The 101,891-nt window shown below is 45.2% G+C and overlaps 1 protein-coding gene and 1 long non-coding RNA gene across 4 annotated transcripts; both read left to right on the forward strand.

Annotated features, from left to right (window-relative positions):
- The first annotated feature begins 91 nt into the window (after positions 1-91).
- On the forward strand, positions 92-5,421 carry LOC120860504 (interferon regulatory factor 2-binding protein 2). 2 transcript variants are annotated; one of them, XM_040236336.1, is made up of 2 exons: positions 92-1,218; positions 1,810-5,421. In XM_040236336.1, the coding sequence occupies exons 1-2, from the start codon at positions 168-170 to the stop codon at positions 2,523-2,525; spliced, it is 1,767 nt and encodes a 588-aa protein (XP_040092270.1). In that variant the 5' UTR covers positions 92-167; the 3' UTR covers positions 2,526-5,421. The 2 variants fall into 2 exon arrangements, with proteins under 2 accessions (XP_040092270.1, XP_040092271.1); XM_040236337.1 differs by having other exon boundaries at positions 92-1,170.
- Positions 5,422-27,275: 21,854 nt separating this feature from the next.
- Positions 27,276-83,470, forward strand: LOC120860505. 2 transcript variants are annotated; one of them, XR_005720341.1, is made up of 3 exons: positions 27,276-27,785; positions 35,724-35,854; positions 82,997-83,470. It is a non-coding gene; the product is annotated as an uncharacterized LOC120860505 (long non-coding RNA). The 2 variants fall into 2 exon arrangements; XR_005720340.1 differs by lacking the exon at positions 82,997-83,470 and adding an exon at positions 42,245-42,280.
- Positions 83,471-101,891: the final 18,421 nt, after the last annotated feature.

Consider the following 101,891-nt stretch of genomic DNA (forward strand, 5'->3'; position numbering starts at 1 on the left):
CGCGGGCTTTGCCGCCGCCGCCGCCGCCTCTGCGGCCGCCGCCGCCGCTGGTGGGGGAGACGCGGGGTTGGGGGGGGAGGAGGGCGCGCGTGGTGCCGGCGGGTAGCGGCGGCGCCCCCTCCTCCTCCGCCTCCTCCTCCTCCTCCGGCGCCGCGGGCTCCTCGGACATGGCCGCGGCTGTGGCGGTGGCCGCCGCGTCTCGGCGGCAGTCGTGCTACCTGTGTGACCTGCCCCGCATGCCCTGGGCCATGATCTGGGACTTCACCGAGCCCGTGTGCCGCGGCTGCGTCAACTACGAGGGCGCCGACCGCGTCGAGTTCGTCATCGAGACGGCGCGGCAGCTCAAGCGGGCGCACGGCTGCTTCCCGGAGGGCCGCTCCCCGCCCGGCGCCGCGGCCCCGGCCGCCGCTAAGCCGCCGCCGCTCTCGGCCAAGGACCTTCTCCTGCAGCAGCAGCAGCAGCTCGGCCACGGCGGCCCTGAGGCCGCCCCGCGCGCTCCTCAGGCCTTGGAGCGCTACCCTCTGGCGGCCGCCGCAGCCGAGAGGCCCCCGCGCCTGGGCTCCGACTTCGGCGGCAGCCGCCCGGCCGCCGCCCTGGCCCAGCCGCCGACGCCGCAGCCGCCGCCTGTGAACGGCATCCTGGTGCCCAACGGTTTCTCCAAGCTGGAGGAGCCGCCGGAGCTGAACCGCCAGAGCCCGAACCCGCGGCGCGGCCACGCCGTGCCGCCCACCCTGGTGCCGCTCATGAACGGCTCGGCCACACCGCTGCCTGCCGCGCTCGGCCTGGGCGGCCGCGCCGCCGCCTCGCTGGCCGCGGTGTCCGGGGCCGCGGCCGCCGGCCTGGGCTCGGCGCAGCCCGCCGAGATGGGCGCCCACAAGCGGCCGGCCTCCGTGTCGAGCAGCGCGGCCGCGGAGCACGAGCAGCGCGAGGCGGCGGCCAAGGAGAAGCAGCCGCCGGCGGCCTCGCACCGCGGCCCGGCCGACAGCTTGTCCACCGCGGCCGGGGCGGCCGAGCTGGGCAGCGAGGGCGCAGGCAAAGGCCGCGGGCCGGGCGAGCAGGACTGGGTCAACCGGCCCAAGACCGTGCGAGACACGCTGCTGGCGCTGCACCAGCACGGCCACTCGGCGCCCTTCGAGAGCAAGTTTAAGAAGGAGCCGGCCCTGACTGCAGGCAGGTTGTTGGGTTTCGAGGCCAACGGGGCCAACGGGTCTAAAGCAGGTAGGGGCGGCTGTGGAGTGAGGGGGTCTAGGGGCGAAGCTGGGCCTGAGAGCTGAGGAGGGGGTGTTCTTCCTATTGGCCATTCTCCCCCGGCCCAGAAATAGCAAACGTCCAACTTCCTGATCTGCTTGAGGCGGAACCAGTGCTTAGTGGCAACGTGTTCCTCTGCTGAAGCAGCATAACAGAGATGAGTCAGATGGACCGATAGGCAGCGACACAGGGCTTTCCTTTCCCAGCACATTCCTGGATGCGAGCATGAGGGCACCAATCACCTTTTAACCTGAGGGGGGGGGGGCCCGGGGGGGCTTTAACTCATGTGCACCCCGCAGCCTGGGTACTTGCAGGCCTGTGGAAGAACAGGCAGTGTTCTTTCCGTGCCCTTTTTTTTTTTTAAACTGCTAGACTGCCTCAGAGCCTTCTCAGTCTAAGTGGTTTAAGTTGCACGTGCTCTTGAAACTTGGTTTTTCTGTACCAACTTTGGAGAATAGAAATTCTTCAGAGGGTTGTGTTGTGTGTTAGTGAAAGAAAGATCTTTTTTAGTGCACGTTCATTTATTCCTTTTTTTCCTCTTTTCTGTCTTTGTTCTTCCAGTTGCAAGAACAGCAAGGAAAAGGAAGCCTTCTCCTGAGCCAGAAGGTGAAGTTGGGCCCCCTAAGATCAATGGAGAGGCCCAGCCGTGGCTGTCTACGTCCACAGAAGGGCTCAAGATCCCCATTACTCCTACATCCTCTTTTGTGTCGCCACCACCACCCACTGCCTCACCTCATTCCAACCGGACCACACCGCCTGAAGCGGCCCAGAACGGCCAGTCCCCCATGGCAGCCCTGATCTTAGTAGCAGACAATGCAGGGGGCAGTCATGCCTCGAAAGATGCCAACCAGGTGCACTCCACCACCAGACGGAACAGCAGCAGTCCACCCTCTCCGTCCTCTATGAACCAAAGAAGGCTGGGCCCCCGCGAGGTGGGGGGCCAGGGGGCAGGCGGCGCCGGAGGACTGGAGCCGGTGCACCCCGCCAGCCTCCCGGACTCCTCTCTGGCCGCCAGCGCCCCACTGTGCTGCACCCTCTGCCATGAGCGGCTGGAGGACACCCACTTTGTGCAGTGCCCTTCTGTTCCTTCGCACAAGTTCTGCTTCCCCTGCTCCAGACAAAGCATCAAACAGCAGGGAGCTAGTGGAGAGGTCTATTGTCCCAGTGGGGAAAAATGCCCTCTTGTGGGCTCCAATGTCCCCTGGGCCTTCATGCAAGGGGAGATTGCAACCATCCTTGCTGGAGATGTGAAAGTGAAAAAAGAGAGAGACTCGTGACTTTCCGGTTTCAGAAAAACCCAATGATTAATCTTAACTAAAACTGCTTGAATTGTATATATATCTCCACATATATATATATATCCAAGACAAGGGAAATGTAGACTTCATAAACATGGCTGTATAATTTTGATTTTTTTGAATACATGTGTTTCTATTTTTTTTTTGACGACAAAAGGTATGTACTTATAAAAGCATTTTCTTCTTTTGTTAACGTTATTAGCATATCTTTGTGCTTTATTATCCTGGTGACAGTTACCGTTCAATGTAGGCTGTGACTTGCGCTGCTTTTATAGAGCACTTGGCAAAGCAGAAACGCTTCTAGCTGTATTTGTATGCACTTATTTTAAAAAGAAAAAAAAAAGCCAAATACATTTTCTGACATTGTAAGATTGCCTTACTGTCTGTTGTTATTTACTGCTGGCCCCTTTCTCAGGCTGGAGGCCAATTGGTGGAGAAGGAAAGGAAATGAGGAAAGGGGCAGTGTTGTGAAGTGGGCATGCCACTGAAAAATGTCACCAAGTTCCCCCCAAACATTGCCCTTTTAGAGTAGCAGGAAATCGATTGTGAATCTTTCTCGATTTTGTTCTTAAAGTTCAGTTGTTAGGTTATTGATGACTGCCTGAGAGTTGCTGCTGAGAGATTTTCAGGACTGGGGGGGGGGGTTATTTTGGGGGGGTGGGTGGGTGATTTTTTTTTTTTTTTTAAGGCAGAGTTGACCACTGTTCACTGCCCATGTGATCAGTTGTAAGATGACAATGCTGCATGCTAGTTGGTTACATAATACACAATCCAGTGACTCAAGACAAGTGATAACGGTTGTTGGTGGGGACAAGATGGCACTGCCATCTTTGCATGGAGCCTGGCTCTGCAGCGCCACTTGATCTTTTGAAACCCCCTGGAGCTCTGTCTGTCGTTGCTGTGGTCGTTTCCTTTGAAAAGAATTGAAAAGAAGTTACAGTCCAGGTGAACTGGAGATTGTGGGATTGGTTTCGTTTCCGTTTTGTGTTTTGTCGTTTTATCATTTACCTGTAGCGCTATTGCTGTCGATGTGATCACCTACACCCTGTTCCTAGTGAGTGCTAAATACAGTATGGTACAATGACAGTAACAGCGTAGGGTGCTGCCAGGACTGCCCGTGGGCATATCAGTGACAGCCCAGATGGGGGTGGAGGAAACCTGTAATTTCTTTCTCACATGTGTTTGAAATACCAAGTGAATAATACTGTTCTTCTGGACAAAAAATGATAAACTAGCGAAAATTAAAGAGTTTTACATGATAGACAGGCCCCACCTCTCAAACTATTTTTAGAAGCCTTTTGTAAACTAATTTCTTTTGATCACTATTTTGCATCAGTAAAATGATTTTTTTAAACCAATAAATCATCAGTTATTAGAAATAGTTGTCTCACAGTGATACTGGTTTTTCTTTTGTGCTGTTATGATTTAACATTGACAGGAACACTACTTTAAATCCTTTTATGTTCAGGTGTTTGTAACTTGGCCCTATAATTAGGTTGAATCATGGCTTTGAGCTCTACAACTTCTGTGTATGGTTCACAACCGAGCTTTTAATTTGAAAATACAGATTGTTACCCACTTTGGATTAACTTTTTCAGTTGTGTTTTTGTCTTTCTTTTTTAAATTGCTCAAATATTTTTTAATGGTCGAGTTATTAACACTTGAAAATCAGATACTGCACCAAATACAGTATTTTTTTCATGGTGTTTTTAATGAGTGCACCTATTATTAATGCTGTGCAAATTCATGTTACCGGTCATTGTTATATTACAAACAGACTTGCATGATTAACCAGTTTGTTGTTACACTTTTTTAAAGAAATTGGAATATCTATGACTCAGATCTGACTGGTTTCTCTTATGTAAATGCACACATGCAGAAACACAGTCGCTTTTACATGCCCATAAAGACATTTGTAAAGAATTCAATTTATTATGGTCTGTTGTATAAATGTGTATCTAGGCACTTTACTATAAACTGGAGTTTGACCTCATAGACGTTACAAGTTGATCAGTCATTTGACCCAATTTGTGGTAGCTATCTGTATGTTTTGCAATCGTTATACAGATAAGCTTTCCAAAAGATTAATAAAGAACCATCCTGCTGTTTTGAATAAGTCTCTCCAGCTGTGGAAAAGACAACCTATGGTTTCTCTGCGCTGGTGTTCAAGAGGGAGAATTTAAACAGCTTTAAAGGGCTGCATGTTGAGTTTACTCCTATTAAAAAATAAGAGTCTGACTGGCCCTTGGGTGGCCTTATAGAAGGCTTGCAGCTGGAAAAGTGTTGGTCTGGGTTATTTCTCTGGCATTCTCTGAAGTTAAAAAGTTAGCACTGGGACATGGGTTTGATTCTTTGTTGTACTGATGACAGTGCAGAGATTCTCCACAGCTGGATAAAGATGTCAGAAAGCTACTTACTGTACGTGGGCAGTATCAGATTTCAAATCCTAATATTTCAGCTGTGCTTTTAATACTCAAAATATTAGGGGATGGGGTGTTGAAGCTTTCCCCTTTTTTGCTTTAACAATTTATAGAATTTAACAGATGTACTGTCTTTCATGTGGCCTCACATTAAAAGTTATAAGAACGTACACATGGTTTACAACTTTATTACTAGATACCTTTCCTTGGCCACCAAGTATTTTAAAAGTGTGCCACCTTTTAACCTTTACTTTTTTTTTTAAGTTGAAGGTGATACTTTTTCTATATATGATGAAACTCATGTCAACTAAAGTGAGTGTAATCTCAGATATCAACATTATTTTAAAATCACGCTATGGAAATATCACCTGCATTCTGTCATTTGTCAGATTTACAGTACTTTTTTTTTTCTTTAACTTTTAGCATTAAATAAAAATAAAATTGGGAGCACTGAACATTTTCTGAGGCCTTTTTTAATTGTTTAAAGTAAGCTTAGAGTGGCTCTTGTTTTAATCACCAGTGGCAATGTGACCAGAGGATGTGTGGGTTTGGGGTTGGGGTTTGACTGAACCAGCAGGAGAAAGGGAGGAGATAAAAGACATGGAACAAAAAGGCAACTGATGGAAGGCGGAAGAAAGTGCTAGGGACTGGGGAAAGGGCAACTGGATAGGGGAAGCAGATAAAGAGAAGAGCTGAACAAAGTACAGCCAGAAAAGCACTTGTTTACTTTTCAACTTGCAGTTCAGCCAGCCATTCTGCAATAGTAGATTGGAAAGAGAAGATAGTGACGACATTGAAAAGATTGTCAAGACACAGAGTTGCTCGCTGGGAAGCAGTGGAAGAAAACAGCGATGTTGGGCCAGAGAAAATTCACTGCAGATGAAAGAAAAAAGCCTACCTTTTGGAAAGCTTTAGAATAAAGTCACGAGCCAAAGCCATGTGTGAGCTTTATTGATGCTCTGAAACCTAAATTTATAAATGGAGATAAAAGGTGGAAAGCACCGAGATAAAGATATTTTTAACAAACTCCTGTCTAATTATCACATAGTAAGAAATTTCCTAGATGTTTGCAGCTTTTACTCTTCTTATTAACGGCTTGGCAGACTTCTCTACAAAAGGAACTTGTGAAACTTACTACAGTGTTTAAGATCAGGTACACATAGACTTACTATATGTTTTAAATTAAACAGCAACAGTTAATGCATAGTTAGAGGTGGCCCAGTAACTTCGGGAGTCCAAGACTATATGCATTTTAATGAATTTTTAATTAGCCTGTTTAAGGGCATTTTTAAGAAACAGTATCCTTAATAACATTTCTAGATTATAATACACAATGTGATGTTCCATTTAATAAGCTTAAAAGAACTGCTAAACTATTAAGTCTTCTTAAAGGTGCTAAATTTTATTTTCAGTGAAACTGAAAATAGTGCAGCTTGCAGAAGTCATTTTTATAATCTGAAAAGCTCCTCCCAAAGTAAACTGATGATTGCATTGTTTCGTTTTTTTAAAAAAACACCAATCTGACCCCTTGATGTGGCAGATGTCTTTGTTTATTCCCCAAAGCTGGGAAAAAATTGAAGGGAAAACATGGAGCTCCTTTTAATTCCTAGACTTTTTAAGTCCCCCCATTACTCAAAGTTGTTTTACATATGATTTATAGATGGTTTTATTTGGTTAGTGAAGAGTAGAATGTTTCTCTTCCTGATTCCAAAGTGTATACGTGGAATCATTCAGAAAAATGTTCAGTCGTGTGTAGCCACTGGAAGTACTGAGTCACCCTTATTTGCTTGCCTTTTCTTCATAGGGAACAGTGAGAGGACACGCCTTTCCTCTGTCACAGACCAAGGGCAGAGGCACCAATGAATGGAATACAGATTCACCTACTTCATCATCTGGGGTTCTAGAAATGGGGGTGGGGGGCGGTGAGGTGGGAGTGGGGATGTTGTTTAACTCCTTCAGTGCCACTGCTTAGGCCTCTGACAGCAATAGTATTGATTACAATACAACTGGTTAGAATTCAATAAAAATTATGGGTGTAACTTCTCAGATTGTCAACTATCTAGATCTTTTGCTGCAGTTTCTGTTAATAGCCTGCATTTTCCTCAAATGTTAGGAACCCCACACAGGCATTTAAAAGGCACAAAAATACACAAAAAATCAATTGGTAAATTAAGGAGTTGGAAGATAGACAATGACTGGATTTATGGATTATCTGTGGCTTTCTCTTATAAATCCTCAGATAAGACCATAATTAGGGATAGCCACACTATCCCAGTTTACCATTAACAAAATCATTTATACTCAATTTAATGGTGAAGTTTAATTCATCAGTGTTACTTGTTCCTTCCCAATGTCAATACAACTTAAAGTGCTTGATTTAATTTGAGGTACAACTTAAAAAAAAAAAAATTATAGAATACGAAATCTACAGATGTAGATTTCACTGGTCTTTATCACAGGATGTTGTGCACTTCTCTGAGGGGCTGAGCAGCACCAATCCATGCAAGTTACAATAAAGGTACTTCAGGGCAAAAGTATACTGTAGGCAGATCATCTGGACATTGGGTCTAAAAGCTGTTCTTTTAATCTGAAAAACAATGGGAGTAAAGTCTCCTCAATAGAACAATCCTATTAGAATGGCATGAACAGTTTCTACTATAATAAAAACTTAAACACTGCTTTAAAAAGAAAATGTAGAATAGCCCTTTAAAACTCAAAACCATAGTATAGGAACTCTTCAGTGCACGTAAAATTTATCACGAAAGTCATCCCTGAAAATCCTTTTAGGAGATGATTTTTCTCCTAGATCAGACAAGGTCTGGAGACTAGACTACAGGATTTCTAGTTTCAATTGCAAGCATCAATGTACTGGCTGATCTCATCCTTTGAATAGACTTTAGAAGCTAGATCGCATAATCTAAAGTCTTCTCCAGCAATTCGACAGAAGCTCTTGATACTGAGATAATACATCCCGAATAGAGTAATATGTCACATTTCAGTGTTTCTAAATATAGTTTATATTTGCGGGAAATGAACTGTGTTATATAATCTGTAGATCTCACTACTTACCACTTTTACTTAGCAATTGCTATTTCATTCATTGTATCATTACCATCTGGTAAAGTTCAGATGCCCATGAAGTGACTGTGGCATCTTGTGCAACACAAGTCATATTTTGCTGTGTACTCAGGTAGCAACTTTAGCAGACAAATATTTGGGTCGTATATTTCTCTGCCATTTAGAAAACAGTTTTCCTGTGACAGTGCAAGCAGAATATTTTGCACTGTAAATGTGGTGATCTCGCCAAGAAAAACAAAAATCCTGAGACATTTCCCCGGAGCGAAGGCCCTAAATTTATTTTAATGTATGGAAAGTTTTTGTAACTCAAATTACTTTTATTATTTTTAACTCAAATTATTTTTAAGCTCAAAATCACTGAGCTTTATTTTCCTTTATCGTAGGATGTTAAAATATTAAACCGTACCAGTGAGAGTTGTGCAGAGAAGTGAAACGTAGGAGTAAGGATTGTCTAGGACTTGAATAAATCAGCATTTCTTTACACACAGCCTTGGCCTTGGGCCCTTCATGTTCTCTACAGCGTGAGAGAGCTGCAAAGTAGAAAGAGGCTGTGGCATGCCTTAACCCACGTTGTTACTCCAGCCTCCAAACAGCAATTTGATTAGCTTTTTTTCAGTGATAAAAGATAAAGATTTATTGTAACCCCCATACAACTGAAATCAGAATTTCACAGGAGGGTCACAGTCATTAGGGAAGTTTTGGAATACTATTGTCTTAACAAGCACCATATGGGCTGTCGCTGTTATTATTTAACACCTATTAAGGAGGCACATCATTCTAGGCTTTGAACAGCTGAGAGGCCAAAGCCCCCACCGTCCTTGGAGCTTCGAGTCGATGCCGCAGGTAGGGTGCGTGCTTTCTGGATGAAGGGCACGTACCGACAAGACTTAACGGTGAGTTGGTTTCTTTCCAGGAGTTGGAAAGTATAGTCAGAGCTAAATTCTTCTATAGAGAACCGACTCTCTTCCGGAGCTTACATCCTGAACTTTGGTGGAATTCTGATATAGGAACACAAGCCTATATTCAAGGCGCTTTAATTAGGTCCAACGGGCAGCCATCACGCACGAAAGGGGCCACGGGACACCATTTTCTTCATACAAATCAAGAGGCCGGTTGAAAATATGGGAGCTAGGTCGTAACTGTCAAACTGTAGATCTTTTTTCACTTTTTATGGTTGCTCAGAATGGCGTTTTTTAAAAGGAAGAAAACAAGCGCCGGTTCAGCCAAGCCCTGTTTACTCGAGGGGAAGGAAAGGGGCGGAGGCTCCCGGACTCTCCAGCCGCCTGCGTAAAGGCCTTCGCCCACGAGGAGACCTTGCTGTGGTTTCCAGTGCTGCACCCTGACTCACGCCGCGCCCGTATTTATTTATTCTAGAACTTTTTCCCGGGCAGCACAAGCGGGCACAGCGCCTGCTCCCCGCGCCGCTATCTGCGCACGTGGATCCGCGCGACCCCGCGGCGGGACCCGGCGGCGGGCGGGGCCGGGGGCGGGGCCAGAGGGCCGGGGCGGGGCCATGGCTGGGCGGGGCCGGGCCCGGACCCGGAAGCAGCGGCGGCGCACCCGCCCTGCAAGGCCGCCCTGGCCCATCCCGCACTGAGCGCCAGGCCCAAGGGCGAGCCAGCTGCAGCGGCTATAATTAGAGGGGAGCTGCCGCCCTGCCGAGCCTGATCCCTCGCGCCCCCCGCCGGCGTTCCTGGGAGGAATGTGCGGGCGCGAGGCCGTGCGTTGCCGCCAGCGCGCTCCCTGGACGGTCACCTCGTGGTGGACCAAATAAAGTAAAAGGTCTGGCTCCTGCTGAGCGAGGCCGAGCAAGCGACCCGGGAGCCAGCCCAGGGGTGTGGCGAACCCTCGGCTGCCCAGAAAAGATCAAACGCTCGTCGGCAACAGCCGTGCTTGCCGCCTGCGAGGGTCCTTGCGCGGGCCAACCAGTACTGGGTGGATTTGTCTTAAGTTGGAGATGGCGCATGACAAGAGCGGCCCCAAATGTCACTCCCTTTTTGGAAATCATGATGCTGCTTTTTTTTTTTTTAAAGACTGTGGCTATAATAAGGCAAATGTTCCATGCTGGTGGAGTAAGCACTCATGCTTAAGGGGCAACTGTATTAGCAAAAAACACTGATGCACGGTACACGTTAATACAAATGTATTTATTAAGTAAATCTCAGGGTGTGCTCCTGTGGGTACTACCAAGCCAGATAAAGTCTGTAACAACTGACTGCTAAAAGAGAGTCGTCTTTTTAGAGAAAAACTTATACCTTAGAAAAAAATTTTTTCTACTAGTGGGCCCTTGAGGTGCCACCAATTAATTAACTTCTAATTTTTGTTAATTATTGAATGTAATACTCTGTAGCAGTATCTTCCAAAATAATAATAAGCATGAGCCCATCCTTTTAACAGAATGTTCATTACTAGCCTTGGAGCAGGGGCCTAGGAACTTCACTGTGATCTAAGAGTTGTATAACATTTTCGGTCATTGTTTAAAAAAGAATTGCAGAAGATAGGAATCTAAAAAAAAATAAATCTTTGCTCCAGGCTTAAGAATACCTAGACACAACCCTACTAAAAGACTTCCTTCATCAACATATTTTTCTTTCTAGATAGCAGGTACAAAAACCAGTTTAGAAGCTTGAGATGGACATCATACAAAACAGTCCACTCCTTATATATTTTATCGAGGAACCTGGAAGCCTTTTCGGTGGAAATTTGATTCCTAGGAAGTTATTCTGGCTGGAGCCTGTTTTTCTTGACACAGCAGCACTGTACTGACAGCCTGCTCTGCTCCTTCACAAAGCTCTTTGAGGGGAAACTATGTTGAGAGATACAAATTCAAGTTTTTGTGAAAACACACCTCAGAATTGTCCAGTTCTATTCCAGATACACAAAAAACAGTGAATAAAGGTCAAAGAGTCTCCAGATACCTTGGGCTTCGTGTGGTCATTTCAGGTAATTCAGTTAATGTAGTGTTTCTATTTTGCAGGTTTTAAAATGACCATGTACTTACCTCAAAAGGGGTTAAGGAATTAAACTGGACAGTCCTTATGATAGCATTTTTCATGTCAGCCAGATATGAGAAAGCACTGGGCATGTGTGGTAGACATTAGGTACTTGGGGGCAGTGAGTATGTACCACTAAAAATGGAACTCCCCTGGTGTCCAGTGGTTAAGATTTCCTTTTCCAAAGCAAGGGGTGCAAGTTTGATCCCTGTTTGGGGAGCTAAGATTCCACATGCCCCGAAGCCAAAAAACCAAAACATGAAACAGAAAAAAATATCATAACGAATTCAATAAAGACTTTAAAAATGGTCCACAAAAAAAAAAAAAAAACTTTTCAAAAATGTCGACTTCTGGTTATATCATGAAAGGGGGTCACAGCAAACATTTTTGAAACACTGGAAATAGGAGGCTCCCCCTGCTGTCACATAGAAGGTACATCTCTCCTAGGCCAATATCCCAGGAGTCCTGTACTTGGGACAGCCACTGGGTGTAAAGCTTAGCATCAGGCGGTTTGTGAAGTTATCAACACCTTGGGGGATATATCATTCTATTGAAAATGAAATAAAATTATAGACCACAAATAAAGGGAATGAATATTTTCTTTAAAAGTTTCTCTGCTCAGATTTATTTACTGAAGGGTCAGCCTACCTAAAACCCACCAGAACGGTCTCCCTCCGTCTGTGTATGGCTTTGAAAGCAAAGACGGTATTTGTGTGGCTGGTGGCAGGTGGGTGAGGGGAGGCCTGAGGGAGTGAGGATGTGATGGAACCTATTGTATTCTTTTAAGATAATCAGTAAAACTGATGTATGATGAAAAATAAAAGAACACCTACATTGAACTTTGACTTCAGTAAAATAGTTGGATTTATTTTTTAAAAAATCATTTTATGTCCACGTATTATGAATTACACTTTTCTGCACATGGACCTTTAGGTCCATAAGTAAGCCTTCAGTAATCATGAACTTTTTGTAGTCCCGAAAGGAACTCATTCAGGGTCTCTGGGACCAACAGTGCCTCAGTTGAGTGTCAGCCGGTACCAGACCGCACTGATGTCTGCATGTTTGCTGAGGGTTTGAAGACTTCTGGAATTAGGTGGACAACTTGAATTGCAAGCAGTAAAGGGAAAGAGACAGTGTGTGCAAAAGTGAGAGCTTGAAGAGGAAGAATCACAGGAGAACCATCATTAGTCAGTCATTCATTCATTCACTCGGTTCACTTATTCCTTCTCTCCATAAATCTATTGCATGGTAAAGTATGCGGGCTCTGGAATCAGCCTGCTTAAGCTAAAATTCCAGCTCCAACTGTTTTTAACCTTTAGGATTTAACCCTCCAATCTCCATTTAATTATCTGTGAAATGGGTTAAGGATATTACTTCCCTTGTGGAGTTGTTGAGGGGACGAATTGACAGGAGTATATAAGGTGCATACTATGATGTCTGGCACATAATAAGTGTGTCATAATGATGAGTGGCATATTGAACTCTCAGTAAATAGTTGTTAAAGGAATCCATTTAGTCTCTAATCTTAATGAGGAAAGTGTGGTGAAAAATAAGAAAAGAACCATAAAAATGTGTTTATAAGATACAGTGAAAACACGGTTAGCCTACATGAGGAGAAATTACCCAGGAAGTTTGTACTGAGGAGGAAAACTGAGCGGCGCCATTCACAGAGCAGGGGCCCCCAGCAGGCACTGGGGCAAAGGGCAAGCACGGGGTCCTATAGACACTGTTGAGCCCAGTTAGGACTCTGCGCTTTCAATACAGAGGCCGCAGGTTCGATCCCTGGTCTGGAAACTAAGGTCCCATGTGCTGCAGGGTGAGGCCAAAAGATTGAAAAAAGGCAAAAGTGGGGGCTGGCTGCACTCACTCCGGCTTTCCACCTCCTCCTGACAGGAGAAGGGAGAGGAAGACAGCCTGACTCACCTAACAGCTCCCAGGTGATCTTAGAAGCTGGTTAGCAGCAGTTGCAACAGCAGTACTTTTGCTGAGAAGTGGTTAACGGGTCGAAGTGGTTAAAGACATAACTATCTTCATTCCAACCCTGGCTCCACCCCAGTTTGGCTATGTCCTCAGACACGTTTCCAGATGTCACTAAACCTCAGCCTCCTCATCTGTAGAATGGCAAGAAAAAGGGTACCCATTTCATAAATCTCTTGTGAGGGCTAAGTGATTTATAAAGTTTCCTTGGGATAGTCACATAATAAACAGTGTCTAATTATCCTAAAACAGGGAGGATCAGAGGGTGGGGAGAGTAATCACTTCATCCACTGATCCTTCGGCCAACACCTGAGACCTCACCACTCAGGTCTTTCCCATGGGTCCTCTAGTCTGGAATCCCTCTGGTTGTCCTTTATTTTGGCTGTGCTGGGTTTTTGTTGCTGAGCACAGGCTTTTCATTGCAGAGCGCGGGGGCTGCTCTCTAGTTGTGGTGTGCGGGCCTCTCTCGTTGTGGCGCAGGCTCCAGGTGTGCGGGTTTCAGTAGCTGCAGCTTGGAGGCTCTGTAGTTGAGGCTCAGGGGCCCTAGGGCGTGCAGGCCTTGGTAGTCATGCCACGCTGGCTTAGTTGCTTCTCGGTGTGTGGACTCTTCCCTGACCGGGGATGGAACGCAGGTTCCCTGCATTGGCAGGTGAATTTTTATCCACTGGGCCACCAGGGAAGTCCCTGATAGTCCTTCTTTAAATGGCTATTGAAACCTTCCCAAACTCCCGAGTCTTCTATCCAAGCCCCTACTCCATGGACCCCTCCCCTGTCACTCTCAATGGGAATATGGATTTCCAACTTTTTATCCATTCTTGTGCCTGCAAACTCTGCCCAGCAGGCTTTTGCTGCAAGTCTTCAGGGCCCTCCTCTGCCTGGCTTTTACTGGTCCCATCCATCTTTGGCCCGGAGGGAGAAAAGAAAGGAAGGCCACTGTAGAATATTCTAGGGGCCAGAGACAGGGTGGTGGGCGACATCTATAGATGTTTCAGTTCTGATTCTGCTTCTCCCTAGCAGCAAGGGTTCAGGCCAGTTTTATCCTAAATTAACTTATGTAGAATTATGTACACAAGCATGTGCTGTAAGCTCCAAAGTAGCGTAAAAATGCTGACTTTTACCTAACTTGGGATCCCTCTACCCATAGAAGATTTACCTGAGTCATGAATTCAGGGACTTACTTCCCCTTATGTTTAATTTATAAAAATATCAAGACTGAGACTAGTTTCTGGACAACATCACTGATTAACTTTTTTTCTGACTGTCTATGAAGTGTTTATCCAAGACTTTCCCCTAAATCTCAAGCTCATCCTTGGGATGCAGCCTTGTCTAGAAACAGGTTCTCCTGGCTTTGGTGCAGCTACAAGTCACTGGGTCACATTTCTACCCTGCCTTGAAGAACTGCCACGGTCAGGTGTGTGCCTTGGGCTCCATGATCAGGGCCAAGAAGTCAAAGGTCCCAGGAGAAATGCAGAGTCCTTCCTGCAAGGCTGATAGGAGAAGGGGGCTGTGGGTGAGCCTCCCTTCCCTCTGGTTCCCATTGGAAGGCCACAAGAGTCAGAGGAGTCAGAGTTTATATGCCTAAGGAGGCTGACTACTTTGGGCAGATCTGACAAGACTGGAAGTACCCTTGGTACTACAACATGGAAGGTGCAGTGAAGGAGGCCTGTATACTGTCTTATTTCAGTGTGGGCTAAAAATTCCACATAGGATGATTCATATGGGAGCTGCTGCCTGGCTGCTTTTTCTTGAGCTATAATAAACGTACTTATAAGTCACCATGATGGCTGAGCTCTGCAGGCTGAAACTCAGGCGGAGTATCTTTGTTGTTGTCTTAAGAATTCCTTCTTCGGGAAACCCCAGTCTTGGCTTTTAAGGCCTTCCCCTGATTGGACGAGGCCCACCCACATTATGGAGAGCAATCTGCTTTACCCATAGTCTACTGATTTCACTGCTAATCATATCCAAAAAGTACCTTCACAGCAACATCAGGACTGCCCTTCACTTGAGCAAATAACTGGGTGCCATGGTCTAGTCAAGTTGACATGTAAAGCAATCATTATGGCCACTTTCCGAGTTTTCTTCACCTCCTCTGGCTGCCCCAGGTTGCGATGCTTCTATCAGTGATGATGCTTTCAAATGCAAAGTCACAAAAACAATCTATTCAAACAGGATTCAACTCTAAGGGGAACTTATTGGCTCTTGTAACTGAAGAATCCATAGCAGACCAGCCTGAGGTCTGACTCACTTCAGGTTTGTACCTCATCTCTCCCTGGTTCTCTTGGCTCCACCTTCCCTGTGTTGATTTTATCTTCAGGCAGGCTTCCCCCAAGATTATAAGATAGTTGACATGCTTTCTTATTCACACCCAAGAGGAAAGAGAGCAGGCGCATCCCTCCCAGAACAGAGCAGAAAGAGCACCAAGCTTGTCTCTGCTTGGCTTGGTCCTGACATCATGTGGCCAAGGGAATGGCCCGCTCTGTATGGCTTAGGTCTGCCCACACCCTGACCGATCCCAGAGCAAGGGGACGAGATTTCCCTGACTGGCATCTAGTTAGGGGTCTTCCCTGGAGCCAGGCCCAGCCAAACAAGTAGCTGCTACACAGTGGCCAAGGGGTGGTCTGGATGTGGACGATAACCTTAGATCTCTGCATCAGTCTCTGAAGCTTGCAGCTGCAGTGCCCAAGCCTAGGGCACAGGTAGTGCTCCAGCCTACGGGACTTGTGCCCACTGGGGCTGAGTGGTCTCAGGCACTGAGAGGATATCTGCCCAGAAAGAGAGATGTGTTCCCTTGGATGTCAGGGCAGAGTGAGTCCAGCGTGGAGGGGTCGGTGGTGGCCAGCAGGCTGGCAGCTGTGTGCTCACTTTCAGCTTCCTTGTTTCTAAACTGCCTCCCTGCCACTAAGGGAGTGATCTCAGGACTGAACTCCTGGCAGCCAACTTTACCACTGTCAGCGTTCGAGCAGGGCTGTGACGCCGCCAAGAGGAGTGAGTCACGCCGTTCTGGTTGGGATAGTTTGGTGGGGACAAAGAATGCAGGAGGAAGGTGACTGGAAAGCTTGTGGGGGTAGTCCCTGGGGAGGGGGTTGTCTCTGAGATTCCCATCTGGAATTTATTATTATTAAAAAAAAAAAAACTGGCAAAAAGAGGAAAAATAATAAAAATTCTGCAGGAATATATATATGTGTGTGTATATATACATATATATATATAATATATGTATGCTAATTCACTTCAGTCATGTCTGACTGTTTGCAACCCCATGGACTGTAGACCACTAGGCTTCTCTGTCTATGGGATTCTCCAGGCAAGAATACTGGAGTGGGTTGCCACACCCTCCTCCAGGGGATCTTCCTGACCCGGGGGTCGAACCCATGTCTCTTATGTCTCCCTGCCCTGGCAGATGAGTTCTTTACCACTAGCGCCACCTGGAAAGCCCATATATATATATATATATATATATATATATATATCATGTGTATGTGTGCATGCTAAGTTGCTTCCGTCGTGTCCAGCTCTGTGTGACGCAGTGGACTGCAGCGGAACAGGCTCCTCTGTCCATGGGATTCTCCAGGCAAAAATACTGGAGTGGGTTGCCACGCCCTCCTCCACGGGGTCTTCCCGAGCCAAGACTCAACCATATATATATTGTATACGTATATAAAACTGATTTACTTTGCTGTATACCTGACACTTACAAAACATTGTAAATCAACTATATGCCAATAAATTTTGTTTTTAAAGATTCTACTTGGGGCAAAAATAGAAATCATAAAGAAAGATTCTGATTTTGATGAAAAAAAGAAAGACAGAAAAAGAGGGGGGAAGAAAGTAAGTGAAGTATGAGGACTTACATCTTAACAAGTGGTAAACGCCTCTTCTGCCCCTCCCTCAGTCCGTGCTGCTGCTGCAGAGACTGGCACTTGCACCACCCAGGATGTCACAGGTGGGGGATGCTTCACTTTGCTGAAAAGCTCAGGTTCTTTGCACAGAGCTGTCTCCATTCTGGGGTCGGGGAGTGCACTCAGGTCAGCTCAGCTCGACCATGGATCCTCAGCCTCCCTATCAACCACTGAACAGTGAGGATCTTCCACTGTCTGAGCCAACACGAATCAACATTGTGTTGAAGAGACCATCACGACGGACCTGGGATTACAGGACGAACATCAGCAGTTTTTCTATTGCCTGAATACAGTTAGAGAGAGAGGCATTTGGGACCAAACACCAAGGATGCTGTCATGTAAACAGGCACATCGTTCTAAACTGAGCAAGAAAAAAAAAATTATTCTGCTGAATACCAGTACAATACCTTATGACTGACAAAGGCTTTGGCTTCTCTCTTGTCACTGACTTCTCATAACAGCCCAGAAAACAAAAGCATCGGAAACCCTCAGAACAGAAAACGGAGGCAGAGAAGTCTAGAAATTGCTTCAAGTTACAGGAAGTCCCCTACACGGTGTAGTGGCTCAATATGTCCGACTCCGCAATCTCATGGGATTCTCCAGGCAAGAGTCCCAGCGTGGGCTGCCGTTTCTTTCTCCAGGGGATCTTCCTGACCCAGGGATCGAACTCAAGTCTCCTGCATTGCAGGTGGTCCTGAGCCACCAGGACCTTCAAGTTGCAAAATTCCAAAGATGCTAGTGTGAGTGCCAGCCTCTGTATGCCAGCTGCTGTACTGTACTACTATACTTTTCTAGGTACTGTACTACCAGATTAAAACTGTTTTCCTTACTTTGTGCGTTGGTTTTTTTTAATATATTATTTGTGTGAAAAGTATTATAAACCTATTACAGTACAGTACTATACTAACTGTGTTAGCTGGGTACCTAGGCTAACTTTGTTGACTGACAAACAAGTTGGATTTATGAACACACTCTCAGAATGGAATTCATTCATATGTAGGGGACTTATGTATATAGTTACTAAGAGAAGCCTCTACTTAAATTTAGATCTGCTAACTCTAAATCCCCACCACTTTTTTTCGCAATATTTAAGAGTAACACTTTGGCGGTTGAGGGGCAGCTATCAATATAGCAAATATTAAGTAAGGTGTGTGCCACAGAATGGATTATACAGGTCTCACTAGCCCCCTTTCACCCACTGGTTTCTTCTCATGCTTCATGGCTTAGCTTGCTAATGCAGGAGTCACATGTTCCTGTTGTCTTTATTCTCCTGGTTTAATCAGGAAAACGAGCCAGAAGAACTGCAATGATTAGCCTGGGATCATTAGAAGAGGAAAGAATTTATATTCACAGTGACTGTATTTCTAGTCCATTGATTAGGCAGTTTTGCTTTTATAAATCAATTGTGGTGATTGCTACGCTAAATAAAATGTAGCATTGCTATCACAAAGAAAACATAAATTATTAGCTTTAAAATACACACTGTCTATCCCTGCAGTTAGGTTTCCTATGGAATATTTCCTATTTTCTCATCCTGATTCCTGTTTTGGTTTTCTCAGGAGGTACCGTTAGAGGTTCCTTAGCTCTGCTGTGGATGTACCCCGACAACATGGGGTATCCTGATGTGCGCGTATGCCTGCGTGTGTGTTCACTCACTTCAGTCGTGTCCGACTCTTTGTGACCCTATGGACTGTAGCCCGGCAAGCTTCTCTGTCCGTGGGACTCTCCAGGCGAGAGTACTGGAGTGGATTGCCATGCCTTCCTCTAGGGGATCTTCCTTACCCAGGAATCGTACCCACGCCTCCTGCGTCTTCTGCATTGCAAGCGGATTCTTTATGGCTGAGCCACTGGGGAAGCGCTAGGTATCCCGATATGTGACATTACTGCTTAAGGTCCCTTGACAGCTCCCTGGTGGGTGCAGGGTGGGGTTCAAAGTCAACACAAGGGACTTTAAGACGATATCACTGCCACATATACCTTCACTCTGCTGCTCCAATCCAGAAGGGATGATGATTTTTTTGGAAAAAATACACAATCACCTTTGGAGGTTCTAGTAATAACTACACCAACAACCTCATCTCTTATAAATGAGTTACATTTTTTTCTTAGGGTATACAGAGGTCATTTCATAAATTGCACATTTCACACTGATTAATCTCGGTGGATCGCCTCTTGCTACAGCAAATATGATAATGTCCAACAATTGTAATGAGTAATCATGGAACTTAATGCCATAAGAGGATGCTTTAAAAGCTAAATAATCATTTTTAAGAGGACACTAGAAGATTGAAGAGGGCAGAATGGAGATGGAAGAAAGAGGAGAAAACAGAAAAATAGCAATGAAGGAAGTGCTCGGGATCAAAACGTTGAAAAGCCGGAGTTTAGGCTTTCAGAACAAAGAAGGAGGCAATTGGCTTCAATAAGATGGGATGTTATGGATTCTAGAGACCAAAAGTTTTATGAATTAATTTATTCAACACACATTCATTGTATGCATCCTATATGTTAAGACTGTGAGGCTTTCAGATTGTTATCATGTTTTTAAGATCTGGTAGCCTTGTAGCCTACAGAAAAAGGACTGAAGCACAACAGACATTTAATGAATAAAAAGAGAAAGGAGAAAGAAAAAGGAAGAAAAAGCAGAAATGGGGACTTTCCTGGTAGTCCAGTGGTTTAAGACTCTGAGCTTCCAGTGCAGGTGGTGTGGGTTGTATCCCTGGTCAGGGAACTAAGATCCCACATGCCACCTGGTATGGCCAAGTGGCCAAATGATATGGCCAAAAACTTTAAAAAAAATTTTTTAATAAATAGAAAAAAAGCAGAAATGGAAGAAAGTAGCAACAGCAATCAATGCAAACGAAACCCCCCTTGCAAGCCCTGATTTTTCCCAGAAAAAACAGGTATAACGTTTTGTAAATGCTTTCCCAGTTTTCCTCAGCAAAGTCGGGCAATCCTCAGTTCAGTTCAGTTCAGCTGCTCAGTTGTGTCCGACTCTTTGAGACCCCATGAATCGCAGCACTCCAGGCCTCCCTGTCCATCACAAACTCCCGGAGTTTACCCAAACTCATGTCTGTCGAGTCGTTGATGCCATCCAACCATCTCATCCTCTGTCGTCTCCTTCTCCTCCCACCTTCAATCTTTCCCAGCATCAGGGTCTTTTCCAATGAGTCAACTCTTCGCATGAGGTATCCAAAGTACTGGAGTTTCAGCTTCAGCATCAGTCCTCCCAATGAACACCCAGGACTGATCTCCTTCAGAATGGACTGGTTGGATCTCTTTGCAGTCCAAGGGACTCTCAAGAGTCTTCTCCAACACCACACTTCAAAAGCATCAATTCTTCAGCGCTCAGCTTTCTTCACAGGTCAACTCTCACATCCATACATGACCACTGGAAAAACCATAGCCTTGACTAGAACGACCTTTGTTGGCAAAGTAATGTCTCTGCTTTTCAATATGCTATCTAGGTTGGTCATAACTTTCCTTCTAAGCAGTAAGCGTCTTTTAATTTCATGGCTGCAGTCACCATCTGCAGTGATTTTGGAGCCCAGAAAAATAAAGTCTGACACTGTTTCCACTGTTTCCCCATCTATTTCCCATGAAGTGATGGGACCAGATGCCATGATCTTTGTTTTCTGAATGTTGAGCTTTAAGCCAACTTTTTCACTCTCCTCTTTCACTTTCATTAAGAGGCTTTTTAGTTCCTCTTCACTTTCTGCCATAAGGGTGGTGTCAGCTCCATATCTGAGGTTATTGATATTTCTCCCGGCAATCTTGATTCCAGTTTGTGCTTCTCATGATGTACTCTGCATATAAGTTAAATAAGCAGGGTGACAATATACAGCCTTGACATACTCCTTTTCCAATTTGGAACCAGTCTGTTGTTCCATGTCCAGTTCTAACTGTTGCTTCCTGACCTGCATGTAGGTTTCTCAAGAGGCAAGTCAGGTGGTCTGGTATTCCCATCTCTTTCAGAATTTTCCACAGTTTATTGTGATCCACACAGTGAAAGGCTTTGGCATAGTCAATAAAGCAGAAATAGATATTTTTCCTGGAACTCTCTTGCTTTTTCGATGATCCAGTAAATGTTGGCAATTTGATCTCTGGTTCCTCTGCCTTTTCTAAAACCTAGGCACAAGCATATGACACAGTTTTTGTAAGTCCTTCCCTCCAGCAGATACTGACTATGAGGAATAAGACTCAGATGCTATTCTCAAAGAACTTAGAATCTACTTGAAAGTTTTGAACTAACATACATTAAATTATGGATCCCACTAAAATGACGTTCAAGCAGGTCAGGGGAGGCCTGATGCATACTTTGGCTGCAAGGTTCAAAGAAGGGAGCAAGTCAAGCTGGTGACAAAAGGAAAAGTAAGATTCATGGGAAGGATGGGTTCCAGGAGGTACCCTGGAGGTGGAGGGACCACTACATCAGATGGAGCAAAAATAAGTGTCGCTTATTTGGGGACCAAGCAGGATCTGCGACTCCTAGCGGAAAGATAATTACTGGGAAGTGATAGGACATGAAGTCAGGTGGAATTTCCAAAGGCCCTGAAACTCATGTATGAGAAGACATCAGGGGTCCAAGGGTGTCTGTCCTGACAGCAGTGCCGTGGGAAGTCACCGGGCAGAGGTTTTCACGAAGGATGGAACTGCGGCTCGGGCGTGTGGAGTTAAGGCCGCTGAAAGGCCACCAGATTCTGAGGAATCAGACCAGCGCGGCAGCACGGAGCAGCTAGTAGATGAGCCATTTCAACAAAGGAGTAGATCAGACGTGGAGGCCAGTCTGATTTAGGGTATGGATGGGAAGAGGGTGTGGAAGATGGAAATGTTGTCCATTTATGTGAAGGGGAGCAAGATTCACCTTGGGAGAAATGCCCAGATAAGTGAGTAAAAATGAATTGATGTTAAGCTGGGGGCACACTTCAGAACAAAAAGAACACCCTCTCCCTCCCCAGCCCCCAGGTTTAGGCAAGGATGGTAACAGGTGATGCAAAGCACCTCCAGCAGGAAATGGACCAGGCTGCCTGGCAAGGTGCCAGGTGTGGTGGAACAGAATTGAACCAGGATGTTCTGGGCACTCAGGAGGTGTTTTCCATCCTCTACCCTGAGAATCATTGGTTGTATGTATACTGCATGAGCCTCACGTGTTCATTCCTGCCTGCACTGACTTGCTTATTCCATGTGTACTCTGTATGTATACAAGGCTCCGCACTGGGTGCCACAGCAGAAAGGGGTAAGATAGGGTTGGGCGTCTTCAGGAAGCTCTCAGTCTATGGGGAAGACACAGATAAACGTGTGTGTGTGTGTGTGTGTGTGTGTGTGTGTGTGTGTGTGCGCGCGCTAAGTTGCTTCAGTCGTGTGATGCCATGGACTGTAGCCCACAGGCTCCTCTGTTCATGGGATTCTCCAGGCAAGAATACTGGAGTGGGTTGCCATGCCCTCCTCCAGGGGATCTTCCCAACTCCGGGAACGAACCTCCATCTCCTAGGTCCCCTGCATTGGCAGGTGGGTTCTTTACCAGTATTGTCACCTGGGAAGCCCACAGATAAACACAGAATGGAGCAGTGAGCCTGAGGAAAGCATTTGAAATAGCCATTAGAGGAAACTCATGGATGCTGTGTTGAATTAGGAGTAAAGAGGGTAAAATTTCAGAGTTCCTTTGAAGATTTCAGGATTTTTTTTTTTTTTTTGCAGGAGTAGAGAGTGGCATGAGTCAGGGTTAGAAGTTTGTGTCTCAGGAATTCACTGGTAGTCCAGTGGTTAGGGCTCTGAGCTTTCACTTCCAAAGATGTGTGTATGCTGTCAGCCCCTTGGTGTGCCCAAAACTTTTTTAAAAAAGAAATAAGCAAAAAAAAAGTGTGTCTCAAAGTTCAACATGTAAGAGGCAAGGGCTGTAGTCCTTCCAGTGTCCTAGAGAAGTTAAGCAGTGTAGCTCCCAGGAGGCTAAGATACAGAGAATGTGCTTTTATACATCAGAGGACCAAACTGAGCCTAAGAACACAGGCTCTTTTTTTTTTTTTAATCTTTACCAATTAGGATATTTTTCAGTGCTATTTTCTGGGTGCATACAAAGTCGTGAAGTGCAGGTTTTCTTTTCATCAGTGTATGACATCAGTAGGAAGTAAGCTCAGATTTCCCTCCAAAGTCACAGCTATGGGCCAGGCAGCGATCTTCTGTGCCCTGTGCGTGGAGGAGAGGCAGGCTGTGGTGGACACTTGGGCTCAAATCTGCCATTCAGATGTTCCTGATTTAGGTCCAGCAGGGCTGCCAGACACTCTCAGCAGGGAGAGGAGTCGGGAGCCGGGAGCCCTGGCCTCTGGGGCCGGTTCTCAGTCTGTAACACTGCGACCTTTCATCCCTGAACATCTCAGACATTCCCACCCCCACCCCTGCCTGGCCCTGGGAGAGCCCTGATGCATTTGCACAAGGCTTAGGGTGTGTGTGTGCGTGTATGTGTGTGTGTTAGTCAGTCATGTTGGACTCTTTGCAACCCCATGGACTGTAGTCCGCCAGGCTCCTCTGGGCATGGGATTCTCCAGGCAAGAGTACTGGAGTGGGTTGCCGTTCCCTTTTCAAGGGGATCTTTCTGATCCAGGGATTGAACCTGGGTCTTCAGCTATGCAAAAAGGAAGTTTAGCTAAGTCAGTAACTGCCTAGGTTTGGACATCCAATAGTCTGGGTTCAAATTCGGCCTCGCTATGAAGTCTGGACAAGTTATTTTCTAGGGCTCTATTTTCTTATGCAGACTGGGCATAAGGAAAGCCCTGGTATCACAGGACATTTGTGGATATTGAATGAAACGATCTATTTAAAAGGCTTCCTGCTGTAGCTCTACCTAGTACGTGCTCAACGTGTGATCCTCGGTATCTGAATATGCCTGTACCCGGGTTCCAGGCCAATGCTAGGGGTAAACAAGGCTGCCTGCCCTTCTTTGCGTCTCTCTCCTAGCAACCCAACTCAAATATCAGCTGCTGAAACTCTAAACCTCATTAACAGACAGCTTCATCTCCGAGACACTTTCACCGTGTGGTATGGACCCCACTTTGACCCCCTACTGTTTTGTTTTCCTGCTAATTTTCTGGTTAGTCCAAGGACTTGATCAACAGTGTTACCCCTGCCCCCAACCCCCACCCCCCACCCCCACCAGAAGATGGACAGCAGGCAATTGGGGAACTGGGGTCATGGCAGCCCAGAGGCAAATCCTGCCCAAGAAGCCCTGTAGGAGAGCCCACAAAAGAAAGAGACTCTTTGCCAGAGGAGATTTTATTTTGCAGTTTCCAAAAGGTAAGGGAACCCTTCCAACATTTTTTTTTTTTTTTTTGCTTACAAACTCAGAATTTAAACATAGGACACTGAATGGGCAGAACCTTGGCCCACCCCTGAGTGCCCGGGGCATGTTGCCAGCACCAAGAGTTCGAGTTTCTGCCCACTAGGCTTGTAACCTGAACTTTCTATTTCTAAAATCCCAGTTCTTAGTAGCCAGCACACATTTTGAGCCACAAAATTCTGAGAATTATTGCACTTGTCAGCTGCTAAGTCACATGCGCTTCAGCCTGGTCCCTTTCATTGGTATAATCATACTTCTGTTAGAGACTATGAATTTCACTGTCACATAAAAAGTGGCATCTCTTTTAATACCGCCCAGGGCTTGCCATAATCAGCCAGAAATATACCACTGGGCTTGTCATAATTCATCAATTTTCAGGATCCCTCAGAAACTCCAAATACAATGACTGATAGCAAATTAATGGATCCTCCCATTTAACTTCATTAAAGGACTGACCCCAAGATGAAAATTTAGTTTAATTAGGATAATATCTCATATTTAAAGTGCCTCAAAGCCAGGAAGCCCACAGATCTTCTCTCTTAATTTTTAGAACAACACTTTGTGTCACCTAGAGCCAAGCTTAGTGAACAGGTATGTTTGTTCCCATTTCATGGATGAGAAGAAGTTGCCTCATGTTGACAAGTAAAATAACAATTACAGAGTTAGGAGCCAGGGATGCGAGCCCAGACTCAGGATTTGCAGTTAAGATTGACTTTATTGTCTTCATGTATGTCTGTGAACTATTCAGCAGAACAAAAATACATACAGAATCTTTTTTTTTGTTTTAATCCATGTTTAATGAATAGGGGATCCTGTGTACATGGCCAGGCTGTAAATAGATGGCAGTAGTGGAATGCAGGCATGGACAAATATAGAATGAAGCTTGTGCTCAGCAATGCTGCCCCCCTCTCTCGGCCCCAGTCCCCAGGCTGGTATGTTAACTGGTCTGTTTGGAAGCTTTTTTTTCTTCTTCTTCTTCTTTTTTTTTTTAAGGTTCAGTTGCATGATAGTACAAAGAGCCTTGTGTTACGACTCAACACTGCTATTTATACCCTGTGACCCATTAAGCGCTGATTCCTTGGTTGGGGTTCTCCCAACATCTTGAGAAGAAAAAAAAAGAGGAAAAAAATAGCTTGACTGGAAAAAAAAAAAACAGGAGTTCTCATTTAACAATTCTCGAGTCAAGAATTTGGAAACATGACCCCAGCCAAAGCTTTCAGAGGCCTGGTATCAAATGTTGTTATTTTTGGTGGCTGGAAAATCAGGCTGCTTGAGGAAAGGACAAGGTGCCCAGTGGCTGCAGCAGGAAGCAGAGCAGGGTTGGGGTGGGGGTGGCGCGGGGGGTGGGTGGGTGGCGAGGCTGACCTCACAGGAGGAATCTGCAGGCAACTTGGGCAGAAGAGAACCTCACCGTCCTTCGGTCCACCCCCGCCCCCAATCAGAGGGAGGCACAACGTGTATATTTCCCTTTCCGGGTTTCCCAACGACAGCTCGGCACTCTTCCTCCCCGATACCCTGGGAACCAAACCTCAGTGATGGCTAAACCCCACCTCAGCCCCACCAGGAGATTTATTTTTCCTTAAATGCAGTATTTCCCATGAAAGTGAAGGGCCTCCCCCTTTTGGGAAAGCTACACGCTGGAGATATTTTTACGCTCTGTCTGCAGTGGGTGAAAGGGAATCCTGGCTTAAGATAGAGCCAGTAATGCCCTCCAACCCAGCAGGGCTGGGCCAACGTCAGAGCGGAGGCACCACCCATGTTTGGGAATACAACTCACTCTGTCTGTTCCCCGGGTCTCTCTTCCAGCTCAGCCTGTCCCAGCACATGGATGCTCACAAGCATGAGAACATGTGCAAGCACACATTCGGTCATATGTGCACACACACACATGTGTGCGCATGCACACAAGCACACACATGCACACATGTCACCACACATATACACATGCCAGCATGCATGCACACATAGACAAACATGTACAACCAGCCTAGGTGCCTGCTGGTGACCGCTGTGTCATGGACATTTAGTTCAATTCAAAAATTATTTTGAGGGGGGTGGGAGGGGGGATCAGGTTTGGGAACGCATGTACACCCATGGTGGATTCATGTCAATGTATGGCAAAACCAATACAGAATTGTAAAGTAAAATAAAAAATAAATAAATTAAATAATTAAAAAAAAAAATTATTTTGAGAGTGTTAGGGAGCCATGTGTCATACTCCTCTGTGAAAACAGCTGAGAAAGACATCAGACGAACTTACACTGGAGTGAGGTAGAAAGGAGATCAAACCAGTCCATCCTAAAGGATATCAGTCCTGAATATTCATTGGAAGGATTGATGCTGAAGCTGAAACTCCAATACTTTGGCCACCTGATGCTTTTGAACTGTGGTGTTGGAGAAGACTCTTGAGAGTCCCTTGGACTGCAAGGAGATCCAACCAGTCCATTCTGAAGGAGATCAGCCCTGGGATTTCTTTGGAGGGAATGATGCTGAAGCTGAAACTCCAGTACTTTGGCCACTTCATGCGAAAAGTTGACTCATTGGAAAAGACCCTGATGCTGGGAAAGATTGAAGGTAGGAGGAGAAGGGGATGACAGAGGATGAGATGGTTGGACGGCATCACCGACTTGATGGACATGAGTTTGAGCAAGCTCCGGGAGTTGGTGATGGACAAGGATTCATGGAGTCACAGAGTCGAACGTGACCGAGCGACTGAACTGAACTGAGGTGGAAAGTCTAAACCCTATTCTTGGCATTATTCACATGCCCTCAAAGCTACCTTCCATGAAAAGGTCTTTAAAATACTTAGACTTGATTCTTCTTTATAAGAAAATGAATGTTTAACATTTAATAAATGTTTAATGTGTGTGTGCTAAGTCACTTCAGTCGTGTCCAACTCTTTGTGACCCCATGGACTGTATGCTGCGAGGCCCTTCTGTCCATGGGATTTTCCAGGCAAGAATACTGGAGTGGGTTGCCAAGCCCTCCTCCAGGGGATCTTCCCAACCCAGCGATTGAACCAGCATCTCTTATGTCTCCTGCATTGGCAGATGGGTTCTTTGCCACTAGTGCCACATGGGAAGCCCAAAGAGTGATTGATACCGTGTAAATCGTTTCTTCATATATTATAGGGGGAAAAATTACTATTTTTAACACCCATCTAGAATAAATGTACTTGAACGCTTTCTGCACATGCCAAAACAAAATATAAAGCATGTTAGATGCTCCACCCTCCGTGTCTGTGGGTTCCTCATCCGAGGATTCAACCAGAGGCGGATGGTGAGCAATAACTGGTTGAACCCTCGCCTATGGAGGACTGGCTACCGGACTGGAACATCCGCAGAAGCTGGAATCTGCCTCAGACGCTGGAACCAATCTCCCGGGGATAGCGAGGTATGGCTGTGACCTACAAAATAGGCTGTCAATACCTGTGATTTCCTCCGAAGGGAAGACGTAAATCTTCATCCAAGCCTCTCCCACCTGCTGATGTCGAATGCTAAGAGATGGTTTCCAGCCAATGCAACAGAAAGTCAGAGGGCTCAAAGGTAGGAAAGATTACAGGTACCCTCTATAACACCTGTGTGATGAGGAGAGATGCTCAGGGCTGTGCCTTGGAGATCCTAGTGACTCAAGTGAGACTATATACCTTAGTCTCTAACTCCCAGTTTAGATACTTCTGCTGCTTCTTGTTGCTGGTGGGATGTGGAGCCACACTCAAGAAGCATATAGCCTTGGTCAGAAATCCCAAATTTGAGGTGTATTGCCTCGAGTTTACTTTGGTAGAGAGAAGGCCGATCCAAGCAAAAACAAAACTTCCCTCTCAAAACACAGCAACAATGATCATAACAACCCTCCTCCCTGAAATCTCCAAAAATCCTTCCTTACAGGAAGTGGTGGAGGTCCTGGATTTCCAGTCCCTGGTGCCCCCTGGCTTATTCCTGCACCCTTGAATGCCTTCCTCTGCTGAGTGGCTGTGTGAGATACTTGCAGATTCAGGAGACAAAACACGGAAGAGATTTGGTTTTCTGAGCCTCTGTGTGTGTGTGTGTGTGTGTGTGTGTGTGTGTGTGTGCGTGCTCAGTCATGTCTCACTCTTTGTGACCCCATGGACTATAGCCCACCAGGCTCCTCTGTCCCTGGGATTCTCCAGGCAAGAATACTGGAGTGGGTTGCCACTTTCTCCTCCAGGGGATTTTCCCAACCTAGGGATCCAAACTCTAGTCTCCTGGATTGGCAGGTGGATGCTTTAACACTAAGCCACCTGGGAAGCCCCTTTTCTGAGCCTGAGTAGAGGGTATATCCCATTCAGATGCTGCCTCCAGGAAGGCAGCCCTTCCAAACTTGTTTGCTTAGTCTTGGAATGTCCACTGTTACAAGGGACATTCCCACACCCCTCATCTCCTGACTGCTCCTTGGCAGAAGCCCACATCCACTTCCTCCCTTGTCCTCTCTCCTTGCCTTTTGCCCACTCGACAAAGCCTCCCAGAGGGGACTTTCCACTCCCACGGGCAATCACTATCTTGTGACAGAGGCTCCTGCCAGTCATATATACTTCCAGTTGATACTGGTAAAATAAGATAAAATAGTCTGTGAACAACAGACTACATAACAACACTCAATCCTCAGTCCTTTTTTTAAAAAAAAAAATTGTAGTTGTTTACAGTGTCTGTTAGTTTCAGGTGTATAGCACAGTGATATATATTCGATATACATACATATATATATATATATATACATATCTTTATCAGATTCTTTTCCCTTATAGGTTATTGCAAAATACTGAGTAGAATTCTCTGTGCTATTCTCTGTGCTAGTAGGTCCTTGTTGGTTCCCTATTTTATATATAGTAATGTATATGTGTTAATCCCCAAATCATGATTTATCCCTCTCCTACCCTTTGATAACCATGAGTTTCTTTTTATAATATGTCTTGGGGTCTGTAATAAGCTCATTTTAACTGTTTTTTTTTTTAGTAGATTCCACATGTAAGTGATATCATATGATATTTGTCTTTCTCTGGCTTACTTCATTTATTATGATAATCTCTATGTACACCCATGTTGCTGCAAATGGCATTATTTCATTCCTTTTTATGACTGAGTAATATTCCATTGTTTATGTATGGACCACATGTGCTTTATCCATTCATCTGTTGGTGGACATTTAGGTTGCTTCCATGTCTTGGCTATTGTAAATAGTGCTTCTATGATCACTGGGATGCATATATCTTTTCAAATTATAGTTTTCTCTGGATATATGCCCAGAAGAAGAATTGCAGGAGCATATAGGAATTATATTCTTAGTTTTTTTCAGGAACCTCCATACTGTTCTCCATAGTGACTGTAACTCCTTAATCTTATTAAAACAACACTCCTAAGAAACTGGGCTTACCCTCCTAGAGGTTGCCTTCTCAACCTGCGGTGCCTGTGAATCACCCCAGGAACCTGCTAAAATCAACATTCTGAGTCAGTGGGTTTTCCTTGGGACCCAAAAGTCTGAATTTCAAACAAGATTCTAGGCCACCCTTTCAATGGGAAGGGGTAGACCTCAAGCTCCTTGAAGGCCCATTCCTCTCTGATGTGACTGTGTCCTCACTGTGTAGCAACGTAGCTGGCACATGGTGGGTCTTCAGTTGGAAAAGAGGAAGAGGGCTGAGAAGAGAGACAGGAGGTTAGGAGTTTTCCACTGGGTAAGTCTTTCCTGTTTTTGACAACACTGGGTAAGTTTCGTGTCCTTGATATTAAACACCAAGACAGGCTCTGGTGAGGCAGATATGAACAAAGGCTAATGAATCTTTCCATTCTTTTTTTTTTTTTAATTAATGTATTTTTAGTTGGAGGCTAATTACCTTACAATGTTGAGTTAGTTTCTGTTGCACAATGTGAATCAGCTGTATGTATACATATATCCCCTCCCTCCCCTCCCTGCCCCCCCCCCACCACCATTCTATCCCTCTAGGTCATCACAGAGCACTGAGCTGAGCTCCCTGTGCTATAAAGCAGCTTCCCACTAGCTGTCTATTTCACGCATGATCATGTGTAAGTGTCTGCTCTCCAATTAATCTCAGATCTCATCCCATCCTCTCCCGAGATTTCCTTTCTAGCTATTCACAGATGGTCTCAAGGTCCTCAAGGCTTCCCGCCAGTTTGCCACATTAGCAAGAGAATGCTGGAGTCCTCTCAAAGGCTTGGGAGCTGGGATGTTACGATGCCATGAGGCGCGGTCAGTGCAGAAAGGAAGCATTCTCATCATATGCGGCTTATATCTCGAGCTCACCGACCAAGGTGTGGGGCTCCATGACCCTGGGGAGCATTTGATGGACAGCATTTCCCTTAGAAAGTGATAGAACTTTTCCGTTTGCAGTTTGTATCAAAGCCTCAAAGTCTGTAATTTATTTCATCTCTTCTCCTCCTCATTTATAAGACAAAGCCTAAACTGCTTGATCTCTAAAATGCATCTTGCCAACAGCAAGCAGACTCATGGAGAGCCTCTGCAGCTGTGCCAGCTTTCATCTTAAAGAGGGTACAGTGCCAGAGAGACAGGCATGCCCTGCTGGTAATGAGGTGGTGGCCTCGTTCACCAATTCATTATTGTTTTTAGAAAAAACGCATTCTAAGTCAGCATTTTAAAATATGAAATTAACCTAATCCTTCAATAAGTGGGAGGTTGGAGTTAGATATAAGCATATACATAGAATGGATAAAAAACAAGGTCCTACTGTATAGTACGGGGAACTATATTCAATATCCTACAGTAAACCATAATGGAAAAGAATACTAAAGAAAGAATGTATATATACATATATATTATAATAACCATAATATTATAATTATATATATTATATATACATATAATTATATATGTATATAACTAAATCACTTTGCTGTACAACAAAAATTAACACAACATTGAAATTCAACTATACTTCAATAAAAATAAAATTAAAAATATAAAAAGCAAACAAAACATAGAAAAAAGAAAAAGAAAAAATCACTCTAATACATTAATATTATGTATTATATCAATAACCTCAGATATGCAGATGACACCACCCTTATGGCAGAAAGTGAAGACAAATTAAAAAGCCTCTTGATGAAAGTGAAAGAGGAGAGTGAAAAAGTTGGCTTAAAGCTCAACATTCAGAAAACTAAGATCATGGCATCTGGTCCCATCACTCCATGGCAAATAGATGGGGAAACAGTGGAAACAGTGGCAGACTTTATTTTGGGGAGCTCCAAAATCACTGCAGATGGTGATTGCAGCCATGAAATTAAAAGATGCTTACTCCTTGGAAGAAAAGTTATGACCAACCTAGACAGCGTATTAAAAAGCAGAGACATTACTTTGCCAACAAAGGTCCATCTAGTCAAGGCCATGGTTTTTCCAGTGGTCATGAATGGATGTGAGAGTTGGACTATAAAGAAAGCTGAGCACAGAAGAATTGATAGTTTTAAACTGTGGTGTTGGAGAAGACTCTTGAGAGTCCCTTGGACTGCAAGGAGATCCAACCAGTCCATCCTAAAGGAGATCAGTCCTGGGTGTTCATTTGGAAGGACTGATGTTGAAGCTGAAACTCCAATACTTTGGCCACCTGGTGTGAAGAGCTGACTCATTTGAGAAGACCCTGATGCTGGGAAAGATTGAAGGCGGGAGGAGAAGGGGACGGCAGATGATGAGATGGTTGGATGGAATCACCAACTCAATGGGCATGAGTTTGGGTAAATTCCAGGAGTTGGTGATGGACAGGGAGGCCTGGTGTGCTGCAGTCCATAGGGTCGCAAAGAGCCAGACACAACTGAGCAACTGAACTGAACTGAATACATTAATGTTATCTAATACTAATAATATCTAATACTCTAATAAATTAATATTCACTATGTTAAACATAACTATTATTAGCATTTAGTTGTGTTTTCTATTTGTTTCCTGTGATTGTTTCTGTTTTCATAACTATGGTAATTTTTATATTATTCTGACATATATGTAATTTTGTATGCAACTTTTAAAACGTAACATTGTATGTAAATATTTTCCATGTTATTGTAGCTTTCATCACCACCTGCATGACATTTCCTTGAATGGCTATAACTGATGATATATATAGTCTTCATATGCTTATGCACACTCGGTCGTGTCTGACTTTTTTTGACCCCATGGACTGTAGCCCACTAGGCTTCTCTGTCCATGGAATTTTCCAGGCAAGAATACTGGAGTGGGTTACGATTTCCTTCTCCAGAGGATTTTCCCAACTCAGGGATCAAATCTGTGTCTCTTTTGTCTCCTGCATTGTTAGACAGATTCTTCACCAGTCAGTCAGTCAGTTAGTGCAATTAAATGTACTAGGCATTTCAGTTGTTTTGAAGGCTTTATAAATATAATTGGACTGCAAATACATGAGTAGTTTAGCAAGTGTCCATTGGCACCTGGCATATATTGTATCTAGATTATCTAGTGAGCTTGAAATCCTTTATAGATGTATCAATCCAGGATTTTTAAAGAGGTATATAATGGGAGTGAGGGGTGTGACCACAATAAAATCATCCAACAAAGGGTCTCTAGAAGCAAACAAGGAAGAGACTTGGCCTGTCAGCCTCTACCATGGAAGAGCTTCTGGGGAAGCAACGGGGCTGGTCACAGAGGGAGCTGGAGCCCTGGAGGCCAGGATGGGAGGCCAGGATGAGAGGCCACTCCCCTGGTCGTGGTCCTTTGACCACCTGCGAGTGCCTTGCATCCCTGCCCCCTCATCTACATCTGGGAATGGTGGGCCTTCCCTGGTGGGCTAGTGGTTAAGAACCTGCCTTGTGATGCAGGGGACACAGGTCGATACCTGGTTAGGAAACTAAAATACCACATGCTGCAGAGTAACTAAGCCCACGCACCTCACCTACTGAGCCCACGCACCTCACCTACTGAGCCCACGCGCCTCACCTACTGAGCCCACGCACCTCACCTACTGAGCCCACGCGCCTCACCTACTGAGCCCACGCTCCACAACTATAGAGCCGTTGTGCCACAACTAAGACCCAACATAGCCAAATAAATATTGAAAAAAATAAATGAATCTGAAATGATACCTATCTCGGAAAACTATGGTGAGGGATGAATGAAATACACAAAAGCACTTAGTAGGGTGCTTGTCTCAGTGGGAGCATGCAGTACAACTTAGAAAGGACTGTGGCGTCAGCGATGAGAGAGGTTGGGGAGCTGCCCACCCCCACCACTGGCTAGGCCTGGGCTCACTTGCCATGTGTCTAAGCATTGGAAGCTATAAATCAAGTTAACAGATTGTCAAGGAAAACTTTTATCCTTACATCTTAATAACCTTCACGCACAAAAATAGAGAAATATATGAAAACTATGGTATTTCTATGACTAAAAGTGAGTAAAGTGTTAAAGACAGAGGAGGGACTTCCCTAGGGGTTTAGTGGTTAACAACCTGCCTTTCAGTACACAAGACAAGGGTTCCATCCCTGGTTGGGAAACTAAAATCCCACATGACTCAGAGCTACTAAGTCTGCACGCCTCAGTGAAGACCCAGTGAAGCCAAAATATTTTAAAAGTAAAATAAAAGGGAATCCGATGATGTGTAAGGCTGTCTGGCATGTTATTTGGATGAGTATTAAGAATAAAAACATATAAATTCATAAACTATGATATATTTATTTAATAGTACTCGTTTTCTTGCCTTTATTTCAGCACAATCATTAATTATACTTACATAATCAAGATTTTCCAAAGTCTGTGCTTCATTAATAGCACTAATCTAACAGATTAAAAATAAATGTAATTGTATTAAAATATACAAAATCTGAATATATTTTAATCAATGTGTAAATTAATGTTAATATAGGAGGATAACAATTTAATTATTTTAGATGTTTCCAGAAAAGTTATTTTTCTTCCAAAATATTCAAAATTACCCATTTTTACCAAAATGCAAAAATATATTTTAATTAATAAATATCAAAATTTAAAATTATTTAAATCTGGAGATGTTTACAAGTTTTAAAGATTTAATTACATTTTATGCATTTTTGTATAAAAATAAAACTACATGCAACTCTAGCAAAATCCATTTTTAGTTTTATATGTCACATATATTATATCTCAGTTCAGTTCCGTTCATTTCAGTCGTTCAGCCATGTCCGACTCTTTGCGACCCCATGAATCGCAGCACGCCAGGCCTCCCTGTCCATCACCAACTCCTGGAGTTCACTCAGACTCACGTCCATCGAGTCTGTGATGCCATCCAGCCATCTCATCCTCTGTCGTTCCCTTCTCCTCCTGCCCCCAATCCCTCCCAGCATGAGTCTTTTCAAAATGAGTCAACACTTCGCATGAGGTGGCCGAAGTACTAGAGTTTCAGCTTCAGCATCATTCCCTCCAAAGAAATCCCAGGGCTGATCTCCTTCAGAATGGACTGGTTGGATCTCCTTGCAGTCCAAGGGACTCTCAAGAGTCTTCTCCAACACCACAGTTCAAAAGCATCAATTCTTCGGCGCTCAGCCTTCTTCACAGTCCAGCTCTCACATCCATACATGACCACAGGAAAAACCATAGCCTTGACTAGGTGGGCCTTTGTTGGCAAAGTAATGTCTCTGCTTTTCAATATGCTATCTAGGTTGGTCATAACTTTTCTTCCAAGGAGTAAGCATCTTTTAATTTCATGGCTGCAGTCACCATTTGCAGTGATTTTGGAGCCCCTCAAAATAAAGTCTGCCACTGTTTCCACTGTTTCCCCATCTATTTGCCATGGAATGATGGGACCAGATGCCATGATCTTAGTTTTCTGAATGTTGAGCTTTAAGCCAACTTTTTCACTCTCCTCTTTCACTTTCATCAAGAGGCTTTTTAGTTCCTCTTCACTTTCTGCCATAAGGGTGTTGTCAGCTCCATATCTGAGGTTATTGATATTTCTCCTGGCAATCTTGATACCAGCTTGTGCTTCTTCCAGCCCAGCGTTTCTCATTATGTACTCTGCATAGAAGTTAAATAAGCAGGGTGACAATATATAGCCTTGACGTACTCCTTTTCTGATTTGGAACCAGTCTGTTGTTCCATGTCCAGTTCTAACTGTTGCTTCCTGACCTGCATATAGGTTTCTCAAGAGGCAGGTCAGGTGGTCTGGTATTCCCATCTCTTTCAGAATTTTCCACAGTTTATTGTGATCCACACAGTGAAAGGCTTTGGCATAGTCAATAAAGCAGAAATAAATGTTTTTCTGGAACTCTCTTGCTTTTTCGATGAGCCAGCAGATGAACTATGCTATTGTTGTTCAGCTTCTAGGTCATGTCCAGCTTTTTGTGACCCCATGGACTGCGGCATGCCAGGCCTCCCTGTCCCTCACTGTCTCCTGGCATTTGCCCAAGTTCTAGAACTAGAACTATATTTATATACAAACGTAAGGAAAATAGAAATTATGTAATATTGCAAAATGTTGGCCAATGCACAACTGTTGCACACATTGTATGCAGTTGTTTTAGTACCGCCCAGAACCCTGAGTTGGAATGGGAAAGGAAACAAGAAAATGGACTCCTGGCACTATTGGGAAATAATTCTTCATTATGCAAGAATTTACTACATCCTTGCTCTATGAGAGGAAGAACTTAACAAGGTAATGAATTTGTCTTTTCTCTTATCTCAGCACTTCTGCCGCTTGAATCCTGTCTACACTCCAAATAATGGTCATTTTTGCAGTCAGCAGTGGTGCATACACATCTTCTGGGGACTCAGATTCAGGGCCTTCTTTTTACCAGAGATATAAAGCTGTGGATTGAGCAGTCCTGGTCACCAGAGTGGATGTTTAGGATTACAAGTTGTTCTGCCTGCCCTGAGCACTGACTTCAAGGGATTGGTTACCATGTGTATTTCAGTGTGTGTGTGTGTGTGTGTGTATGTCTCTGTATCTGAGGAGCCCTTGAAACTGTGGGGCTGGGTCAGAGCCTCTCTTGACTATGTCTAAAGGCAAGCCAGCAATTAAAAAAAAAAAAAGAGCAATGTTACAGCCAAACATTTATTGGGATAAATTTTCTGCAGTATGCAAATCCTTCTTGCAAATACCATTATCCACATCACTTCCCATGTTGACGTTGAATCTATTCTAGAGCATCTCTCAGTGCCTTACCCACCCTGGATGGCTTGACTTTCAAAGATTGGATTGTGTCCATTGGGACATCAGCTTGTTAGAGAAAGCAGATGAGAGAAGGCCCGTTGTTTCCCACCACCAGGACCAATTCCAGAATTGGACAACCTGCCCTGAAACATAGCTGCCCCTCTGGAGAGAAGGCCCCAGGACACAAAGAGGGGCCAAAGCTGAACCAAATGCCACTCGGAGTCACTGCTGTGTTCATTAAGAATCTCTTTGAATCTTACCCCTTTTTTCATTATCTCTGAAACTCAGTGGAGCTTTACTTCCTACCAGAAGCTTCCAGCCATTTGTTGGGGGAACATGACTTTGAGGAAATAAGACACAAGTGTGTTTGAATGTGAAGCAGTTACTTTTGCAGCTCAGTTGGGATATGATAATATCACTGTTTGCAGAGCTGGGACTCTGGGCTCTCAGGCGGGCTAGTATAGAAAACTGAACTGGCCAGCAAAGGTGCGCAAAACCACAGAGCCAGGCCCTGAGCCCAACCCACCCCTAGGAGAAGGGGCCAGCTGTCCACTTGTCTAGGAAAGAGCAAAAGCTAACACACTCGGCTTTGAAATCTTTCCGTAAAATATTCACCTTTTTCTTTAGAAGTAGTTTATACAGTTACCACCTGCTTACCTTTGATTTCTAATTAGCCTACACTAGATTTTTAGAAGGCCCCTCTCTACCCTGGGTTTAGTCCATTGTTTAAATATAATATCATCATTTCAGGCACTTCCCTGGTTGTCCAGTGGTTAAGAATCTGCCTGCTAATACAGGGGACACAGGTTTGATCCCTGGGAAGATTCCACATGCTGTGGGGCAGCAAAGCCCATGTGCCATAACTACTGAGCCCATGCACTCTAGAGCCCATGCTCTGCAACAAGAGAAGCCACCATAATAAGAAGCCCTCGCACCACAGCTAGAGAGCAGCCCCTGCTTGTGCAACTAGAGAAAAGCCCATAAACCCTGTGCAGCCTCCCAAAAACATCATTTCAAAATGATAACTTTTCTTGTTAAATTAAAGCAGTGACCTTATTTTCCTTCCATTCTACCTTAGGTTTTAAATCATCCTTCTTCTGAGATGTGTTTGGGGTAGTGTTTATATTTCTATTTATTTCAGGAATATTGGGGGTGGGGTCAAGGAGAAGTGGAGGAGAATAAATCTATGGTCATGCTGGGAGACAGCAAATCACTCCCACAAATCTCTCCTGAGAGGCCATCATGTGTCTCATACTGCTCTGGTGGCCCATAGTCTCCTGAGCTGGTTGTCATCTAGGAAGAAAGAGGAACCCAGTATATGAATGACTATAAATCACAGGAGCCCCAGGTGAAGTTATAAGAGAAGAACAGGGTAAACTGTCTTCAGTTCTTTATATGGATCAGGAAGAGTTTCTTGCTGAGTGTTTTAAAACAAAAGAAAGAAAGGCTTCACCAAGCCCTGGAAAGGCTGGCTGCTTGGGACAGGATGAATGGGGCACTCTGATCTCAGCCTTGTTGGGTGGTTTGGATGAGACACATGGGCATCAGGGAACATGAGGGTTTTAAGTAGGGAGGGTCCACTGATTAAGATTCCCACTTAGTTTGATTTTGTTTTGAGTTTTGTTTTGGCCATGCTACATAGTATGTGGGACCCTAGTTCCCCGACCAGCGATCAGACCCACGCCCCCTGCTTTGGAAGTTGGAAGCACAGAGTCTTAACCACTAGACCACCAGGGAAGTCATGAGAGCTTCATTTAGGAAGTAAATCAGACAACGGAGTGTCCAGCAGACTAAAGTTGAAAAGATAGGAGATAAAGAAGCCTGCTGAATAAGATGGCATCTTGGCTTGGAAGGAGTAAGGATCTGAGCTTAGAGAAATAGTAGGACACTAGCCAAGGATTTCTGGGTCTACTTGTAGGTATCTGCACTGCCTTCAAGACCCAAGGGTCCTTCTACTCCTGCCCACATGTTTATTTTGTGTTCGATGCACATAAATTGCAAGCACGTCTGTCACCCAAAGGTGTGGACTGTGTGGACGTGATGAGCAGAACAAACTTGGGTCCCAGGTTGGGACATTCAACATCATCAAGGGTTGGAGAGGTCGCAGAAAGAGCACAGCTCTGATGTTGGCTGGAGGCATAGGTGAGACTCATAAACAAAGGAATGAACACCAGAAAATTCTAGTGGACTGAAAAATAAGAGAAGAAAAGTCAGCATGCACGTGGCCGTGCCAAAGACTGGGTGACAGGACAACAGAAACACCAGACAGGTTTGAGAGCTCAGCTTGCGTGAGACTTTGCGCTGGCACTTGGGGGCTGAGGCCCTGGGCAGAGATGTTTGGTCAGTTTGCTGCGTTTCCTGGGCATCCAAGTCTGAGGCTGCAGTGTGTGCGCATGCAGGACGATTATTGAAGAGTGCTCTTGGGGAAAAAGAAGGAAATAGCAACTCACTTCACTATTCTTGCCTGGGAAATCCCACGGACAGAGGAGCCTAGCAGGCTACAGTCCTTGCGGTTGCAAAGAGCTGGACATGACTTAGCGACTAAATACACACTGCACACAACTTGGGAACATCTTCTGTTGAGGAGTAAAGGAAGCAGAATTGGGGAAAGGAGTTGAACTGGGAAGCAGGTGCAGCAGAGGCCTCATCCAACCCCATGGGAGCTCTGGAGCTGGGATGGACCTTTGGACTTGGCCCCAGTGAGTCTAGACGCCTGGGTCTTTGTGTCCCATGTGTACAATCACTGGATGTGGGTGGGGGTGCTGGTTGTTCAATGACTCCCATAAGGCAGGGCAGTTCCTTGGGAGTCTCAGCCAACCCTTGCTGCAGCCAGGGGAATGAGAATGGGGTGCCATGGCATCTACTGCTGGGGATTAACCTTGTCTATTTGGAGACTCCTGGGGGAGACGCTGGCAGAGGGAATGCTATCACTTAGAGCTGCGAGCTCCTCAAAGCTGAGAGGTGGTGCAAAGCCAGCAGCTGAGGGGCCACCAGATGACAAGGTCAGTGAACCCGAGAGACAGTGGTCCAACCTGACTACTGCAAAGTAGTTGAGGGCAGTGGTAAGGGAGAGGGGTCTGGAGTCGGACAGCTTGGTCTTCCATCTGCCACTTACCAACAGTTTGACCTTGGATACATTACTTCATCTCTTTGCCCCTCAGTGTGTTCGTCAATTAGGGACCAAAATAGTACTTACCTCATAGAGTTGTTGGGAGGCTAAACGAGATAATGCGGGCGGAGCACTTGGTCCTGGCCCATAATAAGCAGGACTCTTTAGCGGGTGCCTGCTTGTGTCATTATTGATGTTAACAATTTCACCAAACTCAGAGAAAGGCCTTAGACAAATATTGCTTGCCAGAGTCCCGGCACAAGAGGTCGAAGAGTGAGGAAAATCAGGTCAAACATGGAAGTGAGAAGGATGCATTCGTGAAGGATGGGAAGTCTCAACAAATACCCAAGAGAGGGTATTGTCCCTTGCCTTTTTGTGAGGAGAGATTGGTGTTAGTGATTTTATTAATTAATTTTTTGGAATATAGTTACTTCACAATATTGTGTCAGTTTCTGCTGCCCAGCAAAGTGAATCAGCTCTATGTATACATATATCCCCTCTTTTCTGGACTTCCTTCCCATTTAGGTCACCACAGAGCACTGAGTAGAGTTCCCTATGCTACACAGTAGGTTCTCATTAGTCGGCTATTTTGTACATAGTATATATGTCAATCCCAATCTCCTAGTTCATACCATCCCCCCAATTCATCCCACCTCACCTTTCTCTCCTTAGCATCCATGCGTTTGCTCTCTACATCTGCATCTCTATTCCTGCCCTGCAAATAGGTTTATCTGTATCGTTTTTCTGTATTTCACATATATGCTTTAACATGTGATATTTGTTTTTCTCTTTCTGACGTGCTTCACTCTGTATGACGGCCCCTTGTCTCTATGTGTTCTCAATTATAAGATGTATGGCCAAACCAACCCTATTGAAAAGCCAAGAGTAAAATTAAACACATTTCTGGGGAGAAAGTTGATATCATCTTCATTTCACACTATTCCTTTCAGTTCAGTTCAGTTGCTCAGTCGTGTCCGACTCTTTGCGACCCCAGGCCTCCCTGTCCATCACCATCTCCCGGAGTTCACTCAGACTCACGTCCATCAAGTTGGTGATGCCATTCAGCCACCTCATCCTCTGTCGTCCCCCTCTCCTCCTGCCCCCAATCCCTCCCAGCATCAGAGTCTTTTCCAAGACTCTGTTTCAGCTTCAGCATCATTCCCTCCAAAGAAATCTCAGGGCTGATCTCCTTCAGAATGGACTGGTTGGATCTCCTTGCAGTCCAAGGGACTCTCAAGAGTCTTCTCCAGCACCGCAGTTCAAAAGCATCAGTTCTTTGGCGCTCAGCCTTCTTCACAGTCCAACTCTCACATCCACACATGACCACTGGAAACTAAGGCTTCCCACTGTTTCCTTTACCTGGAATCTGAAGTCCTGGCTTTGCCACCTCCTGCCTGTGTAGCCTTGCAAAAGTCACACAACCTCTCTAAACCTTCAGTTTCTTCACCTATGATATAAGATGAATAGTATCTGATTTTACTTGTTGTTGTGAGATTCAGGTGAGATATTATATTTGATGTCATTTGCAAACTGTAAAACACAGTATGCCTGTGTGTGTGCTAAGTCGCTTCAATCGTGTCCAACTGTTTGTGACCCTATGGACTGTAGCCCGCCAGGCTCCTCTGTCCATGGGATTCTCCGGGCAAGAATACGAGTGGGTTGCCATGCCCTCCTCCAGGGAATCTTCCCAATCCAGGGATCAAATCCACATCTCTTACATCTCTTGTCCTGGCAGGCAGATTCCACTAGTGCCACTTGGGAAGCGCAAAACACAATATTGCTGTCACTACTGGGGGAATTTATTTGTTCTGTGGACAACCTTTTTTTGTTGTTGTTTTGGGGGTTTATTTGTGTGCGGATTTTTTTGTTTGTTTGTTTGATATGATAGTTATAGGCAATAGAGGCTGGAGAGGACAGCCTCTGGTTGATGAATATGAAAGAGTGAGGAATCTCTGGTGAAAATAGTGATCTAAGTAATAGTTTTCCTATCTGAGTGAGGAGGATACTGTTTTCCACACCTCCACGTATTAAGAGCCTTCGTGTTTGTACCAGTGTCCAGGGTCTTTCGATCTAGGAAGATATAAGATCTGCTGCATTCCTTCAAGGTGTTCATGACGTCTGTTTAGACATGTGTATTACATTATTTTTCTATTGGTAACAAAGGATTTGCACACTCCTCCCACACTGCGTCCTCCAGTCCCTAAATCATCTAGATAAAGCTCTCATGGGAACATGAAGCTCCTGCCAGATGGATGTCTTCCTGAATTACTGTCGTGTTGGGTGTGGCAGCAAACTTTGGTTGAACACCTCATTTCTGGGGTGGTGATACCCAAGTGTGACACACACCAACATATGTTTAACATCTTAATTCAAACAGAGTTGAGGAATAGGGTCTTCTGATAAACGCGAATTTGAACCTTTAATGAATTAATTTATCAATCTAGTTTCTAGTATACAGCAAAATGATTCCGTTATACATATGTATTTTCTTTATCATAGTCTTTTCCATTGTGGTTTATTACAGGAGATTGAATGTAGTTCCCAGTGCTATACACTAGGACCTTGTTGTTTATCTATTTTATATATAATAGTGTGTATCTGCTAATCCCAAATTCCTAATTTAGCCCTTCCCCACCCCCTTTCCTTCTTGTTTTCTGTGTTTCTGTTTTGTAGAAAAGTGCATATTGTATTTGTATCATAATTAATATTCCACATGTAAGGGATATTGTATACTATATGTCTTTCTTTTTCTGACATGTATCAGTTAGGATGATAATTTCTAGGTCCATCCGTGTTGCTGCAAATGGCATTATTTCCTGCTTCTGCTGGCTGAGGACTATTCCATTGTATGTATGTACTACATCTTCCTTATCCATTCATCTGTCAGCGGACACTTGTATGTTCCTTCCATGTCTTGGCTGTTGTGAATAGTGCTGCTATGAAGATTGAGGTGTATGTATCTTTTCAACTTAGAGTTTTCTGGTCTAATTGTTTAAAATCTTTCCCTGCTCTATGGTGAGAAATTTTGAAAAGTTTTCTTTTGACACTAAATCTGAACTGTAACTAGAGTTAATTTCTATGCATTGTGTGGCTTAAGGATCGAATGTCTCATCTTCATATACCTACTTTTTTTTCTAAAGCAGAGGACATTTTCAAGATAATGGGAAATGTGAATGTTAAGAAAAAGGAAAAACACAAGCAAACAGGACTGGATTCCAGGAGGTTAAGAAACAACTAGTCCTCAGAGTTTATTGAGATGAAGCCCTGCAGGCCAAGTGGTAATCGTGGGCCTTTACTGTGCTCCCCTGTCCCTTTGAAATGTATCACTTTTGGTTTAATTCAGCCTCTACACTTGAGAAAGGCTTGGGACCTGGGACCCTTTGCTGTAATGCTGCAAAGCTTGCAACCAGACACACCTCTCCTGGAGCAACAAAATACAAAGAAACTATATAGGACTGAAAATAACTGCATGCTAGCTCAGTAAGGGCAAATTTTAGACCTAAAAGATACAAAGAGACTAAAAACCCATCTGCCACTTTTGAGAAGCCTGGAGCAAAAACAGGGTGTTGGGAGCAAAGCGGGGTACTGCACATGCCCCCTGCACACAGCACCGCCTGAGGCATGGTGCCTCCCCACCACCTCAGCCTCCCCTCCTGCCTGACCAACGGACATACCCCCCAGCTTCACCTCATATAAGGAACAAGCGTGTCCCTCCTCGGGGAGTGAGCAAGCATGGGCTTCTGTTGCTTGTTCTTGCTCCTCTCTGCTGCAGCAGGGACCCCAGTAAAGCCTTGCCTGAATTTCTTGTCTAGCCTGTAGTCAATTTCTATTGATTGGGGAAGGCCAAGAACCCTGGTGGGTAACATACTGACTGGGTGAGTCCCTGAGCTCAGTTGGGTCATGGTGATAAGGAAGAGCACTTACATAAAAGCTATACTATTAATTTGTTCACTTACCTTAAAAATACCTAAAAATACCTTAAAAATACCTATTGACATACAAAAATGAAGAAGTATATTTCCCATCCTCAAGGAGCTCATCTGGATGAAAACCCAGTGCGATCTTCAGTGTGGTTTCATGAATGAACGTGAATGCCTTACACTCATTAAACCTTAACAGTTAACAAAGTACAGTCGTCCTTTGGTCTCCATGAAAGAGTGGCTTCAGGACCTCTTGTGGGTACGCAAATCAAGGGGGCTCAAGTTCCATTGTGGATCCACCTGTAAGGACAGATCCCACATCTGCAGATACAGAGAATCAACTGTACTCTATACGTGCAGGTAGTAGTCCGTGAGTATTTATGACTCCCTTTTATACATGTAATTGAGATTAACAGAGGCTCAGGGACTTGGAGAGAATTACAGTCAGTTAGCCCAGGGCCTGAAGTACAATCTAAAATTTTCTGTTAATCTGGTGTATTTCATCTATCCATCTCTTAACCTCAATTTCCTAATGCCATTTATTACACATCTGCCAATCTGCTGATGATCTGGATAGGTAGAGTGGATGATGGGAAGAGTATTGGGGAAGATCTCAGGCTACCTGCCTTCAGCCAGTTCCCAAGCTCTTTTCCAGCCAATTGCCTAACATCAAGCAAGTTACTTCATCTCTTTGCAATGCAGTTTCTACATCTATAAAATGAGGGGTTTGGACTAAATGCTTTTTCAAGTGTGTCTTGATTCTAATATGATATCCTACTAACTTGATTTTCAAAGTATTGTCTCATTTAATAGTTTTATTTACTAAGAGGTAATTGACTTCACGTGTACAAGTTCTATTGGGACAAATTCCTCACTAAGCCTCAACCTTTCCTGAGACCTAAGTGGTCCAAGAAAGGGGAATAATAAAACTAATTTTGCAGGACTGTTGTGATAATTAAATGGACTACATGTGGACACCAGTGAGGAAATGTTTGAAATTTATTTTATTAAAGTATAGCTAATATAGAATGTTGTGTTAATTTCTGCTCTATAGAAAACTGGTTCAGTTTTACATATATACACACATATACATTCTTTTTCATTATGATTTATTATAAGATATTGAATAATATCGTTCCCTGTGCTGTACAGGAGGACCTTGTTGTTTATCCATCCTGTATATAATAGTTTACATCTGTTAAGCCCAAATCCCAAATCCATCCCTTCCCCCACCCCTAACCCCCATGGCAACCACAAGTCTGTTCTCTGTGTCTGTTAAGTCTCCAGACATATGCCCAGGAGTTGTTACAAAGCAAAGGTGAACATACATCTGCTGGAAAGTTTTTCATTCTCATTTTTACAATCCAGGAATTTCAAAATACTTCGGGAGTGTTAGGTCATCCACAGACCTGTTTCTCTGTTACTCACCCACAGTTTGTCTGCATTCGCTCTGAGTCTTTGCAGGGTGTCTCACCCATACCTACAGTCCAACAGTGAGTGACTCAGCCTGTTGAATAACCCCCTTTTCCCCAGTATGACATGTCAACTTTATTTCATTGCTGTGGCATGTCTCTTGCCTGGTGGCTGATAAACAAGGCAACTCAGTTAGGAAACCAAAGCAAATTCCCTCCTTCTGAGTCAAGGCAGGAGGTCTGCCAATCTAGACCTAGGAGACAAGCTTTTACACCTTGCTCATTGTCTAAAGATGTTGTTCTTCTCTTTCTCAAGCTCACTCCACTCCCCTCACCCCTAGCCATCTCCCCAAAAGAGGCCATAACCTGGGAGCTATTTTTACCTACAGAATAAATCCAGGGGCACGATCTTTCGTGTTGCATTTATCAAAAAAGAGGGGGTTTATGTTATTGACTTATTTAAAATCAAGTATTGGTTTCTGCAAGGGTTTGATGCATTTGATGTTTGTAAAACTGGGTTACACTTTAGGATTCTCAGACTGCCGCACAGCTGGATTGTCTGCAGATATGGAAGTCTCTGGTCATGAAGACACCACAATACAATGAATGGGCAAGGCAGCGGTGTGACGTTTCTGGGCCCCATTTTCTTTATCTGGAAATAAGGATTAAAAATAACTCTTTTTTTGTGAGAATTAAGTGAGAATATGCATAGAGTGTTAGTTGCTCCATTGTGTCCAACTCTTTACTGTTTTGCCCAGAGTCCGAGTCCCCAAAACTGAGAGAATAAGACATCCACAGCAATGCAAAAGCATAAAGGGGTTTATTGCTAGCTCGAGCCAGGGCTCCTGTCACATCTAACACAGTGGAGTAGAACAAGAGCCCCAAGCCCAGATTTTCAGCAGTATTTATAAGTTTAGAACAAAGACAGGGAGTTGGCAAGGGTTGATTGGCTGCAGGGGTTTCCTGGTATTTACTGATTGGCCACTTATCATCCCTCTGATTGGTCAGAGATATCATCTCTCTGAAGCCCCGGAAGCATGACTCAGGGATTATTTTTGGCCTAGTGCACCTCTCTGAGCCTGTCATGGCTCTGGTGAGGTTGTAACATTTACGACCCCATGAACTGTAGCCCACCAGGCTCCTCTGTCCATAGAATTCTCCAGGCAAGAACACTGGAGTGGGTAGCCATTCCCTTCTCCAGGGCATCTTCCCCACCCAGGGATCAAACCCAGGTCTCCTGCATTGCAGGCGGATTCTTTCATGTCTGAGCCACCAGGGAAGCCCAAGCATAAAGTGCATGCAAAAATATACCCTTGATCTACATGAAGGTGATTCTGCCCATGGACTTTCTGTGTAGCCCTCACAACAATACTGGTTTCTGCCTTAATTGTCCCAAATGACAACATAGAGATTATTATGTTTACCATAAAATCATGTTTTCAAAAGCTTGAATTAGTAAAATATGAATTAGTACCACTATTCCAGAGGCAACTTAGCATTTCTGTCAAAAATAAAAATTACAGCTTACCAGTCCCACAAAGTACATTGGGTAGGTAAATTATTATAAATCTATAAAGAGGAATACCATCTCGGCAGCCATTAAACATCACGTTGTAGAAAAACATTTATTCTTATGGGAACTATTCATTCTGTATCACTCCGTGAAATATGCGAACAGTAAAAGAGGATACACTGTTTGATATTTTTTAATAAATAAGAAAAGCACATACACACATGGAAAAAATACTGGAAGGTACCCAGCAAAACATTAATCATAGTTTTCTTTGGTTGGAATCCAAGTGATTTTTGTTGTCTTCCTTTGTGATTTTTCTCTGTTCTACAAGTTTTCTTTTCTGATGATACTTTATTTCTTTGATTAGAAAAAAATATGGCTATGAAACCAATCTGGTTTTCAAATGAGTGTTATAATTTAATCCACAATCCCCTTTAGAATTCCAAATCCCAAACCTTTAGAATGCTTTAGAATGACTTAGAAAAGAATTTATAAATGTGTGCACAGGAAGAAAGCTGAGAAGAAACACATCAAAACATGAACAATATTATCTCTGTGTAATGGTTTATGAGTGATTTTGTTTTTCATCCTGCAATTTTCTGTATTCTCAAAATATCTACAATCTGTATATATTACTTTTAGAAGTAGGAAAAATGCTATTAAAATATCTGTTGAATCATTATTATTTATTAAAAGTAATGTTTTCTTGCTGCCTCCTGTGAGAGCAGTGTGGTTGATGTAAGCTTTTTTCATAGCTGAATTTTCTTGCTGTAAATAAACCGGCTCAAAGGAAGCTCATGATTCTCAGTTTCAGGATGTCTAATTTGAACAAAATCTATTTTTTCTTTTAAAAATCTTTCATTCATAGTTCAGGGTGATTTTAATTTGTATATATCAAGTTATTCAAAGCTCAAGTTATAAGACACCAGAGGGAAGACGGCTGAATAGGAGGAAAGCCTGAAAATCTTGTGGGCAACTCTGGCCTCACAGGATTGTCAGCCTGATTCCAGATCAAAGGGGCTCAGATAAATGCATTAACTTTAGATTTCTTTTCCCCCGAGCCTCAGATCCACTGGACACTTGCCCATCTGGGCTGAGCCCCATAGGCAGCTGCTTTTGGAGCAAGGGTGTCTTGAGGTCACATCTAAGCAGCTCTCCATGTCTGGTCAAACAACCAGAGTGTGTTTAAACATGAATGATATTTTCAAGGTCAGTGCTGGGTTTCTAGCAAAAGAAAAAAAATAACTGATATTTAGGATAGAAAACAGGGGCAGAGGGCGGGGAAACAAATGAAATTCTAGGTCTCTTATTGAAGCTCTCTGTCCAGCAAATATTTTAGGGATGTCTAGAAATGGGTGAATTTGGGACCAGATTACAGTTTCTTCATCTGTGTTTTTCTCTTAAAGGATGAGTTACTTGTATGTTGGAAAACAGCTCTTATTGACAAAGGTGAACAATGTTGACTTCTTAGCATAAATACCATTGCAGAGGAGAAAACAAACGAGGAAACAAACAACAGTGCATTTCTTTCCGTTAGTGACATCCCAAGCAGGAGGAGAAGAGGGTGACAGAGGACGTAATGATTGGATGCCATCACTGACTCAATGGACATGAGTTTGAACAAACTCCGGGAGATGGTGAAGGAGGGAAGCCTGACACGCTGCAGTCCACAGGGTCACAAAGAGTCTGACATGACTGAGTGACTGAACAACACCAAGCTATGCAGTGGCTCAGCTAGAAATCCGGGAATTATCCTTGCCTTTTATCTCTTTTACCCGCTTCTTCGATTCCAAACCCCCACCTCTTGTTTCTCCCAACCACCCCTTCTCCAGCTGCCACTGGCATCCTGGCCTTATCCTGGTGGCCTTCTCGAGGCCCCTGGACCTGTGGGTAGACTCACCCAGGTCCCAAAGCGGTCATCGCAGCATGCAAACCTAACTACGTCATTCCCTTTTAAAATTTACTCCTTCTGGGTCAAAATCCGAGCTCTTTGACCTGGCATTTCGGGGCCTTCTCTCTTTAGCTACCTCTACTCCTCCCAGCTCAGACCTGGGCTTCCTGCCATTTCCCGACCCCTGCAGGGCAAGGGTCCTTCCTTCAAACCACAAACTCAAAGATGAAATTGAGGATTTTAGGACTTCCCTGGTGGTCCAGTGGTTAAGAATCTGCCTGCCAATGCAGGGGACACAGGTTCAATCCCTGGTCTGGGAAGATCCCACATGCCACAGAGCAACTAAGCCTGTGCAGCACAACTACCCATGCCTGTGTGCCCTAGAGCCCATGTGCACAAGAGAAGCCTCCACAATGAGAAAACCACACACTGCAACTAGAGGAAAGCCTGTGTGCAGCAACTAAGACCCAGCACAGCTAAAAATAAATACATAAGATTTTTTAAAATTGAGGATTTTTAAAATGCTGTCAGCAGGGCCTTAAACTCCAAGCACGGGGCCTGTGTGACTATACTAAGTCATCTACGAACCTTCAAGTTGTGAACTTTCAAAGATGCGAACAAGTGTTCACACGTCCAATCGCATACGTTAGCTCACGTGTCTGCTTTACACTGCCATGGGTGTGCATCCTTTACAAGTGGTCACGCTTAGGTGTATTTCACTGTAGCGTACTGTATAGGGTACAGTGGTACAGTGTCTTTGTGTGAAAAGTACTATAAATCTATTACAATATTGTGCTGTAGTACATATACAGTATACTACATACAGCCAATTATGTTAGTTGGGTACCTAGGCTAATGTTGTTGGACTTACGAACATATTGTACTTACAAATGCGTTCTCAGAAAAAAACTCCTTTGAATGTCGGGGACTTACTACGTTCAAGTCACCTGCCCATGAGGCCAGCCCTGCCCCATGGGGTGTTTACACCACAGTTCCCTCACTCCTGTGGCGCTTAGCCTGGAATATCCTGCTCATTCTCCACTTTCATCATCCTCTTCTCCTCCTTGTTCTTTAAGATTCACTTGGCTTGGGTACCACACCAAGAAATCCCTCCAGACTTTCTTCCTACAACCCAGGACTCCCAAGTTGTGGTGTGTCTTTGTCCTCTGAGCTCATTTTAGTCAGTGATTCCCCAAAGATGGGCCTCAACCATCTATGTATGAGCTCCTAGGGCAGTTTTGACAATGAATCTGAACCACTGAGGCGAGGCCTGGGTACCTGCAAAGCTCATAAGCAGTTCTATGTGCCCCATACTGAGGTCTGAGGATGAACGCTCCTGGTCTGGTCTCCTTTTTGGGGTCTCTGCTTCCTTAATATCTGGCACAGTGCCTGGCACCCCCATGTGTACCCTGGCCTCCAGAGGAGCTCCAGAAGTGGGGGAAGTCCTGTTTTCTCTGGTTGGGGGCCCTCCTGGGAGGCACCAGGCAGGCTGCAGGCCAAGGAGTGTGCAAGGCCCCCACCTGCCAGCATTTCCTTCCAGGTCTCCTTGTTCTTGAATCGAAAGGTGACATCCATCCAGAAAAAAGCTAAAAACCCAGGACCCTGCCACTGGCTTGCATCTGGCCCAGAGTAAAAGGCAGCAGTGAACTTGGCCATGGCTGAATTTAGCCCAGTTCTGGTACTGGCATGGGGTGTATCGATCACAGAAGTCCAGGGACCTGCACCCAAGGCCTGATAGCCCCCTTCCCACGCTCTCAGCCCTGGGCTCACAGAGCAGCACCCAGGATGCTGTAAAGATGCTCCAGCCTCAGGCCCCAAACAGGGCATTTCTTTGCAAGGAGGGGAAGATGCTACCTTGGGTGGCGGGTGTGCAGAAGAAGGGCTGTGCTGTGTTAAATCGCTTCAGTCGTGTCTGACTCTTTGCGACCATAGGGACTGCAGCCCGCCAGGCTACTCTGTCCATGGGATTCTCCAGGCAAGAGTACTAGAGTGGGTTGTCATTTCCTTCTCCAGGGGATCTTCCCAACCCAGGCATCGAACTGCATTGGCAGGTGGGTTCTTTACCACTAGGGCTACCTGGGAAGCCCCAGGGGAAGGGCAACCAGCCTGAAATCTTCTACTACTGTTCACTCCTGTCTTCTCTGCAAGATGGAAGAGCTGCAGGTACAGCCCAGGGGGCACCTATATCCTCCATGCTGGACACACCCTTGGCTCAGCTGGCCACATTCCCAAGACCAGCCCAGGGCCCACCCAGATCAACAAGCCCGCCCCCCTCAACAAGCAGGCCATCTCCACTCTCAGGGTCTCCCCATTACCCTCACTCATGGAGCCTGGGGCACCCCAAGCCCTAGGCTCCCATGGTCCTATTTCAGGCATATCTACTCCAAGCAGGAAGACTGCCTTACAAAAACTTGGCCCTTTCTCTCCTGTTTTGATTAGATACAGACTGTTTTTGCTTTGTTTAAAAAAATATTTTTGGTTTCTTTTATGGCTGTTGTTTTAAACAGTAGCTCTTTCTAATTAGGAGCATCATCAAATTTGGGTCCATTGCCAGCTAAACTAGGCAAAATTTCGAGGTCTTGAGGAGGCTGTTACAGAAAGGGGAGCCCTGCAGTGTCCACGGCAGAAAGAGGCAAGGACCCCCAACGGACCACTTAGTAACTGTCCATGATCCAGTTAGCCGGTGGCCTGCCTGTGGTTGCCTGAGTAAACAGAGGTCTCGTGAATCACAAGGTAACTAGGGCTACTTCTCTGTCAAGTTCTTCAGCCACATACAATTTCTCACTATTCCTCTGAAATTTTCCTTTATCATCAACATCATCACCCAGTATCAACAGCTTAAATTCACCAAATGATTCATATGTGTGAGGCATGGTGTGAATGTTGTCCTTAAAGAGTCTCATTATGTCCCATATTAACCCTGAATATTGCCATTATTGGCCCCATTTATGGATGGGATGATGGAGGCTCATAGGTGCAGGTCACCTGTTCAAAGTCATACAGATATTAGGATTCAAATGTACATTGCACTGTGGCCATAGTGAACCTGTGCATATATAGTTCCCCCATGGATCACTTCCTTTATATGGCCTCCCTAGTCAGCAGGAAGGGATGCTCAGGATCACCCTTCCTTAGCCCTTCAGAGCAACCACCACATGCATTCACATTTCTGTCTACCTGTTGTTCAGTTGCTCAAGTCGTGTCCAACTCTTTGCAACCCCATAGACTGCAGCACACCAGGCTTCCTTGTGCTTCACCATCTCCCAGAGTTTGCTCAAAATCATGTCCATTGAGTCGGTGATGCCATCCAACTATCTCATTCTCTGTCATCCCCTTCTCCTCCCGCCTTCAAGCTTTCCCAGCATCAGGGTCTTTGCCAATGAGTCAGTTCTTTGAATCAGGTGGCCAAAGTATTGGGGCTTCAGCTTTAGCAACAGTCCTTCCAATGAGTTTAGGGTTGATTTCTTGTCTACCTGTGATATGATTTAAAAAACACATAGATATATTTGGCCTTTGTCCTCATTTCCTGGCACAGAGTTCTTAAAACCTTTGGAATTTCCTAGTGATAGGAGTGTTATTCATAACACTTTGACCACACCTGAATTTATGCTGATGAGATGGCTCATGGGGGTTCCCAGGGAAACCAAACATATAGTGAGAGGGTTGGAAATTTCAGCCCCACCCCACCTCAGCATCACCTCCATGGAGGTGAGAGGGATTGGGGATTGAGTTCAATCTCGATGGCCAATGCTTTCATCAATCATGCCTACTTAATGAAACCTCCACAAAAATCCCTAAAATCCAGGAGCTTCTGATCTGGAAACCACATTCACATGCTGGGAGAGTGGTGCACCCCAACCCAATAGAGGCTCCTGTGCTGGGGACCCTTCCAGACCTTGTCCAATGTAAATACTTCTTCATTTGACTGTTCATTTCTCTCCTTTACAATTAACAATAATCATAAGTCTTGACTTCAGTGAGTCCTTGTAGTATATTATAGAACCTGAAGGCAGGTCATGGGAACCACTGAATTTGTAGCCAGCTGCCCAGAAGAGCAAGTGGGCTGGGGACTCCATTTGCAGCTGGTGCCTGAAGTGGGAGCAGTCTCATGGCACTGAGCCCTTGATCTGGGGTGGGTGTGTGTGTTGGGTGGGTGGGGGTGGGGGGAGGTCCTGTGCTAACTCCAGGCAGTTAGTGTCAGAACTGGATTGAACTGTAGGACACCCTATTGGTATCAGAGACTTGAAAAACTAGTTGATTGGTGTTGGGGAAACCACAGAACCACTGTGTTGACCCATGAGCTAGACCCTGGGGAGGGCCTAGACAGCACAGAGCCTGGCATGTCACAGGTACTCACCTCGTTTCACCCCTTTATCTGCAACTTCAGGCTCTCAACCTCCAGGCGTAGCTCCTGAAACCTCTCTTTATCTTCAGTTAGTTAGTGAAACTGGTGTTCATTGGGTTTGGCTCAGTGAGCTTGGCCTTCAAATGAGAGGTGTTAGTTAAGTTTGAGGACTCAATGACTAAGGTCACATTGATGCTCAGTGACAGAGCAAGGACGGGGCATATCAGCCTCTTAAGTCAGACATCAACCCTTGGCCTCACTGTCTTTCAACTTCCCGAAGTTTGCTTCCTTATTCGCTGCCACAATTCTGTAGGACCAATGATGGCACCCCACTCCAGTGCTCTTGCCTGGAAAATCCCATGGATGGAGGAGCCTGGTAGGCTGCAGTCCATGGGGTCGCTAAGTCAGACATGACTGAGCGACTTCACTTTCACTTTTCACTTTCATGCATTGGAGAAGGAAATGGCAACCCACTCCAGTGTTCTTGCCTGGAGGATCCCAGGGACGGAAGAGCCTGGTGGGCTGCCGTCTATGGGGTCACACAGATTCGGACACGACTGAAGTGACTTAGCAATGCAAAAGTCAAGTCTCCGTGAAGGTTTAGGACTCAATGAAAATGGTTTCCACTCTTTAAACTGGACTTTTCTCCATCAGGCAGGATAACTGAAGGCAGCATCTCAGCTTTTCGCCACCCACCGAATAGGCCTCTCTGTCTGGAAGCCCCGCTCCCTCTGAAGGCGAGAGAGCTGAGGGCAGTTGGGGAAGGAGATGACTCCAGAAAGGCTCCACTGCTGTCAGCAGCTTCCAATGCAGTGATTCACGGGGCCGGCCAGCTCTGCATCACGGAGGCCAACTGGGCATCTGTCATCGGCGCTCTCCTCTCTCGGAAACGGCTTCTTCAAAAGGGTCTGCAGCCGCCAGTGGCGAGGCCTGCTCGGAGCTGCTGGGGTGGTTGGAAGGTGGAGGGAGGCGGGGCGGGGGGTGGGGGGGAGGAGGCCTGGAGAGCTGCCGCCCAGAGAGGCCGGTGACAGGAAGAATCCATCAATCTTGCATGCAGCGCCAAATATGGCGCTGGGCTCGAGAGGTAATAAACAAAATGGTCACACTGCGGGCTCACAAGGAGAGACGTGACAGAGGAGAGCGAGGGGCCAGCCTGACGTCAGCGTGTGCGGTCCCGGCTGAGCTGCCCGGCTCACCCCAGGGAGCAGGAATCCCATATTTGTCCTTGCGGAGCCCCTGTGGGCTTTGTTCTTGATGGATGCGCCCGAAGCCGGAAGGGGGAAGCTAAGGCCGTGGATCATGTGGAAATGTGTTCTTGGCACTGCCCCCTGGGCCGGTAGGCTTTCCGAAGGCATGGTGTGGATTGAGCCCCTCTGTCACGGCCCCTGCTTGCTTTTGGCAGCACCATCCACTCACAGCTGGGCTGTTAGTGAGGAGGGAGCAGATGTCATTGTTGGAAATAGCCAGAACTGTTCCGCATGAATGGTGTGAGCACATATTATACAAATTTGAATTTTATTTTATTTTTTACTGTAAACACTTGTTGCTGGGGCTTCCCAGGTGGTGCTAGTGGTAAAAAACCCACCTGCCATTGTACGTAGACATAAGAGATGTGGATTCGATCCCTAGGTTGGGAAGATTCTCTGGAGTATTCTTGCCTGGAAAATCCCATGGACAGAGTCTACAGCCCATACGGTCGCAAAGAGTCGGACACAACTGAAGTGACTTAGCACCTGTTGCTTAGCTGTTTTATTTTATCTTGTTATTTTTTGCCCTTGGGGATGTGGGATCTTAGTTTTCCAACCAGGGATTGAAAGAACAGTCTGCATTGAAAGAACAGTCTGAACTACTAGGCCACCAGGGAAGTCCCAAATTTTGAGTTTTAGAGATTTTAGGACAGCTGTTTGTAGGGGGCTGGAGAACCCACAGACACCTAAGGCTGGTCCAGATGACTAATTTCCCCACATAAAAATCTGAGAGCAGAGCACGGGTGTTTCCCCTCCAGGACCGGATGGTTGGCGTGTCTCTAAGGGCCATGGGGCAGAGGCCACTTCTAGTGGTGTCTTTGAGAATACCTGGCTCCTGCATTGGCTTCGTGAAAAATGGAGCCCTCGCCCTTTGCTAAGTCTCTGTGTGTTTGGCTTTTGTTTTTAATTTTTATTTTATATTGGAGTATAGTTGATTTACAAAGTTGCGTTAGTTTGCAGCGTACTGCAAAATGAGGCAGTTATACATATATTTGGGTTTTCTTAACCATGAGATTTATCAGGGGCTTGTGTCTTATATGACTGCCTAGAGGAATAGCTGATGAGGGAGGTAAGATCACGTGATGGGAAGAAGTACCCAGGATTTTGAGCCAGAAAGACCTGGTTTTGAATCCCAGCTGTGCCCATCAGCACCCGTGAGCCCTTTGAGCATTCAGCAAACACACCAAGTTTCCACGCGTCCATAAAATGGGGTGATTGCTCCCTCTTCGCAGAGTTTTCATGAGAAATAGCCTTTCAGAAGGTAGTTCAGCTCAGTCATTCAGTCGTGTCCGACTCTTTGCGACTCTATGAACACCAGGCCTCCCTGTCCACCACCAACTCCAGGAGTTTACCCAAACTCATGTCCATTGAGTCGGTGATGCCATCCAACCATCTCATCCTCTGTCATCCCCTTCTCCTGCCCTCAATCTTTCCCAGCATCAGGGTCTTTTCAAGTTCTCAGTAAACTGTAGTTTCTATTGAAATGCATATGGGTTCTTGTAAATTACCTATAGATTGTTCATGGCTAGAAACTCTCCTTCTTCCTGTACATTTTTGTGATTCAGAGCTCTTTCCAACAAGCTGTGGCTTTAAAAATGCAGATGCCTTCTGCAGAAGAAAAAAAGCTTTCCGAGGAAAGCCAAAGGGCAAACTGTTCTGATTAGCGCAACTCTGTCTGCACTCTAATGCCTGCTCTTGCCTGTCACAGAATGCTGAGCAGGGGTCTGCATCAGAACTGCGCAGAAATGTGACTGCGATCCTGCCTGACCATGAGACTGGGGTGCACCACCGTTGTCCTCAGTCTTTCCGCCGGTCACCCTCAGTGAAAATGCACTGAAGGTTTCAGATCAGCAGCCTGAGGAGTGGGAGCCAGAGATGGGGGATGGAGAAAATGCAGCTCCTGAGCTGTCCCAGAGGTGGCAAGCTTTCCATGCTGCTGATAGCAATGTGGCCAGCATACTGGATGCACTAAGGGATGGTCACCACATGCCTTTCGTGCCCTCATGTTGATTGGACCCATTCCTGTTGATTCTCCAAGATCACTGTCTATATGGAGAAAATTAGGAGATCCGCCAGAGAAGGAAATGGCAACCCACTCCAGTGTTCTTGCCTTGAGAATCCCAGCGACGGGGGAGCCGGTGGGCTGCTGTCTATGGGGTCGTACAGGGTTGGACACGACTGAAGCGACTTAGCAGCAGCAGCAGCAGGAGATCCACAGGCATTTGCTTCATATTGTCCAGGATGGAAAATTCTTATCCCTTGTCCCAGAAGAAAAATAGCTGAGAGGCCATCAGATATTAAGTCTTAAACATCATGGAGAGATAATGTCCCAGAGCCATATGAGCTCTGACGGACCAAAACAGGGAGGTAAATGAACTAAAAATGGGAAATGAATGAGGATGTCTAAACAGACAGGCAAGCCATTATTAACACAAGAATAGGATTAAACCTAACGCACGACTTACTAGTTTTAGTTGTGTCTGCAATTCATATTTCTCCCACAGTGAAGCTACATTAAGAATAGTAGATTAAATAAATAAAGAATAATGGAAGAGGGTGACGATTGTCATTTATCACCCATAAAGATCCACATTTCCACTCTGTGGCAACAAAATCGGGGATCTAAATATTAACAAGTAGAACACATTATAAACAGTTATATATTATTATCGCTGTAAAGTCATTACAGAAGAAATAAAAACTGTTTTTTAACTATTAATATTCATCAAATGTTAATGAAAATACCTAACAAATAATTATGAAAAACACATTGCTTAAGTAATAAAGATGAAAGAGATGATCATCGTGGTGAATATATAATCTGCAAAATAAAGAACATGCCTTTAATAAGACTTAATTATGTCATTAAATATTTAATTTTACTTTCACTACTAAATTTTGTTTGCATTTCGCATATTTTAAATGTAAAAAGCTCCTTAATAAGATTTGTCATTTAGTGCACATCAAATGCCAGAGCATTGAAGTTTGACTTATTGTCTTCATCAGATTGGTCGAACATCATTTTATTTATCATGAAATGAAATGAACGACCTTCTTTGAAATTTACTACATGTTATGCTTTATCCAAACGGGGTTTAATAATTGATTCTAGGTTATATCCACAAAAATAATGTTTTCTAATGGTGACCAAAAAAAATCATTGCTTTCCTTTCAGTTTTTTTTAAATGAATATCTCACAATGCCCCCCATTTCCCACTGTTTGTATAAGATAAAGTAGGTCTGATTCCACCTCAGCTTGCTATAGGATAGGTCTGATACCATTCATAATGAGATCATTCATTTCCTGAGAGTTGATCCCTTCACTTATAATTTCCGCCTCTAGATAAATCCTGTTTCACTGGTTTAAGGTCACAGCAAGTTAGTTGGTTTCCTGGTATTGGTGAATATTGCTGAAAACTCTTGGACTCCAAATATCTTATAGTATTGTTTATACATGTAATCTAAACAAAAAGGGTACAAATGAACTTATTTACAAAATAGAAGTAGAATCACAGGTGTAGAGAACAAACTTATGCTTACCATGGGGGGAGGATGGGGGAGGGATAAATTGGGAGACTGAGATTGACATATACACACTGCTGCTGCTGCTGCTGCTAAGTTGCTTCAGTCATGTCTGACTCTGTGCAACCCCATAGACGGCAGCCCACCAGGCTCCCCCGTCCCTGGGATTCTCCAGGCAAGGACACTGGAGTGGGTTGCCATTTCCTTCTCCAATGCATGAAAGTGAAAAGTGAAAGTGAAGTCCCTCAGTCGTGTCCGACTTAGCGACCCCATGGACTGCAGCCTACCAGGCTCCTCCATCCATGGGATTTTCCAGGCAAGAGTACTGGAGTGGGGTGCCATTGCCTTCTCCGCATATACATACTACTATATATAAAATCGGTATCTTACAAGGGCCTACTGCTTAGCACAGGGAACTCTACTCAATACTCTGTAATAACCTATAGAGGAAAAGAATCTAAAGAGTGGATATAGATAAATGTAAAACTGCTATATACTTGAAACCGATGCAACACTGTAAATCAACTATATGCCAATAAAAAACTTTTTAATAAAAATAAACACATACATAAATAAAAGCATTAAAAAAAGAGAAAACAAGCAAAAAAACTCTCAGCCTCACCTTCACACACAGTGAGAACCTCCTCCGTCTCAAGCGCCCTGTGCAAGGCCTGACTAGATCACTCAGTGGACACAGCCAGAGAGGCGCACACAGCACAGAGACGCGGGGACATGGTTTCCATGGCTCAGCGGAGCCAGGGGTGTGCATCTGTCCCCATTCACATCGGCAGCTGGAAATCAGCTATGAACCAGCACACCACTGTGTATATGTTCAGGGATCAGGACACGACACCCCACTTCTCTCCCACTGCCCCTTCACTACCTGACCCATAGCCCAGCAGGAGGAGCAGAGATGCTCCGTGGTTGCCAGCAGGTCAGGGTACCAAGTGCCCGCCAGATCTTCAAACATCTCAGTAGGACAAATGTTGCTTTCTCCCCCCAGTGTCTCCATCTCCTGACCAGCTCTTACTCCCAGTCCCGCAGCTGAGGCAACAGGGTAGAGGCCCACACCCAGGTTTTCCTTTGCTGCCAGAAGATAAAGAGCTCTCCGTGGGGAGAGAGGAAGGTACTCTCCTCTCGTGCACGTCTCCTGATGGAGTCACTGCCTAGGGAATCTCTCCACCTGGACTCCAGGGCTGAGAAGGAAGCTGGATGGGGGGGCAAGTGACCAACCGTCCCACTTAGGACAGGATGAGAGTTTTCTGGGGTGGAGGGACATTCAGAGATAAAACCCAAGATGGTCCCAGGCAGCTCTGGATGGTGGGTCCCCATGGGGGCATCTTCTAGCCTTATTCTCTTACCCCATCTTCCCCGGGGGTCCAGAAAGGCAGATCCACTAGAAGACAGATATCTGTTTGGAAAGGCCTATTCCTTCTCTGACAGTGACTGGGAAGAATAGGAACAACAGAGAAGAAACCAGAAGTCCCCAGGAGGATCCACTGTTTCCGTCCTCGGACATAAATGAGGGGTCTGGAGCTCCATCTTTGATCCATTTAGGAACTCAATTACCTAACCTCTGGAGCTTTGGGGAGGCCTGAGCCCCCAGCTCCTGGGAGAGGCCTGTGGAAATATGGACACAGCCTCCTCCCTCCTGACTGCCAGGCCTGTGCAGGCTCATCATTATTCATGCCTATCAGGGCTTTCCACGTTTCCCAGTCACCAGAAACTTGCCCTTCTGGGTTTTCCATTCCTACTTGGCTGGAAGTGCCTGACTTGCATACGGTGGGCTGGGGGTAGCCGGCTGGTGTGTCAGCCTGTGGATGCCAGACGAACAGGCCCATCCTGACCCCCTCGGCCACTCTGGTCTTAACTTCCTTCCCCAGGATGTCCTGGCTTTTTTTAGATTTGCCACTTTCACAGAAGAAACAATGACCAGAATAGTAATGGGGCGAATCTCCCTGCCTCCTCTCGCTCACACTTGTCCTAGAATGGAGCCACTTCACGTGATTGCCCCTTTTCTAGCCTCTGCAGGGAAGTGGGGAGTCAGACAGCCTGGGGATTGCTGGTTTAACAGTGGTGCTGGGGTTGCTGCTCACTTCCAAGGGGTTCTGCCCATGAAGAGGGGGTCCAGAATCTGTTTTTTGTCAGATTCTTTTCCATGATAGATTATTATAAGAAATTGAGTGTCGTTCCCTGTGCTATGCAGTATCTATTATTTATTTTATACATAGACATGAGTATCTGTTCATCTCAAACTCCTAATTTATACCCCCTTGCTTTCTCCTTTGGTAATCATAAGCTTTTTCTTCTATGGACCATCGAAAAGGCAAGAGAGTTTCAGAAAAACGTCTATTTCTGCTTTATTGACTGTGCCAAAGCCTTTGACTGTGTGGATCACAAGAAACTGTGGAAAATTCTGAAAGAGATGGGAATACCAGAGCACGTGACTTGCCTCTTGAGAAACCTGTATGCAGGTCAGGAAGCAACAGTTAGAACTGGACATGGAACAACAGACTGGTTCCAAATAGGAAAAGGAGTACATCAAGGCTGTATATTGTCACCCTGCTTATTTAACTTCTATGCAGAGTACATCATGAGAAACGCTAGGCTGGAAGAAGCACAAGCTAGAATCAAGATTGCCGGGAGAAATATCAATAACCACAGATATGCAGATGACAACTCCGTTATGGCAGAAAATGAAGAAAAACTGAAGAGCCTCTTGATGAAAGTGAAAGAGGAGAGTGAAAAAGTTGGCTTAAAGCTCAATATTCAGAAAACTGAAATCATGGCATCTGGTCCCATCACTTCATGGCGGGAAAACAGTGGAAACTGGTCAGCCACTGGAAACACTGGAAACACTGGCTGACTTTATTTTGGGGGCTCCAAAATCACTGCAGTTGGTGATTGCAGCCATGAAATTAAAAGATGCTTACTCCTTGGAAGGAAAGTTATGGCCAACCTAGACAGCATATTAAAAAGCAGAGACATCACTTTGTCAACAAAGGTCCATCTAGTCAAGGCTATGGTTTTTCCAGTAGTCATGTATAGATGTGAGAGTTGGACTATAAAGAAAGCTGAGTGCAGAAGAATTGATGCTTTTGAACTGTGGTGTTGGAGAAGACTCTTGAGAGTCCCTTGGACTGCAAGGAGATCCAACCAGTCCATCCTAAAGGAGATCAGTCCTGGGTGTTCATTGGAAGGACTGATGTTGAAGCTGAAACTCCAGTACTTTGACTCATTTGAAAAGACTCATGCTGGGAAAGATTGAGGGCAGGAGGGACGACAGAGGATGAGATGGTTGGATGGCAGCCCTGACTCAATAGACACGAATTTGGGTGAACTCCAGGAGTTGGTGATGGACAGGAAGGCCTGGCGTGCTGCGGCTCATAGGGTTGCAAAGAGTCCGACACGACTGAGCGACTGAACTGCACTGAATGAGCCTGTTTCTGTCTTGTAGATGAGCTCATGTGTGTCATATTTTAGATTCCACATATAAGTGACCATATGGTATTTGTCTTTCTCTGTCTGGTTTACTTCACTTAGTATGATCATCTCTAGGTCCATCCATGTTGCTGAAAATGGCATTATTTCATTCTTTTTTGGAGCTGAATAATATTCCATTGTGTACATGTAGCACATCTTCTTTATCCATTCATCCGTCCGTGTATATTCAGGTTGCTTCCATGTCTTAGCTATTGTGACAAAGGACACATTTCAATTACCTTTTCTAAGTGCCTCACTGTGTTGTCTACGGCCATCAAACGAAGGGCTCTTCCTCATTCACTGAGTCTCAGTACTTTTCTGTGCTGGGAAAACACCCAGCTGTTAGGTTGTATTTATCAGTGAAAGAAGGCAGATCCTTGCCGTTAAAGTCCTGTTTCTACTCTGGTGTTTTCCCACCATGTGAAGAAATGCACGATTCTAATTTCTTCATTCACACGGGCCTTGAGAAGATGAGATACTCAAGGACAGACGGATAGCCCAGAGCTGGGCAAGGAACAGGAAGTGAGATACCCCCATGGATATCTGTTCTATGTTAAACCTGCTCCTGGCTTTACTTTATTTAAGCCTAAAAGCAATTGTGTGACCTAACTACAGTAAGTCCCTGACATACTAATCTTCAAGTTGCAAAATTTCAAAGATTCTAATGTGCGTTCCATTAATGTCAGATGTGTGTGAAATTGCAGCTTGCCCTCCATCTCCTGTTGCTGACAGTCCTTCACCTCTACCATCTCCCACCCCCCTCCCTCCTCCAGGCAGTTGCTCTCTTGCCTGTTTTCTCGATGCCAGTCCCTAGTCCCTGTATGCCAGGTGTTGTACTGTACTACTGTGCTTTTCAAGATACTATCCTGTAACATTTAAAATGTTTTCTATGTTTTTTTTGTTTTTTATGTATTATTTATGAAGGGTATTAGAAATCTATTACAGTACTATATAGCTGATTGTGTGCGTGCCTTGGGTATCTAGGCTAACTTCGTTGGGCTTACAAACACACCGGACTTGCAAGCTCACACTCGGAATGGAACTCATTCGTGTGTAGGGGACTGACTGTACTAGCGTTCCCATTTCACCACTGAGGCAAACTCAGAAAGGTTAAGAAACTGTCTCAGAAAGGGACACTCAGGAAGGAATAGAGAGACAGGTCTTGAACCGAGTTTGTCTAATTTCACTGGCACAGAGGCTGAGGATGTTAGATGGAAATTCTCCTTCATCTTAACACAGGAGGGCCACCATTCAACAACGGAAAGAAGTGTTTGAGATTGACTCTCCGTTCTCTCTGTGTGTGTGTAATTATTGCTCCCCCAGTAAGACAAGGCCAGTGGTGAGAATCAGTGTGAGTCAAACAGACCTATTTTACATTCTTCCTTGTGTTCTTTCTTTGTTTTCCTCCTATTTCTAATGGAAAATTCTAGAGCCTCTCTGTCTAATACAGTAGCCATCAGCCCCACGTGGCTACTGAGCCCTTGAGACACCAGATTTCCAAGACTCAATATGAAAAAAGGAATACAAAATACCCCATTAATAATTTCTAGATTGATTTTATTGAAACGATCATAGTTTGGATATACTGGGGATAAATAAATTGGATTAACATTTATGTCATCTGTTTCTTTTTGCTTTTTCATGGGGCTAGTAGAAAATGTAACGTTACGTTATATGGCTTGTGTCTTATCTCTATTGGAGAGCACTGATCTGCTGCACTGCCTTTGTTAAGTCCTGATAAAAGACGGATGGCTTGTTAAAACTCTCCTTGGCCAGAGAAAATGCTTTTACCCCATTAATACTCACACTGAAACAAAATGAGGCTGATTGGGGATGAACACAGCTTGGGCCCCTGCCTCCCTGGCCCTCTGGGATATGCTCGGGGTACTGGCTGGGGCAGCCCATGCCTTGTTCCCTGAATCCACAGCTCTCGACATTCTGGAATGTTTCTGCCTTAAGCCTTTATCCTTTCTTCCCTGAACGAAGTGCTTTGTCATTCCTCTTCGGGAGGAAGGTAGATGATGAAACCATGACCCAGAAAAATGATCTGATCTCACCAAGGTCATTACTGAAGGTCATGACCAAGCCAAGACGAGCATGCGGTCCACTTTGGAGTTTGCCTCCCTGAGCAGCCTGCAGAGGCTTTTCTGGTTGATGATCTTAGTTGCAAGAAGGCAGGTTCAAAACCCAGGCGGTGGGAACAGGGATTACAGAGTCTGTGAGCCCTGACCCCTCCCCTGCTCCTGGCATTCAGCAGCCTCCGGGCTCAATGACTTTATTTTTCTCCTCTCAGAGATGGAAAGTGCTGTAGTATTCCCCTTTGATGATTTAAAAGTGTTATGTGCCTTTTCCTCTTTCCTCTTTATATCCAGCTCTCTCCTTTCTCTGGGCTGCTTTTACACTCGTTTCCATAGTAACCACCTCTATTGTATCCCTGACTGTGAAGAGAAATCTTGCAGATGTTAGTAGGGATCCAACACCTTCCAGGAGATATTTTGATGCACTGTCTCCTTATCTTCCCGCACTAATTTTCTTGCCTTTCTTCTTCTGACAGCTGCCCCTTCCTCCAAGTACCTACAAGCCCTTGGGGATGGCTCTCCTCTTCCATATGAGCCTGGGGGTGAGCAGGGAGAAGGGTGATGCTGGAAGAGAAGGCAGAAATCTCTGGGTCTTATTACAAATCTTAATTCTTCCCATGGCTTTGACACAACATGCCAAACCTAAAAGCCCTTGGGGGTGGAATCAAAAGCGCCGAGGCCTGAGAACAGCGGGGTTAGGCGCTCCAATGGCTGTTAGACAAGCATCCTTACCTAGAGATTGGCAGAATTCACAGAGGCTGTCTTGGCCATCTTGAATATAAACCCCACCCAGCCGTCTCTCCGGTTCCCATCACCTCCACCCCAGCCTCATGAAAATCTCATGACCGTCTCTATGCACTTGAATGTCTTCATTCTGTGCATTTCCCTTGGGTCTCCAAGTCTTCTTTCCTTATTAGTTTGGAAAGGAGGGCAGACGTGCAAATAGAACACACACACACACACACACACGAATCAGGGCTTTGAAAACCCGCAACAACATCATCACCCACCTCCTTCCCAGAGCCAGGCTCAGCTGGCCATCAGGGAAGGGAAGGAGCATGGGTCTCCAACACTGACCTCCCGAAATTGTTTGAAGATCCTTTGCCCACCATTCCTCCTTGGAACTGGACATTATTCTTTTGATTACACAAGCCTGACAGCCTGATCATAATAAACATGTAAGTGAAGAGAACCTATTCCTTTCCAGCGGCATTATTTATTCACCTAAAGCAAAGGCTGTGCTATATTTAGCATCTGATGTCAGTGGGTTGTTTGATTTCTTGGAAATTGGCAGGAAGCCACCTCTCACATGATATATGAAATCACTGATAAATGCTTCTTTTCACCAAAAGAAAAACAGCTTAATAGATGCAGCCCTTTTCTGCTTCCCTCCCCTCCTCCCTCCGTCTCCTCCACCGTCCTCCCCCCTGCCTTTCCTTTCCTCGTCTGGGATTCGTCTTTCTGTGGCACAGCTCAGCAGAGCCTGTGAAGTGGAAATGAGTTGTTCAGTATCACAGGGCAAAATGAGGCTGTTGGGATGCTCAGGATGGTTTTTTTTTCCTCTCCTAGATCCTGGAAGGCTGCCAGAGTGCCAGTGAATCAGACGCACACGCACAAAAAGGCAAATCTATACAGCCGTGGCTTTATGGGGCCCAGTATTTATGGTGAAGCACTAGCTCCGGGTTGCTGTTTTGCAGGCGAAGATGGGAAATAGATAGTGATTCAGGATTGCCATTAAGTGAGAAAACAGCCCCAGTACAGATTGTGTGTAATAAACCAAATGCAGGGAGAAGCTGGAAGAAGCTGTGGATTTGCCACATGAGATCAGCCTTGGGCCCCATCAAGTTCAAGCTCCTGATTTGTGTGGTGGTTAATACCTGGTGCTCGGAACAAATCTTTCTGCTTTCACTCTGTCTTCTCTGCCATACACTGGGTCTATCACATAAAGCTAGTGGAGGGGTTGGGCAGGGCTGTGCACGTGAAATTAAATTAATTCTCGCCCTCCTGTGGAGATCCATTTATATGGCTTGAAGTACAAGATTTAATTACCCTTATCTTAGATCTTATAAGAACCAGCATCACTATTGTTCATGAATTCACCCAGCCCCTTTCCACCATCAGCTGTGAGGTTTAACTCAGGACCCTCAGCGGAAGCCGGGTGGATAGTCTAACTGGCCGCGGGAAGTGAGGAAACAGCAGCTTCAGTGGTGATTTATTTACATTTCTTTGTCCTGGGCTCCATTCAGTGACACCCTATTGGAAAGTATTCTGAAGACAAGAGAAGGGCTTGTTTTCAGCCCTTCAGCATCTTAGGTTCCCCTTCATTAAGGTCCCCTCTATAGTATGTTCTGTCAAGCAATCCTGGCTGGGTGATATTGACCATGGGCGTATGAGGGACTTGGAGAGTTTCAAAAACCCCACAGCGACACCAGCAGTGACTGGTCTTTCTCCCACCCCCAACACATGTGCATGACACTCATCTTCATCCTAGGTGAGAGAAAAAAACAAGGAAAGAGGAAGAAGTGAGAGCAGCAAAATCTGCGCTCTTTGTGTAGCTGCCTGAAGGTCTTACTAGGAAGAGGAATTGATGGATGGAGGGACAATAGAGAGATGAACAGATGGGCAGATGAATGATGGACCCTCATCAATTCCTCCATCAGTAAGAAAGCCCACAAAATGAACACTGGCTATAGGTCGAAGTTGTTTTCCATTCAGTCCTCAAATTTAGCATTCACTGAGGGCTCCATCCTAGGAACCACAGTAAGTGACAGCCTTTGTTTTAATTGGGATTATTTTTTTGATTCTCAAAATGAGGGGTATGGGACCAGATGACCTGTTAGCTCCCTTCCAGGCTCTGAAATGTTAAAGTTCTGTAATTGTGTGATTCTGTGATATTATGAGTCACCCAGGTGAATTAATGCTTTTCTGAGAGGTAGCCAGCCTCGTCTCCCCCAGGGGAGGTGAATGAGCTCTGTCTCAGACACAGATGCTTCTGGGACACACCCTACCAGTGTGACTGCCACTTCTCTGGGCCCTGAAGGAACCAATAAAAAGCCTTACTCTGGGTGAACATTTGCTCACTGAGAAAACTGCTCACTTGGGCTCTTCACAGGGTCACAGTATGTTTATAACAATGATGATGATTTCTGCTTTGTGCAAGGAATTTTTCTTTTGGTTCGAGCTGCTTGAGAAGCTGGCTATGGTTTCTATCAGCCCCGGATCTCACATGGAATAGTACCATGGCCTGTAGCAGAATGACACACAATAGCTGCAGTAACCGCCTCACCCATCTCTGGAGACTGGGCACGGTTTTCTTAGCACTGGGCTGCAGCCACGGTCTATTTTATCATAGTACCTTAGATAGGGATCAGTAAGATAGACGCACATCAAGACTGAGAAAGTTTAAAGGTTTGATTATCCTACAGTCCTTGGGGAGAGCACAAGTCACCTTGCAGGGCCATAAGGGGAAGCACCAGGATCAGTCAAGAGGCTGAGGGAGCTAGGGGGACCTATAGGTAAGAATCTTTATGTTTTTCATGGGGAGGAATGGGTGAGGTAGGAGAGCCAAGTTTAGATTTGGCCAGCTATGTGTAAAAGTAGGAACCCGTGAAATTCATGTTTGCAGTGACTGGGAAGAATATAGTTTAAAGCTGTCTGAGGAGTCCTAATATTGATGGATGTATTAGTCAGTGTGCGCCAGAGAAACGGAAGCAGTAGAGAGTGTGTATGTGTGTGTGGACAGAGAGAGAAAGGAGGAGAGAGCAATTGATTTTTAAGGTATTGGTTCATGCAACTTTGGAGCCTGACAAGTCCAAATTCTGCACAGTAGGCCAGCAGGCTGGAGACCCAGGGAAGAGCCAATGCTGCAATCCAAGTCTGCAGGCAGTCTGCTGGAAGTTTCATTTCTTCAGTGGGGACCATCAGTCTTTTGTTCTATTTAGGCCTTTGACTGATTGGAAAAGTCCTGCCAACATTACAGAGGACAATCTGCTTTACTCAAAGTCCAATGATTTAAACATTCATCTCATCCATATACACCCTCACTGAAACATCCAGAATAATGTCTGGCCAAATATCTGGGAACTGTGGTCCAGGCAAGCTGACACATAGAATTGGCCACAATAACGAGGTTATAGTTTGCTGAGGGGTACATGATAGACCCTTGGATGGCTATTAAAGCATCACTTTCAGAAATGTGAAGTATTTAAAGTTAATTCATGGTCACTGACTCCATAGGGACAGGACATCTGAGGTGTCCTCACCTCCCTAAACTTTCACCCAGGTAACTACACAAGCACCTTGAGAAAACACCTAATAGCTTACAAAACACGTTCATCCCATCCTCTCCCTGATTCTAACAATGGCTGACGAGGTCATCATCTCTGTCTCCGTATGAGAGACCAAAGAACGTGAGTGGAGAAGTGAGGTGACCTTACTCACCCAGGTCAGACAGCTCACAAGTGAAGAAAGCCAGGCTAGGCTCCAGCTTCTGGTTCAAGGTGACAAGATCTGGCTTAGTCTAGCATAGTCTTAGCAACTACCACATGCCAGGCCCTACTCTGGATGCTTCCATGTATTAATTTGCTTAATATTCAGAACAGCTCAGTGAGAAAGCCATCGCTATTGGCCCAGGCAGGGAGGGTGGCGGGCTGGGGTCTGAAGCCAGGCTGCTGTTGAGGATCTTCCTCATCCCCTCCCTCTCTTCCTTGCCACCCAGAGCTTGTGGTGCCCTCTCTTCCTGGTCCCCCACTCAGCACACTGCTGCACTTGCCACCCCCAGTCTACCCCTGGGGATGATTAATAACTATCTTGTCAGGCAGGGTAACTGAAAGCTGTAAGAGAAGATTGCACAAAGTTTTGGAAAGGAAAATACAGAGAAACCCCTACAGTGAAAAAAGATATCAGAATGATCACTTCATAAACATCACTTTTCAAAACATCATATCCAGGATTGGTCCTGGGTGCCCCAGCGCATCAAAAGGGGCCCCAAGGCCTGGCTTCTCTCTGCAGCTTTCATGCTGTCCCACAGTGGGATCCCTTTTGCCTTGTTCTCGCATTACATATTGGGCCCTGGTCCCACCTTCCCCATGATTTGCCAAATGAGGGCAACACACTCCTTTGATAAATCTGTACTAGGTGCCAGGCACTGTGATGAGGACCAAGAGCTGAGGGGTGAGGAGGAACGTGGGTCTGCCCTCAAGGCACTCAGAGCCCAGCGGAAGAGGTAGGGCTGCCCAGCAGGCAGCATCAACTCGGTGGCAGTGTCGCTGGCCCAGACACTGCCTCAGGCCAAGCACCCTGGACCCCCAGAAGGAGGTGTCACCAGCTCTGCCCATCAGATGCTGGCGGCTCTGGTGGGAGGGGAGGGTTAGCCTGGAACTGAACGGACAAATCCACAGGTGGAAGAAGAAGGGAAGGACAGCCAGGTGGAGGGAACAGTGTGTGAAAAGGCCCAGAAGCCTGAGTGCTCAGTTCTGCTCAGCTGGCACGGAGAGCACACGGGGCCACAACCAGGAAGGCATAGGAGGAAGGCGGGAGAGAGTGTCCGCAGCCTGGTGGCCTGCCTAGAATGAGCGGGGGTTTGTTTCCCTCTGAATAGCCTGCCTGGGGACTTCCCTGGTGGTCCAGGGGTTAAGAATCTGCCTTCCAGTGCAGGGGATGAGAGTTTGATCCTTGACTGGGGAACTGAGATCCATGTGCTGTAACTAGAGAAGCCTGAGCACCACAACCAAGACCCAGTGCAGCCAGAAAAAAAAAAAAAAGAAGAAGAAATAGCCTGCTTGGCCCCTGTGCAGTCCCACCAGTGCTTCTGAAGCTTCCTAAGCCAAGTGGGAAGGGTTCTGACACACTCCACGTACTTACTGAGTCATGGTTGGTGCTCAACCCTGGGAAGGATCCTCAGGGCATGTTAGAAGGTTAGATACTGGCTCCTGACCCCAAAGCATATATAGGCCAGATGAAGAGCAAGAAACAAGAAACATTATGGACCCTCAGCAGGAAGAATAATTAAACACCAGGCAGGGTGACCTCCATTGTGAGCGTGATGAGCGATGGTGAAGGAACAAGAGAGATGCTTCCACAGGAGGGTTTTAAATGAGGAAAAGCCCTCCTTTCCTGATGCTAAACTGGGTACAACCCTGTCCACTGACCTTTCCACAGGCCTTTTCCTTAGAGGATTCTCCAAACACAGCCTCACCAACTCTCATCAGCATGAGGACTTCTTTCCGTTTGGGGCCTGTACCTGTCAGTTTACCCTTGTCTAAGCTGAATTTTCTATCCTCAGCTAGACCTCATTGGGCCCTCACTGTGTTTAGATCTGGGTTTCAGGTCTCTTACTTTACAGCTTCACCTAAAACCAGCCAGCTCCTCCACTTAATACAGCCCAGAGCATAAAGATATTTCAATATACGCTTGAATAGTGGAGATTTGCACATGAGGCACCAGTTACAAGGAACCCTACTTCTGCACAGGCTGATCATCTATTATGGAGACCTTTGAATGCACTTGTTTGTAGCTGGTAGAGAGTTCCTTGGCCTACTGATCACTGTTTCTGGGGTTGTTGCTCCAGAGCAAAGCAGTGCCTTTGTGTGTATTTATTACAAAGACACTAGGCTTCCCAGGCAGCACTAGTGGTAAAGAACCCACCTGCCAATGCAGGCGACTTAAGAGACGCAGGTTTGATCCCTGGGTTGGGAAGATCCCCTGGAGGAGGACATGGCAAACCACTCCAGTATCCTTGCCGGAAGAATCCCATGGACAGAGGAGCCTAGCGGGCTATAGTCCATAGGGTCACAAAGAGTCGGACGTGACTGAGGCGACTTAGCATGCACACACTCATTACAAAGACATAAACCACACACATGGCCCATCTTCTCCTTTACACAGCGGTGCAGCCAGGGGTGATTGGAAAATGACATTTTAAACCCCACAGCAAATTACAGCAAGGAATCAGTGTGAAATTACTATCCTCTCCTCGGAGTTCCTTTTTAAAAGTCAGGCAGCAGAGCCCAGGATAAAAGTTGGCCTGTCAGACAAGCCCATTCAAGCTTGCAATTCCGCTGTCATTTGCCCGACGGGCTTGTGATAAAGAGCAAGGATAAAAAATCTGCCAAAAATAGTGCCACCGAGAAACCGACACCCAGGCCAACTTGGGAGCCAGCACCGTGCCAGCTCTGCCCTCCCCAGTAGGGCAGTGGCTCTGAGGATCTGTTCTGACAGAGATGTCGTGTGACCTCCAATTTCAGCACCAAGGAGAGGAAGGGCCGAAAAGAGCTCCAGCTGTGACTCCCCGAAGAAAGGGGAGGGCGAACAAAGTTTACATTGAAAATCTTGGCTTTCCAAACAGCATGTTGAGACAGCCCCACAGCAGACAGGTTTGCTGCAGGCCTGGAACTTGCCTGGGGTGGCCGCAACCTGGAGATTCACCTAGAAAGATTGTTAACACTGAGCTTCCTTCTCTTTGTACTTTTGCTGGGACTTCGATCCCTGGAGTGGTACCCTAGGGGCCTGAAAGAAAGAGATACCCCTCCTTGTAGCCGCGAGCAATGGGAGCCCAGGCAAATGGGCCAACTGGTGAACTTTGGAAAAGCCCACAGCCATGTGGCAGCAGGCGCTCTGGATACCCCAGGCCAAACAGAACCTGCTCAGCCCAGGTTTTGTCACCAGTTCTCGGGGGCGGGGGGAGGTGGCAGGCTGATTTCCAGGCTGTGTGCCCTGCCATGAGGGGGTGAGGCAGAAGGACACCCACACCTGCCAAGTGACTAACGCCCTTAGAGGTAAGAGGTCACACCCATGGACAGAAGCAGATTTTACTGTTTCAGCTCATGTTTATTGTGCCCCTGGGAGTGAGGTGCCTCCTTGGGACTCCCTAACTGCCGTGACAGGCAGGTCTCAGTCCTAGTTTATAGGTGAGTCCACTGCATCTCAGAGACGTTCACTAACATGCCCCAGTTCATTCACACTGTTGTGAAATGGGTAAGCCAGGAGTCAGATCCCAGTCTTTGGGACCCAAGTCCAGTGGTTTCCATCAGAGGCATCCACAAAACCTGCATCAGAGGTGGCAGCTCCCACAGAAGTGGGGGACCATTGTGGGGTCTGTCTTCACCTGCAGGGTGCAGCATCTCCAAACCCTTTGTCCCCATCTTCTTGTCTTGATGTCCTGTCACCCACTTGTCATGTGGAACCACCGACCAGATTTTAAAGTAGCCACAAATATCTGGCAACATAGAACCTGACTTGTGTTTGGTTGATAAAGACCCTCAGAGGAAATAAACACAGGAACTGCGAGGAGTCCAGGGTGGTAATCTTTCCCCAGAAAGGACCCCTCCAGGGGCCAGGGTGTCAGGGCAATGTATTGTCTAATAGGCCCCAAAGAACAACAATCATCATGACGGTTATCATAGAAACCACCCTAGGTACTACTAGACTTCGCATCTGGAGGGTGGTCCTGATGGATGGCTCGTTAGAGAGTTCATGGGGGCCCAGCTGTCCTCACTCCTGCTGTCTCTCTTTCGTGTCACTCACAAGTGCCTCCTGCAAACAGAACATTCCCTGGGGAGCTTTCCCCGGGGACCCTGATCTCTGGCATCCTTAAACAGCTGTCACACTGTCCCAGTTGTTTTTCAAGAAGGAGGTCCCCAGGGCTTCACCGAGGCAGACTTGAACTCAACCCTGCAGTGTTGATCTATCCCTTTTCATGTCCCCCTGGGAGAGGGGTGCCAAAGCCTGGGTGCCCATGGTTAGATCCTGGCAGCCTCTCAGCTTCTGCAGCTCATCACCTGTTGTTTTCTACCCAGAATATGCGTTTGGACATGTCAAGATCTCAGCGGCTCCTACAAAGGCAAACTCCTCTGGAGGAACCTGAGATTTCTTCTGCACAGACCAGCCTCACACCCCGTGGGGCAGTCTGTCAGCAAAGCGTTCACACTGGGCACGGAAGTAACGCATTAGAGAGGGTAGGTGAGGGAAGCCTTCATTCAGCACTTGATCTTGAACTTTGTATTTGCCAAGGGCTTTTAAGTCATTTCCGTTAGCTGTTACTCTTGAACGTCCTTAGGAGGTGGGTAGAAACTGGTGTCCTCCTTTTAAGAAAAAGGACATGGGGAGGGACGTGTCCCCAGGGACACACATCCATGGAGTGGAAAGGGTCAGAGACCTTGCTGGGGAGGCGTTCCGCTCAACCTCCATCCACTCTCAGCCCCCTCTGCATACAGTAAGCCAACAGGGAGGATGTTTCTGGAGCCTGGCTTTCATCCAGGAATCGTCCTGCATGTTAGCCTGCTAGAAGCCAGGTTGAGGTCTTTGTGACTGTCATGTGGCAGGTGAGGGGAGCCTCAGAGGGGTATGTGCTGTGCAGCAAATCATAGGAGGGTGAACAACTGCTGGGCACACAGAAAGCTGGTGCTCACTCCCCAGCCACTCCTGAGCCAGCTTTGAAGCAAGATGTATTTTTAAACACAAGCCTTGTACAGAAAATGTTCCCTTGCATGTCCCCATAGCCTACTAATGGGGCAACGGTTGGCAACCAACACCACCAGCCCGTGCTCAGGGCTGTGTTCTCAATTTTTCTTTCTATTCTTGTCCCCTGGCATACGATAGGGGTTGCTGTCCCAGGAGACTACAGGCGACTGACGAAAAAGGTTGCAGTCGACTCTTGCCTGCTCTCAATTTCAAGACTCTTTGATTTCGTTCAGACACTGGGCCTGTGGGTCTGTGTCCGTTTACCGAGTGTGGAACCATTATTTTTTTAAATTCTTCCAGCAGATTCCATGAAACTGCCCGATGTTTCCCAGAAGGCTGTGGTCCCCCTGCATCACCCTGGACTGAGAAGGGACTACGTTAGAAAGCCAGCTACCCATCTGGGGCGCGAGAAAGCAGCCTCTGTGATCCTGATAAATTTCACAGCAGGATCAAGGGCCTCATGTCCTTTTTTTGAAAATGAAAATAGCCATTTGGGGTCAACTTTCCGTCTTCCCATTGCTCTGATTAGAATTTATCTCCTTGTGCTTGTATGTGCTAAGTCGCTTCCGTCGCGTCCGACTCTTTGTGACCCCACAGACTGTAGCCTGTCAGGCTCCCCTGTCCATGGGATTCTCCAGGCAAGAACACTGGAATGGCTTGCCACTCCCTCCTCCAGGGCATCTTCCTGACTCAGGGATCGAACCCCCATCTCATGTCTTCTGCATTGCCAGGTGGGTTCTTTATCATTAGCGCCACCTAGGATCCTCTTCATTTCCTTGGCAAGAGAAAAGAAAATCACCTTACAAGCCCAAATTATTGCTAGAATGATTCCTCTACTTAATTTATTTAGGATGTCCTCCTGAATTGCCCTGGTGTGTCCCTGAGTATTATTATTATCTGTTACTGCTGTTGTTGTTTTAAAGGAGCCATTTCTAACCAGGGGCTGGGGCAACACCCTTTGTCCTCTGGGCCCCGGGTCCTAGCCCTCACCAAGAGAACCATTCCTGCACTGCTGTGTTTTTTTGAGTTATGCAATATAAACAGCTTCAAGGAGATGAGCTCCTCCAGTTTTGTTTTTAAACCCTGACTTCACTTGCCCTCTGCAGAGCTTGGCATTTGGGTGGTTTCCTCCTGCCTTCTCTGTTTTCCTTGCTAGAAAACAAAACACCCTTCCCTTGACCCTCCTCCAGGACCAGCCCTTTCCTCCCCAGACTCAGCAATGGAATGAACCACTGCTGATGGAAGGAAATTCACCAGGAATTGGTGAAGAAGCTACTGAGGAAGTCTAACACACCCCTGCTTTGTCTCTGCTCAGTTTGGACTCCTCTTTTTCCTCTGGTGCAGGCTCATCAGCTTGGATGCAGAGTGGGCGCCCAAACTGAGCAGAGACAAAGCACTCCTAGGTGTTAGATTTTCTCTGTAACTTCTTTACCCATTCCTGGTTCCCCCAAGTCAGGAGTACCCCAGAACATCTGAAGCATAATTCTGCTCAGCATATGCATTCACACCTGACTTTCCAAGAACACAGCTGATATGTAAAACATGTGTGACTGGAGTTAGGAGAAAAGTTCAAAAGGTATTGCAAACGTCAGCTCCACATTATTTTGCTATTTGCATCCCCTTAAAACAAATATTTGCAAAGCGTTTCATCGCTCATTAGACCAGACTCATGGTTTATCCTCCTAATGACTCCACGCAGTGGAGAAACCCTGCAGTCTTCTCGATGAGTTTGGCTTGGCAAAACGGCATGTAAGGCACAGTTGGATTATAATACAATTTTAGTCACAGGTTTCCTAAAACAACCATCCTAGGCTGAGTCACAGATTCCTTTATTTACACAGTTGTCTTAATGCAGGCAACCAATATTTTTAGAATAGTTATTAACTCTCAAATTTCTTATGGTGGTGATCCTACTTCCATCCATAACATTTTATTTTACAATATTCTGTCTTTCTGATCACCTCTAATGACTCAGGCTTGCAATCTATCTGGTGGGGGTCAGCACCTTCAGGATGAGAAGGTGCTTTTCATCCTTCCAGAAGTGTGAGTTTGGGAGGGAGGGCTGAAAGGTGGAAGGCATAGAGGTTTGGAAAATCGGGTGCCCAGGGCATGGAAGTTGTGAAGAGGGAGCCCAGTGGTAGGAATGGCCTGGGATAGAGTGAGAGGAGCCAGGTACTTGGCCTTTCCCACTGGATTCCAGAAAAGTACAAGAGAGAAAGAAAGAAAGAAAGAAAAAAAAGGAGAGAAAGGAGGGATGAAGGAAGGAAGGGAGGGAAGAAGGGAGGGAGGGAGGGAGAGAGAGAAAGAAAGAAAGAAAAAGGAAAGAAAAGAAAGAAGGAAAGACAAAGAAAGGGAGGGAAGAAAAGAAGACAAGAGAGAAAGAAAGAGAGACCGGAGAAAGAAAGAGGGAAAGAGAAAGAAAAGAAGAGAAATTACAGCTGTGGTTGGGGCGGGGGGGGGGGGGGCGATGTTGGATAGGCCTGGATATTTTTGCATCAAGAAATGCTTCCAGTTCTACCAACTGAAGCTAAGCCAGGGCCTCTGACAAAGCCACACGGCATCCTCTCGTCTCTTCAAGCCTTTCAGAATTTCTCTACATTTTTCCAGCAGTAGGAGCAGCTGCTGCGAACCTCTCATTTGCCAGCTCGCAACCCTACCCACTCTTCTCCTTCTGTTTCTCTCCTTCAAGGTCAAATCCCAGTGCACCTCAACTTTTCAGTGAGAGCCTCAGCCCTCAGTGTCCCGGGGGTGGGGCGGGGGTGTGTGTGTGTGAAGGGGCGGGGATGAATCTGCTGGGGCCTTGACTTTCTCACCCATGTTTCAGATGTGCTGGGGTGTAATGGTAAACAGCGTCTCCCTTGCTGCCAGAACGGCCTCTCCACCCCAGTCCTGTTCCCATCACCCTAGGGGTTCCAGTAATAGGGCGTAAAGCAAACAAAGAGAAACAGTAATCTGGTGTTCCAATTGCATTTTTTGTTTTTAGAAAATGTTAATGATAGGTTATTTGATTACCCTAGGTTTGGCTCTGCCTGCTCGGCATTAAGCACATCTGGTATTTAGTAACAATATAAGTAGCAGGAGTTTTTTTGGCACTTGAAAATAAGCTCATCCAATGTTGCCATGCAGTTTGGAAACTCGTCAGAGAGGCCAGCCAAACTTGTGGAGATACAAGACTTTTTCTGTAGGCCGGGCAGCTGGCCAGGACAGCTAAAAAATGTGAATTGGCTAAGAACTGCTGCCACGCAAACACTTCTGGAAATTTCTGTGCTTGGGCCTGCCAAATCCATTATGCACAACATGAATTACAAGACTTTCTATCTCTCCAAGCAGTTGCTTTTTGAGCTTAATTCTCCTATGCACTTTATGAAACATACACACACAACCAAAATGAGAAAAACACCCTCCCCCAAATCCACTACCATTAAAAAAAAAATCTCTTTCCACTGGGGCTGCCAAGCTCACAACTTTTCCTGAATTAGGAGAAATAGCCTCAAACTTCGGGTTGAATTACATTAAATCTAACACGTGGGAGGCAACTGGGCTTCCTGGAAATTCTAGAAAGGAAAGATGTCTCGCATCATGGAGACAGCCTAATGTCTAGGTGGGAAACACAGAGTAACAGAAAAACTTGGAAGGAGAAAAACATATACACCCTTCACTTGGCCTGTCCGGTCACCAGGGCTTGGACTTTAATGGAATCAGACCAGGGAGCAAACCTTTTAAGCAGAATGTGTTTCTTCGGCATGGAGGCTGCGGCCCTGCCTGGAGATGTCTGGGTCCGCCTTGAGGTCTGGCAAGCCTGTCAATCATCTGGGCAGGATTTGAAGCAGAGGGTGGACCCTGGAGGACAAGCCACAGCTGGCCAGGGTGAAAGCAAGGAGGAGAGGTGCAGCCAGCACTTGTAGTCAGATCCTGGGTCTGCCCGGGCTTCCCTCCCTCCCAAGGCTTAAAAAGCTTTGCATCATTTCATTTCTGCTTCCAAACTGAGACTTGCCTCTTGCTTGTGATTCAGAGGTACTAGATTACTCAGACTCTGCCCGGGATTGCTGTCAAGGGCCTGGAGCTCCACTCCTATTCTCCAGAAGCGCTGGGATGACATTTTTCATAGGACACACATAATAGCTACTATGAGATAATCATATTAGCCCATAATGAGACAGAGAGTACAGCTAAATCCTTCCGACTCCCACTGGGGCTGACGCTTTCTCCATACACAGCCCTTTTCGTGAGAACTGTAAGGTCGCTGCAGGTGTTTTTTTTGTCTTAGACAATGGTGTCAATTTCACTAAGTCCCAACTCTAAGTGTTCAAAAAGCCCATGGTCCCCACGATGTCACTGACCCAGTGAATGAATAATTAGCTACTCCAGTGTGCCTCGGTTTCCCTCTCTGTGTGTGCTGTGGCCATTCTCCCAGGGCAGGAGAAAAGTCGTGTGATTGGATATCGGTCTCTACCTCGTATTTTTGTCACTCTGTTACCTACCTCCTTCGAGCTGCAATCTTTTAAGTCTCAGTGGGCATCCTCTCTTGTAAAATGGGGCCAGTACCAGCTTCCTCTTAGCGCTACAGTGAGGGACCAAGTGCGGTCGTAATTACACAACTTCTTTGTAAACTGTAGCACAGTATACAAATGTGAGTTGTTCATAGTATCTTTCAAGTCCTAATTGTAGAAATGTGATCACTTAAGTTACTGGGAAAGTAACACAGCAACTTGTAGCAGGATGAGGGTGGAGGATGGGATCCGAGCAGTCCACGCACATGAGCAATGGAACCCGGGTCTTTATCGGGGCTGTCAGTGAGAAGAGATGCTCGTTTTCTGCAGCTGTTACAGGACGACCTCTCTCAGTATAACTCTTCGTTAAAGTGTGTCCCCTCCTTCCTCTCCCTCTCCCTCCTGTCCTCTCTCTTTTCTTTTTCTTTTTTTTAGGAATCAATTGGTAGCAATCACTCTTAATGTCCCATTGGACTAGATTGACCTGAGATTGAAGGTGAGGCTGCCAGTTGCTAATTAGATTTCCTTTCCCATCGTGAACTGTATCCCAGAACCATCGCTCACACGAAGCAGTTAAACAGGTTTGGGCATTTGAAAAAAAGAAAGAGCCAGGGCCCCAAGAAAGCAGTCTTGGCCTCATTTCTATTTGGCTCACATTGTCTGTCCTGTTCTTGCTTAAATTTGGATTACAGGACACATTTTTCTCAGTTTCCTTTTCTCGTGTTCCTGGATCTTTGTTGTAGAATTGTAGGAAACATAGAGTCAGGGGAGTCAGCCAGAAAGGATCTCTTTCTTCCCGGGAAGGTCTGGGGCCCCGTCTCAGACACCACGTGTGTGCGGCGCCTGTCTCCCCTTGGCCCCGGCCTCCTCTGCCCCATGACGGTTGTTGTTTTCTTCACGATGGCCATCATTCAGGGCTTTTAAATTCTAATTAGTTCAAGGGCTTTTTCCTTTCTCAGTCTGAAGACAGTCCCCGCAGTCACCACCAACACACACACAAACACACACACACACACACACACATATACACACACACACATACACACACGCACACACACACACACACACACACACACACACACACTGCTTCCGCGGAAACCAGGCCAGCCTGGTCCCTGTATGCTGGGGCTGCCCAGCAAAGATCCAGAGCTTGTGAATCAGTCTGAGTTCAGTCAAAGCGGAAGTGTGGACAGAAAGGGGCACAGAAGGCCACTGTTCAGCCGCTGCAGAGGGAGAGGATGGAGGCTGGGGCTGGGGGAGGGGGCGGGGAGGAAGGCACAGCCACGCCAGCCGCTCCACCCCAGGCAAGGACAGTGACACCATGCAGGCACATATCTCATTATAGCACCAAGGTGGCTTTGCCCGCCCAGCACTCGAGGCCAGGTACCATCTCCCATTCTAACCAGCGGGCACCAATGTTGGTACGGTCACCAGGATGAGCATGGAGTTTTCTGAAGCCAGAGTCAGACTGTGAAGCATTCCCCTGACATTGTAACACCCAGCCAGTCACTCCTGTCATTTACCTTTGAGGTTCACCTCTGTGAATCATAATCATAAATATTCATGGAGCATCCCTCATCTCTCAGCCCGTCAATGTGAAGTAGCTTCATTCTCGTGGGAGCCCTATCACCACTTTGCAATGAGGTAGGCAACATAATTACCCCTCATTTTCAACTGAGGGGACCAAAGCTTGGGTGGGTGAAGTGGCCTGGCCAAGCTCTCAAACTGTAGTAAGTTGCGGGCGTGCTGTGTGGGGCAGCCTGGAAAGTCACCGTGCTGCCACTGCCTGGGGCTTGGCGCTGTTCACGTCTCACCCCTGTCCTGTTTCATTAAGACTGCTTTTGCACTGGATGTCAGAATGGTCTCCCTACAGGGACACATGCGGAGATGCATATCCTCATTCCTCTTACACGTGAGGTCAGCCGAGCGCTGGGTTGTGTCACCAGCCTTGTCTCCCAGGTGCGTGGTGACTTCTCAGAGTGGGTCTGAGACACCTTCTACCTGGCCAGGCTTCATCTCCCTCCCTCCCTCATTCCACTCACTAGGCATCATCACCACCACGAGAAAAGCTTGCTCTTCTCCTTATCAGGTTAACAGAAGAAAGGATCACTAAAATGTCACCTTTGGGGTCAGATCCATGGGTCAGTGTTGAATACACAAACCATTCCATCTGACTGGTTTTTTCATTTATTTTTTTCTTGAGGTAACAGTTGACCTACAGTGTTGTGTTAATTTCTGCTGTACAGCAAAGTGACTCAGTTATACATATATATACAATTCTTTTTCATATTCTTTTCCAAATTATGGTTTATCACAGGATATTGACTATTGTCCTCTGTGCTATAAGCAGGATCTTGTTGCTTATTCATTCTATAGGTGAAGGTTTGCATCTGCTAATCCCAGACTCCAATCTATCCCTCTCCCACCTCTCTCCCCCTTGGCAAGCACAAGTCGGCTCTCTATGCCATCTGACATGTTGAAAGTGAAGACTGTTTTCCAGAGTTGATGCCATTTTCGAGTATTCAATATTCGCTGGGTACCTACTGTGTGCTTACTATGTTAGTAATAGTCCAGGCACTGTTTCAGGCACTGCCTTGAAGTGTCTACAACGCTTAGAATAGGAATAAATACCCCTTGAAATCCTAGCGTTCCAGAGAAATCTTTTCCTGTGACTTGGCGCAGAATCCAACTCTTCCTCTCCAAGGTGATGGCTCTAACCATGACAGATATTTAAAATGCCTTCTTGTAATGGTTATCTGATGTTTCTAAATGTGATTGCTAATGGCATTAATCAGTCCTTCCTATAAGCAACTGGTTGAGCTACTGTGGGTATGAGAAAAGGACAGACAGAGGGAGACGATACAGCCGTCACTATTGTTTCTAGATGACAAGACTAATTGTATATTACCATGGTGTAATTATTGGCATTACATATCACCTCTATATCTTATTTACATCTTGCTGTTGTTGAGCCACTCGGTTGTGTCTGATTCTTTTCGACCCCATGGACTGCAGCATGCCAGGCTTCCCTGTCCTTCACTAGCTCCCAGAGTTTGCTCAAATTCATGTCCATTGAGTTGATGATACCATCCAACCATCTCATCCTCTGTTGCCCTCTTTTTCCTCCTGCCCTCAATCTTTTGCAGCATCAGGATCTTTTCCAATGAGTTGGCTCTTTTACTTATAACTTGGGTTTGTGAGACATTACAGAGAAACCCAAACAAACTTTTTGGCCTACCCAATAATACTCAAGAAGTTAATTTTTTTTTTTTTTACAAACCTTAGGTTTGACAGATACTAAATTCTGTTGCCTAGTAACCCTTTCCTAGATCATAAGTGTATTTGTCTTTTATTGCCCTGTAACAAATTAGTGCAAATCTAGCAGCTTAAAGACACACACATTTATGATCTCACAGCTGCCACAAGTGAGCTGTGTCCTCTGCCCAGGTTCTCAGGAGCCTGCCATCAGCCTGTCACCTGGAGCTGGGGTCTCAGCCAGGCTCAGGGTCCTCAGCCAAGTTCACAGTGCTGGTGGTTTAGTTGCTAAGTCGTGTCGACTCTTTGCGAGCCTATGGACTGTAGCCCGGCAGGCTCCTCTGTCCATGGGTTTTCCAGGCAAGGATACTGGAGTGGGTTGTCATTTCCTTCTCCAGGGGCTCTTCCTGACCCAGGGATCAAACTGCATCTCCTCCTTTGCAGGTGGATTCTTTACCACTGAGCCACCAGGGAAGCTCACCCAAGTTCACAGGGCAGAATTCATTCCCATGAAGCTGTAACTCTCCTGGCAGTTTACATCTTCAAAGCCAGCCAGGGAGATAGAGAGAGTAGGCTGCTTAGAGTCTCTGACCTCTAGACCTTCTTTTAAACGGCTTGTCTGATTAGGTCAGACCCACCCACCATAATCTGTCTTTCGATTAACTTACAGTAACTGATTAGAGATCTTAATTACATCTGCAAAAATCTGTTCACCTTTGCCACATAACGTAATGAAATCACAGCAGTGATATCCTATCACCTTTGCCAGATCCTATTGGCTAGAAGCAAATTAAGGTCCTTCTCACTCTCAAGAGGGAGAGATTATACAAGAGCAAGGGGTCTTAGAGGTCATCTTCGAATCTGCCTTCGACAATAAGCTACTGGAGTATAGGAAGGTTGTGATATGTTTTTTGATGTGTCATTACATTTAGCAGAGTGATAGGCACACAGTAATTCATGGACACTAAAAACTTAGCGACTGACAATAAATTCATATAGTAAATATATGAATATAATAAATTCATATTTTTTAAACTGGGGTATGGTTGCTTTACAGTGTTGTGTTAGTTTCTGCTGTACAATGAAATGAGTCAGCTATATGTATATATATATATCCCCTCCCTCCTGGACCTCCCTTCCAACACCCCCATCATCCCACCTCTCTAGATCATCAGAGAGCACCAGACTGAGCTCTCTGTGCTATACAGCAGCTTCCTACTAGCTGTCTATTTTACACATGGTAGCATATATTTGTTGTTATTCAGTCGCTAAGTCGTGTCCGACTCTGCAACACCATAGACTGTGCAGCACACCAGGCTTCCCTGTCCTTCACTATCTCCTGGAGTTTGCTGAAACTCATGTCCATTGATTTGGTGATGTCATCCAACCATCTCATCCTCTCTCATCCCCTTCTCCTCCTGTCCTCAGTCTTTCTCAGTATCAGGGTCTTTTCCTGTGAGTCAACTCTTCACTTCAGATGGCCAGATTATTGGAGCTTCAGCTTCAGCATCAGTCCTTCCAATGTATATTCGGGGTTGATTTCCTTTAGGATCAACAGGTTTGATCTCCTCGCTGTCCAAGGGACTCTCAAAAGTCTTCTCCAGCATCACAGTTTGTCAGTCCTAATCCCCCAATTTACCCACCCGCCAACCCCTTCCCCATGTCTACAAGTACCTAGAGCTGTGTCTCTATTCCTGCCCTGAAAATAGGTTCATATTTTTAAGACACGAACTTTCTTCCAGAGCACACTCTGGAAAAGGTCCTTTTTTCCCTCCATTGGTCTTCATGGGTTGGGATGGAGGGAAGTGTGACTAGTTACCGATCCAAAGTGTCTGTGGTTGAAAGGAAGGAAAAAGGAGCTGGGAAAGTGAGGCTTCATTCCATCTCCTCCTCTGAAAGCTGTGAGTGCTTCCTCAGCCTCGAAAGTGGAGGAAATAGTACCCGCCTTCCCTGGCAGGGTTGCTGAACAGGCAAAATGACGCTGGGCAGAGAGGGCTTTGAAAAAACAAGCTGTGGGTACAAAGGTTTTATTGTCCTGACGCAGATTGCTATGGAACTGGTGATTAATAATACACTGTTATCTCAAAAGGTGGATGTGTGATCACATAACCAAGAGAGGTTTTTTTTTTTTTTTTTAATGATAAGCAGGGAGGCACTCTCAAGAGACAGCCCAAGTGTCTCCCAGAAACTGGGGGATCCCCTTTCCAGGCACACGTTAGAACCCTTTCTGAACTTCCTTCAAAGTTTTACCCCAAAGCTGCTATATAGCACAGGGAGCTCTGTGATGAATAGAGGGATGGGATGGGGGTACAGAGTGAGGCTGAAGAGGAAAGGGATAACTATATGCATATAGCTGATTCCCTTTGATGTACAGCAGAAACTAACACAACATTGTAAATCAATTATACTCCAATTGAAAAAAACAAATAAAAAACAAGTTTTACCTCAAAGTTGAGCTCTAAATCAATAACCTCTTCTGCATGGATGGACCTAGAGATGATCATACTAAGTGAAGTAAATCAGACAGAGAAAGACAAATATCATATGATGTCATATAAGTGGAATCTAAAAAAAGAGATACAGAGGAACCTATCTACAAAACAGAAACAAAGCTACAGCCTTGGGAAACAAATTGATGGTTACCAAAGGGGAGAGTAGGGGAGGAGGGATAAATTAGGAGTTTGGGATTAACATACACACATTACTATGTATAAAATAGACAATCAACAAGAGCCTACTGTATAGCACAGGTAACTCTACTCAATATTTTATAATAACCTATATGGGGAAAGAATATGAAAAAGAATGGATATATGTATAACTGAATCTCATTGTTGGACACCTGAAACTAAGACAACATTGTAAATCAACTATATTCCCATATAAAATAAAAATTAAATTTAAAAACTCTCTTCCACAGCATCCACAGCCAGATTTCATGGTCCCCTGGTCCTCTGTGTATCTGGACCTGGCACACTAATGAAGGGAGACAGACACTGGAGAGTCAGAGGTCAGCCCAAGTGGTACAGCTACACAGAACCAATGCACATACAGTCCCGACTGGGAAGACAGCTTTGAAGAGCAAGGGCCCACTGGGCAGGCTTCCCTCCTGCAAGGAAAGAGTCGGCTACTGATGTGTTAAGATTCGATTAACACAGGAAATAAACATGTAATAAATAATAGCAGTGTAATAAGCATGGTTGTCATTGACATGGTTCTATCAGTTGAAAATATGAGATCTGGAGGATAGGTTTCTTAGGCTTATCCTGCCCTTATTTAAAAGAAACTGACATATGTAATTTATAAAATAGAAGATAATTTTAAAAGAGTTGGATACTGACTCGTTTTCTCAGTTTAACCACTGCCTTGTTCTTTTGACTGAAAAAGGATGTTTATTTTTAAGAACTGATATTTAGAGTCCAGGGCTTCCCAGGTGGCTCAGTGGTAAAGAATCCACCTGCCAGTGCAGGAAACATGGGCTCAAAATCTAGGTTAAGAAGATTCCCTGGAGGAAGAAGTGGCAATCCACTCCAGTATTCTTGCCTGGGAAATCCCATGGACAGAGGAGCCTGGCGGGCTACAGTCCATGGGGTTGCAGAGTCAGACGTGACTGAATGCGCATGCGCACGCATGCGCACGCACGCGCACACACACACACACACACACGCATTTAGAGTATTTTTCATGTCTTCCATCCCTAAGTTCCATCCCCCAAGTCAACATTACAGACACATAAAGCCATACCTGGGTCCTAAACTCTCTGGGAAGTGACATGACTTAACCTCCATCCAGGGCTGTGGTCAAGCCAAACAAAACAAGCATTTTTAATGGTCTGGAAGCCAGCTCAGTTTATGATTTGCACACCTCTGACCATTCAGTTCATGGAACCGTCCTACCAGCTTTATCTCAGGGTAATGTTGCTGACTCCTCAAAAAAAAAAGTGCGAGAACCCAGACTATTACTCCTCGTGTACTTGGAGCAAGTTAAACAGCATTCTAGGACATGAAGCAATTTGAGTAACTTTCCTCACTTCAGATATTTTTGTATCTGAGATGCTTAAAACAGAATTTCTACATGACACAGGGCCATATCTGAACATGGCAAAGTAAGAAACAGGAAGCTAAACTTCTTGAAATAACTGCCTGGTCTGGACTCTGGACTCTCTTAGCATTTTCAAATGAGGAGATCTTGTCGTCTTTGCAAGCCATGTTGACAAACTGATGCTATATTTTTAGCATGCCTTGAATGGAAAACATGAAAGATATGTGAACAATATATTTCCAAATATGTCACATATTTATAAAACATAGTAAATGCATGACAGATTGAGTAGGATATGTGGAAAAAATAACAGCTGTGGTACACCCAATTTCTTAGCAAATTCATACACAACAAATGACATTCATATCCCATGTTTTGTAAAAATCTATTTTTTAAGCATTTTAGGAAAGGATGTAGGGAATGAAAACAAAAGTTTGCAGGAGAAAAATCACAAGATGGATGTAAATTTAAATGACATGTCACATAATGATCATGTATAAAACTAGCTCTGAGTAGGTTACCCACTTTCCTCAGCATGCCATCTTTTGATGGAAATGATATTAAATAAAGCATTAAAAGTGATCTGCATTTTAAGGTGGCCTAAAATGTGAGACATGAAGGAAAGCCTATGAAAAGTTTCAGGATATGAAACAATTTGTGGGTCAATGTTGTTAAGATTTCCTTGGATGGAGTAAAATTGGCATCAGAAGTCGTAGTTGGTGGCACCAAAGACAAGATTGGGTTCTGAATTAAGAAAAGTCTGACCAGACACTTGGATTTGAATAACAGGCCAAAGGGATCCTGGTAAGTTCTAAAGCAGAGAATCAGCATGAGAAGCAGTATTTTTTAATATTTATTTATTTGGCTGCACCAGGTCTTAGTTACCACATGCAGGATATTTCGTTGTAGCATGTGGGATCCAGTTCCCTGACCAGGGATTGAACCCTGGCCCCCTGCATTGGGAGCATGGAGTGTTAGCACTTGACCACCAGTGAAGTCCCGAGAAGCAGTGTTTTTAAGGGAATAGTTTCAGCAGTTTTGAGTACAATCGTGACAAAGCAGCTTCTAAGGGTAATAGTATGAACTCCTTCTATAGATAATATAGACATTTGTGCTTTCCAAATGAGTTTTCCCATTTTCAAATCCATAATCTTATTTGAGCTGTGTAGCAAGTCTGGGAGGCCTGCAAGTAAGGTTTTATCATCTGCATTTTTCCTTCCAAAGAAACCAAGAGTTTGTGACTTCAAGGTCATGGTTAGAAAGAGGAGAAGCTAGTCCTAACAATGAGGATGTTTATTCTTTTAGGATCATACCTGGGAGAGATGAGGTTAAATATTTTTTTCCTTCCTCTTCTCTTTACTTTTGTTTTTCCCAAATTTCCTACAATGAACAAATATGATTTTAGAATGGTAAAATGACATTAAATGTTACACTTTTTAATATTTATATTAAAATCCCTACTCTCACGCCTTCCACTCCACTCTTTTTTCTTGCATTCCTACTTGAGGACTTTTTGTGCCATCCATGACTGACCCCTCCCCACAGGCAGGAAGAATTTGATTCAAAATGCAGGTCTTGATTGCTAGGCTGAGCTGGTGTAAGTCAATGTAGAACAGACCAGCCTGTGAGTATGGAGAGCTAAATTTGCATCCTATTTTCTACAATGCTGGGAAGTTCCCTCCTATCTGTGTGCCCTAGTTTCCTGTTCTGTATCCTTTCTGCCAGATAGGAAGTGTTTCAAGATTCCAAAGCAAACATCGCTTTATCAAAGAAAGGTGATGCTAAAATTACATTCTTATGTGAGACTGTTAAAATGTTGAAATTCTGCAGTTGAGTCTTCTGCTTAGCCTTGGCCTCACTGAAAGGAGACTTTGGGTAGCAGGTGGGGGCCCGAGAGGGCAGAGTAGGCAGGCATGGGAAAGGATGGGGGCCGGGGGTGTCAGTTGAGTTGAAATTGACCTCATCAGAAGGCATCCCAAGCTTCCTCTGGTCCTTCCCTTGTAAGCAGTGCTCTAAAGGAACATTCCTGACTAATGGACATGCCACAGAAACTCATACAAGGCGACCGTCTGATCTTAGTGTCCCTGATAATTATAGACCAGGCCACTTCATGACCTTGGGCAATCAACTTAGCCTCTAAATTTCCCACTTTCTTTACCTGTAAATAAATGATCTCCCTCGGAGCTAAAGGATAATTGAGATCAAATTCCTGAAGGATTTTTAACTCCTTAGAATTCATCAGTTTTCACACTGGAGGAGCTTTTGGACTTTTCTGAAAATCTGATGAAAGGTGGGAGACTTCCTCCCAGAAAAATACGTATACAGCCATAAACTTTTCATATAAATTCATGAGGCTTATTGACTCCCCAAAGCTTAAATTTCCTTTGGGTGGGAAAAAAAAAAAAAAAGCTCACTACCTTAGAAGGAAAGTGTTTTAAATAGGTCAAAGGTGAGTCATGTGCCATTGCTATCACGCCACTGCCATCCTAGTGGACTTGATTCCTGCATCTAATGTGCTGTACCATCATTATATTCATCTCATTATTATTAAAAAATAACTCTATCTCCATCGGTGTTCATCCTTCCCTTTCACTGCCCCCCTCCCATTTTATTATTATTTAGACTCTGAAAGTCTTGGAATGAGGGATGCTTTTGCTGTTGGTCGTCTGTGTAAGATCACATCAGTTCCTTCCATCTAAGTATGACCTAGAAAATAAAGAAGAATGTGCATAATTGAACTGAGCTTTTAAAAGGGGTTCTTCTTTATCACTCTTGGACAGTTAAAATTGCCGTGCCTGAGAAAGAGAAAATGCAAAAGTGGCCCCTTAGCCCATTATAGAGGACCCTTGACATAAGCATTCAATCCAAGGCTGATTAAAATTTGCATAATTCATCTTATTATTTATTCTAAAATAATTGAAAAGCAGTGGTCTTGAAGATAGAATTTTTCAAAAGCAGTATTTTACGCAGAGGTTTTAAAAGGAATCAGCCCATTTATTCGATAATGAAAAAAATCATTATTTTCACATTCCCACGTAATGTCTTCTGTTTTCTTCCATCTTCATTTAGCTCAGCTGGGAATTAGGCATATTCTTTAGTTATGCCTTAAAAAAACTAATAGTACGAAATAATAGTATCTTTTGTTGACAACGGGCCTTATTCTATGGAAAGACACCTGAATGCATTTTTAGGTGGTTCTTAGCTTTGTGTTGGTCCTGCCTTCCTTTGCCTCTCTCGTTTTTGACACAATGTATAGGTTTTCAGCACACCAGAATCTGGGGTTCTCTCTCACTCTCTGTATACATATTTTTTCTTTTACTATCTTCTATAAAAGGAGCTTGCTATTGATTGCAGCTGACTGAGCCGCTTGAGTTGATATCCAAGCAACGCTAACCCAGAGAGGGATTAGCATTACATCAGCCGCCAGGCGAGGGAGCCTGGCAGCCGGCCCGCCTGTAAAAACGGAACGCGTTTGCGTCACTGTTGCCTTGGTAATGTTTCTTGGAGCCTTGTCAGCTGTCCCCTGAGGTTGTTTCCTTAATATGTCAACAGACATTCCTGAATCTTTCATGCCGAATAGTTCTTTTCCTTTTCCAAAAACACTTAGATGACCCAGCAGCTGGTGCCTCTTGTTGCTGGGATCTTTCAAAACGTAATTTTTTTTTTTTTTAATGAAATAGGTGTTTTTGTTCCATTCCAAACATTCGAGGAGGATTTAGGAAGGTTTCGATTTCTGCTTCTCCACGTTAGAGAACCTATTTTTGAAGAAACAGGGCAGCCAGTTTAGGGCAGAGAGCTGTTTCTCTGCTTTTATCATCCTTGGGAAAAGCCTTTATTCCCTCACCAGCTTATCCAAACCCTCCAATTACCCTGTTACCTTGTGACCTTTCATAGAGCAAAATGGCTGGTTGAAAGACCCAGCTGAAATTTGCCTCCATTTATGATTTGCTCTCTGATCTTGCTTTAAGAAAGTCAGCCAGACCTTGTGGGCAGTGACCTTGAGCAGCCCCTGCATGCTGAGAGCCACAGATAAGAAAGATGTGTCAACCACTGCCCACGTGATACCTATTTCCTCATTTTCCCCACGTCATTATTTGCTGATCTGGTAATTTGATCTCCACTTTCATCTTGGAATATTTTACTTTGAAGAATACCATAGCCAAGACCCTGGTGCTGGGAAAGATTGAAGGCAGGAGGAAAACGGGGCAACAGAGGCTGAGATGGTTGGACGTCATCTCCGACTCAATGAACATGAGTTTGAGCAAGCTCCAGGAGCTAGTGAAGGACAGGGAAGCCTGGTATGTTGCAGTCCATGGGTTTGCGAAGAGTCAGACACAACTGAGCATCTGAACAACAACAACAAATAGCCAAGTGGATAAGAGAGCCTCCAGCTAATGCCCCTGCCTTCTCTCTTTCTGAAAAGTGAGCAAAGCATCAAGGAGCTTTCCCCTGCACAATAGCCCTCCAGATTGTTATGCAGTGGCTATAGCAGTTAATCACAGTCAATAGTTGGAACATTGTAAATTTGGAGAGAAGTCATTTGGTTGGTGGGGAGGGGGCATTGTTATTAAATTCACTTAATCATGGGTGACGATGATGGAGGATTTGGGGGAAAAGCCACTTCCGCCTGTGTGTGAGCATCAGTCTCCACTGTGGAGGGGCGCCTTTCATCACCAGCTCCCGAGGAGGTCGTAGGTCTCATCCTCTGGAAATGCACTGAGAGCCCTAAGAATTTTGTGGCTCTGAAATCTGCCTCTGAGCGGGGCTGTGGAGGATGCCACTTCCTCCTGCCAGCGGATGGAACAATCCCCCTTCTGTTCTGTAATCCCTGTGCCCTTGGTGCACAGCCTCCTGGGAACTCGGCCATCATCCCCACTGAAGAAGGTCCCCTGGTTCACAGGAGGAGAATGGAAATGGGGCTCCCAGGAGGGAAGACATTTAGAATCACTGGGTCTTAGCATTGAAAGGAATTTTTAGAGACTGAGTGAAACCCAAGCTCCTCATTCATTTTGAGAATGAGAAATAAGAAATCCAGAGAAGTTGAATGACTTTGCTGGTAAGGCCAAGTTGGTGTCAGGGCTAAGAACTGCTCTCGCTGCCCAGGTCTGTGTCTTTCTCAGCAGGGCTGCCTGCTCTCCTCTGGGGTCAGTCCAGGGGTCAGACCATGGTCCTCTCTGCCAAGTGCAGTGCCCTGTCCAGTGGAATGTGAAGCTCAAGGACCATTGAGGCTGCGGGCAGTGTGGATGTGAGCAGTAAGGAGGTGAGGTCGGGCTGGGGGTCAACGGAACCCACAGCCCTCTTCTCCTTGCTTCACTGGGTGCCCACAGAGGAGCTCTCTGGTTTACACTCGACTTGGACCAGCAGGCGCCCATGGTCTCCAGACTGCACTTGTCCCCTGGCAGGACTGGAGAGGCAGCAAGGGAGCCCAGCAGTCACCACAGGGCCAGAGGCAGAGAACCTGGGTGGTGCTGGGACAGCCTTGAACTAGACTCTCACTCTCTTTCCCTTGGGAGCCAAGCAGGAAAATAGCATACCTGTGTATAAGGCAGTGGAAAAAGGATGTGTTAACCTTCACCCAGAGCTTGTACATCCAGAATCAGTTTTCTCATCCTTTTCTTCCCTTTTGCCAAACTCCATACATCTCCCATGGGCTGAGATGCTGTGAAGCTGGCCAAGCCTGGTGGCTACGATTCAGAGCAAGGATTTTGGGGTCCAACCTCCTGAGTATCCACCTAGCCTCTGCCACTTGAGTGCTGTGTGATTTCGAGCAGGATTTTATTTTCTGGAAGCCTCGGTTTCCTCATCTGGAAAATGGACATCATGCCAGTTAGTTTAAGAAATACCCTGACTTAAATAAAAGGAAGTTTGCAGTGGGTTTGGCTAAGTGCCTGGCATGAAAGTGATGGATACACCTCAACTGCTGTTGCTGTTAGCACATAGAGAACTTCACCAGACAGAATTCATAAGAGAATTTACTTGAGTGTTTTTTAAAGGGTCTTCTTCTATGTGGACCATTTGTAAAGTCTTTATTGAATTTGTTGCAATGTTGTTTCTGTTTTTATGTTTTGTTTTCTTGGCCAAGAGGCATGTGGGATCTCAGCTCCCGGACTAGGAATTGAACCTGCCCCCACTGCAATGGGAGGTGAAATCTTAACCACTGGATCACCAGGGAAGTCCCAGGAGACCATTTAGAAGGACAAACCTTTGCAGTTAGCAAGTGAGACTGCATCAGTCATCAACATCTGGTCTTGCTGAAAAGGAAGGGCAGCTGCAGACAAGGAGACCGACTGGTGGAAACAACACAGATGACCTATACCTTGATGGGGCTATATATCAACATTGATCCCTTATAGAGGGTGGAGCCAGCCTGTCCTAGCTGGGGAACCCCAAATTCTGCTTTCAGTGACCTACAGCCCTGGCTGGGGGCACCTAGGTCTAGCAAGCAGTCCAACCACAGGACATGACTGCAGGGAAAAGAGAGAAGCAGCACAAAAGAATGGGGGACTTCCTTGATGATCCAATGGTTTGAATCCACCTTCCAGTGCAGGGGATGTGGATTCCATCCCTGGTGGAGGAACTAAGACTCCTCATGCCAGGTGGCAACTAAGCCCCGGAGCCACAACCCCTGAGCCCATGCTCCACAACAAGAGAACCTCAGGCGCTGCAACTAGAGAAAAGCCTGCATGCCGCAACAAAGACCCAGCAGAAGCAAAACAAAAAAAGGAATGGTGGCATTCTCATCGCTGCGGTGCAGAGAGGGTTTGACTGATCTCTGAGAAGAGGGCCTAGTGTTTTTCACTATCACTATATTCCAGATGCAAACATTCTCAGGCAGGAGAATGGGCCCTAAAGGATTGGTCTACCAACTGAAGAGTGAGAAACTGTTTAGAGTCACGCCTGGACTTCCTCGAACATTCCTCCTGCACACACAGACACAGACGTGCACACTGGGTGCCTGACCGAGGGGCAGGGGGACCCAGCTGGTGGCTCAGACGGTGAAGCATCTGTCTACAATGCAGGAGACCTGGGTTCGATCCCTGGGTCGGGAAGATCCCCTAGAGAAGGAAATGGCAATCCACTCCAGTACTACTGCCTGGAAGATCCCATGGACAGAGGAGCCAGGTAGGCTACAGTCCATGGGGCCGCAAAGAGTCGGACACGACTGAGCAACTTCACTTTCACTATACTGGCCAGAGCTCCCTGGGGTCCTTAGTACCTGGAGAAGTGACAGAAGAGGCGAGGGCTGGCCTCACTGCACCAAGGATCAGCTAAATGAACCTGGTACCCAGAGTCTTCCTTTCCCTGCAGAGGGACTGGGGCTGAGAGACTGGAACACAGGAAAAACTGGAATGTCCCCATTTTCCTTCCCCAGTGTCTCTCTGGCGGTCATGACAACAGAGAGGGGGCTGACGGGGGTGGATCAATCTTTCTCCGGCTCTGGAATGAGTCATTTGGCAAACAGCTTCATGTGGAAGTTACAAAACCTCTCGGGTCACCTATGGAAACCCCAGTCTTCAGAAACCACAGCAAGGTTTCTGTTTGTTTTTGGGTTTTTTTTGCTCTTGAGCTCACTTCCGCAGCGGCAGGGATACAGGCGAATCACAAACTGCACACCGACTGCGCCCAGGCATTCCACCTGCGGATGGATACGCTGCCTTCGGCCTGGAGGACCCCGGAAGTTCCCTTCCATCTGCCATTACAGTTTCTTTTCTGTGTTGCCTCTTGGGTCTGTGTTGTACTAATTTGCCCAGCCCACACCCAAGATGGGGGCGCTGCTACGGTCCTCTGAAGGACCTTTCCTGTGGGGCCAGGAGAAAGCTTTTACTATAGACATGTTTTAAGGGGGAATTTTCTTGCTTTGTGTTCCCTACACAGATTTTAGGGATTTCTTTTACCCCCTTGGGGATAAAAATTATTACAAGAAAAACCCACAAAACTTTTGATGCCTGTGGTGTTTCTGCTCTTTCGGCTGTTAGTCCACTGAAATTATTTTGGAAACGAAGTAGCTCTCGATTTTTCAATAGCCACCTTCTATCCCAGTGGCTGCCACGTATACAAATTCAGTCACTCAGGAAGCATTTTTGAGCATTGCCTATGATCCAGGCACTGTTCAGTTTGCTGAGTATATAGCTTTGAACAACACTGATACACTTCTTGGTTTCAGGAAGCTTACAGCACAGTAATAACTAAAAAAACTTCATAGATATGCTATGAACCGAAACCAGAATTAAGGCTGGATAAAGACCCACTTAAACTTAATGCCTGGAAAATCCCATGGACAGAGGAGCCTGGTAGGCTGCAGTCCATGGGGTCGCCAAGAGTCGGACACGACTGAGCGACTTCACTTTCACTTTTCACTTTCATACATTGGAGAAGGAAATGGCAGCCCACTCCAGTGTTCTTGCCTGGAGAATCCCAGGGACGGGGGGAGCCTGGTGGGCTGCTGTCTATGGGGTCGCACAGAGTCGGACACGACTGAAGTGACTTAGCAGTAGCAGTAGCAGTAAACTTAATGGCCTACCTTTATTAATATATATGCAACTATTGTTCTCAAGTCATTGTTAGTGTACACAAGGGGCTAACCTGGTGGCTCAGTTGGCAAACAGTCTGCCTGCAGTGCAAAAGACCAAGTTCCATACCTGGGTCGGGAAGATCCCCTGGAGAAAGAAATGGCAACCCACTTCAAGTATTCTTGCCTGGGAAATCCCATGGACAGGGGAGCCTGGTGGCATACAGCCCACGGGGTCAGGAAGAGTTGGACACGACTTAGGAACTAAGGGTACCTACCTACTAGTGTACATAGATATACAACAGGCATCCCCCCAATGTGGTGGGGGGGCGTTGGCTGTGTCCCTGAAAATTTTGGATTTTGTGAATTCTCCTACAGTGATGACAAAGGCTTAGATGCAAGGTTGAAAAGGGACCACCCAACCTGTGAAAAAAATTGGATTTTGCTGAAGCTTTATCTTGGAAAAGGACTTAGAAGTGAATATCATTTAAACAGTTCATTTTTCTTTAGAGACATAGAAAACAACTATTTAAATAGACTGCTGATTTTGTAAATCTGCTGATTTTAACTGGCAGCTCATCCATGTATTCATTTATGGTATACCAAGGCACTGTGCTTTATGACAGAAACACAAAGTTTAATAAGACATGGCCTCTGCCCTCCTGAAGCTTATAATCCTGTAAGAAAAGCAGACATGGAAACAATCTAGTAGGTGCTATGTTGAGGTGAGAGTGGGGATGGAGTCCACCCTGCATGAGCAAGGCAGTGGGAGGGTCATCAAAAGAAGACATCTGAACAGTGTCTTCAGCACAAGTTTAAAGATGCTTAACCCTCTTTTAAGAGCCGGTAGCTTTTCTGCATCCGTGTCTTTTTTTGTTTGTTTCTTTGCTGCATGGTATGTGATGTCTTAGTCTCCCAAACAGAGATTAAACCCATGCCCTCTCCACTGAAAGCACAGGGTCTTAACCGCTGGACCACCAGGGGAGTCCCACACTATCCTGTTCTCTGTGATGTTTGTCTATGGTAGCTGTAAGAATTTGGCTGCATTATCCATACACCAATAAACAACTCTACCAGCCCTTAGACAGAGTAAGCTGCTTAGTATTCTATTTTGTGCAATCAGAGATTAAATTCCAAATTCACTGGCACCCGGAGATGAAACAGCTAATTATATACAGTAATTGCATTTAAAATCCATGCCTTTGAATGACTGATGAAATCTTCTCTTTCAAATGCTCCTAAAACTCAGTGTGCCCAGCAACCAACTGGGAAGAAGTGGCAGTAAGTTTTTAGTCTTGTAATGCAGGTATGGTGCCATGCTCTTTCACCCCTGTGCTTTCCTTGAATTCACCCTGCACATTTAAAGAATACTTTTGTCCAAGAGGAAGAAGTAAAACTGTCTCTGTTTGCAGATGAAATGATATTGTATATAGAAAACCCTAAAGACTCTACCAAAAATTGTTAGAACCAATAAATAAATTCAGTAAAGTTGCAGGATATAAAATCAATATACAAAAATCAGTTCAATTTCTCTACAGCAACACTCTTTCAGAGAAATTAAGAAAACAATTACCTTGACAATAGCATCAGAAAACATAAAATACATAGCAATAAATTTAACCAAGGAAGTGAAAGAACTGTATACTGAAAACTATAAAACATTGATGAAAGAAATTAAGGGAGAAACAAATAAATGAATTGGAAGAATTAATATTGTTTAAACTTTATTCTACCCTAGCAATCTACAGATTCTGTATAATCCCTATCAAAATACTAATGGCATTTTTCACAGACTAGAACAAACAATCCAAAAATTTCTGTGGAACCACAAAAGATCCTGAATAGCCAAAGCAATCCTGAGAAAGAAGAACAAATCTGGAGGCACCATCCATCCTGATTTCAAACTACAGTTGACCTTGAACAACACACAAGGTGCCAGCCCTTTACACAGTTGCAAAGCTGCATGTCACTTTACAGTCAGCCATCCTCTTCATCCACAGTTCAGTAGCCTTGGATTCTACCAACCAGGGATCAGATTGCATTTTACTGCAATTCATATCTATTGAAAAACATCTGTGTTTCAGTTGACTCATGAAATTCAGACTCCTGTTGTTCAAGGGCCACCAGTATATTACAAAGCTATTATAATCAAAACAGCATGGTATTGGCATTAAGAACAGACACATAGATCAAAGAAACAGAATAGACAGCTCAGAAATAAACCTATGCTGTGCTGTGCTCAGTCACTCAGTCATATCTGACTCTTTGCGACCCCATGGACTGTAGTCTGCCAGGCTCCTCGTCCATGGAATTTTCAAGAATACTGAAATGAGTAACTGTTCCCTTCTCCAGGGGATCTTCCATGTCTCTGGAATTGCAGCCAGATTCTGTACCATTTGAGCCACCATGGAAGCCCAGGGAAAAGATAACCTCTTCAAAAAATGGTGCTCTTAAAACTAGATTTCTTCATGCGAAAGAATGTCACTGAACTCCTGCTGCTGCTGCTGCTAAGTCGCTTCAGTCGTGTCCAACTCTGTGCGACCCCATTGACGGCAGGCCACCAGGCTCCCCCCTCCCTGGGATTCTCCAGGCAAGAACACTGGAGTGGGTTGCCATTTCCTTCTCCAATGCAAGAAAGTGAAAAGTGAAAGGGAAGTCGCTCAGTCGTGTCTGACCCTCAGCGACCCCATGGAATGCAGCCTTCCAGACTCCTCTGTCCATGGGATTTTCCAGGCAAGAGTACTGGAGTGGGCTGCCATTGCCTTCTCCAATCTTAAATCATACACAAAAATCACCTCAAAATGGTTAAACACTGAAGTATCAGATGCAAAACCATAAAACTTATCGAATAAATTTTATAGAAAAAGCTGTTAACCTTTGTCTTGGGTATGATTTTTTTTTTACACCGAAAGTAAAGGCAACAAAAACAAAAATAAACAAGTGGGACTATATCCAACTAAAAAGCTCCTGCACAGCAAAGGAAACCACCAACAAAATGAAAAGTCATCTGTGGAATGGAAGAAAGTATTTGCAAACCATATATCCAATAACCATATATCCAAAAATAATAATTAACATCCAAATTATACAAAGAACTCACACAACTCAATAGCAAGAAGCCAAATAACCCAGTTTTTAAAATGGGAAAGGGACGTGATTAGACGTTTTTCCAGAGAAGATAGTCTTGTGGCCACCAGGTGCATGAAAAGATGCTCAAATCACTAATCGTCACAAATCAAAACCACAGTGAGCTATCACTTCATATTTGTTTTCTGTTATCAAAAAGATAGGTGATAACAAATGCTGGTGAGAATGTGGAGTAAAGGGGACCCTTATACACTGTTGGTCGAAACTGGTACAGCTGCTATCAAAAACAGTATGGAGATTTCTCAAGAAATTAAAAATAGATTTACCATCTGATCCATCAATCCCACCTCTGGATATACATCCAAAGAAAGCAAAATCATTATTTCAAAGAGATATCTGTACACCCATTTTCATAATAGCCAATAACATTATTCAGAATAGCCAAAAATATATAAACAACCTATGTGCTTGGATGAATGGATAAAGAAAATGTGATATACACACACACCATGGAATATTATTCAGCTTCAAAAAAGAAAATCTGCCATTTGAAACAGCATGGATGGATCTTGAGGGTGTTATGCTAAGTGAAATAAGTCAGACAGAGAGAGACAAAGGCTGCATAAGATCACTTATATACGGGATCTAAAGAGAAAAAAACAACAACACTGATTACATAGAAACAGAGTAGAATGGTGATTGTCAGGGCTGGGCGGAGGGAAATGGGGAGAGGTTAGTAACAGGGCACAACCTCTCAGGTGTAAATGAGTAAGGGGACTTCCCTGGTGGTCTAGTAGTTAAGACTGTGTGCATCCAGATCAGGGGGTGTGGATTCGATCCCCAGTCCGGAAACTAAGATCCCACGTGCCACGCAGCATGGTCACACAAAAAAAGAACAAAATAGTAAGATAACCTATATCTATAGTTAAGATAACATGTAATAGGTAATCTATAGAAGGCATAGATTGTAGTAAGATGACATGAATTTATAATAATTGTGTAATTTCATGATAGCATGATAGCTAATTTTTGTTAATATTTTAAGTTTCTTATGTAATAGTGGTTTACACTTCAAACATCTATAATTTATAGCATTTTAAATCTTTCAAATAAATACTTAAGACTCCGGGGTGTTCTTACTCATAACCTGAGTCACTGGTTATTAAAATGGATTCAGTCATGTATTAGAATGTATTTATAGAATCCATGCTTCACTATAAACACCACAGGAGGGGAAGGGACACAAAATACATCCAGGGCCTGCACTCAGGCCAGTGCTTCTGCTGGGGAGCTCAACTCAGGAAGTGGTGGTGTGTTTGGAAGACATTCAGTTTAGTTTTCTCCCAACTTGATGGTTAGTTGAAGCTTTTGGAATTGTTTCAGTTGGATGGAAAACGGAGGAAGTTATGTCAGACGAATAATTTCCCTGTGTGTTGCTTTACAGAATCACTTCCCCTGAATAATTAATAAAAAATTGACAGGAAGAATGTCCCCGGAATAACTAACAGGCAGTTTCAGCGGGGGAACTTTTATTTTTCTCAGTCAAACTGAGCACTTAGTTTTTGCCATTTGAGGAGTTTCGACAGACACGGAGGTAGCCGTAGAGCATTTTCAGAGCAGCTCCCAGTTAGAACAGGGCATGTGGATTCCTGGAGAAGCACTTTCATCCTTTTTCTCTGAAGACCCCTGGAAATCAGCCTTGACTTTGGGAAGAGCCCTGCCCCATTCTCTAGGAGACTCTCCAGCATCGCCTGTTCCACACACTGGTTTTGGCATCTTGTGGCCAAGTGACCAGCAACTTTACAATGAGATGAAGTTTCCAGTTTCTAAGCAAATAAGTCAAGCAGTGCAAATTCAAGAGGCATAAGGATTTTTTTGCTGTTTTTACATAAGACGGTGCCAAAAGTTTTCAAGGACTATACAGGAACCCTAAGTCCCATTTGGTCAAAAAACACTCAGAGCTCACACTATGTTGAATTGCCCAGAATCCTACAAACACATGTGGGGACAAGAAAAATATTTGCTTTCTGGGTTAGAATGCTCCCCCTCTTTTTCCTTCCTGTACTTCTCATGTTTTTGCTTTTGCACTAATTTTATTCTTTCTTGCCACTATACTCCCATATCTATATTACTTTAGGCAAAGAACACTGGCTGATTCAGCAGCCATGATGATATCCATTGCAACTTTATTAATAATCTTGATAATATTATTAATATGAAAAATATAGCTCTGGTACTAATTAGGTGGATGACCTCCCACAAGGCATTTAAACGCTTTGAACATCAGTTTCCAGATTAGGTTAGAATTTTTTTAGTTGTTTCAATGTCTACACGCTACGGTTCTGAAGGACCTGGCTGGGCTTGGGGCAGGACCATTCACAGACTGATGAGAATATAACCAAGGGCTCCCTGGACGTCATTCCAGACACTCTGCCTCTCTGTGCCTCCTGCCTCCCCTCTCTCCCTGAAACTAATCTGTCGTTCAGCCTATGCGTAAGGAGGAGAACAGTATGGGGGGTGCTCTGGGGGCACATGGGGTTTCTCAATTGCCCCCTGGGGCTGCCAGATGATAGATGTAGCTTTTCAGGTGCTCTGGACCATTCTTGGTGATTTAGACACATCCCTGCTTAGAGCAGATTGCTTCTCCTAGTCTGAGGGGGGGGCGCCCCCCAACCTTGCAGTGTTCATCAACTTTTTTCAATGTGGTTGAAAATTTTACTATTTTGAGTCCATAAAACTGTAACAGAGTATTTCACCATTTACCTGGTTAATTTCGCATACAGTGGATTGTTCTATCTCATCGCTGTCAGGATTTCATTTTTGCCTCTGGGAAGTAAGCGGCCCAGTCACCTCCTGCCAGACCACTGTGGGCTAAGGTCCTGGGGAGATGCTGCGTGTTTGCTCTCTGAGGGGACAAACCTCCACCGGGCATACCTCTGGGGCAGAAGCCAAGATGACTGCAGTAAGTCCCCCACACGTGAACCTTTACTTTGTGAACTTTCAAAGACGCGAACATGTGTTTCCCTGTCCAATCACATAAGTTAGTTCACGTGTCCGGTGTATATGTGCTTGCATTCTTTATAAGTGGTTGTGCTTTGGGGTACTGTCCAGTACTGCACAGAGTACAGTAGCGTAGTATCCTTATTTCAAGCCCAGGATGTCTGAATGCAGGCTTAAAAGCAGCGGCGATATAGCTGATAGTGCTAAAAAGCACCAGCTATTGTACTATACTACTGTACTTTTCAAGGTACTGGACTGTAAGATGAAAAATGTTCCCTTAATTTTTGTGTGCTTTTTTAAATGTATTTTTTGTGTGAAAAGTATTATAACTCTATTACGGTACACTACTATATAGTTGATTGTGTTAGTTGGGTACCTAGGCTAACTACGAACCAGTCCATATGTAGGGGACTTAATGTATTTCACACAAGAGCCGAGGTGCCTTAGCTAAACCCCATCACCCCATAGCTGCCCATCTACAACACGGTGCTAAAAGGGACCCATCTCTCCAGGGGCTGTGGATACCCTTGAACTGATTATCTGTGGCAGGACACGACTGCTAAGTATTATTATAGTAATAGAGAAAGAGCCAGCATTAGCATTTTTAGGCCCTGGGGACACTTGAAAATCAGATCCTCTCAGAGCTGCTGGTAATGGCTGCCTGAGAGCTGGGGAACCAGCTTCTTCACCATCCCCAAGCCGCCAGTATTTGACTCATGACAATGCAGAGCAATTTGGGTGACATCAGTTGGGAAGGGGGCTGGGGAGCTGGAAGGGGTGGTAATTAAAAAAAAAAAAAAATTCTTGTCTATGTGTTCATTTAATCAACAAATAACTGAATGTCAGGGGTTGCTCCTGGCAGGGGGTAGGCCCCCTGCAGCGCAGCAGGCAGCCTCCGGTAAGGGAGGGGCTATTCCGAGGGTGGGGGCTGTTCCCAAGCTGACAGAAAGCAGCAGGATCCCCGGGGCAGATAGATGGAACCAGTGCTGCGGACTCTCAGAGCCCTGGCACAGAGCCTGGCACCCTGTAGATGCCACAAAATATTTATGGATAAATGAATTTCAAAAATAAATAAATAAAAGAAGGAAGGTCCAAATGGAGTGGAGAGATAAATCCAGTCAAGTCAGAGGCGGCAAAGCCCAGGAGAAATGACCACATGCCAGGGTGTGGAGCCTCAAAGGGAGAGCCTGATGGTGGCCTGGGAGCACATGTTCGCATCTTTGAAAGTTCACAACAAGCAGGTTCACATGTAGGGGACTTACTGTAGTCATCTCGGCTCCTATCCTAGGTTCTAGGGGACAGACGGACAGGGAGACAGAAGTGCAGCCAGGCCCTGGGAAATGAATGGAGCCGAGGAGCTCCTCTGAGCAGCGGTGTTGAACTCTCGGGGCACCAGCCTAGGGAACTTGTTCTCTCTCTGTCCACATATGGGCCACACCCTGCAGCCCCCAGCTTCTCTCCTGAGGCAGGTGCTTCCCAGCATTGCCACCAGCAGTTTCTGACTCATCCTTTCATTTCTATCCTTGCTGTATGTTTTATAAACAAATTTTTATTTAATCCTTAAAGCCATGATTTGGTGGTTGTCATTGGCCCAGGTTTTCAGATGAGCAGCTGAGGCTCAGAGAGGTTAAGTCACTTTCCTGAAGTCACACATCCCGCACAGGTAGGAGCTAGGAGATTAACCCAGATCTGTCTGGCTTCAAAGCTAGGATTTGTTTTCCCCACCAAGGCATTTCACAGACTTATAGAATCTCCCACTTGTGAGGGCTTTGAAAGGTCATGTTGATGAACCCTCTGAAAAAAATGCGAGAATCCTTTTCTAACATTCTCCATAAGATGCTCATGCTCTCGCTTAGGAAAATAACAAACATAGACAAAGAGAAAGAAGATGGGAAGGAGGGAAGAAAGGATAAATGAAAAAGAGGCAGAGAGAAGACAAAAGTTTAGCTTCAATGAATGTATTCAGAGTTTAATTGGCAGGAAAATCTAGCAAGAAGCTACTTTAATTTCAGCATACCTGAACACCTTGAATTTTAGGTTTACTGTTCTTCTTCTTGCAGGTCTTAGGTCTGACATGCAGGGATGCAGCATGAGGGGTCTAGTTCACTGACCAGGAATCGAACCCCAGGCCCCCTGCATTGGGAGCGCAGAGTCTTAGCCACTGGACCACCAGGGAAGTCCCTAGTGTTGTCTTTTATGAAGTTACCTTTGGAGATGGGCCCACCTGCCTTCTCCAGTTGAAGGTCTCCAAAGCCCTGGTCTGCCAGGCTGTGTCCTGGCCTCTGCCTTCTAAGATGTGCTCTTTTTTTCCCAGGCGAGATTTTGCTTCCTCTTGTTGTTCAGCCACTCAGTCGTGTCTGATACTTTGTGATACCATGGACTGCAGCACACCAGGCTTTCCTGGCCTTCATCATCTCCCAGAGCTTGCTCTAACTCATGTCCATTGAGTCGGTGATGCCATCCAACCATCTGTCATCCCCTTCTCCTCCTGCCTTCAATCTTTCCCAGCACCAGGGTCTTTACTAAGGAGTTGACTCTTCACATCAGGTGGCCAAAGGATTGGAGCTTCAGCTTCAGCATCAGTCCTTCTAATGAATATTCAAGATTGATTTCCTTCAGGATTGACTGATTTGATCTCCTTGAAGTCCAAGGGGCTCTCAAGAGCCTTCCCCAACACCACAGCTCAAAAGCATCAATTCTTCCTCTTGTTAAATGTCCTAATTTGCTGTCCTCATAATGAAGCTTCTCCATCGCATGCCCCATTTAAACCATCGATATCAGTATCAGCCCAGGGGTGAGGCATCCATTTGACCTGCCCAGGCTTCCTGAGCAAGACTAAACTGGGCAAAGGGCAGAAAACATGCTTCAGGCACCCCCAACTGGCTTAGGGAAGGGCTGATGGATTCCCAGAACTCAGGAAGACAGAAATTCCAATAGACTGGAGTTGAAACGGGGCACACATATGTGACTTTGGTTACTTCTTGAGGTTATTTGGGGCGAGACAACTCTCAGAACTAGAAGAGTAACAACTCTGTCTAAATATCCTGGTTTCTACAACTATCCATAGGCAAAAAAAGACAGAAAAACAATTTTGCTCTAAACTTTATATCTTACACAAAAAATTAACTCAAACGTATTGCTGCTGTTTAGTCGCTAAGACATATCTGACTCCTTGCAT

This window comes from Oryx dammah, unplaced genomic scaffold (assembly GCF_014754425.2).
Source record: "Oryx dammah isolate SB20612 unplaced genomic scaffold, SCBI_Odam_1.1 HiC_scaffold_11077, whole genome shotgun sequence".
NCBI lineage: Eukaryota > Metazoa > Chordata > Mammalia > Artiodactyla > Bovidae > Oryx > Oryx dammah.

Coding starts and splice junctions, on each gene's coding strand:
- LOC120860504 (XM_040236336.1), top strand. CDS start 168: ATGGCCGCGGCTGTGGCGGTGGCCGCCGCGTCTCGGCGGCAGTCGTGC. Junction 1,219..1,809: donor GGCCAACGGGTCTAAAGCAG/GTAGGGGCGGCT, acceptor TTGTTCTTCCAG/TTGCAAGAACAGCAAGGAAA.